Here is a 144179-nt window from a genome sequence, read left to right as displayed (position 1 = left end):
GTTGGATTTTTATGAGATTGATGGAAGGTTAGATTTTTAAGAGAAGACCGAGCAAAGATTGGATTTTTAATTTTCATTTTTCCTTTATCTTAACACACTCACTCTCTCACTCTCTCACTCTCTTTCTCTTACTTCTATTAATTGTCTCCCTCCTCTGTTTTCTTTTCCATTCAAAATTTTCTCTCTCTTTTTTTCCTTTCCTTATTAGTTAAATTTCTTTAACTTTTTACACTTATTTGTCCTTCTAATTTGGATATTCTCCAATTTGTCACCATTATAGCATTCTCCATCGTCATCATCTTCGTCACGATAGTGAATCTTGAGGTAAATTTGAGTGTTTTTTTTTTGGTTAAAAAATATGTGAATGTTATAAAATTGTTGATTATTATGATTCTTAATCTACCATGTTATAGATCGATAATTATTGTCTCTATGATGAATGAAACTTAGATTAAAGGTGGATACTAAAATTTTTAGAGTTAAAAAAATTACAATCGAACTTGGGAATAATTTCCCTAAATAAAAAATAAAAATAAAAATAAAAATCACGCAGTACTTTAAATTTGAATATTTTGTACAAAATGAACCTTTAGTACATTAAGAATGAACATTTAGTACATAAAAAATGAACATATTAAATTTTTTTTTTTACGAGAACAATTTTTTTATCCTTATTTTTCCTTAATAATTATATATAATTTATTTGAACCTATATGAAAATCATGTTCATTTTAAAAATACTACATGTTCATTATTTTTTTGTCGTGTTTATTTTTTTCATGTTTAATTTTTTATACTAAATGTTCATTTATTTAGTGTTCACTTTTATTATTAAATTTTATTACTAAATGTTTTATTTAAAAAAAAACATTTAGTAATAAAATTTAATAATAAAAATAAACACGTCAAAAAAGAACTATGAACATTTAGTATATTAAATATGAACATTCATCATATAATAATTTAATAGTTGGACCATACCTAATAAATGAACATTAAATTATTAAATTTTTTTGACGTGTTAACTTTTTAATAATAAAAGTGAACACTAAATAAATGAACATTTAGTATAAAATAATAAAATTAATTATTATTATTTTGACGTGTTCACTTTTATTATTAAATTTTATTACTAAATGTTTTTTTTTTTACTAAATGTTTTTTTTTAAGGTTGTGGTCCATTGATTTTATGACGATATGATAATCATGTTTATGTTTAGTATAATCATTTTTTTAACATGTTTACTTTTTAGTATTGTAATACCCCTTATTTTATATGTATTTTATTTAAAATAAGTATTTCATGGAGTATTTAAATAATTTGAAATGCTTTATTTATGGCATTTTAATTATTTATTTTAAATAAGTTTGGAAATATTTTATAAAAGGAAAGTTCATTTAATTATTTATTTTATTAAGTTGGGGTTTAATTTAGGAAAGTTTTATTTTAGCAAAGTTTTATTAGGAAGGGATTAGGAAAGATTAAAAAGGGAAGTTTAGGTAAGAAGGGTTTTCTAGATAAAGGGATATAAATATTCAACACTTGGGCAAATTAAACTTTTCCCAGAGTGGAGAAAACCCAAGGTAAACTTTCTCCCCCTTCTCCTTTATTTTTTTCTCCTATTTTCTTTCTTTCTTTTTCCCCTTCCCCTTGTTTTCGACTCACACCGCCGGCCACCGCCACCACCGGTGGGCCGCTGGCCACCAGCAGCACCAGCCGATAGCAGCGGCGACCACCAGCGACTGACAGTAGTCGGCAGTGGTGGCCAGCCCGCTGTTCGACTGCTTTTTCCCATTCGAAAAAAAAAACTTAATCTTTCTTTTTAATTTTTGTTTAAACCTTAGATCTAATTGTTAAATTAGTTTTGTAATTAATATTATGATGTTTGATGATAAGTAGTAAGTAATTTAATTTTCAGATTTTAATTCTAATTAAAAGCCCCAATTTTGAAACCCTAGCTTCAAAAATTATTAATTATTGAAGGATTATGATTTAGGGTGGTTTGAACCTTTGTTTTAAGTGTTTTAAAGCCTAATTACAAGTTTTCATTGATTTATAATTGTAGACACCCATTTGTGTCTCCCCAAAACCAAACCCGGTGATGAGTGTCTTTCACGTCGAATCATAATCGAATGAAACGAAAGTGTGGAAAGGTCTAGTGTTGCGGAAAGTTTTATTTCTTTTTCTCTTCTCTCTGTTTTTGAAAACTTTATTTTAAGAAAATAGCCAATCCAGTTGGTTGGTCCATGATATGGGTCCAATAGTGGTGTAGTTGGATGGGGCTTGCAAAGATCCTTCCAACGATATATTATAAGCCCAATTCCGATGAATATTGAGGAATTTATGGCCAATTTACTAAACTGGGCCCGGTTTGAGTTTTAAGTACGACCTAATGATCTAGGGGAGGGCCTAATATAATTTATCATTCCTAATGCAATTAGGAATGGTTTTTAGTCTTCTAGAACATTCTAGAAGGTCTTATCATTCTTAATTCAATTAGGACTCTTCAGAGTTTTAATTAGATCAAATAGCATTTTCGACTGAAATTATATTATTTTATCTTCCAGTACGGTAAGTTTATCAGATTTTCGAAAACGCGTTGAAAGCCGATTTGGCGTCCAACCCCAGGCCTTGGCGCCTGGAACCAGGATTGGCGGCATACGCCAGCATTGGCGCCTGGCGCTAGCCACTGGTTCTGGCGCCAATTAGCCAGGTCTGGCGCCAAAGTGGTTTTGTGGTCTTCAGACTCTGTTTTGATAAATTATCTTTTTTGGATGATTTTCTCTATAAATATCGTATCAAAAACTCCGTTTTCATGGACGGATTATCAATATTCATTCACCAAGAATCTTCAATTCTCTTCTTAATCAATCATTCTTTCTTTTCTAAAACTTTGTTTTCTCGAATACAAAATTCCGCATTCGCAAGATCTTGATACACCTAGCCATATTCGAAGTTGCCTTCGCCCTAGACGTGAAAGGTTTTAATTTCTGAGGGTTTGGTCCCAAATCTCTATTTCAATTATTTAATTTAATTGTTTTGATTATTATTTTCCTTGAAGTTACTAACGCGTGTATTGTGTTATTAGAAAGAGGTACGAGGCATCCAAGTAAGTACTTTAAGTGCTTTAATTGATTAATTGATATTATGATGTAGATATCATGTTTAGATTGTTATTATGATTCCTAGTATCATGTCTAGGGTAATTTTAATATCAAGTATGATTAAAAGTACGATGCTTCCTATATTCTTCCTAATACTTATGATTGTTAGTATCATGTTAGGGTTAAAGATTTGATTTTTATTGCTTAGTGACATGCTAGGGTTTGTTATTAATATTGTTAGTATCATGCCTAGGATCTTGCTATGCTTTAACATGATTATAATTATGATTGATATTATTATTATTAATGATGTTGATTATTTATTATGTTGCTTGACACATATTATTTTATATTGTTATTGCTTGATCACCTTTATTGCATGTTTAAAGGGAATTGGTATTTGCAACCACGCTTAATAAGATAATTAATTAATAATCTTGTTAGGTTAATTGTGATTATAATTTCAAGTGATCGCCAATAATAGATTTTTTTGTGCATTAATATTCAACCAACATAGATTAAACAGGTTTAGGGTTAACCTATTGATTGTATGTTAATCAGAAAGCGCACATGAATACGAGCAGAATAAAGTAGAGGCCTATTATTAGGGCAGGTTCAATCTCTTTTAGGTTGGATTTGTACCATCATCCCCGAACCCTTATTTGGTTCATGACCTTATGGAGTTGACGATCTCTTGGATCGTTAAGGGGTGTAACCTTCATCTCGTGAACGGTTTACAAGTTCCTTAAAAACTTGTTGGCGACTCTTTTGCTCTATCTTCTTCCCTTTTGGACGCCACCGTACTTTAGTGTATGATCACAGTGGGGTTCAAGCTAGTGGGATTTTAAAGGCTTGAAATTATTCCCTACAATAATGCTGAAATTATTGGTAGTATATTAAAAATCAAGTTTCTTTAAGGAATTTTAATTACCCATTAATTGGGATTAAAGTATGATGTTTTAAATATAATTTCAGCTTATTTTAACTAAATTATGAATGGTTTAATAATAGTATATATTGCTGGAAATTTGTGTAGAGAGGATTTTAATACTCTTTTATTATTTTAAATTGTAGGAGACTTCGAAGTGAGTGATTTATATTAGTCATGGCGATATTAAGATCGTATTCAAGGTACGTTCTCGTACTTAGCTTATTTTTGGTGATGTAGTAGCATGCTAGACGTGATTAATTGATTACAAGTAGTATCATGCTAGATTTGGAATGGAAATTGTGATTTGGTTTATATTGGTGATTGAATTATGAAGCATGATTTATTTGTGATGGATTAATGATGGGAAAATAATAGTTTGGAATGTTAAATATGAACCACACTTTTTATTTATGACATGATAGAAAGCATGTATAATTAAACTAAATGTTTAATTTTGATTGGAATATTAAAAGGGATTTCTATCTTGGTTCATATAATTTTTATTGATGCTATACGCATGAGAAATATGTACACGAGGAATAAATTGTATGTTGGTGCCTCAGTGCACTTAAGGTGTTTTTAACACCGAGGAATAGGATTTTTGGCGCATTAATTAAACGTTTAAGGTGTCTTTGACATCGAGGTAGATTTAAAAAGGGTTCAACATTAAATATTATGTGGTCATTAATTATTCAAGAATTAAATTAAAGTGTTTAATTATTTGAATAATCATGATGTTTGATGTTACTATGAATTGAGAGTCATCACAAAGTTTAATAAATTGTAAAGAACGTAAAGTGAAAGAGATTACGCACCAAAACTCTTGGAACGTATATATACCTTTAGTATGAAAATATGGGGGGAGTTATGCGACTTTATATTTGACCATAACTTCTACTGGGAGTATAGGACGCTGTATTTTCCTTTATTTATTATGCGCAGGAATTCCGCCACTTATGAGTGGTTCTTTTATACTGGCACGATTAGCTCTTGTGTTAGTACCCTTTATTGGGCCAGGTTTAGGGGAAACTCGGACGACGCGTAATCAAAACTAAATAAATTATTTAGTCACTTAGCTGAGAAGTTTTGTTGTATGTTGTGTGCTTGAAAGTAGGTGCAACAAGGTAAGTTGTATGTTGATAGGTAAATGCATGTTAGTGTGTTTAAATACGCATATGTACTCAGCTTTGCTGATTGTGTGTGTTTATGTGTTTGTTGGCCTTGTCTTTACCTTAGCCCTATGATGACCCATTTTTAATGGAGAGTAGTGGAAACAAGTATAGAGAAGCTAAGCATATTCATGAAGGGCATGAGTGAAAAACGAATCATGCTAGTTTCCATAAGATTACGATGTGTTATTGCTTTTAATTATATTATTATATTTCTATTGCGAGACTAACGTAAAGGTTTTAAATTGGATTGGTTTTTGTTAAGGGCCTACGATGGTTCTAAGTTGTAGGTTTGATTTTATTTTACTTTGGTTTTACTTTACTTTCGTGAGTTGACTTTTTAAGTTGAGTCGTTTTAAAATATTTTAAAGGAGAGTCTTCCGCTGTGTGTCTTTGATAGTTGCCATAGTCGTTTTCACGGTGGCGGTAATATCTTGGATTGTCCTAAATAAAGTTTTAAATAGGGCAAAACATGTATTTTAAAATAAAGGAATTTCTAGGGTGTTACAAGTACTAAACGTGCATTTAATTTTGTATGTGTTCCTTTTTTTATTAGTGAATATTAATTTTTTTATTACGTGTTGATATTTTTTTTATTTAGGCCCCATTCGCTTCACCTTATTTTTGCTGAACTGGATTTTTTTTTTTTTTACTAAAACAAAATTATATTTGCTGAATTTAAATTATTTTTACTGAACTTAAAATAATTTTACTGAACTGAAATTATTTTACGTGTTCATATTTATTTATTAAATGTTCATTTTAGTGCTAGTGCAACTATCTTAGCTGCATAAAAGTGCAACTAAGACTTATTGCAAAAGTAAGGTAAAGTGAATGGAGCCTTATGCTTCATAGTACACTATTACATAACTATCGATCCAAAGTTTAGTAACAAACTTTTTGTATTTTTTATTTAACCATCAAAAGTATTCATAATCACAAACTTTCATATGTGGCTAGTCACACGGTGTGGCCAACCACACATTTTTAAAATTTTTATTTTAAATTCAACGTCACATTCTCTCTCTTCTCTCCTATTTCGATTAATTCTCCAGATTTTCCCTTTTTTTTAGTTTTAGGGTTCCATCTTCATCTGTTCTTTAATTAATTTACTAATTTAATTTCTAGCTTATAGATTCTCTCTATCCTCTTTTTTTTCAACAAATTCCCCGGCCAATTTCCAGATTTTGATTTTTACGGTTCGTAGCTTGGAGGTGCTGAACAAGAGGAGGAACAAGATGAAGTGATAATGGCAGGTCTTGTTAACAATGTATATCATTCACCTCCGAATTTGTCGTCTTGCTCGGTTTGTGTAATTATGAAGTGATAATGGTGTCATTTCATTCGTTGTATTTACTAGCATCACTGTAATGTTGAGGATGAGGTAGCTGTTGGTGTTTTGTTTGTGTAATTATACTTATAATTTTGTCGATTATTGCTAGCGGGGTTAATACTTACTAGGGAATTGCTACTTACTAGGGGTTATTAGAGGAGTTACTTAAGTGGTGTTATTAGAGGAGTTACTAGAGTGGGGTTATTAGAGAGGTTACTTGAGTGGGGTGAGTTACTGAGGGGTAACTAGCTAGAGGGGTTATTAGAGGGGTTATTGACGTGGCACCTTGCCGCACCGTGTGGTTGGCCGCATCAGAAACTTGCTGATTAATAATTAGGGTAAGTCTTGTATGTGGCTAGTGACACGGTGTGGCCACATTAATTTATAAGAGTAATCATCATTTATATATATGAGTAACCTCAATTTTTTCATAAGAGTAACCTTATGTTGTCCATAAAATTAACTCAAATTCATTATACAAGTGAATTCAAGTAATTTATAAATAAGTAACTCCATTTGTTCATTCGAGTAAGCTCAATTCTTTTGTTTTAAAAAATAAAAGAATAATATCACTTACTAGAGTAACCACTATTTCTCATTTAAGTAACCTACATACGCGTGTTTTCAAAAAAAAAAAAAATGTAACTTACATACGCGTTAAGATAACCCCATTTACTTATCACCGTAACCTCCTATTACTTAATTAATTGTCTTGTATGTGATGTGAAGTGGCCTCACCATGTGACTTTGTGCATAATTAGATATCTTAACAAAACCTCTTCCTTTTTGATAATATCCCTTTTGATAACCCAATTTAAAAAAATCTGTCAAAAATAATAATACTAAAATTAACAGTAACAAAGTTCCTTGACGGGAAAATTTTTTCTGAGATGATGATATGTGTATTATGGGGATAATGATGTGGATTATTTTAATATTTAGATAATGATTGATAGAACAGTTATCCATAAAGAGCTAAGAATGTTAAAACATATTCTAGCTAGGAGGATTCTGTGCAAAGATATATAGAATGAATAGAATTTTCTCTTACAATGAACTAATTTTAAATTCATGAAGACATGGAGCTAAATACATGCATGAAATCTGTAAGAATAAGTTATGGGGGTGATATTGTGATAATATCAATTAAGTCTAATATATTATTTGGCAATATTTTTAATACGAGAGTCATGATTTACACGCCTATAAGTACCATAGTTTGTTAATCTCTCAATTAAACATATTAACCATAGAATAATAACTAGTTACATTTTCTCTCACAAAATATGGCAATGAAAGAATACCTTCTATCAGTAAGTTTCTTGTTGCTCCTTACTTTGGTTCCATTCACAACCCAGTCGAAACCGAACGCTAACCCTTTCGGCTTCCTAAAGAGCTTAGAAGGTAGCAAGAAGGGCCAAAACGTAGATGGTCTTCACCAGCTTAAAATGTACCTCAGAAAATTTGGGTACCTCAAAAACCATCATGTTTCCCAAAATGAGGTAACTACTAGCTCGACTATTAAAGAAGATAATAAATTATTTGATGAGAGCCTTGAGAAGGCAATCAAATTATACCAAAGGAATTACAGGCTAAATATTACAGGACATTTGGATGGTGCCACAGTAAAACAGATGATGAAACCTCGGTATGTTGTGTTTCAATATTTTTAGAAACTTTAAGGTAACACTAGCTAGCGTTAGCGTCACTTACTTTCATATTAATAGAAATTAAAGATCATATTCAATTGTAACTGCATGTATGTGGTAATATGGGATCTTTTACCAAAACGGCTAGTTTGACAAAAGTATTTACCAAAATGGCTAATTATAAATTTTAATTTCCAAACTAGCTAATTTATTAACTTGGAAAGAATTTTTTTTTGCGGAATTATTCCCAAGCAAGCCATAATTGTAATTTCGCGGAATTATTTCTGTATTTTCCTTGTAACGTTTTAATTTATGCGTTCTCTATACATTTACTTTGATGAATTAACTTGGATGATTCATATATATACCGTAGATGTGGGTGTCCGGACATTGTCAACGGTAGGAATACAATGCAACACAAACACAACAAAACATCCTTGTATGTAATTAAAGGGAGTAAGTGGCCACCCTCAAAGTACGAACTAACGTTCAAAATCCTGTCCAAGACCCTCGTACCCGGAGCCGGGAACATGACAGTCATGGTAACTGCTTCATTGAACACATGGAGACAGTATAGCCCGTTTATGTTTCAGGAAGTGCCCGAGGACAGCAAGTCCGATTTGGTTTTCGGGTTTTTCAATGGCGATCACGGGGATGGACACCCGTTTGACGGTCCAAAAGGAATACTGGCTCATGCATTTTATCCTCAAGATGGGCGGTCACATTATGATGCAACGGAGGATTGGAGCGAAGACCCTGGACCAGATCAATTTGATCTATACTCCGTTCCGCTACATGAAATCGGTCACCTTCTCGGACTTGCCCATAGTGCAGACCCTAGTGCTGTGATGTATCCGACTATTAATCCTGGCGAAAGGAAGAGAGGGCTCCAACCAGACGACATTCAAGGCATTCAAGCCATATATGGCTCAATCTAAAAGGAGTCGGTGCTTATATATTTGCAATATGCATGCCAAAGAACAAATGACGACTAATAAGGTCTAGATAAACATGCATGTGGCATTGTAAATATTTGGAGATGAGTTAGTGTTATCAAAAACGTTGCAATCAACATGTATATATCATGCAATGTCTCTTATAGACACACCCTAAGTGCTTTACCATTGTTTTTCTTATAAAAAAAAAATAGCAAGAGAAAATATAAGTTTATTGACATTGTTTTATATCAATAAAGACAATAATTTAAGAGCAAATAGCTATTGTAGTACTTTGTATATGCCTTCATTTTCTTCACCATTCTTTGTTCATTTTATGTTTGTATACTACAAAAATAATAACCATAATGAGGAAACGATTTTTAAAACTGCTGCTAGAGTACCTAGCTTTCATTCACACATCTAAGTGTACTGAGTACATATTATATTGATCATATCATCCAAAATTAGAGTACTTTAAAGAGTCAAACCCAATTTTTTCAACTTGGTTAGTAATGACAATAACAAAATCAAAACACGAAAATAAGTTTATCCAAATTATACAAAAAAAAACCTAAATTTCACTACCAGATTAAAAATATAGCAAAATCACTAAATTGCTCCTAATTTCTCTTCTTCTTCTTGTTACTCTTAGTAGTTTGGCAATTGCAATCAAACATAGTTTCATAATCACTACTTCCCATACACCCTAACTTTCTCTTCATTCCCTTCCAAAAACCCACCTTCTTTTTACCTTTTTTCACACAACAATTCCTTTGACATCTTTCCTTAATCTCTTGCCTCTCTTCATCATCATCGTTATCATCCCACTCCTCTTCCCCGACTTGCTTAATCTCTTCGCTTATTCGCCTTTGGCTTCCTTCTTCTACATTACTAGTACTATTACTACAACACCCTCCTACAGCTTTACTTATGTTATCCCTTAATTGAAGCTGTGACACAAACAAGACTTGTACCACCACTCTCAATGGTAACCTTCGATTTAAGGCCGCGTGATTACATGCTTGTGATGACATCTTTTGAAAGTCCAAAACCCTACAAACTTCTTCCCTTTCTAACTCAATCAACTCCGTGTGTTTATCCAAGTACGCGTCCACTGCCCTATAAATCCCATCCGAGTACCGGTAAGTCCCTACATTTGATGTCGAACTTGCCATCTCCGCCACCTCAGTGAAACTCTTAGCATCCATATTCCTCTTCTTAGCTACCTCCAACAAGTACTCTTCCATAAGATCCGCCACTGCCACCAAACTCGATGAATCAGGGTCCGTGAAATTCTCATAAAACCCCTTTAGTACCCTTTTTAGGCTCTCTATATCGAGGTCTAAGGCAAGGAGATCCTCTGGTGTAGCGCGATACAACTCCTTACCTATTCGAATTTCCAAGGAAGCCACACAATCTGAGCTCGCCTTGAAGGATGTTGCCAATTCATGCATCTCGAACAAGAGAGTGTAAGGGTAGAGAGGATATTTGTTACTAATTGTACAAGTAGGCAAAAGTCTCTCTATTAATTCAATTGCTTCACTATCATCAGCATGTTTCTTGAGGTAACGAAATAGGGACCCGGCGATGTTCTCTTGTGGAACCTGTCGTTGTACCATCGTCTCGACGATTGGCTTGTACATCTTCACCGGCAATGAGGTTATATCTTCCGTTGAAGTATCAGAATCTGATGAAGCAGTAGAATGATCACCTTCAGAAAAGAGCTTCCTCCTTGTTACATTACTATTACTACTAATGGGCCTGTTGTTATTTATATTGTTGGTGTACTCACTCATAATGGGCTGGGCTAGGATATTTGGGTCAGATAAAACATGGGCTGTGAGGGCCTCTATACAAAAATCCAAAAGCCCAATCTCAACGGCCTGCTGGAATGTGGGCCCCTGTGATGCTCTTAAAGATCTTATAGTTTGGTCCCAACTTGGAAGAATTTTTTGTTTCAAGAATAAAATGGCATTGTTGAGCAAATTGTTAGGGCAGTGAGTTTCGGTCATCTTGAGATGGTTAGAGAGGCAAATGAGGGATATGATGTTGTCACTCGTCATTTCGACGTGGAGTCCATGGCAAAATCTTGCTATGAGCTCTAAGGCCTCGGGTTCTGATGGTATTTCGTTGAAGAAGACAGAGAGGTCTTCAAAGGGGTTGTTGTCGAGTAAGGAAGCTATTGTGGCCGATTTTTTGGCTAGAAGTCCCTGAAAATAGTCAAAGATAATTCACAATAATTTTTCAAATAATGAGTTATTTCATTTAATTTTATATCAAAAAACATGGTGAAGAATGCTTACTTTGTCCAACTTGAAGGGGGTATTACACACTAATAGATGGTTATTTGGTGGCATTGCATGTTTGGAACACCTGAAAATTGATTATGTAAAATTGATTAATTTCATGTTATTGTAGTTTCATTATTCTAGATTTTAGAATATAATGAAAAAAAAAAAATTATAATACCTAGATGATGAATCTTTGGTTCTACCTAGAGTCATCTTGTATACTCTATGTAACTTGTGCTGTTGTGCACCCTTGAAGCTGATTGTGCTGCTGATTCGTTATGATCATCAAATTTTTTGAAACTATCCTTTCTCAAACAAAAAGCAAGCCATTATTGTTATGTTTTTTTTTTTTTTTTTTTTTTCATAAACATGATTAGAACATATAAAAAAATAGTCTATTGAGAATTTGAGATGAATCAGTTACAAAGTAATTTAACTAGTAATGGTAAAGGCGTCATGTCGCCATCAACATATAATCTTATTCACATTTGAGAAAGAGAAACATATATATAATCCTCCCAAATTAAAAACCCTACAATATTGAACAAAATTAATTAGTTAATTGATTAGTACTAAAACCATATCCCTGATTTGTTAACTCAAATAGTTTTTTTTCCCATCAAATGCACCTCCATTAATGTGTAAATCAACTTATAATTTTATATTTCATCCATTCATTTCGACTATCACAATTACTAGTAATCGGAATTGCACATTAATATCTTTGGTTGTATTTTAATAAATTTCTTTTTGAAAGAGAACAATATTAAAATTAAATGCTTTCAAAAAAAATATATTAAAATCAAATCGATCATATTCATAAATGCTCTACATCAATTTATAAATCACAAAACAAAATGATCAAACATATAAGTGAACAGTGTAAAATTTCAAATTATTCCATAAACAAATGACAAATAAAATACAATTTAGATATACGACATTAGAAAATTAAAATGCTAAAAGTATTCATTTTGTTTGGTACAAGTATTCATTAAATTAACACAATTGTAAAATGTTTGGGAAAGTATAAGCAAATTAATTGGGATGGCTATACATACCTTAAAATGGAAACGTAAATTGCTGAATAATAGTAATGAGCAGAGAGAAAGGGCAGTTTTTCTTGCGTAAATGAGTGATTATGGCTGCCTGCTACAGTAATGCTAATAACCTTTGAGTATAGTGGGAGAGAGATACCAGCCGCTGGCACTTTTCTTGTTACATAGAATTAGGAAGTGGTTGTTACCTAGCCAATTTTAACGTTTGAACTTTGAATTTGTTGCTATGAAATTTTCATTTTAATTCTCCTTTTTGTCCCTAAATATATTTCAAATAAACTCCTTTATTTTATTTTATTTTTGGAAAATTTATCAAAAAAAAAAAAAAAAACTTATTAAATGCAGCAATTTGCGAAAAAAATCTTTTAAAAGCTTTATCGTATGAAAAAACCCAAATTTTAAAGTTTATTTTTTTAAAAAAACAAACTGTACCTCTAATTCACTTAATTAACTTCTAATTTCTTCTACTCACCCTCTACTACTCACCTAACCGTTTAATAATTAAATTAATTCATATTTTAAAATAAAAAACAAAAACCACCACCTCCACCACTAGCTAGCCACCCCCTCCATTTCCCCTTCCCTCAGCAGCAGCCCCTCCATAAATTGACAGCCGCCTTGAACCCTTCACCCCGGCAACCCACCTCAACCCTCCTCCCTAGACTCTAACCCTGACAATCCACTTACTCACTACCTCAACCACGAAAACCTCTACTGTAAGGAGAGAGAATTTTTACAGAAAAATGGAAGATAAATTTCTGCCATGAATGAACAATTTCTCAAGCTTCCACACAATCCTATTTTCTACCAGATTCTCACAAAGCTGCCCTCCCACCTCAAAACCCCAAAAATCGACCCAACCACTATTCCAAAAATCCAACCACTCTGAAATCCCCAAAAGTTGACAACCTACACGAGTGATTGAAAATGGTGAGTGCGACGGCAGTTACGGTGGCAATAGGTGTGTTTTGATATCAATTAACAACTAATTAGACATTTTGATGAAAGACAGTGGTGCAAATGGAGTAACAGTTGGGTTTAGGGGGTTTTGTGGTGATCGATTTTTGGAAATTTTGCAGTGGTCGATTTTTGGGGGTTTCATGGTGGCTAGGTGGTCAGCTTTAAGGGCTTAAAGGGGGGTACAGTGTTCAAGTCAGGATTGGTAGCCGTGGTCCGTGGGGTTGTAGATGGGGGGTCCGGTGGTGCTGCTAGGGGAGGGGGAAAGGGAAGAGGTGGCTTGTTGGTGGTGGGGATGGTGGTTTTTGTTTTTTGTTTTAAATTTATAAATTAACTTAATTATTAAATGGTTATGTTATGCCTTATGTTTAGAGGCTAATTAAAGGTTAATTAAGAAAATTGAGTTCCCGTTTTTTCCTTAGGAGGGTTTTTTTTGGTTCCCTCTAGGGTTTTTCCCTTGAGAGGGTTTTCCTAGCCTCCATTGTTAGGTTTTTTCAATTCTTTTGAAGGTTTTCCTTCACTCCTCTCCCTTTTCTCTTCATCGATCTCTACAATCTCTTTTCCTCTTTTTCTCAGTTGTGAACCTTTGTAGGGGCCTCCACTGGTGTTCTTGCCGGTGGTAAGCCCCAAAAACCTTTAAATTGCTTTCAATAAACAGATCTCATCCTTGAGATGATGATTTTTCTCTTGAGTTTATTTTCACTACTAGAAAACTGCTGAATACCGACGGAATCTTTGCGACGGACACGAAATTCCGTTGGAAATTGCGAAATTTTCGAGGGATTTTTTTTTCCGTCGGAAATTTCCGATGGAAAAAAATTCCGTCGTAATATATGTGCTTTCCGACGGATTTTTCCGTTGTAAATTATAATTTCCGACCGAATTTACATCCGTCGGAAATTCCGTCGGAATACTATTTTAAAAATAAAAAAAAAATAAATCTTTTTTACTTAAACCTAAAACGCTTCCCTTGCCCTAAATTCCTAGAAATTTCCGCTTCCCTTTCTCCTTTTCTCCTCCTCCTCTTTCTCTCTCCTCTTCTCCTCTCCTTCGTTCTTAGCTCTCCTTTCTTACTGCTCCTCCTCTTTTCCTCTTCTCCTTCGTTCCTTCCCTTCTCTTTCCTCTTCTCCTTCGGTCCTTCTCCCTCCTGTCTTCTCTTTCCTCGAGGTGAAAAATCGACTATCAACAGCAACAACAACAACCCGCACATGAACATCAACGGCGCAATAACGAAGGTTTATTGGCGAAATTCGACCATGAAAAGTCTAGATCTAGAGTTTTCATGGTCGAATTTTGCCTCATAAACCCAACATCGAGGTTTAGGAGGTGGAATAAGGTATGTATCTCTTTTTAAAAAAAATTATTTGATGTTTTTTTCGATTTTTTAAAAATATTTACGGTGGTTGGGGCTGTTTTGGTGCCGCGGTGGGTGATTTAGGTGGGCGGTGGTGGGTGGTTTAGGTGGACTGTGGTGGGTGGGTCGGGTTTAGGTAGACCATGGTTGGTGGGTTTAGATCTAGGTTTAGGTGGGGCGTAGTTCGAGTTTAGATCTGGGTTTGGTGGGTTGGTGGTGTGTGGTGGGTGGTAGGTTTAGTTCGGGGCGTAGTTCGGGTTTAGTTCGGGTTTAGCCGTTTAGGGTTAGGCCATGTAAGGATAGTTAAGATCTAGGCTTAGATGGGTTTAGGGTTGGATAGGGTGGTGAAAGACGAATGGAGGTGGTGATACGCCGTGCCGGTGGTGGCGCGGCGTATTTTTTTTTAATTTTATAAATGAATTTTCCGACGGAATTTCCCTCGAAAATCTTCAACGGAATTGCATCCGTCGGACTTTTCCGACGGATTTTCCGATGCCGGAATATCCTTTTTTACGAAAGAATTCCGTCGGAAAAGTGTTTCCGACGGAATTTTCGTCGGAAAAGACCCTATTTACTACGAACCCTTTTTCGACGGAATTCCGTCGGAAAGGTGTTTTTCGATGGATTTTGAGGTGTTTCCGACGGAATTTTTCCGTCGGAAATGAGGTGTTTTCTAGTAGTGTTTCTTTTTATGCTTCTATGGTAAGAGTTGAAGATCTAGGGTCTCATATTGTCTCCAAGAATCCGGAGGACCACATGAATATTTTCACTCAAAAGACTACGCATCCGTGGATTTCAAGCCGAATCAGTGCGAATTCACAGATTGTATTGCTTCGGATGAAGTTTTTATAAAGGCGATTATAAATCAATTCTACGATGTATTTAGTTTTAAGGTGTGTACTTGTGCTGGAATTCTTGATTTCTTAAGAATTATATGTAAGTGCCGTTTGGCGATATTTTATTAATGACATTCCTTTTTCTTCTTGTAAAAAAAAAAGGTTAATTAAGAAAATTAGAAGTATTACGTTCTCTTTAATAAAAAAAAAATAAAATTCACAATCAGATTTTCTTTTGCAAAAAAGCTATATATTGGATTTTCTTTTGCGAAAAAGGTTTTAAAAGGTTTTTTTTCACAAAATGGTGTTTTTAAAAGGTTATATTGACAAATTATCCGTTTTTTAACAAATGCAATGATATAATCCAACTAAGGTTGTAACTATGATCTATCTATCTTATCGTACGTACTATGAGTCTATGAGTATGTCACTAGACAATACAACTGTATCACATTCTCTAAAAAAAAAAAGGAGGGGTCAGAAATCTATTAAATGAGTAATTTTATTTTGCGTGTTACTCCCTTCGTACTTTATTACTTGATCAATTTCTTCAAACACAAAGTTTTAGGTTGGATAAAAGAAACTACTACCTTTATTTCATATTATTTGCAATGATTTGATATAAGGTGTGAGTACAAAATGTATAATCGTTGCAATAAATATAAAACGAAAGTAATACTATAATGAAAATTTTTTCAGAAAAATCCTATTAAAAGTACCATTTTGCAACCAAAAAAAAAAAAAAAAAAGAAAAAAAACTGAAAAAAGTTTTTTGTTAAAAAACCACTATGTTCAATTTTTTTACGAGAGGAAACCTACTTTCTTAATAACCCTCTAATTAATTTAATTACATTCTAATTTTTGTTGGTGTTTGATGAGTCCGACTCACCGCGGAAGAAAACCTGAGCCAAGATCTCACTCGTAATAATTAAAACCACATAAGCATAATTAAATTAACGACAAGATTAGGATAGCAATTATACCTTTGACGCGTGCTTCGCCCGACCTCAATGGGCTCTTACTTCGAAAGCAAGTCTCGAAAGTACGAAGGCTTGCAACGGAAGTCCACCCACAACCCGACCACTTACAAGGGTCTAATGCCTTGGAGTTAGCAAGGCCGGACCAAAACCCGAGTAATTTGATTTTCCAATTTTATTTTAAAGCTAAAATAAAATTATTAATCAAACTAGTAATAAATCAACAAGTGTGTCAAGCTCACATGAGGGAGTAGGTGAGAACCATTTGGAGAAGGGGGGACCAAACTTGCTCCCCACTCCCTCTCCCAAAACTGCCCAATACAACACCCAATCCCCAATTAGCACTCGCCACGTGGCATCCTCACTTGGGCACCAAGGCACCCCATGTGGGCTGCCAGCGCTGCTGCTTGTATCTCGGCCCACCACGCCTCGCACCAAATAGTGCGGGATGCTGCTAACTTCCTCGAACAGCATGCCCTTGCACTCGCATGCGGGCTGCTGCTAGTATGCCACGCACCATGTGCGAGCTGCATGCTAGCTACTGCCTGCTAGCATGCCTCGCACATTGGTGCGGGCTGCTAGCTGCGGCATGCTTGCCAAGCCCCGCACTTGGTGTGGGCTGCTAGCAAGGTCGTGCCCCTAGCACTCGGTATTCCGATGCTAGGGTTATTTTGGTCATTGTTGATTTATTAGTATTTTCTCGTCTCGTCTTTTACTATTTTCGACTCAACTTGCGATGCTCGGTTTCGACGCTCCAAGGTCGAATTTTCGACGTCTAAATATCAATTACTCGGTCGACTCATTAATTACTTCCGAATTAATTCGTCGCTTCGGCTCGTTAGTTGCTTGGGTGTGACCCGAAGGGTTCAGTCACGATTAAGTTGTAATATTAATTATACATTAATATTACTAATCGGAAGCGGCCTCTACCCTGGCATTCCGATCACTTGACCTCACTGAATAATTAGCTTTCTAATAATTCCGAACCCCTTATCGGAATAATACACTTGTTCGAAGGACACCATTCCTTTCAATCTCCCACTTGTTCTTCCAGACAAGTGAGCGTTTAGTGTATAGCCCTTTTCCTATGTCACTTAATGTCTCTTCACGAACTATAAGATAAGATTATTCTTCATCCTTATTACGTCTAGAAGTGTTTCTCAAAATTCGAGTTTGACTGTCAATAAACAGATGATTTCTAAAATCCATCCGAGCATGGCCATGCATTTTCTTAGTCTCGCTCTTCGAGAGGTCTTGTAAACAACAAAGATATGTTCCTTATTGTTAGTAGGGGGACATTTCCAGTCTTGTAATGTAAGCTTCTCTTACTAAGAGGACCTAGTTGTTCGTATGTCGTCGTTATAATCTCTATGTACGATAGAAGTTTAACCGACACCAAAACGGACTAGTACTCAGACATAAAAAACTCACAATACTCATGGTCGAGGAAAAAGGTTCCGATAGCAATAATGAGAAGTATACTTATGACAATTTTGAATCTCTTAAAGTATTCTCATAGGTTGATCTAGTAAGGTTCAAAATCAATACCTTTGTGAATGATTTAAGACATTTATGTCATCTTAGCACAAGAAACAGTGTTATAAATCATACTACACACTAATCTCAATTGGTCATTAATCGTCCACCATTTAAATGACCTTGATTAGGGATAATTTTCGATTAAAATATTCAATGTTCACTTAATAGGTGTTTCTTTATCCAAGACATTGTCTTGATACCCTATTTTGAATATTCTCAAAATGGAATGGATTCAATATTTAATTCTAACCACAATTAAATAGCAACGGAGTGATATAAATTACATGAAAATTTTAATTACTCCAAAACTGAATGGTTCATCATAGTGTTTTACATAAAATTGTCCAAAATTAATTAAAACAATAAAATAAGGAAATCAAAGCCAATCTCCGATGTGCCTGATTCCCATTACCTCAACGTGCTTGTTATGCTTCACTTGAGACAAAGGTTTAGTGAGTGGATCGTCTACATTGTCATCCGTTCCAACCTTACAAAATCTGATTTCACCTTCCTATTTCAATACTCTAATCATGTGAAATCGCCTCTGGACATGTTTGACCTTCTGATGTTCTCGTGGCTCTCTGGCCTGAGCAATAGCCCCATTCTTGTTACAATAGAGGTTTATTGGACCCTTGATGGAGGGTACAACATCAAGTTCCCCAATGAACTAGCTGCCTCAGATGCCGCCAAGTATTCGGCTTCAGTTGTAGAATCTGCAGTTGTGCTTTGCTTAGCACTCTTCTAACTAAACGCTCCTCCACTGTGACAGAATATGTACCCAGACTTGACTTGAAGTCGTCTCTGTCTATCTGGAAGCTTGCGTCGGTGTAATCCTCAACAACCAATTCATCTTTGCCACCATAAACCAGGAATTTATCCTTGTTCCTTTTCAGGTACTTTAGGATATTCTTGGCCGCAGTCCAATGAGCCTCTCCTAGGTCTGATTGGTATCATCTCGTCACGCTCAAGGCATACGATACATCTGGCCTAGTACATATCATGGCATACATGATATATCCAATACGCGAAGCATATGGAATCCGATTCATCCTTTCTCGCTCATCAGGTTTCTTTGGACACTGCTTCTTGGTTAGGGTTATGCCATGTGACATGGGTAGGTGTAGACACCCATTTGCGTCTCCCTAAAACCAAACCCAGTGATGAATACCTTTCGCGTCGAATCATAATCGAATGAAGTGAAAGTGTGGAAAGTCTAATGTTGTGGTTAGTTTTATTAAAAATCTTTCTTTCTGTTTTCGAAAATCTACTCTATTTTATGAATATAACCAGTTTAGTTTGGTACATAACAAGGGTCCAATAATGGTGTAGTTGGATTGGGCTCGAAAACAGCTTTTTAATGATATATTATAAGCCCAATTCCGATGAATAATGAGGAAGTTATGGCCAAAATACTAAACTGGGCCCGGTTTGGTTCTTATATGCGGCCCAATGATCTAGAGGAGGGCCTATTATGAATTATCATTCCTAATGCAATTAGGATTGATTATAGTCTTCTAGAATATTCAAGAAATTTCTTTCGAATCCTAATGAGATTAGGATTGATAATTATATTTTATGAGTTTTATTTGGAATAAAAGAAGTGTTTTAATGGAAATTACAATTTTACCCTTCGTACGGACTTTACGACTTGATTTTATCAAAAAGTGAATTCCGCGTTGAAAATGCGTGGAAAACCTTCTGCACCGCCAAACGACAGGTTTATCGCCTGGCGACAACCCCTGTTGCTTGGCGACAAGTCCCGTCGTTGGCGATAGAGGCGTGTTTTATTCCTTTTCGAACTCTGATTTGTTTCAATCAATTCCGGACTATTTTCGTATAAATAGGGTCCCTGGACCTCCGTTTTTCAATAACCAGAATTCTCTTCTCTCTCTAAGCTAAAGCTTATTCTCTCTCAACCTCTTTCTAGCCTAGCCTTTTACAAACAAGATTCGTCATACATTAGCACTAGACACACCTAGCCAAGTTCGAAGTTGCCTTCGCCCTAGACGTGAAAGGTTTGATATTTCTGAGGGTTTGGTCCCAATTCTCTCTTTCAATTATTTAATTTAATTGTTCGATTTATTATTTTTCCTTGAAGTTACTAACGTGTGTATTTTGTTATTAGAAAAAGGTACGAGGCATCCAAGTAAGTACTTTAATTGTTTTATTGATATTTTGATATAGAAATTATGTTTAGGCTGTTATTTTAATTCCTAGTATCATATTAGGATGCTTTTCCTAGTATCATATTAGGATGCTTTTCTTAGTATGATGTTTAGGGTAAAAATAAGTACCTTATATCTATTATGATTTCTATGATGCTTCCTATTTTCTTCCTTAATAGCATGTTAGTATCATGTTAGGGCTAAAACTTTGATTTTTATATGTTTAATGACAAGCTAGGGTTTGTTATTAATGATGTTAGTATCATGCCTAGGATCTTACTATTATTATTAAGCTTTAGTGATGATATTATTATGATGCTGTTTGTTATGATTTATGATTATAATTGTTATAATTATTGTTATTATGGTTATTATGATTATTATTATTATTATTATGATTTGTTATGTTGCTTGATTATATATTATTATTATTGCTTGATCACGCCTTTTATGCATGTTTAAAGAGAATTTGTACTTGTAATCACGCTTAATAAGATAATTAATAATCTTGTTTAGGTTAATTTGATTATAACTCAAGTGATCGCCAATAATAGTTTTATTTTTGCATTAATATTTAACCAACATAGATTAAACAGGTTTAGGGTAAACCTATTGATTGCATGTTAGTCAGAAAGCTCACATGAATACGAGTAGAATAAAGTAGAGGCCTATTATTAGGGCAGGTTCTTTCTCTTTTAGATTGGATTTGTACCTTCATCCCCGAATTTCCAGTCTTGGTTCCAGACCTATAGGAGTTAACGATCTTCTGGATCGTTAAGGGGTGTAACCTTCACTCTGTGAACGGTTTACAAGTTCCTAAAACTTGTTGGCGACTCTTTTGCTCTAGCTTCTTTCCCTTTGGACGCCACCATGCTTAAGTGTATGATCACAGTGGGGTTCAAGTTTGGGGTAATGCATGAAATATTACTTACAGTAGGTGACCTCTCTTGGCCCCTTCCATTTGGAATCGAGCTGGTACCTTATCAATATAAGTAATTTAACTTAATCCTATCATCCTTTTCGATCTATCCGTATAGATCTTGATGCCTAGTATGTACTGAGCCTCTCCCAAGTCTTTCATTGAAAAAAATTTCCGAGCCAAGACTTTACAGACTCTAACAACGGAATGTTGTTTCCAATGAGCAATATGTCATCAACATATAAGACTAGGAAGGCGATGTCACTCCCACTGACCTTCTTGTAAACAGAAGACTCATCTGGATTCTTAATAAAACCAAACTTACTAATGGCTTTCTTTAGTCCATAAATGGACTTCTTAAGATTGCATGCCTTTCCAGCATTGTTTTGGTCAACAAAACCTTCAGGCTATGTCATGTACATAGTTTCTTCCAAAATTCCAGTAAGGAAGGCGGTTTTTAATTCCATCTGCCGTATTTCGTAATTTTAATATGCAGCATTCGCTAGGATAATCCGAACGGACTTAAGCATTGTAACTTGAGAAAAGGTTTCAACATAAACAACTCCATGAATTTGCTTGTAACCTTTTGCTACCAGTCTAGCTTTGTAAATGAATACATTTCCATTTTTGTCGGTTTTCAACTTGAAAATCCATTTACATTCGATAGGTCTGTAATAACCTTCGGGTAAATCAACTAAGTCCCATACTTGATTTTCAAACATGGAGTCCATTTCGGATTTCATAGCCTCTTGCCATTTTGCAGAGTCGGGGCTCGTCATAGCTTTCTTGTAGGTTGTCGGCTCATCTCCATCCACTACTAGGATGTCCTAATCTTCTGTTAATACAACACCGAGATATCTATCAGGTTGAGATCTTAGCCGAGTTGACCTACATAGGGTAATGGACTGAAAGAATTTGAAATGAAAAACCATTCATGATACTTAAATAAGATTGAATTTAATTCATGCATATTTCAAACTTATTTAACGTCTTATCGACACATAAAATTGTCCCTATTTTGTGAAAATAAGGTGATTCCAAGATCCAAGGGATCAACGAGTTATTAGGCATGCTTTGGCTTGTCCTAACACTTGTTACCCCAAGGTAAGCATTGCCTTGCTAATGGCTCCGAGCCATTCTTAGTTAGATAATCGTCGGATTTAATGTGTCTTTGACGATATATCTCTTTTGCCACGATATGTGAGGTCTTCTCACTCCTACCGATGAGTTCAATCAAAACCAACATGCACACCTGGTGTGCCTTACGTTCCTTAGAGTAGTGATGGTGCCTCGCTTTGGCGTAGCCCACCATCACACTCGTTCGGTTGGTAAGTGTTGATTTGGAAAGACATATTTTACTCAATATTATAAGGGACCTAGGATTTCTATGTTGGTTGATTGAAGTGAATTTAATCATCACAACATAATGAAAAACTAAACATGAATCTAACATGTCATTCATATAAAAGCATAAGCATTTGATGCATATTGGCAACTAGCATGACCCCTTGAATTCTTCAAGTCTTCAAAAGGTCTTCCTTTTGCAACTTCATGGCTTCGTCTTCCAAGATCCTCCGTCTTCAAGACTTGACCAAAATTATGCAACTACTAGTATCTAAGATTAGGACTAATCTAAATATTAAGGTACAAAAATACTCAACGGTCCGTAGACCGTATTTAGATTTACAAAAATACATCACGGCACGTAGTCCGTATTTTCTATCCTAATCGGGCCCCACTAGTTGTCATTTCATAAAACCTGTGAGAGAATATACACTCCATTCATCCATTCACTATTTGTGAATGGCTCATGCATTTTACAACTATAAACAAGTAACAATGCATAAAACACGCGAGAACTAGTAACTAATCTAGGTGGTTAATCCAATTAACACGCCTAATTAAAACTAGTCAAAGTTGTTTAACCAATTATGTAAATAAGCGCAATTAATAAATGAAGCTCCCACTAAATTCTGCATCCATCTTAATTAATCCAATTAATTAAGCTGGTAAAACCCAAAGTTTACCATAATTAAATTTTGCCAATGCCGCTCAAAACCGAGGCCTAGCCTCCAAAATTTTAATGAAATAAAACAAAATAATTAAAATAATTAAAACGACATAATCAGCAAAAATAACATTGCCTTTTGTGGGGAATATTTTCAAGCGTTAATCCCCTAGCTTGAATCCCACTGTGATCATACACTAAAGTATGGTGGCGTCCAAAAGGGAAGAAGATAGAGCAAAAGAGTCGCCAACAAGTTTTAGGAACTTGTAAACCGTTCACAGGGTGAAGGTTACACCCCTTAACGATCCAAGAGATCGTCAACTCCATAAGGTCTAGAACCAAATAACGGTTCAGGGATGAAGGTACAAATCCAACCTAAAAGAGATTGAACCTGCCCTAATGATAGGCCTCTACTTTATTCTGATCGTATTCATGTGCGCTTTCTGACTAACATGCAATCAATAGATTTAATCCTAAACCTGTTTATCTATGTTGGTTGAACATTAATGCACAAATAAACTATTATTGTCGATCACTTGAATTATAATCAAATTAACCCTAAACAAGATTATTAATTATCTTATTAAGCGTGATTACAAGTACTAATTCCATTTAAACATGCATAAAAGGCGTGATCAAGCAATAACAATAAATAATCAAGCAACATAATAATAACAAAAACAATAATTAAAATAATCATAATAATAATCAAAACAATAATCATCATAATAATAATTATAATAATCATAATCATAATAATCATGTTAAAGCATAATAATAGCAAGACCCTAGGCATGATACTAACAAGATTAATAACAAGCCCTAGCATGTCACTAAGCAATAAAAATCAAAGCTTTAACCCTAACATGATACTAACAATCATAAATATTAGGAAGAACATAAAAGGCATCATACTTTTAATCATACTCGATATTAAAATTATCCTAGACATGATACTAGGAATCAAAATAATAACCTAAGCATGATTTCTATATCATAACATCAATAAAACCAATAAAGTACTTACTTTGATGCCTCGTACCTCTTTCTAATAACAAAATACAAACGTTAGTAACTTCAAGGAAAATAATAAACAAAAACAATTAAATTAAATAATTGAAAGAGAGATTTGGGACCAAACCCTCAGAAATTAAACCTTTCACGTCTAGGGCGAAGGCAACTTCGAATATGGCTAGGTGTGTCTAAGTCTAATGAATGCGGAATTTTGTATGTAAAAAGCTAGTTTAGAAAAGAGAGAGAGAGTAATCAAGAGAAACTTGATGAGAATTGGTGAATGAAAACAGAGATAATTGGTGATTGTAGGTGAAAACTGGTTGTAGGTGAATGAAAACGGAGTTTTTACGACGTTATTTATAGAGAAAATCAGCCAAAAAGATAAAATTATTAAAACAGAGTATTGGCGCACAAAAAACAGAACCAGCGCCAACGCTGGCTGTTGGCGCCAAGCGTAGCGCCAGGCGCCAAGCGTAGCGCCAGGCGCTACAGCTGGCGTTTGGCGCTGATCTGGAAAAATACGCGTTTTCTTAAAATCAGATAAAAATTGCCGTACAGGAGGATAAAATCGTATTTTGCTCAAAAATGCTCTTTGATTTTAATTAAAACTCTGAAAAGTCAACAAAAGTCAATTTATCAATGCTAATTGAATTAGGAATGAAAAGAACCTTCGAGAAGAATCTAGAAGACTAAAACCATTCCTAATTGCATTAGGAATGATAAATCATATTAGGCCCTCCCCTAGATCATTGGGCCGCACATAAGGCTCAAACCGGGCCCAGTTTAGTAAATTGGCCATAACTTTCTCAATATTCATCGGAATTGGGTTTATAATATATCGTTGGAAAGCTCTTGTCAAGCCCCATCCAACTACACTACTATTGGACGCATATCATGGACCAACCAAACTGGATTGGCTGTTTTCTTAAAATAAGTTTTCAAAAACAGAGAGAAGAGAAAATAAATTAAAACTATCCGCAACGCTAAACTTTCCACACTTTCGCTTCATTCTATTATGATTCGACATGAAAGGTCCTCATCACTAGGTTTGGTTTTGGGGAGACACAAATGGGTGTCTACAGAAGCCCCCACTTTGACTGAGTTTGGAGAAACGCGAGTTTCGAAAACGAAAGTCAAAGTATCGATAGGGACAGAGAATGATTCAGAACGTTCTGCGATCCTAAATCACTCTTGTAGCGCCGATACCTGAAAACTAGCGTTAGTTAAACAGATAAAAGAGTTAAGAAACGCGTATCTTGCACCGTCGAGCACACGTCTCTGAAAGTAACCGATTGTTTTGATGACCTCCTGCATGCTAGAGAATGCCATCCCGCTTGAAAACCGCTACGCCCGTAACTGCTTCCAATATAGAAGATTGCTTCGCGTGAAACTATCCTCCTCCGCTTTGATAATATTCCACGTCCAAGGGAATACTATCGAAGATTGCTTCTCTTGAAACAATCCTCATCCGCATTGATAATATTCCACGTCCAAGGGAATACTATCGAAGATTGCTTCTCTTGAAACAATCCTCATCCGCATTGATAATATTCCACGTCTAAGGGAATACTATCGAAGATTGCTTCTTTTGAAACAATCCTTATCCGCATTGATAATATTCCATTTCCAAGGGAATACTATCGAAGATTGCTTCTCTTGAAACAATCCTCATCTGCATTGATAATATTCCACGTCCAAGGGAATACTATCGAAGATAACTTCGCCTGAAATCACCTTCAGTTGCTTTTTGACAACTTTCCACAATTTACGGAACGTCATCTTGCTGTTTCGATGTTCACTCGTCTCTGAACAAAGAGCTTCTTCTTGATATGTTCACGCGTCTTTGAACAAAGAGCTTCTTTTTTATGATATGCCCACGCGTCTCTGGATCAAAGAGCTTGATAATAGGATGTGTCCTTCTGAATGATGTGTCCACGCGTCTCTGAACGAAGAGCTTGATAATAGGATGCCCATGCGTCTCTGAGCAAAAGAGCTTGTAGGAAATGTCCACGAGTCTCTGAACAAAAGAGCTTGAAAAGGATTGTTCACGCGTCTTTGAACAAAAGAGCTTTGATGGAGATGTTCACGCGTCTCTGAACAAAAGAGCTTGAATAATATGCCCACGCGTCTCTGGAGCAAAGAGCTTTGATGGAGATGTTCACGCGTCTCTGAACAATAGAGCTTCAGCACTTAAACGTTTGTTGCGATAATATTCTGAAGAAAAATTTCCGAAGACCAACGCTTGCCGATCTCTAAAGCTTGCTTGAACTTTGCTTCCGCTAAAACCAGTATGTCGGTGTCTCAGTGATTAGGCGCTTTAAGCTAAGTGAGACGATCTTTCATCAGGTCAATCACTTATTGCAATTGTAATCAAACCGACTACTTAATCATGTCAAATTTCTTATAGGGGCTAACTGGCGTACCAAGGAACCCGAAATTGCTGTATGAGGTCGAAATCACCTTTTTGAGAGGCTTCGAGCTCTGTCGCTGTTGAAATATCTCTGGCGCCAAGAATTGACTCTGTCACTAGACGTTGTGATCTAGCGCCAAGCGCTGAAAGCTATTGCCAGACGCTAAATGTTTTCGTCCGGCACTGGAGTAGGGTCTTCCCTGTTCTGCTGCACCTGTATTTATTTCTGATTATAGAACTTTGCTAATCTCTTTAATTGTCTTAGGGTTGACCTATTGCTTGACTCATTAACTTGACACGACTCAAGGCATAAACTTGACTCGCTATGATTGGCTGACTCGAGGTTGACTCAACTCGAAGTGAAATGACACGTGTGACTCATGACCTGTGTGTGTATAGTGTTGATTTGATGTGACTAAAAAAAATGCAAAAAAAGCAAAATTTTCCGTCATTTTTGTGGAGGGTACCGACTTTCTCCCGAAAAAGAAAGACGCAAAAAAAGAATCGAAGTTTTCGAATGCATGTTGAATGAGCTCAGTCAAATGTCATTTGATACTATCTCTCAAGGTGCAAGGATTAATCCATCCTAGGCTATCTCAATGGTTGACTCCATGATGAAAGCATTTGGGTAACTTAGGCACGGAGACTAAGCACTTCATACTTCGTGATGCAATGACAATTATAAGTAATTTTGACGAAGCATGCTTCCGCGTTAAGATTTCATGACAAAGGGTTCCTAAGGGAAATATATTTGGTCATGTATCTGTGCAGTGTGTGATAGTGATTCTAAAGCTAGGCCATAAGAGCTAGGTAAGCTAATGATGTAGGGATCCAGCCCCCAAGTCTAGCTCCACATGAATAGGGATGAGCATAGGATATCCTTTGATATGATCATGGTGTGTGAATGTGAGTATGAATGCATGTTTATTACGGCCACACCTCGATGTGAGGTTGCCTACGTATCCATTAGGAATCAGGCCGAACGTAGCTCTAGCCGAACCTCGCACAAGTGTGTGTATACCTCAAAAAGGTCTTTTTAAGGGTTGTAACGTGGTTAGGCTAAAGGCTGAAGAAGAAGGGGATAAAGGCTCAAGACCCTAGATAAGCCCCCAAGGTGTGCAACCTTGCTTTTGAATCTTTGTATTTTTATGCTTAAGTTTCTACTCTTTTTTAGCTCTTTTTTTTTGCTTTAGCATTTATTTTATTTTTGCAAGTGTGGGCAATCCCGATCATGCGGTCTATCACTCACTTGGCATTCATGTTTCTCAGGCACGGTACCGAGCACTCGATAAGAGACGCAATCTGAGACGTGTTCTTATTGAAGATATTTTCATATCAAAGACATTTTCATATCAAAGACATTGGAATACTTACCCTTTTGTACACTTTATTTATTTTTTGGCTTTTGCTCATTTTTGCTATTTTAATTTTTTGAAGTCATTCTAGCTTTTTTATGAAATTGAAAATTGCATAAGTTGCACACCATCCCATCCCAAAGTTAGGTAGATGTGGGTTGAAAAATGAAAGGTCTATCGTTAGACGAGGCTCAAAGTGGTTTATGAAGAAAAGATTGTATATTTGAAGGGTGAAAGGTAATATGATGTGGCTACAAGGGGTGCCTCAAATCATTGGTATACGTTGTGCTTAATTCGACAATGATTTTTTTATTTTTTTTTGATGCAATATAATGAAATGATCATATATAAGGAAATAAATGCTCATTTTATTAAAAGAAAATATATAATGATCTTACAAAATAAATCTAAGGAGAATAAAAAGGTGCCTATGCTAGACTTATTGGGAAAAGGGTAAATAAAAAAGAAATAGAAAAAAGAGGTCACGAAATCTTATCGTTGAAGCTCGCCTCTTGTCTTGTGTTGTTTCCTTTATCACCACTCGCTCTTCTTGTTAACTGGAGGCATGGGAAGCTTGTTATTATCAATCAAATGTTGGATAGCCTCCTTTAGCTTCCAACAGCTCTCAGTAGCATGACCCCTACCTTGATGGTACTTGCAGTGTTCGTCTGGATTCCAACTAGGCAATCTCTTCTCAAGTGGGGGATCTTGAATAGGTCCAATGGGAGTAATGAGTCCTTTGGCATGGAGTCGATCGAAAGCATTATCGTAGCTAATTCCAATAGGGGTGAAATCCTTTCTCAGTTGCTTTCGATTACCCATGGCTAGGATCTCACTAAGGTCGAAAGTACCAACACTATTACTAGAGTAGGTGTTTCCGGAAGAAGAAGGATAGTCGTTCTTCATCCCTTTACAACCACTGTTACTATTATTACTAATCCTGGCCTTCTTGTCGCGCGGAGGAACATAAAGGAGATTTGAATCAGTGAAGTCTTGAACACGATCCTTTAGGGCGAGACAATTTTCAGTAGTGTGACCGCGACCTCTATGGTATCGACAATAGGAATTTGGATCCCAATTGGGAAAAGTTTTTCAGGTGCAGGGTCTTGACCTTGATCGTGAAGACAGTCAAAAGCTTCATTGTAAGTCATTCCTATTGGTGTGTATTCTTCAATGGTCCGTTTTGCCTGTGGCTTAGGAGCATTGAGTTCTTCATTAAACCCTTGGCAAGAATTTTGTTCGATGGCCATTACCCGATTTGCTAATCCTTCTACCACATTCAAGAGCATGGCAATGAAATCTTGCAGTTTTCGAACGTCCTCTTTCAGATTTGATGAGTCTTCCTTGGTATTATCTAAGGAAAGACTTTCATCCTCCTCAATCATGGTCACTTCATCGAGAGAGGTCATATAAGTTGTCTCGATCATGGGCTCTCCTACAGGTGTGATAAGAAGTGATGGATCGAAGGATGCTTGGTCATCTTCGATGGCTAGAATCTCGAAAGTTTCATTGTTATCGATCATATCTTGAATTGCTTCTTTGAGCTTCCAACACTCCTCAGTGCTGTGACCCTTTCCTTGGCGATATTTGCAGTGCTTATTAGGGTCCCACTTAGGTGGCCTGGCTTCTGGAACTGGATCTTTGATGGGCCCTATGGGCATGACTAGTCCTTTGTGATGTAACTTCTCAAAAGTTGTTTCATAATTCATACCGAGTGGAGTGAACACCCTTTTTTATCTTTGGATTTGTGGTTTAGAGGCGTTCGTGGCATGTACTTCATTAATGGGAGAGGAAGAAGAATGATGGTCGTTCTTCTTTCCTCTCGCACCATTATCTTTCAGAAGGTCATCTTCAATGTTAATGCCTATATTATACACAGCCTTGAAAGTATTCAAGTTGTGTTGGTATTTTAAGTGCTTTGAATACTTCCCTTGGAGATTCTTGATAAACATCCTCACAGATTCTTTTTCGGTAGGAGCCTTGACCATATTAGCAGAAGTTTCCCTCCATTTGTTGAAGAAAGAAGTGAACCCTTCGTTTTCTTTTTGTTTTAACATCTCAAGTTGTCTGTGGTCTGTTTCGTCTTGAATATTGCACTTGTACCTATCAATGAAAGCGTTTACTATCGATTCCCAGGTTGAGGTTTTCTCTTTGTCAAGGGAGAAGAACCATTGTTGGCAAACGGTTTCGAGAGATAGTGGGAACAGAGAGGGGAAAACCTTCTTATCGATACTCTTAATACTCATTATAGTTTCGAAAGCTCTTAGATGGAATTAAGGGTTATCCGTTGCCTTGAATTTTGGGATGTTAGCGGCGTTGAACTTATGCGGAAGAAGTTCCTTGTCCAGCGAGACCCCTTGTGAACTCATGCCTTGAAATTTATAGTCACTAGATAGCTTCCTCAAACTTTCTTGCATGAGGTTCATCTGTTGTTGCTTCATGGGATCATCAATCTTAAGTGTGAGGAGCTTCAGTGCCTCAGTCACGCTAACCAGTTGGTTCCTAAGCTCATTAACTTCTTCTTGACTTGCCATTATCTTTTTAGCCTTCCTCTTTTGATGAATCGGTTTATCAAAAAGCGAGACCTGAATAAAGAGGTTGTCCTTGATTAATCGCTCTTCTCTCCTCGACCAAGTACTGTGGAAAAGGAATTTGGGGATATACATTGTTAATTATTTGACTCAAACTTTATTCAACATGCAATGGATGGAGGAAGTGAAGAAAGATTGGAAGAGAATGTGAAGAAGAAATGATGTAGATGGAGGGATATGAGGAATTAGGGATAGGAGGTACCCCCAACTTAAATGACGGAAAAGACCGACTCATGCCTGAACCTAAAACACGGTCATGGTGATATGTATTCAAAGTGTGTACTAAGACTAGTGAGTGTAGGTGACATGTTAAGACTCGTGTCATGACCATGTGGCTAGACTATGTGGCTAGACTCAATTAACGACTCGACAAAGTATTATTGACAGCGAAAATTAACCGAATTAATTATCAAACTGGTTAATTAGACACCAGGTGATGACTCGACCAATAATCCAAACTGTCGGCCAAACGACAGGACTGGCGTCGCAATGTGTAGTGTAGCGCCAGGCGCCACACTCCACAGAGTGGCGCTACAGTCCAGACTTTGGCGCCAATACTGGAGCTTCAATCTAGGACTGTTTTCGGTGTTATTAATCAACAAGGGTATGCTTAAAGTCGTACTAGGTCAATTCTGATTAAAATATTAGACTTTATTTACTAAAATGAATTAATTAATTAGGCAAAGTTCTTTAAGTCATTAATTTATTAAATCTCAGCACAAGTCAAACAAATGGTTAAGGAAAACATAGATCATATGCACAATAATTAATGCACAATTAGTCAAGTAGGCACGATATGATGCAATGAGTTTGAAACCTAACCATGGCTCTAGTTCTCTAAAGTTCGGGATATGGTTTAGTCAATAGAGGGTCCATGGTTAATTGTCCGGATGCACCGCGCAGAAGCCTAACCGTGAAGGGTTGGCGCGAGTGGATGGGACACCGCGAGTTTAGAAAAAACTCGCTTCCATGGTTTGGTGAATTCAACATTCTCAGATGTACCCTTTGTTGCACAGAGCGTTCAATTAGGTAGATGGAGCATGAATTCCCAGAGGGTTATGTCCATATGTAGAACACATATGGGTTTCAAAAAGTGAGAAAAACTCAATCAGGAAGTAGGATTGAGCAAAAAATACGAAAAACTGGTCGAAATTAGAACGCATATTTCTGGCTCGATATTGGAGGAATTTGGCGCCAGCAAACAGAGACTGGCGCCAGGTTTTAGCTGTAGCGCTTGGCGCCAATGCTGGTGTCTGGCGCTACAGTTAAAAATATGGCGCCAATTCTCTGGCCCCTGGCGCTAATTCCTACATGCCTCAGCAGCTTTCTGTGCTCGATAAAATTTTCCAGTTTCGCACAGTGTTATTCCGGTCCAAGTTGTGAAAGATATTTCTCAAATTTCCTACGTGTAAAATCCTATGTTTTTAACTCATTATGGATGGTCTTTCCAATGAGATCTTTTTTATGCATATGACAATAATGTTAATCAAAATTACGCACATGAAATAATTAGAACGTTGCGAGTCTCATCCACTCATTATACATCATTGCCGAAACAAATTAAGGAATTAAAATAGAAATCCTCCCCAGTGGAGTCGCCAAAAACTGTGGGGAATATTTTCAAGCGTTAATCCCCTAGCTTGAACCCCACTGTGATCATACACTAAAGTATGGTGGCGTCCAAAAGGGAAGAAGATAGAGCAAAAGAGTCGTCAACAAGTTTTAGGAACTTGTAAACCGTTCACAGGGTGAAGGTTACACCCCTTAACGATCCAAGAGATCGTCAACTCCATAAGGTCTTGAACCAAATAAGGGTTCGGGGATGAAGGTACAAATCCAACCTAAAAGAGATTGAACCTGCCCTAATAATAGGCCTCTACTTTATTCTGATCGTATTCATGTGCGCTTTTTGGCTAACATACAATCAATAGGATTAACCCTAAACCTGTTTATCTATGTTGGTTGAACATTAATGCACAAATAAACTATTATTGGCGATCACTTGAATTATAATCAAATTAACCCTAAACAAGATTATTAATTATTTTATTAAGCGTGACTACAAGTACTAATTCCCTTTAAACATGCATAAAAGGCGTGATCAAGCAATAACAATAAATAATCAAGCAACATAATAATAACAAAAACAATAATTAAAATAATCATAATAATAATCAAAACAATAATCATCATAGTAATAATTATAATAATCATAATCATAATAATCATGTTAAAGCATAATAATAGCAAGACCCTAGGCATGATACTAACAAGATTAATAACAAACCCTAGCATGTCACTAAGCAATAAAAATCAAAGCTTTAACCCTAACATGATACTAACAATCATAAATATTAGAAAGAACATAAAAGACATCATACTTTTAATCATACTCGATATTAAAAGTATCCTAGACATGATACTAGGAATCAAAATAACAACCTAAGCATGATTTCTATATCATAACATCAATAAAACCAATAAAGTACTTACTTTGATGCCTCGTACCTCTTTCTAATAACAAAATACACACGTTAGTAACTTCAAGGAAAATAATAAACAAAAACAATTAAATTAAATAATTGAAAGAGAGATTTGGGACCAAACCCTCAGAAATTAAACTTTTCACGTCTAGGGTGAAGACAACTTCGAATATGGCTAGGTGTGTCTAAGTCTAATGAATGCGGAATTTTGTATGTAAAAAGCTAGTTTAGAAAAGAGAGAGAGAGTAATCAAGAGAAACTTGATGAGAATTGGTGAATGAAAACAGAGAGAATTGGTGATTGTAGGTGAAAACTGGTTGTAGGAGAATGAAAACAGAGTTTTTACAACGTTATTTATAGAGAAAATCAGCCAAAAAGATAAAATTATTAAAACAGAGTATTGGCGCACAAAAAACAGAACCAGCGCCAACGCTGGCTGTTGGCGCCAGGCGCTACAGCTGGCGTTTGGCGTTGATCTAGAAAAATACGCGTTTTCTTAAAATCAGATAAAAATTGCCGTACAGGAGGATAAATTCGTATTTTCCTCAAAAATGCTCTTTGATTTTAATTAAAACTCTGAAAAGTCAACAAAAGTCAATTTATCAATGCTAATTGAATTAGGAATGAAAAGAACCTTCTAGAAGAATCTAGAAGACTAAGACCATTCCTAATTGCATTAGGAATGATAAATCATATTAGGCCCTCCCCTAGATCATTGGGTCGCACATAAGGCTCAAACCGGGCCCAGTTTAGTAAATTGGCCATAACTTCCTCAATATTCATCGGAATTGGGCTTATAATATATCGTTGGAAAGCTCTTGTCAAGCCCCATCCAAATACACTACTATTGGACCCATATCATGGACCAACCAAACTGGATTGGATGTTTTCTTAAAATAAGTTTTCAAAAACAGAGAGAAGAGAAAATAAATTAAAACTATCCGCAACACTTAACTTTCCACACTTTCGCTTCATTCGAATATGATTTGACATGAAAGGTACTCATCACTGTGTTTGGTTTTGGGGAGACACAAATGGGTGTCTACACCCTTAAACCCGGGGTTAAAGTGTCAAGCGTGGGGTTGTGCACATCGTGCCGCAAGCACGTAGCACACCCATGCGCATTCCCCACAACACCAAGCACACACACTGCTCATGCTCACACCAGCCACGACCAGCCTAGCATAGCAGCACGCACAGCGCGCACATCACCATGTTGCTGCTACGCCTTGCTGCTGCTTGTTGCTGGCTGGCGCGCCATACTACTGGCAGCGAGCTGCAGCCACTAACCTCCCTCGCACACACCGCACGCACAAGCTGCCGCACAAGCCTGCTGCCCCATGCGCACACTTCGCACGCACACACCACTCGAGGCGCCCAACAGCCTCATGTGGGCTGCGTAGCCCAGCTGGCCGAGAGCTTGCTAGGGGCTCTTAGGCCTAGATTGGTGTGCTCATGCTTCGGGAAAAAATTTCGATTTTTGTGTGACATATTAACCAATTATAAATTAATTTTAGTATCAATTTATTGAGGAAAAATGAAAAAATAGCAAGTCCAACTAAATAAATTAGTCATCCAAATGCATGAAACCAAAATTATTTCCAAGAACCATTCTTTAATAAAATTGGTTTAACTTGGTGCAACAAAATTAAAAGGGCAATTACTCACTATTAATTTAATTAATTTCAATTAATCTTGAGATTTTGACAAAATACAAGGGAGTTGGAAATATGAACTTCAATGTTCAAATAAAGATTCCAACTTTTACACTTGTGAATCCTTGAAAAATCATCTTCCAACATGAAGATTTAATGAGATTTCTATCACAAGATTGAAACTTTATGATTTCAATCAACTAAAAAATAATTAAATTAACAAAGTTCAACAAAATTCATGGAATTTAGTAACTCAAACACTACTACCAAATTGGCCAAAGAGACCCAATATAAAACACCTGGTATCTAAGAAATGGGTCTCCAGCGTATTTTTAAATTTATTTTCTTTTTAATAAAAATAGTTAGAGACCCGTTATTTAAGAAAACCAGTCTCTCCTTTTTTTCAAAAAAAATAAGATTAAAAAAATTAAGAGAGACCTGTTATTCCCTCTTAACCGGTCTCCCTAATTTACAAAAAACAAAAAAAAAATGAAACCCTAATTGCTTCACACCTCTCCATTTCACGCCTCCTCTGTAACACCCCCAAATCTCCCTCTATGGAAATACCAATATAATACGTATAATTATACCGTAGAGATAGACTTGGGCGTATTACCGCCACGTGATTACGCAAGGCTACTCAAAATACTTAACTCAATAACAAACTTGTAACGGAAACTCAACTTTGTTTTATTAATATTTATAAAAAAAATAGTAACATTGTTATGAGTGCTCAAAAATAAAGACAAGACCAACATTTCTAAACTAGGTGAAGCAAATCCTTGGACTCCCATATGCTCATTCATGACTCCACCTTAAAATAGTCAACACTGCTTACCATTATGGTAAACAGGGCGAACAAAAACAAATAAGAATACGGATTAGCAAAATATGCTAAGTACGATAAGTGCAAGATAGTGTAAACTCAATTTATTTGCAAACATGCTTTTAAAACCAATTCCAATAATTAATCCAATAAATTCAAAACTCATTATTCCAAAACCGATTCCAATGATTCAAGATTCAAAATAATAGTTAACAAAACCAATTCCTTTATTAAGAACCAATTCCTTTTAATCCAATTCCTCACCCAAGTGTGCACACCCCCCAAGCTAGTCTTCTTATATTACAAGGCTATTCTTGAGGAAAGACCCGGTCATACAAAGTCCAACGCCTTATCAATAAACCAAATATGCGTAGTGGGATTACTAACATGCTTATAAAGCATTAATAATAATAATTCAATGGTTCAATAAATCCTTTTAATTTCCAATAGTTCCAATATAATTCAAAATCCTTTTTAATTACTTAAACATACTTTCAAAATAAAACCTTGTAAATAAATACTTGAGAATAAAATCTCACATTAATAACTTTTCAAAATCAGTAACTCTTCCTTGAAAAACCTTTATTTAATTCAACAAACCTTTTAAAATTCATTCCTTTATTTAAACATGATAAGTAATCCAAACCATTCAAAACATGATTTAAAAATCAATCATTTAAAATACTTTTATTAACATCAATACCTTCAAACATAATTTATTTCAAAATCATAATTCAAATCAATTTAATTCAATCACCAATCAAATCATGTAAAACATGTTATTCAAACCAATCACTTTCAAAGGTATCTAGCCACCTAAACGTACCTTGATCCTTGCTAGAAAAACAACACAAAAAGAACCTTAAGATCCTTGATCAAACACACCCTACAAATAAATATAACCTTAATCAATATAAGGTTAACAAATAATTAAAAACCCCCAACTATATGTACATGAACCTTTTAAATTAATTTCTCATAAACATCATTAAAAATCTTATTTCATATTATTAAAATTACTCATAATAATTATTTTTAAATCCCCCATAATAATAATAATAATTGAATAAGACAAGATAATAAGAAAAGATAAGAAACCAAGGAAAATAGAAGAATTGATTTGCGTTGGAAAGAATAGGCAGAACTTGCAGAGGCTATAACTCCTTCGATAAAACTCTGAATTGGGTGATTCTTGAACCTAACGTCAAGGATGTTTCAAGAGGAACAATCATCTGTGAAACGTCAATACCCAAAAAACTGATCAGAAGTGCCCTAAAATTGGCTTCAAAGATAAACGGGATGATTTGTGTAAAATTGAGGAGAAGAAAAGAAGAGAATTGGTGTGAATAATGTGAGAGGTATGAAGGGGTATTTATAGGCTAGCTCATGCAAGAATTATGGAAATAGAATTTGGGAAGAATTATGGCAAGTAGGGTTTATGGGATTACTTGGAGAAGTGAGTAAAAGAATTAAGGAAAGTTTTGATATTAAGGTGATTGTGTATAATTGAATATGGAAAGTATGTATGTCATGAAAAATAATAAGGAAAATAGAATTACTTGGGGAATAATTAAGAATAATGATTGGCAAGAAAATATGATGATTAGATATTAAAAAGATGGAGAATTAGAATTAAGGAAAATAAGAGATTTTGGGAGATAATTAAAAATATAATTTTACCAAATAAATTCCCCCAAAATAATTCATGAGGGCCGAAAATATTGAGCTTACCATAGCTCAAATTTTCGGATTCCTCTAGATATATTTAGAAAGATTTTGCTCGGTTTTTAAGGAATAAAATAATTGTATAAAAATGTAAAATAAAAAATTAAATAATTAATTAATATAATACCATATATTTACCAATAAATAACCAAGAAAAACCAGATTTTCCATTCATGGAACATCCGAAAATCCTAGCTAGTTATTAGGTAATTTCGACCATAATAATTAATTAATTAAAATATTATTTTTGTTTTAATTAAAATATCTAAAATATGTAAATAATCTGGTTTTTAAGATAAGATAAATGGATAATAAATCTTATCCAAAATAATGATTAGTTTTCAAAATGCTTTTGGCGCCAAAGTTCTAATATTATTTTGGCTCCAAATAATAAATTTACTAAAATACCCTTTTTATAAAATACTTCTTAATTAATTAATTAGAAAATACGTATGAATATATGGGGTATTACATTCGTACTCCTTTCTATTCATCCTCTCCTTCATCTCTCTCCTTCCTTCCTCCTCCTTGACGTATTTCATCCCTTCTTTCTTCTCACCCTCTCTCTAACATTTCCAATGTTTGATCTGTTTTCCTCATTCCCCAATTTCACTCTCTCCCTTTTTTCTCTCTCCTAAATTTACACTTGATTCAACAGAACAACAAACAAGCATGAGTAGAGGTAGCGGAGCAGGCTATGATCGACACATTACGATCTTCTCTCCTGAATGTCGTCTCTTCCAAGTTGGTATGCTCAATTTCATCCTCAAGATCTATCATTTTAATGTCATTTTTTCATATTTATTAGATCAATTTTTAGGTTTATCGCTGATTTTAATTTTGTTTTTGGGTCGTATCACAATATGCGTTCAAGGCAGTGAAATCTGGTGGAATTACTTCAATTGCTGTTCGTGGGAAAGATTAAGTTTGTGTCGTTACCCAGAAGAAAGTTCTTGTTAGTAATTTTCCTTTTTATTTAATTTTTTTACATTAATTTTTTATGTTTTGGGGGGTTTTTTTTATTGTTTTTGGTTGATGTTTGGATTACAGGACAAGCTTTTGGATCAAACTAGTGTTTCACACCTTTTCAAAATTACCAATTTTGTGTATGTAATTAGTTGCCGATTGATGATTAATTTTTTATGTTAATTTCTTGATGATTTTGTGTATGATTTTGCGTGTTTGTTTTTTAGTTTGTAGGTAAAGATATACAAGTTTCAAGTGAAGAAATTTGTAATTGAAGATCTTTGAAGATCGAAGTCATCTTTTAGAGAGTTTCTTTATTATTATATTTTGTGTATTGGATTTTCATTGATATTTAATATTAGTAATATGTTTGTAATTTGAGGTATATGAAATTTAAATAATTATTTTTTATGTTATATTTCATAAATGTAAAAATTGAAATTTAAATACAATAAAAGTTATATTGATAAATTGAATAATTTTTTTTTATTATTATTAATGAGGCCAAAGAGACCCGTTAGCTTAATGAGCAGTCTTAGTTTTCTGGAAAATGAGACTACCTATCTCATATAGGCGGTCTCAGTTATCTGGAAAATGAGACTACCTATCTCATATAGGCGGTCTTAGTTTTCTAAAAAATGAGACTGCCTATCTTAGATATGCGGTCTCAGTTTTTTAATCTAGAGACCGCCTCTAATAAAGCAGTCTCTTTGTCAAAGAGACCGCTTAGCTAGAGACCGCCTCTAATGTAGTCTCTTTGATCTATTTGGACGGGTCTCTTTAACCAATTTTGTAGTAGTGAAAGTTTCAATCAATTAACATAATTAAAGATTGAATATTTAGTACTTAGAAGCCTCAAAGTTAAAGATTTCACACTTAGTGCAATCAATTTGCAATTATGTGAAAACTAATCAATCTTTCAAGCACTAATTACTACCAAGTAATTATGCCTTAAAGATTCAAGGTAAGAAAGACTTACAAATTTTCGTTAAATCGAAAAATCCCTCGAAAAAGGCATTTCTGGTTTGATTTTGGCTAAAATCACATCCCCAAAGGACTGAAAACGTTTCAAGAACAACTTTTCCACCCAAAATTCACTATTTTTGGGCGAAAATCTAGGTTCTAGGCCAAAAATCGCATTTAAACGGGATTAAAATAATAAAATCAAGTCACTAATCTAATTATAGCAACTTAAAACCAGAAAAATAAGCCATAAATAACCTTGAAAAAACATGATTTAAGAATAAACGAGCGAGGCTCCGATACCGTTGTTGGGTTTGATGAGTCCAACTCACCGCGGAAGAAAACCCCAAGCCAAGATCTCACTCGTAATAGTTAAAACCACATAAGCATAATTGACTTAACGACAAGATTAGGATAGTAATTATACCTTTGACGCGTGCTTCGCCCGACCTCAAAGGGCTCTTACTTCGAAAGTGAGTCTCGAAAGTACGGCGACCTCCAATGGAATTCCACCCACAACCTGACCACTGACAAGGATCTAATGCCTTGGAGTTAGCAATGCCCGACCAAAGCCCGAGTAATAAATGTGTTCAAAGGTTTTCACAATGGTGATGCCTTTTTCAACACATACTCAAGTGCCTTTCCCAATACCCCAATTTGGGTATTTATAGGGAAAGGCATGAGTATGAAAATCTCTCCCATCAATGTGGGACAATTTGATTTTAAAGCTAAAATAAAATTGTTAATCAAACTAGTAATAAATCAACAAGTGTGAAGCTCACATGAGGGAGTATGTGAGGACCATTTGGAGAAGGGGGGGGGGGACCAAACTTGCTCCCCACTCCCTCTCCCTAAACCTCCCAACACAACACCCAATCCCCATTGAGCACGTGCCACGTGGCAGCCCCACTTGGGCACCAAGGCACCCCATGTGGGCTGCTAGCGTTGCTACTTGTGTCTCAGCCTAGCACGCCTCGTACCAAATAGTGTGGGCTACTGCTAGCTTCCTCGGCCAGCATGCCCTTGCAATTGCATGCGGGCTGCTGCTGCCGAGTACTGCTGCTAGCAAGCCATGCACCATGTGCGGGCTGCTAGCTGCTGCTTGCTAGCATGCCTCACACATTGGTGCAGGCTGCTAGCTGCGGCATGCTAGCCAAGCCCCGCACTTTGTGTGGGCTACTAGCATGGTCGTTCCCCTAGCACTCGGTATTTCGATGCTAGGGGTATTTTGGTCATTGTTGATTTTTTAATATTTTCTCGTCTCGTCTTTTACTATTATTTGCTTGACTTCCGACGCTCCAAGCTTGAATTTCCGACGTCTAAATATCAATTACTCGCTCTACTCATTAATTACTTCCGAATTAATTCGTTGCTTCAACTCGTTAGTTGCTTGGGTCTGACCCGAAGGGTTCAGTCAAGATTAAGTTGTAATATTAATTATACATTAATATTACTGATCAAAAGCGGGCTCCACCCAGGCATTCCAATCACTTGAACTCACAAAATAATTAGCTTTCTAATAATTCCGAACCCCCTATCGGAATAATACACTTGTTCGAAGGACACCATTCCTTTCAATTTTCTCTCATTTATTCTAATTAACCTCTAACCCACTTAATCACTAAATAAATAGCTTTAATTTATACATAAATAAAACCACTATTTCCAACTACCAACCAACCACCCCTTCCCCTTCCTCCACCCTTGGCAACAACCCCCTCCCATACTGGACCTGCCGCCTTGATCTCCCCCACCTTCAAGGACCTACTTAAATCGCTGACTAACCCTCTCTTATCCCCACCGGCGACTACCACCTCCTTGATTTTGAAAAACCCTAAAAAATTGATTTGGGTGTTTTTAAATTAATGCATCTTGCTTGAAATTGATGCTTGTTTTGACTTTGATTGTGTATGTATGTATTGCTGGGGTGATTTACAAGAAAATTGCAATTGATTTTGACTTGCTTTGAACATGTTTAGTAAATAAGAGCCAAAATTTGAAGAGAGGTGGTGGTTTCCGACGATAATAAGGGGAAAGGGAGGGTCAGACAATAGTGGAGCTAGGTTGTCAGAGGTAAAGGATCTAGGAAGCGGGTTCGGTGGGGGAGGAGGTTGCTGCCAAGGGGGGGAGAGGGAGGAGGAAGGGGTGTGGGATGTTGGTTGGTTGGTGGTTGGGGTGTGGTGTTTATCTTTATAAATTATTAAATCTAATTATTTAGTAAATTAGTATGTACCCCGGGCGATGCCCCGGTTCCTTCCGCAAGTTAGCAATACATATCCTTATGTTTTAAAAGTCCTTACTACATTAATTGACTACTTATAAAAAAATAATTATTTTCTAAAATAAATTATCAGTAATGTCTAAATCTGTCCACGTTTAAAACTTTTGTAGCTTTAAATGTTAATATATAATTAAATGAGTAACTTAATTTTACAGTCTCGTTGACATGCATATAACAATTTGAAATCCTAGACTTTATTCAAATCCCTTAGTTTGAAAGTAAGTCTTCAGCTATTAAACGTTTAGGATTTTTTTTTTAAAGACGATTACCTATTTAGCTAGAACTTTAATTCTGACATAGGATACAAACACTGTTTATTGAATTTTAAAATTTTTTTTTATTTATATGCCAAATTTTAAAACATATCATTGATACAAACATTGTTATATAAGAAGTGTATATCTATAGACACCTAAAAATGTCTCCGTAAAACCAAACCCGTTGTTGAACAACCTTTCACCGCCATTATTGGTCGGATCAAGTATTTAATCTCGAAACTGCTTAAAACCCATATTCAGTCAAATATATTATGTCAACAAATCAGTCAAACAATTTATTCAAACTCAATCCAATTCATATCCTATCATAAACCCTTTTTAATCCATTTCGTGTTATTTATTCACTAAGCCCGATTTATAAATAATAAAACCTTAAGCCTGAAATTAATCCGTAATAGCTGAAACGACGCATAAAATATCACGTCCTTAGTCATTAAGCAAAGAATAAAATGAATCTGGACTTTTTTAGGAAAATGTGTGCACCGTGTTGCGGCATTTCATACCATGTCATGGTATCTTGCGCCGTGTCGCGGCACACATGCCGTGATACGGCATTTTTCTAGGGTTTCTCCGTGGCGCCTTTTTACTTATAGGGTTCCGTGCTCCACTCCTCACATTTTCCCTATAAATACGAGGCTGATTTCCTTTGGGGCACCAACAATCATTCTCTTCTCTCTCTTTAGCCTAAATACTAGCCACTCTATTCTCTCCCAATACTTCCCCTAAGAACTCCATAAAGTCCACACTTGACCCGAGGTTCCATCCTTAAACCATGGTGTGAAAGGTAGAATTAACTAAGGGTTTGTCCCAAATTAAATCTAGTTTTTAATTTAATTTCCAATTGTTGTTTATTAATTTTCCTTGAAGTTACTAATTTTTATTTTTTTTTTATTTTTTTATAGTTGCGAGCAAACAAAATCGAAGTAAGGAATCAAGTTCCTTTTGTTCTTATTATATTTCTAACAATTTTTATTATGTTTGTCATGTATTAATTGTTTGATTTATTGTTAAATTGCTTCCAATGTTGATGTTTATTCTATTATATTTATTGATCACTATATTGCATGTTTACAGAAAATATATAACTGAAAATCAAGGCTAATAAAGGTTATTTAGACGACCGGTTTGGTGAGTCCGACTCACCGCGAAAACAAACCCAAAAATAAGACCGCACTCGCAATAAATAAAACTATAAACATAATTATATTAATCACAAGATTAAGATAAAACGATTACCTTTGGAGCGTGCTTCTCCCGACCGCTTGGGCTCTTACTTGAAAGCTTGCTTTGAAATTACGAAGCCTCCGACGATAATCCACCCGCAACAACGATCATCGAGAAGGTCTAATGTCTTGGGGTTAGCAAGACCCGACCGATAAACCCGAGTAATAGAGTTCAAAGGCTTTCACTAAATGTGATACCTTTTCCAACTCTTGAGTTCAAAGGTTTTCACTTACTTGTGATCCCTTTTCCAACTCTTACTCAAGCATCATTTCCAATGCCCTTAATTGGGTATTTATAGGAAATAATGAGAGTATGATTGTCTCTCCCACTAATGTGGGATAGTGAGATTTTCACATTTTATTTTAAAGGTAAAATAAAATTATTTAAGCAAGCTAGTAATAAATCAACAAGCGTCAACTATTCATGAGAGAGAAAGTGAGGACCACTTGGAGAGGGGGGACCAAATTAAACTTGCTCCCCACTCTCTCCCTCTCCTTGCGCCACATGTCCTCTCCCTTTAAGGCTCCCATTTATTCCTCCCTTGGACTCGGCCCAGCTACCCGCACAGTGGAGTTGCGGGTTGCTGCTACTTGCGGCCAGCAAGCCCCGCACTCCAAGTGTAGGGTGCTACTACTTGCGGCCAGCATACCGCGCACTCCAAGTGTGGGCTGCTGCTGCCCCTAGGTGCCGAGGCTTGCCTTGGCTGCTTGCAATGGTGCGCTAGCACGCACCAGCCAGCCTAGGCTCGGCTTGGTGCGCATGCTAGCCACCATGATACGCATTATGCCCCTAGCACTCGGATTGCTCGGGGCACTCCGATGCTAGGGGTAGTTTGGGAAATGTATTGATTTATTACTTTTTGCAAGTCTCGTCTTTTATTATTTTCGAATCGACTTCCGATGCTAGATTTCGACGCTCTAAGCTCAAATTTCCAACGTCTAAATAAATATTACTCGGCCGACTCATTAATTATTCCTTCCAAATTAATTCTTCGCTTTGGCTCGTTGGTTACTTGGGTGTGACTCGAAGGGTTCAGTCAAGATTAAGCCGTAATATTAATTATGCATTAATATTACAGATCGGAAGCGGCCTCCACCCAGGCATTCTGATCACTTAACCTTACTAAATATATTAGCTTTCTAATAATTCTGAACCCACTATTAGAATAATACACTTGTTCGAAGTACACTATTCCTTTCAATAATAAGGTCCAGGTGGTAGTGCGATCAGGTCCGGCGATATCAAGCATTACTTGTGCTTCTTTTAGGGCAAATTCCCGGTGGAATCGGGCTGTTTAAACGGTGTTTTTCAAGGGTTTTTAACGGTTGTTTGCACGCAAATTTTCGGTGGTTTTCAAACGTCGGTTTTTCTCGCAAATTTGCTTCGTTTATGGCTGGGTTTTTAGGGATCCAGACCCAGTTGATATCTGAAATCAACAAACTTTTGTTAATATCACCAATTTTTCTCTCTCTTTCCCTCACATGACCAATTTTTCCTTCTCTCTCCTTCATTCCCATGGCCACTACTTCCTTCTCTCTCCTCCATTCCCATGCCCTAGGTCGACAACATAAGTGGATCAATAGCGGCTGGTCGGCCAAACAAACGACACCCTAGTAGTAATTTATGAAAATTGGGGCCATATAAACCCTTTAGGGAAAGGGATTTTCTCGTACTAGTGGTGTTGTGGTGACCAAATGTTGGTGCAGCGACCTGTGGTGGTTGGATGGGGTCGATTCGTAAAGGCTAGTGAAGCTAAAGGTGGTGCTGTGAGTGGTAGCTAGTGGTGTTGCGGCGGTCGAATGTTGGTGCGGCGACCGAATGTTGGTGCAGTGACCGTGTGGTGGTCAGCTGGGTCGATTGGTGGTCGGCATGGGTCAATTCGTGAAGGTAAAGGTGGTGATGTGGGTTGTAGTAGAGGTTGCACGGTGGTGATAGAAGGGAGAGAAAGGGGGTGTGGTTGCTAAAATTACAATATCACCCTTGGTATGGTAGCTAAATTTACAAAATTAGCCTTGATATTAACAAGTTTTGTTAATATCTGATATCAACTTGTATTTACTCATTTTTTGGTTGTTTTCAGGCATAATCAGGTGGTTTTCTAAGCGTGTTTCTGGTCGTGTTTCAGGCGATATTTTGCTCGCGTTTTTGGCTCGTTTCTAGCCGACTTTCTTGCATTTTTTGGCTCGTGCTTTAGGCTGCCTTCTGGTAGTTTCAGTCGCCTTTTTATAGCAGTGATTTTCTGTTGTCAGGTATCGATTTTCTATTTATCTGGTATTGGTTTTTTGGGAGCAGTTTTGGGTGCGACTTGGGTGCAGTTTTGTGTCCGACTTTGGTGTAGCTTTGGGTGCTTTTTTGGGCCATTTTCTTGGTACGTGTAGGTTTCAGGCGGCCTTTGGTTAGTTTCTAACGTCATTTCTTGCTTGCTGTTTTTGGTATTTGCATGCTTGCGGGTTTTGGTTGTTTTGTTGGTGATTCGTGCTGTAGTTTTTGGTGGCCGATTGAAGCTATGTTGGATGTGGGTGTGTAGTTTCATTGTCCCTTCGTGGGGCTTAGTGGGTGTAAAGAAGGAAGTAGTAATGGGTTTAAAAGAAGCTCTTTAATCAAGCATCTTCATGAGCGTCAGTGCTGTCTTGGTGTGCGGGATGTCACGCGTCATTCTCTTACTTCTAATTTCGCAGTTTATACAGAGGCAGAAGTTACTTTTACACATATGGGGATTTGGTTATGTGGATTTTGTTACAAAACTCATACAATTCGTTCTAAGTGTCGTCATGATAGGGGTGAGGATGTGTCACCCCTTGATGTGGGAGATGGTATTGTTCGTTTTGTGCTTCATAATTTCTCCAAGCCACAAGCTCCATCTTCTCCGGCTCATATTGGGCATGTGGATGGTGTGGCGCGAGCTCTGTACAGTGGTTTTGATGTAGCTCTCCTTGATGATATGTACTTAAAGGGGTTTTGCATTGTGAAATCTATCCCTCTCAAGTGTCGTTTGGGGTTTTCTCGGGTTTTGAAAGGTGCTCTAGATAAGGTGATCTCAAAGCCGGATGACATTTCTAGTTAGGTCTCGCTATTGGTGTTACCTCTTTGCATCCTTAAAACCTTTCGCCCACGGAATAGTCATAAGTCTAGGTCTTTCGTGATTCGTCGACTTCAAGAGGAGAGTATTTCTCGTGTTATTTGTTCTTGGAGTGCATCGGGTTGTAGTTTGCAGCTTGTGAGGGAAACTTTGTGTAGGGAATATTTCAAGCATTACCCCTAGCTTGAACCCCACTGTGATCATACACCAAAGTACGGTGGCGTCCAAAGGGAAAGAAGATAGAGCAAAAGAGTCGCCAACAAGTTTTAGGAACTTGTAAACCGTTCACGAGGTGAAGGTTACACCCCTTAACGATCCAAGAGATCGTCAACTCCAATAGGTCTGGAACCATGACTGGTAGTTCGGGGATGAAGGTACAAATTCAACCTAAAAGAGATTTAACCTGCCCTAATAATAGGCCTCTACTTTATTCTGCTCGTATTCATGTGTGCTTTCTGACTAACATGCAATCAATAGGTTTACACTAAACCTGTTTATCTATGTTGATTGAATATTAATGCACAAACAAAACTACTTTTGGCGATCACTTGAATTATAATCAAATTAACCGTAAACAAGATTATTAATTATCTTATTAAGCATGATTACAAGTACCAATTCCCTTTAAACATGCATAAAAGGCGTGATCAAGCAATAAAAATAAATATCAAGCAACACAATAATAAATAATCAATATCATGAATAATAATTATAATCATAATAACAATATCATCATAAAAAAAAGTCATCATCAAAATAATAAAAATAATAAATTATAACAATTATAATCATAATCATGTTCATGTTAATATTAAAGCATAATAAAAATAGCGAGATCCTAGGCATGATACTAACAAGATTAATAACAAACCTAGCATGCCACTAAGCAATAAAAATCAAATCTTTAACCCTAACATGATACTAACAATCATAAATATTAGGAAGAAAATAGGAAGCATCGCAACAATCATATTTAATATTAAAATTACCCTAGACATGATACTAGGAATATCATAATAACAATTTAAACATGAACTCTACATCATAACATCAATAAAAATCAATTAAAGTACTTACTTTGATGCCTCGTACCTCTTTCTAATAACAAAATACACACGTTAGTAACTTCAAGGAAAATAATAAACAAACAATTAAATTAAATAATTGAAATAGAGATTTGGGACCAAACCCTCAGAAATTAAACCTTTCACGTCTAGGGCGAAGGCAACTTCGAATATGGCTAGGTGTAGACACCCATTTGTGTCTCCCCAAAACCAAACCCAGTGATGAGTGCCTTTCACGTCGAATAATAATCGAATGAAACGAAAGTGTGGAAAGGTCTAGTGTTGCGGAAAGTTTTATTTCTTTTCTCTTCTCTCTGTTTTTGAAAACTTTATTTTAAGAAAACAGCCAATCCAGTTTGGTTGGTCCATGATATGGGTCCAATAGTGGTGTAGTTGGATGGGGCTTGCAAAGACCTTTCCAACGATATATTATAAGCCCAATTCCGATGAATATTGAGGAAGTTATGGCCAATTTACTAAACTGGGCCTGGTTTGAGCTTTATGTACGGCCCAATGATCTAGGGGAGGGCCTAATATGATTTATCATTCCTAATGCAATTAGGAATGGTTTTAGTCTTCTAGAACATTCTAGAAGGTTCTTATCATTCTTAATTCAATTAGGATTCTTCAGAGTTTTAATCAGATCAAATACCATTTTCGACTGAAATTATATTATTTTATCTTCCAGTATGAGAAATTTATCAGATTTTCGAAAACGTGTTAAAAGCCGATTTGGCGTCCAACCCCAGGCCTTGGCGCCTGGAACCAGGATTGGCGCCAGACGCCAGCATTGGCGCCAGACGCCAGCATTGGCGCCTGGCGCTAGCCACTGGTCCTGGCGCCAATGAGCCAGGGCTGGCGCCAATGTGTTTTTGTGGTCTTCAGACTCTGTTTTGATAAATTATCTTTTTTGGATGGTTTTCTCTATAAATATCGTATCAAAAACTCCGTTTTGATGGATCATCTACACCGATTGTTCACCAATTCTTTTCATTCTCAAGCTTTCGTTAATTCTTTAGTATTCTTTTCTAAACTTTGTTTTCAACATACAAAATTCCGCATTCACAAGAGTTAGAAACACTTAGCCATATTCGAAGTTGCCTTCGCCCTAGACGTGAAAGGTTTTAATTTCTGAGGGTTTGGTCCCAAATCTCTCTTTCAATTATTTAATTTAATTGTTTTGATTATTATTTTCCTTGAAGTTACTAACGTGTGTATTTTGTTATTAGAAAGAGGTACGAGGCATCCACGTAAGTACTTTAAAGGTTTAATTGATATTATGATGTAGAAATCATGCTTAGATTGTTATTTTGATTCCTAGTATCATGTCTAGGGTAACTTTAATATCAAGTATGATTAAAAGTACGATGCTTCCTATATTCTTCCTAATATTTATTCATGTTAGTATCATGTTAGGGTCAAAGATTTGATTTTTAATGCTTAGTGACATGCTAGGGTTTGTTATTAATCTTGTTAGTATCATGCCTAGGATCTTGCTATGCTTTAACATGATTATGATTATTATGATTATGATTGATATTATTATTATTATAATTATTATTCATGATATTGATTATTTATTATGTTGCTTGATATGTATCATATTTTATATTGTTATTGCTTGATCACCTTTATTGCATGTTAAAGGGAATTGGTATTTGCAATCACGCTTAATAAGATATTAATAATCTTGTTTAGGGTTAATTGTGATTATAATTCAAGTGATCGCCAATAATAGTTTATTTGTGCATTAAATTCAACCAACATAGATTAAACAGGTTTAGGGTTAATCCTATTGATTGCATGTTAATCAGAAAGCGCACATGAATACGAGCAGAATAAATTAAAGGCCTATTATTAGGGCAGGTTCAATCTCTTTTAGGTTGGATTTGTACCTTCATCCCCGAACCCTATTTTGGTTCATGACCTTATGGAGTTGACGATCTCTTGGATCGTTAAGGGGTGTAACCTTCACCTCGTGAACGGTTTTCAAGTTCCTTAAAAACTTGTTGGCGACTCTTTTGCTCTATCTTCTTCCCTTTTGGACGCCACCGTACTTTAGTGTATGATCACAGTGGGGTTCAAGCTAGTGGGATTTTAAAGGCTTGAAATTATTCCCTACATTTTTTGGCGACTCCACTGGGGAGGATTTCTATTTTAATTCCTGAATTTGTTTCGGCAATGATTTAGAATGAGTGGATGAGACTCGAAAAGTTCTAAGTATTTCATGTGCGTAATTTTGATTAACATTGTGGCATATGCATAAAAAGGTTCTCATTGGAAAGACCATCCGTAATGAGTAAAAAACATAGGATTTTTACACGTAGGAAATTTGAGAAATGTCTTTCACAACTAGGACTGAAATAAGACCGCGCGAAACTGGATGATTTTATTGAGCACAGAAAGCTGCTGAGGCATGTGGGAAGTAGCGTCAGGGGCCAGAGCTTGGCGCCATACTTTTTGTCGTAGCGCCAGACGCCAGTATTGGCGCCAGGCGCTACAGTTAAAAGTTGGCGCCAGTCTCTGTTTGCTGGCGCCAATTTCCCCCAATACCGAGCCAGAAATATGCGTTCTAATTTCGACTGGTTTTTCGTATTGTTTGCTCGATCCTGCTTCCTGATTGAATTTTTTCTCACTTTTCTGAAACCCATATGTGTTCTACATATGGACATAACCCTCTGGGAATTCATGCTCTATCTACCCGATTGAACGCTCCTGGCAACAAAGGGTACATCTGAGAGGTTGAATTCACCAAACCATGGAAGCGAGTTTTTCTAAAAAAAAAAAAAACTCGCGGTGTTCTATCCACGCGCGTTAACCCTTCACGGTTAGGCTTCTACGCGGTGCATCTGGACAATTAACCATGGACCCTATTTGACTAAACCATATCCCGAACTTTAGAGAACTAGAGCCATGGTTAGGTTGCGAACTCATTGCATCATATTGTGCATACTTGACTAATTGTGCATTATTGGTTGTGCATATATATTCTATTTTCCTCTTAACCGTTTGTTGATTTGTGTTGAGATTATAATTAATGACTTAAAGAACTTTGCTTAATTAATTAATTAATTCGAGTCAATAAAGTTTTTTCTTCTTTTAATCGGAATTGACCTAGTACGACTTTAGGCATACCTCAGTTGACTAATAATACCAAAAACAGTCCCAGACCAAGGCTCCAACATTGGTGCCAAAATCTGAGCTGTAGCGCCACTGTATGGTGTGTAGCGCCAGACATTTACTAAAAAGTCTGGCGCCAATCACCATATTGTGACGCCAGTCCTGTCGCTTGGCCGAAAGTTCGGATTATTTGTCGAATCATCACCTAGGGTCTAATTAACCAGTTTACTAATTAATTCGGTTAATTTTCGCTGTCAATAACACCTTGTCAAGTCATTAATCGAGTCTTGGTCACATAGTCTAGCCACATGGTCATGATACGAGTCTTAACGCACCATTTACACTCACTAATCTTAGCACACACTTTGAGTACATGTCACCATGACCATGTCGTAGGTCCATGCATGAGTCGATCTTTCCGTCATTTGAGTTGGGGGGTACATTCTATTCCTAATTCTTCATATCCCTCCATCTAAATCTTCTTTCACATTTTATTCCAATTTTCCTTCATTCCTCCATCCATTGCATGTTGAATAAAGTTTGAGTTAAATAATTAATGATAAGTATCCCCAAATTCCTTTCCCACAGTACTTGGTCGAGGAGAGAAGGGCGATTAATCAAGGACAACCGCTTTATTCAAGTCTCGCTTTTTGATAAACCGATTCGTCAAAAGAGGAAGGCTAAGAAGATAATGGCAACTCAAGAAGAAGTCAATGAGCTTAGGAACCAATTGGTTACCATGACTGAAACACTGAAGCTACTCACCCTCAAGGTTGATGATCCCGTGAAGCAACAACAGATGGATCTCATGCAAGAGAGTCTAAGAAAGCTATCTAGTGACTATAAATTTCAGGGCATGAGTTCGCAAGGGGTCTCGCTGGACAAAGAACTTCTTCCGCATAAGTTCAACGCCACTGACATCCCTAAATTCAAGGCAACAGACAACCCTTACTTCCATCTAAGAGCTTTTGAAACTATAATGAACATTAAGGGTATCGATAAGAAGGTTTTCCCCTCTCTGTTCCCACTATCTCTTGAAACCGTTTGCCAACAATGATTCTTCTCCCTTGACAAGGAGAAAACCTCTACCTGGGAATCGATAGCAAACGCTTTCGTTGATAGGTACAAGTGCAATATTCAAGTTGAAACCGATCATAGACAACTTGAGATGCTAAGACAAAAAGAGAATGAAGGCTTTACTTCTTTCTTTAATAAATGGAGAGACACTTCCGCCAAGATGATTGAGGTCCCCACCGAAAAAGAATCCGTGAGGATGTTTATCAAGAATCTCCAAGAAAAGTATTCAAAGCACTTAAAATATCAACACAACTTGAATACTTTCAAGGCCGTCTATGACATAGGTATCGAGATCGAAGATGACCTCGCAAAGCAAAAAGCTACTAACAATAGCAACCACGGTGGCTGGAAAGGAAAGAAGAGCGACAATCCTTCTTATTCCGAAAGCGCCCACTCTAGTAATAATGTTAGTACCTTTGACCATAATGATTTCTTAGCCGTGGACAATCAAGGATCTAAAAGGAAACCCAGGCGAGAGTTCACACGTCTCTGAAAATAACCGATTTGCTGCTGTATCCTTGTTTTGATGACCTCCTGCAAGCTAGAGAATGCCATCCCGCTTGAAAACCGCTGCGCCCGTAACTGCTTCCAAATTAGAAGATTTCTTCGCCTAAAACAATCCTCCTCGGCTATGATAATATTCCATGTCTAAGGGAATACCATCGAAGATTATTTCTCTCGAAACAATCCTCATCCGCATTGATAATATTCCGCGTCCAAGGGAATACTATCGAAGATTGCTTCTCTTGAAACGATCCTCATCCGCTATGATAATACTCCACGTCCAAGGGAATACTATCGAAGATTGCTTCTCTTGAAACAATCCTCAGTTGTTTGTGACAACCCTCCTCAATCTAGGGAACGCCATCTTGCTATTTGTTTTGACGATCTTCCGCAATCTAGGGAACGCCGTCGATCAATGTTGCTACAACTTGAGCCTTTTCTTGAATCATAGTGACAACCTTTCCAATCATAGCAAAATTCGTCGAAGACCGCCTCATCATGAACCGCTCTTCTCATATCTTGGTGACAACCTCCACAATCTTAGCGAACGCCGTCGAAGACCGCCCATCTCGTGTTATCTTCTCAAATGTTTAGTGACAACTTCCACAATCTTAGCGAACGCTGTCGAAGACTGCCCATCTCGTGCTATCTTCTCAAATTTTAGTGACAACTTCCACAATCTTAGCGAACGCTGTCGAAAATAACTTTACTTGAAGTCATCCTCAGTTGTTGCGATAATATTCCGAAGAAAATTACCAAAGACCAACACTTGTCGATCTTTAAAGCTTGCTCGAACTTTGCTTCCGCTATGCCTGTACGTCGGCGCTTTCGTTGCTTTGAACCTATACGTCGGTGCCTTTTCTGATTTTGAGCCAATGCTTAGGCGCTTTAAGCTAAGTGAGACAATCTTTCATCAGGCCGATCACCTATTTGCGGTTGTAATCAAATCGACTACTCAATCATGTCAAATTGCTTATAGGGGCTAACTGGCGTACCAAGGAACCCGAAATCGCTGTATGAGGTTGAAATAACTACTCTGAGATGCTTCAATCTCTGTCGCTGCTGAGATATCTCTGGCGCCAAGAATTGACTCTGTCGCCGAACGCTGTGATAGGGTCTTCCCTATTCTGCGGCACCTGTATTTATTTTTTACTATAGAACTTTGCCAATCTTTTTAATTATCTTAGGGTTGACCTAAGGTTTAGCATTGCTTGACTCATTGACTTGACACAACTCAAGGCATAAACTTGACTCGATATGATTGACTGACTCGAGGTTGACTCGATTGAAATGACACGTGTGACTCATGACCCGTGTGTGCATTGTAATGTGATCGTGCGACTCGAAAATGCAAAAAAGCAAAAATTTTCCGTCATTTTTGTGGAGGGTACCGACTTTCTCCCGAAAAATAAAGACGTGAAAAAGAATCGAAGATTTGAAGATGCATGTTGAATGAGCTTAGCCAAATGTTGTTTGATACTATCTCTTAAGGTGCAAGGATTAATCCATCCTAGGTTATCTCAACTGTTGACTCAATGATGAAAGCACTTGAGTAACTTAGGCACGGAGGCTAAGCACTTCATACTTCGTGATGCAATGATGATTATGATTGGTGAGTGATGTTGATATGACAAGGCATGCTTCAGCGTTGTGTTAAGATTCCATGACAAAGGGTTCCTAAGAGAAGTATATTTGGTCATGTATCTGTGATGTGTGTGAAAGTGACACTAAAGCTAGGTTGCAAAGGCTAAGTGTGTGGAAAGATGTTATTTGTTAAAAGAGTCAAATGGTGATGACTCTTAGGCTAGTTAAGCTAATGATGTATGGATCATGCCCCCAAGTCTAGCTCTAAGTGGATAGGGATGAGCATAGGAAATCCCTTGACATGATCATGGTGTAAGTGTGTGAATGTGATTATGAATTCATGTTTATTACGGCCGCACCTCGATGTGAGGTTGCCTACGTATCCGTTAGGAATCAGGCCGAACGTAGCTCTAGCCGAACCTCGCACAAGTGTGTATACCTCAAAAAGGTCTTTTTAAGGGTTGTAACGTGGTTAGGCTAAAGGTTTGAAAGAAGAAGGGGATAAAGGCTCAAGACCCTACATAATCCCCCAAGGTGTGCAACCTCGCTTTTGAATCTTTATATTTTTATGCTTGAGGATTTTAACTCTTTTTTAGCTCTCTTTTATCTTTTGCATTTATTTTATTTTAATAAGTGTGGGCAATCCCGATCATGCGGTCTATCACTCACTTGGCATTCATGTTTCTCAGGCACGGTACCGAGCACTCGACAAGAGACGCAATCTGAGACGTGTTCTTATCAAAGATATTTTCATATCAAAGACATTGGAACACTTACCCTTTTGTACACTTTTATTTATTTATTTATTTTATTTTGATCTTTTGAAATCACTCAAGCCCTTTGAGATTGCATAAGTTACACACCATCCCACCCTAAGATTAGGTAGATATGGGTTGAAAAATGAAAGGTCTATCGTTAGACGAGGCTCAAAGTGGTTTATGAAGAAAGGATTGTAAATCGAAGGGTGAAAGGAGATATGATGTGGCTACAAGGGGTGCCTCAAATCATTGGTATACCTTGTGCTTGATTCGACATGGATTTTTTTTTTGTTTTTTTTAATGCAATGCAATGATCATATGCAAGGAAATAAATGCTCATTTTATTAAAAGAAAATATATAATGATCCTACAAAATAAATCTAAGGAGAATAAAAAGGTGCCTATGCTAGACTTATTGGGGAAAGGGTAAATAAAAAAAGAAATAGAAAAAAAAGAGGTCGCGAAATCTTGTCGTTGAAGCTCGCCTCTTGTCTTGTGTTGTTTCCTTTATCATCACTCGCTCTTCTTGTTAACTGGAGGCATGGGAAGCTTGTTATTATCAATCAAATGTTAGATAGCCTCCTTTAGCTTCCAACAGCTCTCAGTAGTATGACCCCTACCTTGATGGTATTTGCACTGTTCGTCTTGATTCCAACTAGGCAATCTCTTTTCAGGTGCGGGATCTTGAATAGGTCCAATGGGAGTAATGAGTCCTTTGGCATGGAGTCGATCGAAGGCGGTATCGTAGTTCATCCCAATGGGGGTGAAGTCTTTCCTTTGTTGCTTCTTATATCCTTGGTTATCTATGGCTAAAACTTCACTGAGATCAAAGGTACTAACATTGTTACTAGAGTGGGCGTTTTCGGAAGAAGAAGGATTGTCGTTCTTCTTTCCTTTCCAGCCACCGTGGTTACTATTGCTAGTAGCTTTTTGCTTTGCGAGGTCATCTTCAATTTCAATTCCGATGTCATAAACGGCCTTGAAAGTATTCAGATTGTGTTGATATTTTAAATGCTTCGAATACTTCTCTTGAAGATTCTTGATAAACATTCTCACAGACTCCTTTTCGGTGGGGACCTCAATCATCTTAGCGGAAGTTTCCCTCCATTTATTAAAGAAAGAAGTAAAGCCTCCATTCTCTTTTTGTCTTAGCATTTCAAGTTGTCTATGGTCGGTTTCAACTTGAATATTGCACTTGTACCTATCTATGAAAGCTTTGTTATCGACTTCCAAGAAGAGGTTTTTTCTTTCTCGAGAGAAAAGAACCATTGTTGACAAACGGTTTCGAGAAATAGTGGAAACAGAGAGGGGAAAACCTTCTTATCGATACCCTTAATGCTCATTATAGTTTCAAAAGCTCTTAGATGGAAGTAAGGGTTATCTGTTGCCTTGAATTTAGGGATGTCAGTGGCGTTGAACTTATGTGGAAGAAGTTCCTTGTCCAGCGAGACCCCTTGTGAACTCATGCCCTGAAATTTATAGTCACTAGATAGCTTGCTCAAGCTTTCTTGCATGAGGTTCATTTGTTGTTGCTTCGCAGGATCATCGATCTTGAGTGTGAGTAGCTTTAGTGTCTCAGTCACGTTAGTCAATTGACTTCTAAGTTCATTAACTTCCTCTTGAGTTTCCATTATCTTCTTAGCCTTCCTCTTTTGACAAATCGGTTTATCAAAAAGTGAGACTTGAACAAAGAGGTTGTCCTTGATTAATCGTCCTTCTCTCCTCAACCAAGTATTGTGGAAAAGGAATTTGGGGATACTTATTGTTAATTATTTGGCTCAAACTTTATTCAACATGCAATGGATGGATGAAGTGAAGAAAGATTGGAATAGAATGTGAAAGAAGATTTAGATGGAGGGATATGAAGAATTAGGAATAGAATGTACCCCCCAACTCAAATGACGGAAAAGACCGACTCATGCATGAACTTAGTTTATGGTCATGGTGACATATAAAAAGTGTTTGCTATGACTAGTGAGTGTATGTGACATGTTAAGACTTGTGTCATGACCATGTGGCTAGACTACGTGACTAGACTCAAGCAAAGACTAAATTAAGACCTCGCGTATATGCATTAAACTGGACAGACTGTGGTATTTTAGTCATAACTTTTGATCTGCGACTCTGATTTGGATGAAACCAACTCCAAATTAAAGATAAAACTCGGGGCTACAGATCCATAGGTTGTACGACTCGTAACTCTTCATAGAACTCCGGCTATGACCAAAACAAGTTGACACTTGTGCAGTACACGGGAATAAAAATCCGGGTTGACTTAAAGGAACTATGACTCGATTTTATATTTATTTATTAGCTCAAATTAATTAATTAATTAATTAATTAAACAAAGTCCTTTAGTCATTAATCAGTTTATTTAGTCTTAACACAAGTCAACCAAACGGTTAGGAAAAATCACATAGAGTATGCACAACAAATAATGCACAATTAGTCAAGTAGGCACAATATGATGCAATGAGTTTGCAACCTAACCATGGCTCTAGTTCTCTAAAGTTCGGGATATGGTTTAGTCAATAGAGGGTCCATGGTTAATTGTCCGGATGAACCACGCGGAAGCCTAACCATGAAGGGTTGGCGCGAGTGGATGGGACACCGCGAGATTTAGAAAAAACTCGCTTCCATGGTTTGGTGAATTCAACATCTCGGATGTGCCCTTTGTTGCACGGAGCGTTCAATCGGGTAGATGGAGCATGAATTCCCATAGGGTTATGTCCATATGTAGAACACATATGGGTTTCAGAAAAGTGAGAAAAAATTCAATCAGGAAGTAGGATCGAGCAAACAATACGAAAAATCGGTCGAAATTATAACGCATATTTCTGGCTCGGTATTGGGGGAAATTGGCGCCAGCAAACAGAGACTGGCGCCAGCTTTTAACTGTAGCGCCTGGCGCCAATACTGGCGTTTGGCGCTACGACTAAAATGATGGCGCCAAGCTCTGGCCCCTGACGCTACTTCCCATATGCCTCAGCAGCTTTCTGTGCTCGATAAAACTTTCCAGTTTCGCGCGGTGTTATTTCGGTTCTAGTTGTGAAAGATATTTCTCAAATTTCCTACGTGCAAAATCCTATGTTTTTAACTCATTACGGATGGTCTTTCCAATGAGATCTTTTTTATGCATATGACAATAATGTTAATCAAAATTACACACATGAAATACTTAGAACGTTTCGAGTCTCATCCACTCATTCTAAATCATTGCCGAAACAAATTCAGGAATTAAAATAGAAATCCTCCCCAGCGGAGTTGCCAAAAACTGTAGGGAATAGATTTCAAGCATTAATCCCACCAGCTTGAACCCCACTGTGATCATACACTAAAGTACGGTGGCGTCCAAAAGGGAAGAAGATAGAGCAAAACAGTCGCCAACAAGTTTTAGGAACTTGTAAACCGTTCACAGGATGAAGGTTACACCCCCTAACGATCCAAGAGATCGTCCACTCCATAAGGTCTAGAACCAAATAAGGGTTCGGGGATGAAGGTACAAATCCAACCTAAAAGAGATTGAACCTGCCCTAATAATAGGCCTCTACTTTATTCAGATCGTATTCATGTGCGCTTTGTAATTAACATGCAATCAATAGGATTAACCCTAAACCTGTTTATCTATGTTGGTTGAATAATAATGCACAAATAAATCTATTATTGGCGATCACTTGAAATTATAATCACAATTAACCCTAAACAAGATTATTAATTATCTTATTAAGCATGATTACAAGTACCAATTCTCTTTAAACATGCATAAAAGGCGTGATCAAGCAATAAAAATAAATATCAAGCAACACAATAATAAATAATCAATATCATGAATAATAATTATAATCATAATAACAATAACAATATCATCATAAATAAAATAATCATCATCAAAATAATAATAATAATAAATTATAACAATTATAATCATAATCATGTTCATGTTAATATTAAAGCATAATAAAAATAGCGAGATCCTAGGCATGATACTAACAAGATTAATAACAAACCCTAGCATGTCACTAAGCAATTAAAATCAAATCTTTAACCCTAACATGATACTAACAATCATAAATATTAGGAAGAAAATAGGTAGCATCGCAACAATCATATATTATATTACCCTAGACATGATACTAGGAATATCATAATAACAATTTAAACATGATCTCTACATCATAACATCAATAAAAATCAATTAAAGTACTTACTTTGATGCCTCGTACCTCTTTCTAATAACAAAATACACACGTTAGTAACTTCAAGGAAAATAATAAACAAACAATTAAATTAAATAATTGAAATAGAGATTTGGGACCAAACCCTCAGAAATTAAACCTTTCACGTCTAGGGCGAAGGCAACTTCGAATATGGATAGGTGTTTCTAAATCTTGTGAATGCGGAATTTTGTATTTTAGAAAAGGCTAGTTTAGAAAAAGAGAGAGAGAGAGAGAGAATAATCAAGAAAATCTTGATGAAAGTTGGTGAATGATTAAGAGAGAATGAGAATTAATGATTGCGAACGAAAACTGATTGTAGGTGAATGTAGATCATTGAAAACGGATTTTTTAATACGTTATTTATAGAGAAAATCAGCCAAAAAGATAAAATAAACAAAACAGAGTCTGACGCACAAAAAACAGAGTTGGCGCAAACCCTGGCTAACTAGCACCAGGCACCAACACTGGCGCCAGGCGCCAAAGCCTGGGGTCAGGCGCCAAGCCTATTTTCAACGCGTTTTCGAAAAACAGATAAGTTTGCCGTATTGGAGGATAAAACCATATAATTTCCTCGAAAATGCTATTTGATTTTGATTAAAACTCTGAAAAGTCAAAAGTCAATTTATCAATGCTAATTGAATTAGGAATGAAAAGAACCTTCTAGAAGATTCTAGAAGACTAAAACCATTCCTAATTGCATTAGGAATGATAAATCATATTAGGCCCTCCCCAAGATCATTGGGCCGCACATAAAGCTTAAACCGGGCCCAGTTTAATAAATTGGCCATAACTTCCTCAATATTTATCGGAATTGAGCTTATAATATATCGTTGGAAAGCTCTTTGCAAGCCCCATCCAACTACACTACTATTGGACCCATATCATGGACCAACCAAACTGTATTTACTGTTTTCTTAAAATAAGTTTTCAAAAACAGAGAGGAGAGAAAAGACATTAAAACTTTCCGCAACACTAGACTTTCCACACTTCCGCTTCATTCGATTATGATTCGACGTGAAAGGTACTCATCACCGGGTTTGGTTTTGGGGAGACACAAATGGGTGTCTACAACTAGGAATCAAAATAATAACCTAAACATGATTTCTATATCAAAATATCAATTAAATAATTAAAGAACTTACTTGGATGCCTCGTACCTCTTTCTAATAACAAAATACACGCGTTAGTAACTTCAAGGAAAATATCATCAAACAATTAAATTAAATAATTGAAATAGATATTTGGGACCAAACCCTCATAAATTAAAACCTTTCACGTCTAAGGGGAAGGCAACTTCGAACTTGGCTAGGTGTGTCTAGTGCTAATGTATGAGGAATTGTGTTTGTAAAAGGCTAGGCTTAGAAAGAGAGAGAGAATCAAGAAATTCTTGATGAGATTTAATGATTGAAAAGAGGGATATATGAACTCTAGTTATAGAGAAAAAAGAGGGTCGAAGAATAAGAAAAGAATCCGAATTCGAATCGAAATAGAACTCGATGGACAACAGTTTTTGCAAATTTTGTTTTTATCATATCTTTTGATTTAGAAGTTCAAATAAGGAATATAATATTTCTTTGGAAATCTCTTGAATTCTACTTTCCAATCCAATTAGAATCAGATTAAAATATTTTGTAGATAAAAATATATGGCCGAAATAGTGCTACGGTGTCAGTTTTGGATAGAGTTTCATATCTCATTCATATCTTTTTGGTTATAGCACGGATTTAATATTATAATATATCATTGGAAAGATAATTTCAAGATTTATCCAACCATATAAAATTTGGATAAATATTATGAGGCACGAAAAAAATATCTGACTGTCTTTGAACATCTTTAAATTTGAATAGAATTAGGATTTAAGAAAAGGAAAGTTTTTATTTAACTCAAATTTTTTAATCTTATCTTTTCAAAAAGGATAATTAAGATATTTTAAAAACTTATAAAAGCTTCTAATTAATCCTAATTATTTTAGGAATAGGATTAAACCTTTGGACCCTCCACATGATCATTCGGTCGTAGGTAAAATCCGGTTTGGACCCAATTTAGTATTTTTGCCATAACTTTCTCATTATTCATCGGAATTGGGCTTATAATATATCGTTGGAAAGATCTTTTCAAACCCCATCCAACTACACTATTATTGGACCCATATAACGGACCAAACTAAACTAGAATACACGTTTTTCAAAAATAGGGTAAGAAAAGAAATATTTTCAAAAACACAAAGAAGAGATATTTTAATAAAAACATCCTCATCACTAGACTTTTCACACTTTTGCTTTGTTCGATAATCAAATGAAATGAAAGGTATTCATCACTGGGTTTGGTTTTGGGGAGACACATTTGGGTATCTACACTTTGGCTGAGGATTCTCCTACTTTGTCAGTGGTTGATGATGAGGACCTTGATTTGGAGGAGCGTAATATCAAGCAGAGTCATACGAAGATCTGTGATGGCCATTACACCGTTGTAGTCCGGGTTCTTTCTTCTTCAGGTGTTGCTCCGTATAATGAGGTCACTCTTACAGATTTACAATCAAAACACCTTTCTTCTCTAGCTCCATCGTTGCCTGATATACCTATTGACTAACTTCATCTTGGTTCTACTTCTGCAGTTTTTTTGGATCGGATTAAGAGTTTTCCATGTGTCAATTTATGTGGTAGGGACGGTTTACGTGCTCAACACCTTATGGATTGCTTGAGTGGTGGTGCCGTGGCTATATCAGATGAGTTAGTTGACTCTATCTTCGGGGTGGTTAATCTCTTTCTAGCTGGAAGATGTCCTATGCAACTAGGAGAGTATATTCCTTGTGCTCCTCTTACACCACTTGTCAAGCCTGGTGGTGGTATTCGTCCTATTGTTGTGGGTACTGTTTGGCAGCGTATGGTTTTGAAGGTGGGTGTTGTTATGGTTGGCCAGTCTTTAGGAAGTTACTTTGATGGTCTTCTATTTGGTTTTGGGGTTTCTTCAGGTGGTGAATAAATTCTTCATGTAGTGAATCAGTTGATTGAGAACCGTGGTGCGGATGTTGGTCTTTCTATGTTGTTGGTGGATTTTCTTAATGCCTTCAATCTTGTTGATCGTTCGGTCATGTTACGTGAAGTTCGCCACCGTTGTCCGGACATTTTGCGATGGGTTGAATTCTGCTATTCTACTCCAGCCACATTATATTATGGGGATCAAATCTTATGGTCGTCTCAGGGGGTGGTGCGCTAGGATGGTCCCCTTGGTCCTCTGCTTTTTGCTTTGGTTTTACAACCCCTGGTGTGTAAAATTAGAGACACTTTTGATGTGTGCCTTCACACTTGGTATTTGGATGACGATACAGTTATTGGTGACACGTTGGTTATGGGGAAGGTCCTGCAAATTATTATGGAGGAAGGGCCCCGTTTTGGGTTACATCTTAACTGGAAACACTACTAGAAAACAGGAAAATAGCGACGGTCTGGTTCTGACAGACCCATTATTCCGTCGGAAAAATCAAATTTTCCGACGGATTTTAATTCCGTCGAATATTTCCGACGAATTATACAAATCCGTCGAAAATCTGTCGGAAATTTCCGACGGAATAATAATCCATCGGAAAAAATGTGCTTTCCGACTGATATTTCCGTCGGAAATTTTTTTTTTTTAAAAGAAAAAAAATAAATCCTCTAGAAACCCTAACAACCATGTTCTATTTCCCCTCTTCTCCATCAGCCGCTCATTGTCTTTCCTCTCCTTCTCCTCTTCTCTTTCCTCTCTTCTCTCTCCTCTCCTCTTTCCTCCTCTTCTCCGTTCTCACTCCTCCTCCTTTTTCTCGCTCGTTCTCCTGCTCCTCCTCTCTCTCGTTCTCTTCTTCTTTCTCTCTCATTAACCTGCTCCTTCTCTCTAACCACTAACCAACGACATCAACAAAACACCGGCAGCACTGTTATCAATAACACCGGCATCAACATCATCAACAACAATTTTCATTTTTTTCGCCTTTCTCTCTCTTCTCATGCTGAAAACAAAGGTTTTCAGGTCAAATTCGACCATGAAAACTCTAGATCTAGAGTTTTTATGGTCAAATTTGGCCTCTTAAACCCAATTTTGAGTATATATGTGGTTGAATTAAGGTATGTATATTTTTTTTTTCAATTTTGATTTTAAATTGTTGTTTTATTGGATTTTTTTTTTTACAATTTATGGTGGTGGAAGGGTGTTGTTGTTGGAGTTAGGGTTTAGTGGGTAACGGTTAAAGTTTTTAATTTTTTTCTTTAATTTTTTTGCTATTTTTTGGTGGTGACGGTGGCTTTCGGTGGCCACAGTGGTTTTTGGTGGTGACGGTGGCTTTCGATGGCCAAATTGGGCTTGGGTTAGGGATGAAGATCTAGGTTTGGTTTGGGTGGGTTTGGCTTTGGTGGTGTAGGGAATAAATTTCAAGTGTTAATCCCCTAGCTTGAACCCCACTGTGATCATACACTAAAGTACGGTGGCGTCCAAAAGGGAAGAAGATAGAGCAAAAGAGTCGCCAACAAGTTTTAGGAACTTGTAAACCGTTCACAGGGTGAAGGTTACACCCCTTAACGATCCAAGAGATCGTCAACTCCATAAGGTCTGGAACCAAATAAGGGTTCGGGGATGAAGGTACAAATCCAACCTAAAAAAGGGTTGAACCTGCCCTAATAATAGGCCTCTACTTTATTCTGATCGTATTCATGTGCGCTTTCTGACTAACATGCAATCAATAGGATTAACCCTAAACCTGTTTATCTATGTTGGTTGAATATTAATGCACAAATAAATCTATTATTGGCGATCACTTGAAATTATAATCACATTAACCCTAAACAAGATTATTAATTATCTTATTAAGCGTGATTACAAGTACAAAATTCCCTTTAAACATGCATAAAAAAGCGTGATCAAACAATAACAATAAAAATATCAAGCAACATAATAATAATAATAACAATCATAATAATAATCATAATCATGACAATCATGATAATTAATAACAATAAAAATATCAAGCAACATAATAATAATAATAACAATCATAATAATAATCATAATCATGACAATCATGATAATTATAATCAATAATCATAATAATTATCATAATCATAACAATAGTAATTATTATAGCAATAATAAAATTATAATCATGATCAAAACAATTATAAAAATAATCATTAATTATGTTAAAACATAATAAAATAGCAATATCCTAGGCATGATACTAACGAGATTAATAACAAATCCTAGCATGTCACTAAGCAATAAAAATCAAATCTTTAACCCTAACCTGATACTAACAATCATAAATATTAGGAAGAATATAAAAGGCATCATACTTTTAATCATACTTGATATTAAAATCACCCTAGACATGATACTATGAATCAATAACAATCTAAGCATGCTTTCTACATCATAACATCAATAAAACCATTAAAGCACTTACTTTGATGCCTCGTACCTCTTTCTAATAACAAAATACACACGTTATTAACTTCAAGGAAAATAATAAACAAACAATTAAATTAAATAATTTAAAAAGAGATTTGGGACCAAACCCTCAGAAATTAAACCTTTCACGTCTAGGGCGAAGGCAACTTCGAATATGGCTAGGTGTATCTAGATCTAATGAATACGGAATTTTGTATGTAAAAAGCGAGTTTAGAGAAAGAGAAAGAGAAAGATAGTGAATGATTAAAGAGAATGAGAGAATTGATGACTGGCTGTAGGTTAATATATGTGAGAATTGGTTATTGATGAATGAAAACGGAGTTTTTAATACGTTATTTATAGAGAAAATCAGCCAAAAAGATAAAATAACAAAACAGAGCATTGGCGCACCTAAAACAGAGCTGGCGCCAACGCCAGCTTATTGGCGCCAGGCGCCAATGCAAGCGCCAGGCGTCAATGCCTGGCGTTAGGCGCTAACCCTGTGACGCGTTTTCTAAAATTAGATAAATTTTACCGTACATGAGGATAAAATCATATCTTTTCCTCAAAAATGTTCTTTGATTTTTATTAAAACTCTGAAAAGTCAACAAAAGTCAATTTGTCAATGCTAATTGAATTAGGAATGAAAAGAACCTTCTAAAGAGTCTAGAAAACTAAAACCATTCCTAATTGCATTAGGAATGATAAATCATATTAGGCCCTCCCCTAGATCATTGGGCCGCATATAAGGCTCAAACCGGGCCCAGTTTAGTAAATTGGCCATAACTTCCTCAATATTCATCGGAATTGGGCTTATAATATATCGTTGGAAAGCTCTTGTCAAGACCCATCCAACTACACTACTGTTGGACCCATATAATGGACCAACCAAACTTGATTGGCTGTTTTCTTAAAATAATTTTTCAAAAATAGAGAGAAGAGAAAAGAAATTAAAACTTTCCGCAACACTAAACTTTCTACACTTTCGCTTCATTCGATTATGATTCGACATGAAAGGTACTCATCACTGGGTTTGGTTTTGGGGAGACACAAATGGGTGTCTACAGAAGCCCCCACTTTGACTGAGTTTGGAGAAACGCGAGTTTCGAAAACGAAAGTCAAAGTATCGATAGGGACGGAGAATGATTCAGAACGTTCTGCGATCCTAAATCACGCTTGCAACGCCGATACCTGCAAAACTAGCATTAGTTAAACAGATAAAAGAGTAAGAAACGCGTATCTTGCACCGTCGAGCACGCGTCTCTGAAAGTAACCGATTTGCTGTTGTATCCCTGTTTTGATGACCTCCTGCAAGCTAAAGAATGCCATCCCGCTTGAAAACCGCTACGCTCGTAACTGCTTCCAATATAGAAGATTGTTTCGCCTGAAACGATCCTCCTCCGCTTTGATATTCCACGTCCAAGGGAATACCATCGAAGATTGCTTCTCTTGAAACAATCCTCAGTTGTTTGTGACAACTCTCCACAATCTAGGGAACGCCACCTTGCTGTTTCGATGTTCACTCGTCTCTGAACAAAGAGCTTCCTTTTTTGGATATGTTCACGCGCCTCTGAACAAAGAGCTTTTTCTTTTTTTTTTTAATATGTCCACACGTCTCTGAACAATAGAGCTTCTTTATTATATTCTTTTTTAATATGAACTTCTAAATGATGTGTCCACACGTCTTTGAACAAAAAGCTTGATAATAGGATGCCCACGCGTCTCTGAGCGAAAGAGCTTGAAAATAGGAGATCTTTGATGATATGTCTACACGTCTCTGAACAAAAGAACTTTTGAATGATATGCCCACGCGTCTCTGGAGAAAAAGAGCTTAATGGAAATGTTCACGCGTCTCAGAACAAAAAAGCTTTGATAATATGCCCACGCGTCTCTGGAGAAATAGAGCTTGAATGATATGCCCATGCGTCTCTGAACAAAAGAGCGTGAATAATATGCCCACGCGTCTCTGGAGCAAAGAGCTTGAATGGAGATGTTCACGCGTCTCTGAACAAAAGAGCTTGAATAATACGCCCACGCGTCTCTGGAGCAAAGAGCTTGAAAGAAATGTCCACGCGTCTCTGAACAAAAGTGCTTTGATGATATGCCTACGCGTCTCTGGACAATAGAGCTTCGGTACTTGAACGTTTGTTGCGATAATATTCTGAAGAAAAATTTCCGAAGACCAACGTTTGTCGATCTCTAAAGCTCGCCTGAACTTTGCTTCCGCTAAAACCAGTATGTCGGTGTTTCCGTGATGAGCCAATTCTTAGGCGCTTTAAGCTAAGTGAGACGATCTTTCATCAAGTCGACCACTTATTGTGATTGTAATCAAACTGACTACTTAATCATGTCAAATTGCTTATAGGGGCTAACTGGCGTACCAAGGAACCCGAAATTGTTGTATGAGGTCGAAATCACCTTTTTGAGAAGCTTCGAGCTCTGTCGCTGCTGAAATATCTCTGGCACCAGGAATTGGAGTAGGGTCTTCCCTATTCTGCTGCACCTGTATTTATTTTGACTATAGAACTTTGCCAATCTCTTTAATTATCTTAGGGTTGACCTAAGGTTTAATGTTGCTTGACTCATTGACTTGACACGACTCAAGGTATAAACTTGACTCGATATGATTGACTCGAGGTTGACTCGACTCGAAGTGAAATGACACGTGTGACTCATGACCCGTGTGTGCATTGTAATGTGATCGTGCGACTCGAAAAATGCAAAAAAGCAAAAATTTTCCGTCATTTTTGTGTGGAGTCATTTTTGTGTGGAGGGTACTAACTTTCTCCCGAAAAAGAAAGACGCAAAAAAGAATAGAAGTGTTTAAAGATGCATGTTGAATGAGCTTAGTCAAATGTCATTTGATACTATCTCTCAAGGTGCAAGGATTAATCCATCCTAGGCTATCTCAACTGTTGACTCAATGAAAGTATTAGGGTAACTTAGGCACGGAGGCTAAGCACTTCATACTTCGTGATGCAATGACAATTATGATTGATGAGTGATTTTGATATGACAAGGCATGCTTCAGCGTTGTGTTAAGATTCCATGACAAAGGGTTCCTAAAGGAAGTATATTTGGTCATGTATCTGTGCAGTGTGTGGAAGTGACACTAAAGATAGGCCGCAAGGGCTAAGTGTGTGGGAAAATATTATTTGAAAAAAGAGTCAAATGGTGGTGACTCTTTAGGCTAGGTAAGCTACTGATGTAAGGATCAAGCCCCCAAGTCTAGCTCTAAGTGAATAGGGATCGGATGAGCATAGGATATCCCTTGATATGATCATGGTGTAGGTGTGTGAGTGTGAATGTATTTTTTATTACGGTCGCACCTCGATGTGAGGTTGCCTACGTATCCGTTAGGAATTAGGTCGAACGTAGCTCTAGCCGAACCTCGCACAAGTGTGTATACCTCAAAAAGGTCTTTTAAGGGTTTTAACGTGGTTAGGCTAAAGGCTGAAGAAGAAGGAGGGGATAAAGGCTCAAGACCCTAGATAAGCCCCCAAGGTGTGCAACCTTGCTTTTGAATCTTTGTATTTTTATGCTTGAGTTTCTACTCTTTTTTAGCTCTTTTTGCTTTAGCATTTATTTTATTTTATTAAGTGTGGGTAATCCCGATCATGCGGTCTATCACTCACTTGGCATTCATGTTTCTCAGGAACGGTACCAAGCACTCGATAAGAAACGCAATCTGAGACATGTTCATATCAAAGATATTTTCATATCAAAGACATTGGAACACTTGCCCTTTTTGTACACTTTTATTTATTTTTTGCTTATTTTATTTATGCTATTTTAGTTTTTTAAATCACTCAAGCTTTTGTTCTTTTTTAGAATTGCACAAGTTACACACCATCCCATCCTAAGGTTAGGTAGATGTAGGTTGAAAAAAGAAAGGTCTATCGTTAGACGAGGCTCAAAGTGGTTTGTGAAGAAAGGATTGTATATTAGAAAGGTGAAAGGTAATATGATGTGGCTAAGCTACAAGGGGTGCCTCAGATCATTGGTATACCTTATGCTTAATTTGACATGGATTTTTATTTTTTTTTAATGCAATGTAATGAAATGATCATGTATAAGGAAATAAATGCTCATTTTATTAAAAGAAAATATATAATGATCCTACAAAATAAATCTAAGGAGAATAAAAATGTTCCTATGCTAGACTTATTGGGGAAAGGGTAAATAAAAAAGAAATAGAAAAAAGAGGTCACGAAATCTTGTCGTTGAAGCTCGCCTCTTGTCTTTTGTTGTTTCCTTTATCATCACTCGCTCTTCTTGTTAACTGGAGGTATGGGAAGCTTGTTATTATCAATCAAATGTTGGATAGCCTCCTTTAGCTTCCAACAGCTCTCAGTAGCATGACCCCTACCTTGATGGTACTTGCAGTGTTCGTCTGGATTCCAACTAGGCGATCTCTTCTCAAGTGGGGGATCTTGAATAGGTCCAATGGGAGTAATGAGTCCTTTGGCATGGAGTCGATCGAAATCATTATCGTGGCTAATTTTAATAGGGGTGAAATCCTTTCTCAGTTGCTTTCGATTACCCATGGCTAGGATCTCACTAAGGTCGAAAGTACCAACACTGTTGCTGGAGTAGGGTTTTCGGAAGAAGAAGGATAGTCGTTCTTTTTCCCTTTACAGCCACTGTTACTATTGTTACTAATCTTGGCCTTCTTGTCGCGCGGAGGAACATGAAGGAGATTTGAATCAATGAAGTCTTGAACACGATCCTTGAGTGCGAGACATACTTCGGTGGTGTGACCAAGACCTATATGGTATCGACAATAGGAATTTGGATCCCAATTGGGAAAAAGTTTTTCAGGTGGATGATCTTGACCTTGATCGTGAAGACAGTCAGAAGCTTCATTGTAAGTCATTCCTACTGGTGTGTATTCTTCAATGGTCTGTTTTGCCTGTGGCTTAGGAGCATTGAGTTCTTCATTAAACCCTTGGCGAGAATTTTGTTCGATGGCCATTACCCGATTTTCTAATCCTTCTACCACATTCAAGAGCATGGCAATGACATCTTGCAGTTTTCGAACGTCCTCTTTTAGACTTGACGAGTCTTCCCTGGTATTATCTAAGAAAAGACTTTCATCCTCCCCAATCATGGCTACTTCATCGATAGAGGTCATATAAGATGTCTCGATCATGGGCTCTCCTACAGGTGTGATAAGAAGTGATGGATCGAAGGATGCTTGGTCATCTTCGATGGCTAGAATCTCGAAAGTTTCATTGTTATCGATCAGATCTTGAATAGCTTCTTTGAGTTTCCAACACTCCTCAGTGTTGTGACCCTTTCCTTGATGATATTTGCAGTTCTTATTAGGGTCCCACTTAGGTGACCTGGCTTCTGGAACTCGATCTTTGATGGGCCCTATAGGCATGACTAGTCCTTTGTGGTGTAATTTCTCAAAAGTTGTTTCATAACTCATACCAAGTAGAGTGAACACTCTTTTTGATCTTTGGATTCGTGGTTTAGAGGCGTTCGTGGCATGTACTTCATTAATGGGAGAGGAAGAAGAAGGATGGTAGTTCTTCTTTCCTCTCGCACTATTATCTTTCAGAAAGTCATCTTCAATGTCAATGCCTATATTATAGACAGCCTTGAAAGTATTTAAATTGTATTGGTACTTTAAGTGCCTTGAATACTTCCCTTGGAGATTCTTGATAAACATCCTCACAGATTCTTTTTCGGTAGGAGCCTTGACCATATTAGCCGAAGTTTCCCTCCATTTATTGAAGAAAGAATAGAACTCTTCGTTTTCTTTTTGTTTTAACATCTCAAGTTGTCTGTGGTCTGTTTCGTCTTGGATGTTGCACTTATATCTATCTATGAAAGCATTCGTTATCGACTCCCAAGAAGAGGTCTTTTCTCTCGAGAGAGAAAAGAACCATTGTTGACAAACGGTTTCGAGAGATAGTGGGAACAGAGAGGGGAAAACCTTCTTATCGATACTCTTAATGTTCATTATAGTTGCAAAAGCTCTTAGATGGAAGTAAGGGTTATCTATTGCCTTGAATTTAGGGATGTCAGTGGCGTTGAACTTATGCGAAAGAAGTTCCTTATCCAGCGAGATCCCTTGTGAATTCATGCCTTGAAATTTATAGTCACTAGATAGCTTGCTTAGACTCTCTTGCATGAGGTTCATTTGTTGTTGCTTCACAGGGTCATCAATCTTGAGTGTGAGTAGCTTCAGTGTCTCAGTCACGGTAACCAATTGGTTCCTAAGCTCATTGACTTCCTCTTGAGTTGCCACTATCCTTTTAGCCTTCCTCTTTTGACGAATCGGTTTATCAAAAAGCGAGACTTCAATAAAGAGGTTGTCCTTGATTAATCGCCCTTCTCTCCTCGACCAAGTACTGTGGAAAAGGAATTTGGGGATATTCATTGTTAATTATTTGACTCAAACTTTATTCAACATGCAATGGATGGAGGAAGTGAAATAATATTGGAAGAGAATGTGAAGGAAAATGATGTAGATGGAGGGATATGAAGAATTAGGAATAGAATGTACCCCCCAACTCAAATGACGTAAAAGAACGACTCATGCATGAACCTAAGACATGGTCATGGTGACATATACTCAAAGTGTGTGCTAAGACTAGTGAGTGTAGGTGGTACGTTAAGACTCATATCATGACCATGTGGCTAGACTATGTGACTAGACTCACTTAATGACTCGACAAGGTGTTATTGACAGCGAAATTTAACCGAATTAATTAGTTAACTGGTTAATTAGACACTAGGTGATGACTCTACTAATAATCCGAATTGTCGGCAAAACGACAGAACTGGCGTCACACTGTGTAGCTTGGCGCTAGACGACAGAGCTGTCGCCAGGCGCCAAACTCCACAGTGTGGCGCTATAGTCCAGATTTTGGCGCCAATACTGGAGCTTCAATCTGGGACTGTTTTCGGTGTTATTAATCAGCTGGGGTATGCCTAAAGTCGTACTTGGTCAATTCTGATTAAAATATAAGACTTTATTGACTCAGATTAATTAATTAATTAATTAATTAATTAGGTAAAGTTCTTCAAGTCATTAATTTATTTAATCTCAACACAAGTCAAACAAACGGTTAAGAGAAACATAGATCATATGCATAACAAATAATGCACAATTAGTCAAGTAGACACAATATGATGCAATGAGTTTGCAACCTAACCATTGCTCTAGTTCTCTAAAGTTCGGGATATGGTTTAGTCAATAGAGGGTCCATGATTAATTGTCCAGATGCACCGCGCGGAAGCCTAACCGTGAAGGGTTGGCGCGAGTGGATGGGACACCGCGAGTTTTAGAAAAAACTCGCTTCCATGGTTTGGTGAATTCAACCATCTCGGATGTACCCTTTGTTGCACAGAGCGTTCAATCAGGTAGATGGAGCATGAATTCCCAGAGGGTTATTTCCATATGTAGAACACATATGGGTTTCAGAAAAGTGAGAAAAAATTCAATCAGGAAGTAGGATCGAGCAAACAATACAAAAAACCGGTCGAAATTAGAACGCATATTTCTGGCTCGGTATTGGGGGAAATTGGCGCCAGCAAACAGAAACTGGCGCCAGTTTTTCGCTGTAGCGCCTGGCGCCAATGCTGGCGTCTGGCGCTACGGCTAAAAGTCTGGCGCCAATGTTCTGGCCCCTGGCGCAACTTCCCACATGCCTTAGCAGCTTTCTGTGCTCGATAAAATTTACCAGTTTCACGCGTTGTTATTTCGGTACTAGTTGTGAAAGATATTTCTCAAATTTCCTACGTGTAAAATCCTATATTTTTAACTCATAACGGATGGTCTTTCCAATGAGATCTTTTTTATGCATATGACAATAATGTTAATAAAAATTACGCACATGAAATATTTATTAGAACGTTTCGAGTCTCATCCACTCATTCTAAATCATTGCCGAAACAAATTCAGGAATTAAGATATAAATCGTCCCCAGTGGAGTCGCCAAAAACTATAGGGAATAAATTTCAAGTGTTAATCCCCTAGCTTGAACCCCACTGTGATCATACACTAAAGTACGGTGGCGTCCAAAAGGGAAGAAGATAGAGCAAAAGAGTCGCCAACAAGTTTTAGGAACTTGTAAACCATTCACAGGGTGAAGGTTACACCCCTTAACGATCCAAGAGATCGTCAACTCCATAAGGTCTGGAACCAAATAAGGGTTCGGGGATGAAGGTACAAATCCAACCTAAAAAAGGGTTGAACCTGCCCTAATAATAGGCCTCTACTTTATTCTGATCATATTCATGTGCGCTTTCTGACTAACATGCAATCAATAGGATTAACCCTAAACCTGTTTATCTATGTTGGTTGAATATTAATGCACAAATAAATCTATTATTGGCGATCACTTGAAATTATAATCACATTAACCCTAAACAAGATTATTAATTATCTTATTAAGCGTGATTACAAGTACAAAATTCCCTTTAAACATGCATGAAAAAGCGTGATCAAGCAATAACAATAAAAATATCAAGCAACATAATAATAATAATAACAATCATAATAATAATCATAATCATGACAATCATGATAATTATAATCAATAATCATAATAATTATCATAATCATAACAATAGTAATTATTATAGCAATAATAAAATTATAATCATGATCAAAACAATTATAAAAATAATCATAAATTATGTTAAAACATAATAAAAATAGCAATATCCTAGGCATGATACTAACGAGATTAATAACAAATCCTAGCATGTCACTAAGCAATAAAAATCAAATCTTTAACCCTAACCTGATACTAACAATCATAAATATTAGGAAGAATATAAAAGGCATCATACTTTTAATCATACTTGATATTAAAATCACCCTAGACATGATACTAGGAATCAATAACAATCTAAGCATGCTTTCTACATCATAACATCAATAAAACCATTAAAGCACTTACTTTGATGCCTCGTACCTCTTTCTAATAACAAAATACACACGTTATTAACTTCAAGGAAAATAATAAACAAACAATTAAATTAAATAATTGAAAAAGAGATTTGGGACCAAACCCTCAGAAATTAAACCTTTCACGTCTAGGGCGAAGGCAACTTCGAATATTTCTAGGTGTATCTAGATCTAATGAATGCGGAATTTTGTATGTAAAAAGCGAGTTTAGAGAAAGAGAAAGATAGTGAATGATTAAAGAGAATGAGAGAATTGATGACTGGCTGTAGGTTAATATATGTGAGAACTGGTTATTGATGAATGAAAACGGAGTTTTTAATACGTTATTTATAGAGAAAATCAGCCAAAAAGATAAAATAACAAAACAGAGCTGGCACCAACGCCATCTTATTGGCGTCAGGCGCCAACATTAGCGCCAGGCGCCAATTCCTGGCGTTAGGCGCTAACCCTGTTTTTGACGCGTTTTCTAAAATTAGATAAATTTTGTCGTACAGGAGGATAAAATCGTATCTTTTCCTCAAAAATGTTTTTTGATTTTAATTAAAACTCTGAAAAGTCAACAAAACGCGTTTTCTAAAATCAGATAAATTTTGCCGTACAGAAGGATAAAATCTTATCTTTTCCTCAAAAACGTTCTTTAAATTTAATTAAATCTCTGAAAAGTCAACAAAAGTCAATTTATCAATGCTAATTGAATTAGGAATGAAAAGAACCTTCTAGAAGAATAGAAGACTAAAACCATTCCTAATTGCATTAGGAATGATAAATCATATTAGGCCCTCCCCTAGATCATTGGGCCGCATATAAGGCTCAAACCGAGCCCAAATTAGTAAATTGGCCATAACTTCCTCAATATTCATCGGAATTAGGCTTATAATATATCGTTGGAAAGCTCTTGTCAAGCCCCATCCAACTACACTACTATTGGACTCATATCATGGACCAACCAAACTGGATTGGCTGTTTTCTTAAAATAAGTTTTCAAAAACAGAGAGAAGAGAAAAGAAATTAAAACTTTCCGCAACACTAAACTTTCTACACTTTTGCTTCATTCGATTATGATTCGACATGAAAGGTACTCATCACTGGGTTTGGTTTTGAGGAGACACAAATGGGTGTCTATAGGTGGGCTGGTGTTGTGCGGTGGTGGTTGGTGGTGGGGGTAGTGGGTGGTGGTACTAGTTAGGTGGGCTGGTGCTATGCGGTGGTGGCTAGTGGTGGGGGTGATGGGTAGTAGTACGTGTTAGGTGGGCTTGTATGGGGTTGGTGTTGTGCGGTGGTGGCTGGTTTGGGGGTAGGCTTTTTTTTTTGTTTTTCTTAAGCATTTTCCGACGGATTTTCCGTCGAAAGTTTCCGGCGGAATATAGTCCATCGTGAATTTCCGACGGACTATTTCAGGCCCGAAAATCTCTTCAGACGGACTGATTTCCACGGACTGATTTCCGTCGGAAAAGTGGTTCCGACGAAATTTCCGTCGGAAAAGTGCGTTTTTCCTACAAAATGTATTGCGGCAACCAGTTCCGACGGAATTTCCGACGAAAAACCGGGTGTTTCTGACGGAAAATTTTTGTCGTAATTTCATTGTTTTCTAGGAGTGAAAAAACTAAAGTTTTTTGGCCTACATAATACCCTCGAAGAAGGCTTATGGGTGTCTTTCTACCTAATATTACTCGACCTTTGCATGGTGTTAAGTTGCTTGGTGGTCCTGGTAATTCCGATTATTCTTGTGTTTAGTGGTGAGCTTGTGATGCAGAGGGTGACCAAGACCATTGCACTTATGGATAAGGTTGCTAAGCTCGATGATCCCCAGTGCGAGTTGTTGTTGCTTATGGCATGTATCGGAGTTTCTAAACTCTACTTTGCTTTGCGTACTTGTCCTCCTAGTAATTTTGAGGTGGCTCAGCGCACTTTCGACGAGGCTCTTCAATCTTCCTTGGAGTGTATCGTTACTGCTTCAGGCCCGAGTTTGGCAATTGGCAGTAGCGGCTTGCCACCTTACCATTTGCGTTTGGAGGACTTGGTGTTTATTCCGCGGGTAATGTTTATCATTATGATATTCTTGCCTCTCGGTTACAGTCTGTTGGGTTGCAGACAAAGCTTCTAGGGAATGCTGGCATTGTTGGCCTTGGTCGAGCCTTTGCAGATGCGTTGAGTCTGTTTCATGTAACGGTTGAGTCTGACATTTTGAGTAATCCTAGTGAGGTTGTTGCGCCTAAACTCATGAAGAAATTGGCAAATATATACTTCACGAAAGTTACTGCTTCTGCAGAATCCACCTTCTCTTTATCTCCTCGACAATCAGCATTGTGGAAATCGCAATAGGGAGATTACACCTCTACTTGGCTCCGGGAGGTTCCTATTTCAGGGTTGGCTCAGACTATGAACGCAAAGACTTACCGATGTGTGTTATGCTACCGATTGGATGTTCCATTGTTCTCTATCTCGACGTCGTGCTCTACTTGTTCGAGGGTTTTTCTAGGGGATATTTTTTGTGATCACGATGTGTCGTGTGCTGGTATCGTGGGTATTAAACATCGACATAATGTTGTTCGAGATACCCTAGGTGATTTTTGTTATCGTTCAGGATTTAGCAAGGAAAGAGGTTGACACTGGGTTGTCTGGAGGAAACGAGGAGGCCCTAAGACATGCAGATGTGTTACTTTATTCTTGGGATCGTGGTCGCGATGTCTGTGTAGATTTGACAGGATCTTCTCCTCATCTGAACGGCTTAAAAATGAAGCTCATTGTCAAGCAATTGGATATGGTTTCTTCCCTTCTCCTTTTCTTCGCTTGGGGAATTAGAGAGGAGGTTGTTCAAGGTTCTCGACGACGCAAGACATTGGACCACGTGCTACGGCTCATATATTTACTAGGGTAGGCTTTGCTATAGCTAAAGGAGTGGGAAAGTGGGGGCCCAGATTGTATCTCGGCTTCCTAATAATAATAATAATAATAATAATAATAATAATAATAATAATAATAATAATAATAATAATAATAATAATAATAATAATAATAATAATAATAATAATAATAATAATAATAATAATAATAATAATAATAATAATAATAATAATAATAATAATAATAATAATAATTATTATTATTATTATTATTATTATTATTATTATTATTATTATTATTATTATTATTATTATTATTATTATTATTAAAGTATGTATACTGAACTGATCTGACTTGAATTAATCTGATCTAGTTTGGATTGTTCTAATGTGATCTGAATAAATCTAATCTGAACAAAAATTTTAAATAAGTATTTAAAATTAGTTGAAGAGAACATGTCCTTACTTACTCCTTCCACTATATCCACCACCACACTAGCACCATCATTTCAAACCAGGCCACCATCAACCTTCAATTAGTGTGATTCCTCCATTGTTTTTTTTAAAGTTAAATTCTAACTATTTAATTACAAACCCTAGCTTTTTAATTAAGTTTTTTAATTTAATTATTTGTAGGTCTTTTAGATTCAATTAGGGTCTATTCTCATTTACTGAACTGAGCTGAACTAAATTGAACTGAACTGAACTGATTAGACCTGAACTAAACTGAACTGATTGGAGCTGAATTGAAATAAACTGAGCTGAAATGAATATATTATGAGAGAAGGAAATTAGGAGCTGAACTGAAGTGAAATAATTGGAGTTGAACTGAACTGAACTGATTAGAGCTGAACTGAAATAATTGGAGTTGAAGTGAATAGGCCCTTGTTTGATAACCAAAAAGAAGTTCAAATTCAAAGGTTATTGGCTATTTGTCTTTTCATTTAGGCATGCATGTTAGTTTACTGTTGGTATTTATGTTACTTTAGATTTATTTATATTAATTTTTTATAATGTATTTTAATTTTTTTTAAATAAGTATGTGTAGGAGTTTATAGGTACTACGCAGCGGAATTAACATGAATCATATTCAATTAAGCACCTAATCCAGAATCGCATGCATAACACACAAGACACATAATCATACCTTTGGTGCGTGAATTCCACGAAGCTATTCGACAGGAAAATCAGGGAGAGAATAGATCCCCAAGCGTTGCTCCTCTACTTAGTCTACAAGATTCGAACGAGTCGTCCACCAATACTAGATTGGTCGAGTGATTGAAGAAAAACCGAGATCACCACCTTTACAAACAACCGACCACCACACAAACCACCACCATGAACCACCACCGGCGTGGGGAGGAGGAGAGAGTCGAGATAGAGGACTTTGAGAGGGGTTGGGTTTCGTGTTTGCTAATTAGGGTTTGATCACACTGATCAATTAATTGCTTGCATGCAAACCTAGGCACCTAGTATATCTATAATCTGATTATAATTAGACTAGGGCACGAAGCCCAAAACTCTCTTATCCACTCCATATGGCCGGCCACCTAGAGTGATGAGGCCCATGATGGGCCTCGTCCTCTAATGCTCGATCTAGCCCCTTTGTGTGACCTTATAGGATTCGTCCAATTGGGCTTTGGGCTATTTTACTTGTCCAAAGATCGTTAGTACCTCTAGCTATGATAAAACGATAACCCAAATGTACGAACTTAATTATCTCCATAATTTGATCCATTTATATATCTAGTAATTGCACACGACGAAGACATAACTCCTTCAATCTCCCACTTGTCTGAGACAAGGGTGCAATATTCAAATTCCTTAAGTCAATATATGTGTCGATTTGATAATATGATTGCATCACATGTCAAGATCATATTAATCTACAAATCGTTTCTTGAAATCTGAGTTAGAATTACAAAACCAAATGATTACTGTGTAATGCATTTGAACGCGGCCACGTATTTTCTGAATTCTCCCTCTTCAAGCGGCCATGACACATTTCCTAATTAAATAGGTAGACTCTATCCAATCTTGTGACAACATGACTCCCACTCAACTTCTGAAATAACAAGGAAACACCCTTTATAATCTCCGATTACGGCTAGACGTTTGAGTGTACCACAGTCACAACATCCATTGAATGAAATCAATGTTCCACTCATGTCAAAGGAATCCACTAATATATACGGAAGCTCTATACTTGAACTTTAAAGTAGATCATTAGTTCGATCATGCATCATTCATGCATATCCAAGTGATTGACTGAGCATCAACATGCCCCTATAGCCCATGAAACTGCGCTATCCAATCAATCTTACATGCTAGTTCATTTATTGAAATCATTTATGTCCACTTTAATGATCTCGAACTAGGAACTTAAATAATATATGAATTTGAAAGGAATGGTGTCCTTCGAACAAGTGTAATATTCTGATAGCGGGTTCAGAATTATTAGAAAGCTAATATATTCAGTAAGGTCAAGTGATCGGAATGCCTGGGTGGAGGCCGCTTCCGATCAGTAATATTAATATAATTAATATTACAGCTTAATCTTGACTGAACCCTTCGGGTCACACCCAAGCAAAATATACGAACCGACTCGACGAATTAATTCGGAAGAAATTAATTCGTCGCCCGAGTGTTAAATATTTAGACGTCGGTAATTCGAGCTTGGAGCGTCGAAACCGATCGTCGGAAGTCGAGTCAAAAATAATAAAAAGACGAGACGCGCAAAATAATAATAAATCGACCATATTCCCAAAATACCCCTAGCATCGGAATGCCCCGAGCATCCGAATGCTAGGGGCAAAAATGTCCAAGCATAGGTGGCTAGCAAGCGCACCAAGCCGAGCCTAGCATGGCTGGCTAGGTGCGTGCTAGCGCACCGTGCTAGCAGCTAGCAGCCGCGTGCACCTGGTGCGTGCAGCAGCTAGCTGCCGCAAGCTAGGCGTGCTAGCAGCGCACGCACTAGCAGCCACGCACAGCAGCAAGCCCGCGCCAAGTGCGTGGCTTGCGCGCACAGCAGCAGCCCGCATCTTGGTGCGGGGCTAGGCTTGGGCTGGGCTCGTGGCTGGGCCATAGGGCCGGTCACTATGGGGAAGCTTAAGGAATATGGGAGCAAGTGGGTAGGACATGTGGCACAAGGAGAGTATTGAGTGGGGAGCAAGTATGGTCCCCTACTCTCCATGTGGTCCTCACCAACCGATTTCACATGGTAATACCACTTGTAGATTTATTATTAGTTTGCAATTTTAATTTAATTTAGCTTTAAATTAATTTGTGGAATTTCATGATCCCACATTGATGGGATAGAAATTCCCACTCATACTTTCCTCTATAAATACCAACCTTGGGATTTGGAGTAAAGTGCTTGAGTAGGAGTTAGAAAGAGCATTCCGTATTTTGGGAAAAACTCTTAAACTCCATTAACACTTGGGTTTTGGTCGGACCTTTCTAACTCCAAGGTAGCGGACCTAAAAAGTCGTGTTCGTCCTTTGTGGGTGGATACTGTTGGAGGCACGACATTTGCGGTGCTCAAGGCTTTCAAGTAAGAGCCCGTTTTGAGAGGGCGAAGCTCGCTTCAAGGGTATGATTCGTTCTTCCTTTTTCTTGTGTTTATTTATTTATGCTTTATGGTTTTATTAATTACGAGTGGTTCCTTGGGTCGGGGTTGTTTCCGCGGTGAGTCGGACTCACCAAACCCCAACAGCGATATCGGAGCCCCACTCGTTTATTTTTATAATCATGTTTTTCAAGGTTTATTTTGGCTTATTTTTCTGGTTTAAGTTGCTAATTAGATTAGTAGCTCGGTTTTATTTATTTTAATCCCGTTTTTAATGTCAATTTGGCCTAGAACCCAGATTTTCGCCCAAAAATAGTGAATTTTGGGTGGAAAAGGTGTTCTGGAAAGGTTTTTGTCCCTTTGGGACTGTGATTTTAGCCAAATTATGACCAGAAATGCCTTTTTCGAGGGATTTTTCGTTTTTGACGAAAAATTTTAAGTCTTTTCTAACCTTGAAATTAATGGCATAACTTGTTGATTATGTGGTTGATTATTTGCATTATTTTCTGCTTTTTTAAGTCCCCTTAAAGCACACTTACTTGGTAGTATGTGATGCTTAAAGGTTGATTTATTTTCACATAATTGCAAACTAATTGCTTTTTAGTGTGAAAATTTTTGTTTTGCGGCTTCCTAAGTGTTAAAGATTCAATCTTTATTTGTGATAAGTGATTGAAACTTGAAAAACCACTAAATTCCATGTTATTTTGTATTAAACTTTGTTGTTTTAATCATTTTGAGTTGATTGGAAACATAAAGTTTCAATTTTTGTGATAGAAATTTGGTTATCCTCATGTTGGAAGATATAATTTTCAAGGATTCACAAAATTTAGATGTTGGAATTTTCATTTGAACATTAAAGTTCATATTTTTCCAACTTTGTTATTGCACCAAGCTAAACCAATTTAATTAAGAATGGTTCTTGGAATTATTTTGGTTATTTGCACTTTGAAATTTTATTAAGTTAGACTTGTTTAAAAATTTTATTTTTTTGCTCATTAAGTTAGTTCTAAAATTAATTTAGAATTAATTAATTATGTCTCGGGAAATGGGATCAAATCCCGAGGCCATGGCACGCAAAACGAGGCAAAGAACCACCCTTGGCTAGCCGGGCTGCATAGCAGCCCGCATGTGGTTGCCAAGGTGGCTGCCCCGCCTTGCGTGGGGCCACACGCGCGGCAGCAGCACACGGCCGCAGCAGCCACGCACCAGCAGCCATGGCTGTGCGTGCGCGTGCGTGCGGCAGTGGCAGCAGCCCATGGCTGCTTGCCGCGGGCCGTGTGTGCGGATTTTTTTGTGTGTTCATATGCTTGGTGCGGTGAGGTGAATAGCCGTAGTATGCTTGGTTTGCATGAGCCGCAATTATTCGAGTTTCCTTGGCAAAACGCTTAAAGCAAAAGCCACTTGAAATGTGGTTGGCTTAATATTGCTTATTTTTCCGTTTTATTTATTTTAATTAATTTTGTTTATTTTAATTAAAATTTTGGGAGGCTAGGCCTCGGTTTTGAGCGGCATTGGCAAAATTTTATTTTGACAAGTTTGGGTGCTACCAACTTAATTAATTGGATTAATTAAGGGAAATGCGGAATTTAGTGGGAGCTTCAATTAATTAATGACGTCAATTACATAATCAGTTAAACAACTTTGACTAGTTTTAATTAGGCATGTTAATCAAATTAACCACCTAGATTAGTTACTAGTGTGTGCGTTGTTTAAATGCATTTTACTTGTTTGATATTGTAAATTGCATGGGCCATTCACAAATAGTGAATGGATGAATGGAATGTATATTCTCTCTCATAGGTTTTATGAAATGGCAACTAGTGGAAACCGATTAGGATAGAAAATACGGACTACGTGCCGTTATGTATTTTTGTAAATCTAAATACGGTCTACGCACCGTTAAGTATTTTTGTACCTTAATATTTAGATTATTCCTAGTCGTAGACACTAGTATTTGCATAGTTTGGTAAAGTCTTAAAGACGGCGTATCTTGGAAGACAAAGCCTTGAATTGCAAATGAAGACCTTTTGAAGATTTGAAGAATTCAAGGGGTCATGCTAGTTGCCAATATGCATCTATAATTTCGCTTTATATTTGATGCTTATATACATGTGAATTATTCGTTAGATGCATGTTTAGGTTTTCATTATGTTGCGATGATTAGTTAAGTTCACTTAAATCAACCAACATAGAAATCCTAGGTCCTTAATAATATTGAGTCAAACTTGCCTTTCCAAAACAACACTTACCAACCGAATGAGGGTGATGGTAGGCTACGCCAAAGCGAGGTGCTATCACTTCTCCAAGGCTCATAAGGCACACCGGGTGTGCACGTTGGTTTTGGTTTAACTCATCGGTATGAGTGAGGAGTCCTCACATACCGTGGCAAAAGAGATACATCGTCAAAGATGCATTAGATATGATGATTGTCTAACCAAGAGTGGCTTAGAGCCATTAGCAAGGCAATGCTTACCCTAGAAGATTGAGTGTTAAGACAAGCCAAAGCATGCTTAACCACTCTTTGTTTCTTCGGATCTTGGAATCGCCTTATTTTCACAAAATAGGGACAATTTTACGTGTAAATAAGACGCTAAATAAGTATTGAAAATTTGCATGAATAAAATTCAATCTTATTTAAGTAATTTTGAATGGTTTTTCATTAAAATTCTTTCAATTGTAGAATCATGTCTTCAACTAATGACAACGACCTTATGTACCCGGAACTTCCGGAAAAGTTACCATTTTTGCTCAATTTGGTGAACTTTAAGGAATGGGAAGATGAACTCCGAAAGACACTTAGAAATTGCTACCTAGAGCATATCTTGGACACTCCGATCCCCAGTTTCTACTCTAAAGGGATCATGAGTGATGAAGCTCATGAAGAATGGAGCATGGATTGCAAGAGAGTTTCGAAACTCATGGCAAACTCCATCCCGGTTCAATGGAAGGAGATTTTCTCCGGCTATTTTCCGAACATGATGCTCAAAGCTCTTGAGGATGTAGCCAATTTGAGGGTCACCAAAAGTGCTAGGGGCAATTATGATGGTCACGTGGAGGATGTGACTAGGTCACTCTCCAAAATAAGGATCAAGCCACCGCAAGATTTTTTTCTCTCGAAAGAAAGACAAGAGGTGTAGGGAAAAGTCTACAATGCGAGACTTAGGCCCGGAATGCCACTTCAAGCTCATGTAATTAACATGACAAGGCTATTCAACCATCTGGAGCTAATTGGCAAACCAGTGGAAGACGAGCAAGCGGCTCACATGCTTCTTAGCTCTCTTCACTCGGGATATGTGGGGCTTAAAATGCGTCTCACCGCCAATAGGGATACACTGTCCTTAAGGGAAGTCATCCAAGAGCTCCAAAAGACCTATTCTTGCAAGAAGGCTAACTTTGCCCTTAGACCAAGGAAGAAGGAGTTCAAAGACAAGAGGAATATGCGCTGCTTCTATTGTGGTAACCTCGGACGCTACAAAAAGAGAATGCAGCAAGTATCTGGATGATGAGGCGAAAGGAAAAGTAACCTCAACCTCAGGTATCATCTTAAACACTTGAATATAAGCAATTTTAAAAGGTATTAGATACCGGAAAATTGACTCACAATACACTCCTTTTTCAGGAACCAAGTGAGCGGTGCTTTTTCATGTGGAAATGAGTACACAAGTAGGATGAAGGTGATCTATCCAAGAAAACTTGTAATCTCATGTTTTGTCTAAAGAAGTAGAACTTATTTAGTTTTATGCACCATACTTTTGATGTATTTCCGACGTTGGACGTCGTTTTCATCAACCAAGACTTTTGTTTTGATGTCTTGAATATATTTATGGAATGACACTTTCACGTGTTTTTAGACAAAATGTTTGATACCAATGCAAAGAAAGCTAAGACTACACCGTCTAGTCAAACTTACTTGTGGCACTGTCGTCTTGGCCACATTAACATCAAACGCATCAAGAAGCTTCTTCAAGAAGGTATTCTTGACTCATTTGATTTAGAATCCTTTGAGAATTGCGAAGGATGTTTATTAGGAAAGATGATAAAGCAACCATTCTCCAAGTTAGGAGAAAGGGTCGGTGACTTGTTGGGGCTAATACACACCGATGTATGTGGGCCAATGAGTACACCCGCAAGGAGTGGTTATCGGTATTTCATAACCTTCACGGACGACTATAGTAGATATGGTTATGTCTATCTAATGTCGCACAAATCTGAATCGTTTGATAAATTCAAGGAATTTCATAACGAAGTTGAAAACCAACTCGGCAAGAAAATCAAAGCGCTTCGATCGGATCGAGGTGGCGAATATTTGAGCCAAGAATTCGATGACCATCTGAAAGAACATGGAATACTTTCGGAGTTGACACCTCCGGGAACTCCTCAATGGAATGGAGTATCTGAAAGGAGGAATCGAACCCTGTTAGACATGGTCCGATTGACTATGGGTCTTAGTGAACTTCCAATCTCTTTCTGGGGACATGCACTTTTAACTGCGGCACTTACACTGAATCGTGCTCCGTCAAAGGCAGTGGAAAAGACTCCATATGAATTATGGACAAATAAACCTCCAAGGTTGTCTTTTCTCAAGATTTGGGGATGCGAAGCATATGTCAAGAAACTCATTTCTGACAAACTTCATCCGAAATCTGACAAGGTTTACTTTGTGGGTTATCCAAAAGAAACCAAAGGGTATTACTTCTACAACAAATCCGAGAACAAAGTGTTTGTTGCTCGTGATGGCGTCTTTTTGGAGAAGGAGCATCTCTCCAAAATGACAAGTGGGAGGAAAATCGAACTCGACAAAGTTCGAGAGGACGAGCAACAAGGACAAGTTGACAATCAAAGTGCTCACGAAGCATCTGTTGACATTGGTCAAAGTCAAAATATGCAAAGTCAAACCGACAATGCAAATGCTCAGTCCATTACCCTACTTAGGTCAACTCGGCCAAGATCTCAACCTGACAGATATCTCGGTGTTGTATTAACCGAAGATCAGGACATCCTAGTAGTGGATGGAGATGAGCCGGCAACCTACAAGCAAGCTATGACGAGCCCGGACTCTGCAAAATGGCAAGAGGCCATGAAATCCGAAATGGACTCCATGTTTGAAAATCAAGTATGGGACTTGGTTGATTTACCCGTAGGTTACACACCTATCGGATGTAAATGGATTTTCAAGATGAAAACCGACAAAGATGGAAATGTATTCATTTACAAAGCTAGGCTGGTAGCAAAAGGTTACAGGCAAATTCACGGCGTTGATTATGATGAAACCTTTTCTCCAGTAGCTATGCTTAAGTCCGTTCGAATTCTTCTAGCGATTGCTGCATATTACAATTATGAAATATGGCAAATGGACGTCAAAACCGCCTTCCTCAATGGAATTTTGGAAGAAACTGTGTACATGACACAGCCTGAAGGTTTTGTCGACCAGAACAATCCTAAGAAGGTATGCAAGCTTAAGAAGTCCATTTATGGATTAAAGCAAGCAAGCAGAAGTTGGAATCTGCGATTTGATGAAGCCATCAGTAAGTTTGGTTTTATCAAGAATCCAGATGAGTCTTGTGTTTACAAGAAGGTCAGTGGGAGTGACATCGCCTTCCTAGTCTTATATGTCGATGACATTTTGCTCATTGGAAATAGTATTCCGTTGTTAGAGTCTGTAAAGGCTTGGCTCGGGAAATGTTTTTCAATGAAAGAATTGGGAGAGGCTCAGTACATACTAGGCATCAAGATCTATAGGGATAGATCAAAGAGGATGATAGGAATGAGTCAAAGTACTTACATCGATAAGGTACTTACTCGATTCCAAATGGAAGGAGCCAAGAGAGGGCACCTACCCATGTCACATGGCATAACCTTAAGCAAGAAGCAGTGTCCAAAGACACCTGATGAGCGAGAAAGGATGAGTCGTATTCCATATGCTTCGCTTATTGGATCGATCATGTATGCCATGATATGTACTAGGCCGGATGTATCGTATGCCTTGAGTGCTACGAGCCGATACCAATCAGACCCAGGAGAGGCGCATTGGACTGCGACCAAGAATATTCTGAAGTACCTGAAAAGGAACAAGGATAAATTCCTGGTCTATGGCGGTAAAGATGAATTGGTTGTTGAGGGATATACCGACGCAAGCTTCCAGACAGACAGAGACGACTCCAAGTCACAATCTGGATACATATTCTGTCTCAATGGAGGAGCGTTTAATTGGAAGAGTGCAAAGCAAAGCACAACCGCTGATTCTACAACTGAAGCCGAGAACTTGGCAGCGTCTGAGGAAGCCAAGGAGGCAGTTTGGATTCGCAAGTTCATTGATGAACTTGGTGTTGTACTCTCCATCAAGGGTCCAATAGACCTCCATTGTGACAACAATGAAGCTATTGCTCAGGCTAGAGAGCCACGAGAACATCAGAAGGTCAAACATGTCAAGAGGCGATTTCACATGATTCGAGAATGGAAGACAGAGGGTGAAATCACAATTTGCAAAGTGGGAACGGATGACAATGTAGCCGATCCACTTACTAAACCCTTGTCTCAAGTGAAGCACAACAAACACATTGAGGCAATGGGAATCAAGCATGTCGCAAACTAGCTTTGATTTCCATATTATAGTGTTTTAATTAAATTTTGGACAATGTTAATGTAAAGCACTATGAAGAACCATTCAGTTTTTGGAGTAATTAAAATTTTTCATGCAATTTAATTCACTCCGTCTCTATTTAATTGTGGTTTAGAATTAAATAATGAGTCCATTCGATTTTAATAAATATTCAAAATAGGGTATCAAGTCAATGGCTTGGATAAAGAAACACCTATTAAGTGAACATTGAATATTTTAATCGAAAATTATCCCTAATCAAGGTCATATTTTTTGTGGACGATTAATGACCATTAGAGATTAGTGTGTAGTATGATTTATAGCACCGTTTCTTGTGCTATGAGGATATAAATCATTTGCACAGGTATTAGTTTAGAACCATACTGGATCGACCTATGAGAATACTTTAAGAGATTTAAAATCGTCATAAGTATTCTCATTATTACTATCGGAACTCTTTTCCTTGACCATGAGTAGTGGGAGGTCTCTTGTTTGAGTACTAGTCCGCTTTGGTATCCGCCAAACGTCTTCCGTAACTGGGGATTATAACGACAGATATCGGGCGGCAAGGTCTTCTTAGTAAGAGAAGCTACATTACAAGACTGGAAATGTCCCCCTACTAACAATAGGGAACATGTCTTGTTGTTAATAAGGCCTCTCGAAGAGCGAGACTGTGAAAATGCATGGTCGTGCTCAGATGGATTTTAGAAATCATCTGCTTATTGACAGTCAAACTCGGATTTCGAAAAACACTTCTGGACGTAACATAGATGACGAGTAATCTTACTCTGTAGTTCATGAAGAGACATAGGAAAGGGGCTATACACTAAATACACACTTGTCCGGAAGGACAAGTGGGAGATTGAAAGGAATGGTGTCCTTCGAACAAGTGTATTATTCTGATAGCGGGTTCAGAATTATTAGAAAGCTAATATATTCAGTAAGGTCAAGTGATCGGAATGCCTGGGTGGAGGCCGCTTCCAATCAGTAATATTAATATAATTAATATTACAGCTTAATCTTGATTGAACCCTTCAGGTCACACCCAAGCAAAATATACGAACCGACTCGACGAATTAATTCGGATGAAATTAATTCGTCGCCCGAGTGTTAAATTTTTAGACGTCGGTAATTCGAGCTTGGAGCGTCGAAACCGATCGTCGGAAGTCGAGTCAAAAATAATAAAAAGACGAGACGCGCAAAATAATAATAAATCGACCATATTCCCAAAATACCCCTAGCATCGGAATGCCCCGAGCATCCGAATGCTAGGGGCAAAAATGTCCAAGCATAGGTGGCTAGCAAGCGCACCAAGCCGAGCCTAGCATGGCTAGGTAGGTGCGTGCTAGCAGCCACGCACAGCAGCAGCTAGCAGCTGCGTGCACGTGGTGCGTGCAGCAGCTAGCTGCTGCAAGCTAGGCGTGCTAGCAGCGCACGCACTAGCAACCATGCACAGCAGCAAGCCCGCGCCAAGTGCTTGGCTTGCGCGCACAGCAGCAGCCCGCATCTTGGTGCGGGGTTGGGCTCAGGCTTGGCTCGTGGCTGGGCCATAGGGCCGGTCACTATGAGGAATCTTGAGGAATATGGGAGCAAGTGGGTAAGGACATGTGGAACAAGGAGAGTATTGAGTGGGGAGCAAGTATGGTCCCCTACTCTCCATGTGGTCCTCACCAACCCATTTCACATGGTAATGCCACTTGTAGATTTATTATTAGTTTGCAATTTTAATTTAATTTAGCTTTAAATTAATTTGTGGAATTTCATGATCCCACATTGATGGGATAGAAATTCCCACTCATACTTTCCTCTATAAATACCAACCTTGGGATTTGGAGTAAAGTGCTTGAGTGGGAGTTAGAAAGAGCATTCCATATTTTGGGAAAAACTCTTAAACTCCATTAACACTTGGGTCTTGGTCGGAACTTGCTAACTCCAAGGTAGCGGACCTAAAAAGTCGTGTTCGTCCTTTGTGGGTGGATACCGTTGGAGGCACGGCATTTGCGGTGCTCAAGGCTTTCAAGTAAGAGCCCGTTTTGAGAGGGCGAAGCTCGCTTCAAGGGTATGATTCGTTCTTCCTTTTTCTTGTGTTTATTTATTTATGCTTTATGGTTTTATTAATTACGAGTGGTTCCTTGGGTCGGGGTTGTTTCCGCGGTGAGTCGGACTCACCAAACCCCAACAGAATTTTGTTCACCTATGGGGTTTCAATTCACCTGGTCATCAACCTGATGAGCCCATCAATTCATAATTATTTTGGATATATTATTTAATTTCCAAAACCATAATTAAATAAGAGAAATAATAATTTCTATTTTAAACATAATTCTGCAAATTGATGCATTTCTCATGTAATATGCTTTCTCAAAACATATACAACTTAAATTACATAATTTGCTTCAATCCTAAGACTTTAATACGATTTTCATACCTTAGTCCATGGAAGGGGTTTAGTGATTTCTCACTCATAATAAAACTTTGCAGAACACGACCTTCCGCTGGTCAATGATCTCATAACGGAGGTGATATCTCATATCTATAAGTTTGGATTTGTGATGTGACCCTGGCTCCTTTGTTCTTGGGCAAAGGTGACCTGTTAGTCACATGACATTTTAATCCGAACTTCCTCTCTAACTATCTTACTATAGTTTAATGCACATATTCTGACATTAAGTATGAAACAGTGCTCTGCTTTGAAATCTTCAAACTCACTGTCCTTCTCCATCCAGACACAAATATGCATTTAGATCACCATCTAGAATCATCTTTCCTGTTTGGAAAATTTGCATTCGTGTAACTTTTTGACAACTTGCTTAAATTACCATTTAACATAATAGCTAGAAGAATTCCTCTTAGTGCTTCTCAAGTACTCAAGGATCTGTTCTTGGTAATTCTCCTTATGCTTATTCTAAATTTTCTTGAAACCTGCTACACATGCACAAGTCATATGCAACATCTTGCTTTGTACATTTCATGGCACACGTAATGGACCCTTTTGCAAAAGCATGAGGTACATTATCCATACAACTCAACTCTATTAGCTTTTGAAGGCACTAAGTTTTACTGAGTGTAATACCATGAGACATGGGAAGACATCCTCTCTTAGAGTCTTGCTTCATGATCTTGTCAAGATCCTTATCAACATAAGTCTCTTGATTCATTCCAATCATTCTTCAAGATTCACTTCATGGATCCTAATTCCCAATGTGTACTCAACATCTCCTAAGTCTCCCATATGGAAACAATCTTTCTAACCACTGCTTGACTTATTCAAGCATTGATATATCATTTCATATGAACTGTATGTCATCTACATACATGACCAAGAAGACCAATTGCTCCCACTAAAATTCTTGTCTCTACAAGATTTTTTTTTTTGTTCTACCAAGGAAATCAAACTGTTTGATTACCTAATCAAAATGAATTTTCCAACTCCTTAATGCTTACTTCAATCCATAAATGAATTTCTGAAGTTTGCAAAACTTTCTAGGATTTCAAAACTCTTAGGTTGTATCATATACACGTTCACCATCAAGAACATTTTATGAAGGTGATTTTGATATCCATAACTAGAATAATCCGAATAGGCTTACCCAACTAATAGGTTTGACCCTATTTGTAAGACTATTATGGACTGACACATCTTTACAAACATGGAATCCATACTAGATTTCATGGCTTTAAGCCATTTCCTGAGTTGGCACTTGTCCAAAGCTTGCTTGTAGGGCATGGATTCTAACCGTTCTAATAAGAAAAATTTTAGAATCCAAAATTTCTCAGAATTTCAACAAACTATTTGTTTTGATCCCAAGTAACCTACGATTGGTATGAGCAACAATAGAATTATTCTCTTCAACTCTTTGAAGCCTTTCATTCAAGTGGGACGATAGAAGCCTTGCTAGTGGAATTAGCTTGCTTCGACACATGATTTATCAAATTAGCTAATTTCATGTGCATTTGTCTCTGATGTAGTGTTATCCACATCCATTTGTTTCTCATCTCGAATCTCATCGAGATCTATCTTTACTCCCACTTGGCTATGTAGGAAGACATTCTTTCTATAAAGACACTATCGCGAGCGACAAACATTTTGTTTCTACGCGATTTTAGGAATAATACCTCTTAGTTTCCATGAGAAGACCCATGAAGAACTATATTTCTGATTTAGGGTGCACTATGTCATCTTTGTAAACATTTTACATTGATTTCATAACCCTTAATCCTATTTAGAAAAGATAACTTTTGGAAAATTTCCAAATAATAACTCTTATGACATCTTTTCTAATGCTTTGGTTAAGTTTCCTGTTTATTATATTTGCAATTGTTGTTGTAATGTATATCCTCAAAACAATATTTGTAAATCACTAAATCTTGGATCGAACAATGGCAAGCAAAGTTTGATTCCTTCTTCATAAACATACACTTTAATTGTAATGTTTCTGGATTGTGAATTAATTCAACAATTCCCTTTAGATGATCATTCCTTTTGAGTTAAATATTTATCACAACAATCATATTGTGGTGTTAAATTGTTTATCTCAAACTGATTTTACATTTCATTTTGGAATTTTGAACATTTCAATGTTTCCAAGATTTACTTCATTAAGTAATTATCGATATATTTACTTAAATCGTCAGTAAAAGTAATGAAGTATTTAAATCTCTTTGCTAATTTTGAACTTATTGGTCCATATACATCATATGTATAAGTTCCATACAGTCATTTTAGCTTAATTAACCTTTCTACTAAAAAGCAACTTGGTCATCCTAACTTATCAAGCAGGACTTCTAATTCTCAAGTGATTCATAATCATATAAGAATAAGAGTCCATCCATAACTTTGGATGTGCAAATGGTTAATGTGACCTAACCTTACTTGTTTTAAGTAAGTGTACTTTGAACCATCTAAATTTTACTTTTCTGATCTACTTATATCAATGTTATAAAACAAAATTAACTCATATCTAGAAAAATGAAAACAATTTATTACCTTGATCATGGATCAACACTTGTCCAAGCCAAGTAAACCAAATTCAGTATTCAAAGCAAGAAAATCGAAATATTGTCTCATCAAAACTGGAAAATTTTCTAAAATCATGATAAACTAATCAAAATTTAAAACTATGAAGCTATATTTGGCCACTCAAACACTTCTAGTGCACCTTCAAGCTCCATTTCTTTGCTAGCTTCACTTGTTTGCAGTTCCTGCGTAACATCACAATGTTAAGCACTGCAACTTGGTATCACATACCTAAGTGAAAGTTAAAATGTTTATAACAAGAGTGTTAGGTAACTCTTACCTGTCACTTCATCCTAGTGAGGACATCCTTGTTCAAGCACTGGCTTATTCTCTTTTCAGGTAATTCTCTGCATGAATCTTGAGTAAATCAATAAGTTTGACTGCAGAATCCTCATCATCTTGACAAAGTTTCTCGAGGTCAAAACCATCATGTAAAGAATGCAGAATTATATCATGAACCTTGATATTCATATGGTCTCCCTAACATACTCATGCGATCAAATAGTTCAACCATCGTATCCACATGAATCCGTGCCATTAATCTTGTAGGTTTCAAACCTAATACTGCCAGTCCAGGAGTAGTCATTCTTGGGAAACATATTAATGATTTCCTTGACGCTTTCATCCATTTCTCCATCAACATGGGAATTTAGAATTCCATAGAAAACATCACGTAAGCACTTGAATAAGAGATAAGGTTCATAGTTCATGAATCTTTTAGCCCAATCCTCTTGAATAGAAGACAACATCATATGCGCAATTCTCTCACAATTTGAAACATTTCTCAAATGCTTCTCAAGAGTCATTCCTGGATTAAATCTGCCCTCAATTGGTAAGTCTAAACGAAATTCAATATTTTCGTTCCTTAGAACACTTCTAAGTTCGCTTTCCCAATCGTTGAAGTTGAGAAAGTTAAGCCTTGTTATCATCGTTGGAGGTAAAGAATTGTCATCATTGTTACGGCTACCCATCTATGTCAAAATAAGGCAAAGTTTAATAATTATGTTTAATTAAAATTAAAGTACCATAAAAGCATTCATTTGGTAACTTTAAAACACTTTATGCAATAATTAAATTATCCCAATTGAATTTTAAGTGATTCCAAGATCCTTTAGTTGTGCAATAATTGACCGGACTTTGGTCCTACCATCAACCATTACATTTTCAAGGTGAGTAAACTCTTTACTGATTACAACTCTTGTAATTCTTGGTTGAATAATTAATCATCACATGTTTAATTATTTCCTTTTGCTTCAAGGTTCTAAACTCTTTAGGTAACCTTGTTTAGCATAACCAATTAAAATTGTAAAATTTGATTTACCCCCACTCCCCTAAGATATAATATGACACCCAGCTTTGGCATGACCCATCATAAATATTAAAGGTTTCATCGGGTTTTTAATTGGAAAAGCAATCTCAATATTACTGGGACCTAGATTTATTATCTTGTGATTATTTAGTGAACTCTAGCGCATCATCAATCAACATAAATAAAATCTAACATGCATAATCTACTAATGCAATAAAATAAAGCATGACATAGTATGACCCCTTAGTCTTAAGAAACACTACTACAAAAATGGTCAAAGAAACCCAAAATAAAAGACCTGTTAACTACATAACTGGTCTCTCATAAAATAGAGACCTGTTATCTTCAATAACAGGTCTCTTGAAATATAACTAAGACCAGTCATTTAAAATAACCGGTGTCAAGGTATAAAGAAAGATCTGTCCTTCTATATAACAGGTCTCTTGATTTTTTTTATTTTTTTAATTCGAAAAATCAAACACACCTGTCACTATGAAGGACACGGGTCTCCTACTAAAAATCCCTAATCCTTGAAATACTTCACTCAGCTCCGCCGCTTTTGCCTCATCACTCTCTCCTCTTTCTACTTCATATTTTACTTTTGGAGTACTCATCTCTTTCTCCCTCCTCCTTTAATCTCTTATACTTCTCACCCCATTTATAATTTTCTTCATGTTTTTCTCAATTTCAAGAAGTGACTCACTCCATCATGTCAAAATTTCAAGATCTACTGTCAAGGCTAGTTTATAAATTTTTGTAAGTGTTGATCTTCATTTTTTTGTTGTCTTTAATGAAAATATGATTTTCTTATCATTGTTTATAAATTCTATTTTTTAAATTATTTTTTCTCAATTCTTCATTAGTTATGATAATATATTTTCATTTAGTTTTCATGTTAATGTTTTTGTTTTTTAAACTTATCTTCGCAAAAAAAAAATATGAGATTTGAACATGATGTGTTTTTCCGGTTCTGTTTTGAGGGTTTTTTCAGTTGATTTTTTGGGTTAATTCCCTTTTTCTTTTACGTTTTTTCTTCATTTTTTCTCTTAGATCTTTTGTAGAGTTGGATCTAATTTAGTTAATTTTTCGTTCACTTTTTTTTATATTATTGGTCGTTTTATTCTTCTTTTATGACAGCCAGATCTGATATTAGTGATATATTGATGTATTTCTTTTATTTTCCTTTTAATATCGGATTTTAGTTCTTCAGATTTTTATTTTTTTTTCGTTTTAAAAATTTATCTATTCAAGTTTTCCTGACAAATCATTATTTAGCTAGTTTTTGAAATTGGTTAACATTATTTTTATAATTTTCGTTTTTTTATTTTTTCTTATTGTGTGTTTAATTGCCATTTAACCGAACTTTTAGTTTTCATCCAGTATTGCATTAGTATTGATTTTTTTTTTCTGTTGAATTGTTAGTTTTTTTTTAATTTTTTTTAATACTTTCTTGGTTAAGTTTCCATATTGTTTTTAGGAATCCCTATGTTTCTTTGTTCTTTTGATTTTTTATTTTTTTTATTATGTTGGTATAGTTTTTCTGATTTACTGGAGACTAATTTTTGTTTGGTTTTAATGTGTGTATATTTGTGGTTAAAAGTAAAGATTTTTGCAAGTTATCATCTACAAGATCTTTGAAGTTGGATGTTATCATTTACAGAGTTTTGTATTTTTATTTTATTTTTGTCTATTGGATTTTCAATTATATTTGTATTATGTTTGTAATTTTTGAGGTATATGACATTCAAGAATTATTTTTGTACTCCGTAAATAATAATGTATAAAATAATTAAATGTGTTATATTTATGATTATAATTACATTTTCGTATCAAATAAGCTATTTTTTTATTTTAAATAATATCCGAGAGACCTGTTAATAACAACTGGTCTCAAATTTCTTAAAAAAGAGACTGCTTTTCTTCCATGAGCGTTCTTAGATTTTCAAAAAAAAGAGACTGCCTATCTTCAATAGGTGGTCTCAGTTTTTTCATTCTAGAGACCGCCTCTAGTCAAGCAGTCTCTTTGCCAAAGAGACCGCTTAGCTAGAGATCGCCTCTAAGGCAGTCTCTTTGGATGATTTGAACGGGTCTCTTTGGCTGATTTTGTAGTAGTGAAAACTAGAAATGAAAATGCTCCCACTTGAATCGTCATGGATCTCCATCCACCTTGCTCCTTTGGGCCTTCACTTCATGGGCTTCTTTGGACTAACACCATTCAAATAACAATTCTATTTACTTTAAATAAAAGTTACAATAATACTTATCGGTATGCATACCGTATTTAGATTACAAAAATACTTCACGAAGCACAGATCGTATTTAAGAATCTATGGGTCATACTAGTCTATATATAGCAACATAATATCATATATTATATAAAAGTGTCATATAATAAATCACTTAACACGCCTGTCTAAACTACAACATCGAATGTTCATAATAAAGTCAACGAATTTCTAAAATATCTCATATTTTAATCATAATTAGATAATATCATATACTCCGTATTATTCATGACCGTTTATAAAATATCATATATTTAATTTAATCATGAGATAGAATCAAATCATATTTTAATCTAGAAAGATAAATCATATTTAATCTTCCATGATTATCCTTACAAATTTAGGAGATTCTATCCTAATTACTAGCCAATGAAATAATTTTAAAATCAATTATATCCTAATCTAATTATGAGATAATCACATTATTTAAATCAATTATTATCCTTTTGGAATATGCTCAGAATATCCTAATCAATCTTATCCAAAATTAACCACTTTAATTAGGATAATTACCAATTTAACAACTTTAAATATGGATAATATCAAATATAACAACTTTTGAGTATTTGATTTTATCCTAAAATAAAAGATTTTATCCAAATAAAACCAATTTTATCTTTTAAAATAAAAGATCATATTTTCAAAATATTATATCTTATCCAAAATAAAACTGATTTTATCCAAAAATAATTCATAATTATCTTGAAATAATTTTTCAAAACAGATTTTTATTTTTTTTTGAAAAACCGCAAGCCACCATCGCCAGCCACCGTGGTTGGCTAGCCGAAGTTAGCCACGGTGGCTGGATGCCTATAGCATCCACTGCCGCAAGGGAAGCAGCGTGGCAACAGTCGTGCAACGCTTGCACGATGCTGCCCACATCCACCCTCTTCCCTCCCTCTTGGACCAGCAACGGCGGCATCCACCGTGGCTGCACCACCCAGCCGTGGCTGCCGCCTCTAAATAATTTTATAATTTTTTTTGTTTTTAGTTTAATTAAAATAACTTTTATCAAAATTAAATTAAATCAATCCAAATATTAAAATTAAATCATCATTCAAACTTAAAATTAGGGTTCTTCATAAAATTAATCCCAATTTAATTCTAACTTTTAAAATTAAATCGATGATCATACATAAAACACTTTTATGCATAAATCAATCCGATTAAAATATGAATTATAAAATAAATCGAATTAAATCAAAATCAAGCACAAAAATCATATTTAGGTCTTGAATTTTCGAAAAATTTGAAATTATTAGGGTTAGGGTTCGAAAATTTCGAACATATTAGGGCTAAAATTCGGTCCTCTTCATGGCTATTTGAGCATAATTAAATTACATTTAATCGATTCCAAAAGTTTAATCACATTAAATAATAATTGAACCATAATTAAATTAATTTCTCCCTCTTAATTGATTATAAAATTAACATGGACATTAAATAATCGTATTATTATGATCTAGCGCGTTCATGCAAAAGGCTAACTGATACCACTGTAGGAGTTTATAGGTACTACGCAACGGAATTAACATGAATCATATTCAATTAAGCACCTAATCCTAAATCGCATGCATAACACACAAGACACATAATCATACCTTTGATGCGTGAATTCCACGAAGCTATTCGATAGGCAAATCAGGGAGAGAATAGATCCCCAAGCGTTGCTCCTCTACTTAGTCCACGAGATTCGAACAAGCCGTCCACCAATGCTAGATTGGTTGACTGATTGAGGAAAAACCGCGATCACCACCTTTACGGACAACCGACCACCGCATGAACCACCACCACAACCATGAACCACCACCGGCGTGAGGAGGAGGAGAGAGCCGTGAGAGAGACCTTTGAGAGGGGGTGGGTTTTGTGTTTGCTAATTAGGGTTTGATCACACTGATTGTAGACACCCATTTGTGTCTCCCCAAAACCAAACCCAGTGATGAGTACCTTTCACGTCGAATCACAATCGAATGTGGTGAAAGTGTAGAAAGTCTAGTGTTGCGGATAGTTTTAATTTCTTTTCTCTTCTCTCTGTTTTTGAAAACTTATTTTAAGAAAACAGTCAATACAGTTTGGTTGGTCCATGATATGGGTCCAATAGTAGTGTATTTGGATGGGGCTTGACAAGAGCTTTCCAACGATATATTATAAGCCCAATTCCGATAAATATTGAGGAAGTTATGGCCAATTTACTAAACTGGATCCGGTTTGAGCTTTATATGCGGCCCAATGATCTTGGGGAGGGCCTAATATGATTTATCATTCCTAATGCAATTAGGAATGGTTTTAGTCTTCTAGATTCTTCTAGAAGGTTCTTTTCATTCTTAATTCAATTACCAATGATAAATTGACTTTTGTTGACTTTTCAAAGTTTTAATTAAAATCAAAAAGCATTTTCGAGGAAAAGATACGATTTTATCCTCCAGTACGGCAAACTTATCTGATTTTCGAAAACGCGTCAAAAACAGGCCTGGCGCCTGACTCCAGGCATTGGCGCCTAGAACCAGGCCTGGCGCCAGCCATTGGCGGTTGGCGCCAATAAGCTGGTGCTGGCGCCAGCTCTGTTTTGCGTGCGCCAATCTCGTTTTGTATGCGCCAAGTGTTCTGTTTTGATATTTTATCTTTTTGGCTGATTTCTCTATAAATAACGTTTTAAAAACTCCGTTTTCATTCACCAATTCTCACAAATTCTGACATACAATCAGTTTTCATTCGCAATCATTAATTCTCTAATTCTCTCTTAATCATTCACTAATTCTCATCAAGTTTTCTTGATTATTTCATCTCTCTCTCTTTTTCTAAACTAGTCTTTTTACATACAAAATTCCGCATTCACAAGATCTAGATACACCTAGCCATATTCAAAGTTGCCTTCGCCCTAGACGTGAAAGGTTTAATTTCTGAGGGTTTGGTCCCAAATCTCCCTTTCAATTATTTAATTTAATTGTTTGTTTATTATTTTCCTTGAAGTTACTAACGTGTGTATTTTGTTATTAGAAAGAGGTACGAGGCATCAAAGTAAGTGCTTTAATGGTTTTAATTGATATTATGATGTAGAAATCATTTTTATATTGTTATTATGATATTCCTAGTATCATGTTTAGGGAAAAAGTTATAATATCAAATATGCTTATTATGATTCCTGCGATGTCTTTTATTTTCTTCCTAATATTTGTGATTGTTAGTATCATGTTAGGGCTAAAGATTTGATTTTTATTGCTTGGTGACATGCTAGGGTTTGTTATTAATCTTGTTAGTATCATGCCTAGGATCTTGCTATTATTATGCTTTAATGTTAACATGAACATGATTATGATTATAATTGTTGTAATTTATGATGATTATGAATGTTATTATTATCATTGTTTTGATGATTATTATTTTAATATGACGATTATTATTGCTATTATTATTTTATTTTTGATGATTATAGTTGCGATGATTATAACTTTATTATCATGATTATTTATTATGTTGCTTGATTTTTATTGTTATTGCTTGATCACACCTTTTATGCATGTTTAAATGGAATTGGTACTTGTAATCACGCTTAATAAGATATTAATAGTCTTGTTTAGGGTTAATATGATTATAATACAAGTGATCGCCAATAATAGATTTATTTGTGCATTATATTCAACCAACATAGATAAACAGGTTTAGGGTTAATCCTATTGATTGCATGTTAATTAAAAAGCGCACATGAATACGATCAGAATAAAGTAGAGGCCTATTATTAGGGCAGGTTCAATCTCTTTTAGGTTGGATTTGTACCTTCATCCCCGAACCCTTATTTGGTTCTAGACCTTATGGAGTTGACGATCTCTTGGATCGTTAAGGGGTGTAACCTTCACCTCGTGAACGGTTTACAAGTTCCTAAAATTTGTTGGCGACTCTTTTGCTCTATCTTCTTCCCTTTTGGACGCCACTGTACTTTAGTGTATGATCACAGTGGGGTTCAAGCTAGGGGTTAACGCTTGAATTTATTCCCTACAGTTTTTGGCGAATCCGCTAGGGAGGATTTCTATTTTAATTCCTGAATTTGTTTCGGCAATGATTTAGAATGAGTGGATGAGACTCGAAACGTTCTAAGTATTTCATGTGCGTAATTTTGATTAACATTATTGTCATATGCATAAAAAAAAATCTTATTAGAAAGACCATCCGTAATGAGTTAAAAACATAGGATTTTACACGTAGGAAATTTGAGAAATATCTTTCAAAACTAGGACTGAAATAACACCGCGCGAAACTGGAAAATTTTATCGAGCATAGAAAGCTGCTGAGGCATGTGGGAAGTAGCGCCAGAGGCCAGAGCTTGGCGCCAGAATTTTAGCCGTAGCGCCAGACGCCAGTATTGGCGTCAGGCGCTACAGTTAAAAGCAGGCGCCAGTCTCTGATTGCTGGCGCCAACCTCCCCCACTACCGAGCCAGAAATATGCGTTCTAATTTCGACCGGTTTTTCGTATTGTTTGCTCGATCCTACTTCCTGATTGAATTTTTTCTCACTTTTCTAAAACCCATATGTGTTCTACATATGGACATAACCCTCTGGGAATTCATGCTCCATCTACCCGATTGAACGCTCCGTGCAACAAAGGGTACATCCGAGATTGTTGAATTCACTAAACCATGGAAGCGAGTTTTTTCTAAAACTCGCGGTGTCCCATCCACTCGCGCCAACCCTTCACGGTTAGGCTTCCGCGCGGTGCATCCGGACAATTAACCATGGACCCTATATTAACTAAACCATATCCCGAACTTTAGAGAACTAGAGCCATGGTTAGGTTGCAAACTCATTGCATCATATTGTGCCTACTTGACTAATTGTGCATTATTTGTTGTGCATGCTCTATGTGATTTTTCCTAACCGTTTGTTTGACTTGTGTTAAGACTAAATAGACTGATTAATGACTAAAGGACTTTGTTTAATTAATTAATTAATTAATTTGAGCTAATAAATAAACATAAAATCGAGTCATAGTTCCTTTAAGTCAACCCGGATTTTTATTCCCGTATACTGCACAAACGTCAACTTGTTTTGGTCATAGCCGGAGTTATAGGAAGAACTACGAGTCGTACAACCTATTGATCTGTAGCCCCGAGTTGTATCTTTAATTTGGAGTTGGTTTCATCCAAATCAGAGTCACAGATAAAAAGTTATGACTAAAATACCACAGTCTGTCCAGTTTAATGCATATACGTGAAGTCTTAACTTAGTCTTTGCTTGAGTCTAGTCACATAGTCTAGCCACATGGTCATGACAAGAGTCTTAACATGTCACCTACACTCACTAGTCTTAGCACACACTTTGAGTACACATCACCATGACCATGTCTTAGGTTCATGCATGAGTCGGTTTTTTTCCGTCATTTGAGTTGGGGGTACATTCTATTCCTAATTCTTCATATCCCTCCACCTCCATCATCTTTTTCTTTTTTCACATTCTATGTCAATCTTTCTTCACTTCCTCCATCCATTGCATGTTGAATGAAGTTTGAGTCAAATAATTAACAATAAATATCCCCAAATTCCTTTTCCACAGTACTTGGTCGAGGAAAGAAGGGCGATTAATCAAGGACAACCTCTTTATTCAAGTCTCACTTTTTGATAAACCAATTCGTCAAAAGAGGAAAGCTAAAAAGATAATGGCAACTCAAGAAGAAGTCAATGAGCTTAGGAACCAATTGGTTACCGTGACTGAGACACTGAAGCTACTCACACTCAAGATTGATGACCCTGTGAAGCAACAACAAATGAACCTCATGCAAGAGAGTCTAAGCAAGCTATCTAGTGACTATAAATTTCAGGGCATGAGTTCGCAAGGGGTCTCGCTGGACAAGGAACTTCTTCCACATAAGTTCAACGCCACTGACATCCCTAAATTCAAGGCAACAGATAACCCTTACTTCCATCTAAGAGCTTTTGAAACCATAATGAACATTAAGGGTATCGATAAGAAGGTTTTCCCTTCTCTGTTCCCACTATCTCTTGAAACCGTTTGTCAACAATGGTTCTTTTCCCTCGAGAAAGAGAAGACCTCTTCTTGGGAGTCGATAACAAACGCTTTCATTGATAGATATAAGTGCAACATTCAAGATGAAACAGACTGTAGACAACTCGGGATGTTAAAACAAAAAGAAAACGAAGGATTCACGTCTTTCTTCAACAAATGGAGGGAAACTTCTGCTAATATGGTCAAGGCTCCTACCGAAAAAGAATCTGTGAGGATGTTTATCAAGAATCTCCAAGGGAAGTATTCAAAGCACTTAAAGTACCAACACAACTTGAATATTTTCAAGGCTGTCTACAATATAGGCATTGACATTGAAGATGATCTTCTGAAAGATAATGGTGCGAGAGGAAAGAAGAACGACCATCCTTCTTCTTCCTCTCCCATTAATGAAGTACATGCCACGAACGCCTCTAAACCACGAATCCAAAGATCAAAAAGGGTGTTCACTCCACTTGGTATGAGTTATGAAATGACTTTCGAGAAGCTACATCACAAAGGACTAGTCATGCCCATAGGGACCATCAAAGATCCAGTTCCAGAAGCCAGGCCACCTAAGTGGGACCCTAATAAGCACTGCAAATATCACCAAGGAAAGGGTCACGACACTGAGGAGTGTTGGAAACTCAAAGAAGCTATTCAAGATCTGATCGATAGCAATGAAACTTCCGAGATTCTAGCCATCGAAGATGACCAAGCATCTTTCGATCCATCACTTCTTATCACACCTGTAGGAGAACCCATGATCGAGATAGCTTATATAACCTCTCTCGATGAAGTGGCCATAATTGAGGAGGATGAAAGTCTTTTCTTAGATAATACCAGGGAAGACTCGTCAAGTCTAAAAGAGGACGTTCGAAAATTGCATGATGTCGTTGCCATGCTCTTGAATGTGGTAGAAGGACTAGCAAATCGGGTAATGGTCATCGAACAAAATTCTCACCAAGGGATTAATGAAGAACTCAATGCTCCTAAGCCACAGGCAAAACGGACCATTAAAGAATACACACCAATAGGAATGACTTACAATGAAGCTTTTCACTGTCTTCACGATCAAGGTCAAGACCCTCCACCTGAAAAACGTTTTCCCAATTGGGATCCGAATTCCTATTGTCGATACCATAAAGGTCGCGGTCACACTACTGAAAAGTGTCTCACCCTCAAGGATCGTGTTCAAGACTCCATTGATTCAAATCTCCTTCATGTTCCTCCGCGCGACAAGAAGGCCAAGATTAGTAACAATAGTAACAGTGGCTGTAAAAAGAAGAAGAACGACTATCCTTCTTCTTCCGAAAACACCTACTCTAGCAACAGTGTTGGTACTTTCGACCTTAGTGAGATCCTAGCCATGGGTAATCAAAAGCAACCGAGAAGGGAATTTACCCCTATTGGAATTAGCTACGATGATGCTTTCGATCGACTCCATGCCAAGGGAATCATTACTCCCATTGGACCTATTCAAGATCCCCCACTTAAGAAGAGATCGCCTAGTTGGAACCCAAACGAAGACTGCAAGTACCATCAAGGTAGGGGTCATGCTACTGAGAGCTGTTGGAAGCTAAAGGAGGCTATCCAACATTTGATTGATAACAACAAGCTTCCCATGCCTCCAGTTAACAAGAAGAGCGAGTGATGATAAAGGAAACAACACAAGACAAGAGGCGAGCTTCAACGACAAGATTTCGTGACCTCTTTTTTCTATTTCTTTCTTATTTACCCTTTCCCCAATAAGTCTAGCATAGGCACCTTTTTATTCTCCTTAGATTCATTTTGTAGGATCATTATTTATTTTCTTTTAATAAAATGAGCATTTATTTCCTTATATATGATCATTTCATTTTATTGCATCAAAAAAAAATAATAATAATAAAAAAATGTTGAACTAAGCACAAGGTATACCAATGATTTAAGGCACCCCTTGTAGCCACATCATATCTCCTTTCACCTTTCAAATTATACATCCTTTCTTCATAAACCACTTTGAGCCTCGTCTAACGATAGACCTTTCTTTCTTCAACCTACATCTACCTAACCTTGGGATGGGATGGTGTGTAACTTATGCAATTCTAAAAAAGAGCTTGAGTAATTCAAAATATTATAATAGCAAAAATAAAAAAAAATAATAAAAGTGTACAAAAGAGCAAGTGTTCCAATGTCTTCGATATGAAAATATCTTCGATAAGAACACGTCTCAGATTGCGTCTCTTATCGAGTGCTCGGTACCGTGCCTGAGAAACATGAATGCCAAGTGAGTGATAGACCGCATGATCGAGATCGCCCACACTTATAAAAATAAAATAAATGCTAAAGCAAAAAGAGCTAAAAAAGAGTAGGAACTCAAGCATAAAAATACAAAGATTCAAAAGCGAGGTTGCACACCTTGGGGGCTTATCTAGGGTCTTGAGCCTTTATCCCCTTCTTCTATAACCTTTAGCCTAACCACGTTACAACCCTTAAAAGACCTTTTTGAGGTATACACACACTTGTGTGAGGTTCGGCTAGAGCTACGTTCGGCCTGATTCCTAACGGATACGTAGGCAACCTCACATCGAGGTGCGGCCGTAATAAACATGCATTCATATTTACATTCACAATTGATCATATCAGGGGATCTCCTATGATCATCCCTATTTACTTAGAGCTAGACTTGGGGGCTTGATCCCTATATCATTAGCTTACCTATCCTAAGAGTCACCACCATTTGACTCTTTTAACAAATAATATTTTCCCACACACTTAGCCCTTGCGGCCTAGCTTTAGTGTCACTTCACACACTACACAGATACATGACCAAATATACTTCCCTTAGGAACCCTTTGTCATGGAATCTTAACACAACGTTGAAGTATGCCTTGTCATATCAACATCACTCATAATTGTCATTGCATCACGAAGTATGAAGGACTTAGCCTCCATGCCCGAGTTACCTAAATGCTTTCATCATTGAGTCAACAGTTGAGATAGCCTAAGATGGATTAACCCTTGCACCTTGAGAGATAGTACCAAACAACATTTGACTAAGCTTATTCAACATGCATCTTCAAACTTCGATTCTTTTTTCGCGTCTTTCTTTTTCGGGAGAAAGTCGGTACCCTCCACAAAAATGACGGAAAATAAATTTTTGCTTTTTTGCATTTTCAAGTCACACAATCAACACTATGCACACACGGGTCATGAGTCACACATGTGTCAAACACTTTGAGTCGAGTCAACCTCGAGTCAGTCAATCATATCGAGTCAAGTTTATACCTTGAGTCGTGTCAAGTCGATGAGTCAAGCAATGCTAAACCTTAGGTTAACCCTAAGATAATTGAAGAAATTGGCAAAGTTCCAAAGTCAAAATAAATACAGGTGCAGCAGAATAGGGAGGACCCTACTCCAATTCCTGGCGCTAGATATATCTCAGCAACGACAGAGCTCGAAGCCTTTCAGAAAGGTGATTTCAACCTCATACAACAATTTCGGGTTCCTTGGTACGCCAGTTAGCCCCTATAAGCAATTTGACATGATTAAGTAGTCAATTTGATTACAATCACAATAAGTGATCGACCTGATGAAAGATCGTCTCACTTAGCTTAAAGCGCCTAATCACGGAGACACCGACATACTGGTTTTAGCGGAAGCAAAGTTCAGGCGAGCTTTAGAGATCGACAAACGTTGGTCTTCGAAAATTTTTCTTCAGAATATTATCGCAACAAACGTTCAAGTCCCGAAGCTCTATTGTCCAAAGACGCGTGGGCATATTATTCAGGCTCTTTTGTTCAGAGACGCATGAACATCTTCATTAAAGCTCTTTGTTCAGAGACGCGTGGACATTTTCATCAAAGCTCTTTGTTCAGAGACGCGTGGACATTTCTTTGAAGCTCTTTGTTCAGAGACGCGTGGACATATCATCAAAGCTCTTTGCTCCAGAGACGCGTGGGAATATTATTCAAGCTCTATTGTTCAGAGACGCGTGAACATTTCATCCATCAAGCTCTTTTGTTCAGAGACGCGTGAACATTTCCATCACAGCTCTTTGCTCCAGAGACGCGTGGGCATATTATTCAAGCTCTTTTGTTCAGAGACGCGTGAACATCTTCATTAAAGCTCTTTGTTCAGAGACGCGTGGGCATATCATTCAAAAGCTCTTTTGTTCAGAGACGCGTGGACATATCATCAAAGATCTCCTATTTTCAAGCTCTTTCGCTCAGAGACGCGTGGGCATCCTATTATCAAGCTTTTTGTTCAGAGTCGCGTGGACACATCATTCAAAAGATCATATCATCAGAAGCTTTTCGTTCAGAGGCGCGTGAACATATCCGAAAAAAGAAGCTCTTTGTTCAGAGGCGCGTGAACATATCCAAAAAAACGAAGCTCTTTGTTCAGAGACGAACGAACATCGAAACAGCAAGGTGGCGTTCCCTAGATTGTGGAGAGTTGTCACAAACAACTGAGGATTGTTTCAAGAGAAATAATCTTCAATAGTATTCCCTTGGATGTGGAATATTATCAAAGCGGAGGAGGATCGTTTCAGGCGAAGCAATCTTCTAATTTGGAAGCAGTTACAGGCGTAGCGGTTTTCAAGCGGGATGGCATTCTCTAGCTTGCAGGAGGTCATCAAAACAATCGATTACTTTCAGAGACGTGTGCTCAACGGTGCAAGATACGCGTTTCTTAACTCTTTTATCTGTTTAACTAATGCTAGTTTTGCAGGTATCGGCGTTACAAGAGTGATTTAGGATCGCAGAACGTTTTGAATCATTCTCCGTCCCTATCGCTACTTTGGCTTTCGTTTTCAAAACTTGCGTTTCTCCAAACTCAGACAAAGTGGGGGCTTCTGTAGACACCCATTTGTGTCTCCCCAAAACCAAACCCAGTGATGAGTACCTTTCACGTCGAATCATAATCGAATGTGGTGAAAGTGTGGAAAGTCTAGTATTGCGGATAGTTTTAATTTCTTTTCTCTTCTCTCTATTTTTGAAAACTTATTTTAAGAAAACAGCCAATCCATTTTGGTTGGTCCATGATATGGTTCCAATAGTAGTGTAGTTGGATGGGGCTTGACAAGAGCTTTCCAACGATATATTATAAGCCCAATTCCAATAAATATTGAGGAAGTTATGGCCAATTTACTAAACTGGGCCCGGTTTGAGCTTTATATGCGGCCCAATGATCTTGGGGAGGGCCAAATATGATTTATCATTCCTAATGCAATTAGGAATGGTTTTAGTCTTCTAGATTCTTCTAGAAGGTTCTTTTCATTCCTAATTAAATTACCATTGATAAATTGACTTTTGTTGACTTTTCAGAGTTTTAATTAAAATCAAAAATCATTTTCGAGGAAAAGATACGATTTTATCTTCATGTACGGCAAACTTATCTGATTTTCGAAAACGCGTCAAAACAGGCCTGGCGCCTGACTCCAGGCATTGGCGCCTGGAACCAGGCCTGGCGCCAGCCATTGGCGGCTGGCGCCAATAAGCTGGTGCTGGCGCCAGCTCTGTTTTGCGTGCGTCAATCTCGTTTTGTATGCGCCAAGTGCTCTGTTTTGATGTTTTATCTTTTTGGCTGATTTCTCTATAAATAACGTATTAAAAACTCCGTTTTCATTCACCAATTCTCACAAATTCTGACATACAATCAGTTTTCATTCGCAATCATTAATTCTCTAATTCTTTCTTAATCATTCACCAATTCTCATCAAGTTTTCTTGATTATTTCATCTCTCTCTCTCTCTCTCTTTTTCTAAACTAGTCTTTTTACATACAAAATTCCGCATTCACAAGATCTAGATACACCTAGCCATATTCAAAGTTGCCTTCGCCCTAGACGTGAAAGGTTTAATTTCTGAGGGTTTGGTCCCAAATCTCCCTTTCAATTATTTAATTTAATTGTTTGTTTATTATTTTCCTTGAAGTTACTAACGTGTGTAGTTTGTTATTAGAAAGAGGTACGAGGCATCAAAGTAAGTGCTTTAATGGTTTTAATTGATATTATGATGTAGAAATCATTTATATTGTTATTGTGATATTCCTAGTATCATGTTTAGGGATAAAGTTATAATATCAAATATGCTTATTATGATTCCTGCGTTGTCTTTTATTTTCTTCCTAATATTTGTGATTGTTAGTATCATGTTAGGGCTAAAGATTTGATTTTTATTGCTTAGTGACATGCTAGGGTTTGTTATTAATCTTGTTAGTATCATGCCTAGGATCTTGCTATTATTATGCTTTAATGTTAACATGAACATGATTATGATTATAATTGTTATAATTTATGATGATTATGAATGTTATTATTATCATTGTTTTGATGATTATTATTTTAATATGACGATTATTATTGCTATTATTATTTTATTTTTGATGATTATAGTTGCGATGATTATAATTTTATTATCATGATTATTTATTATGTTGCTTGATTTTTATTGTTATTGCTTGATCACACCTTTTATGCATGTTTAAAGGGAATTGGTACTTGTAATCACGCTTAATAAGATATTAATAGTCTTGTTTAGGGTTAATATGATTATAATACAAGTGATCGCCAATAATAGATTTATTTGTGCATTATATTCAACCAACATAGATAAATAGGTTTAGGGTTAATCCTATTGATTTCATGTTAATTAAAAAGCGCACATGAATACGATCAGAATAAAGTAGAGGCATATTATTAGGGCAGGTTCAATCTCTTTTAGGTTGGATTTGTACCTTCATCCCCGAACCCTTATTTGGTTCTAGACCTTATGGAGTTGACGATCTCTTGGATCGTTAAGGGGTGTAACTTTCACCTCGTGAACGGTTTACAAGTTCCTAAAACTTGTTGGCGACTCTTTTGCTCTATCTTCTTCCCTTTTGGACGCCAGCGTACTTTAGTGTATGATCACAGTGCGTGGGGTTCAAGCTAGGGGTTAACGCTTGAATTTATTCCCTACACTGATCAGTTGATTGCTTGCATGCAAACCTAGGCACCTAGTCTATTTATAATCGTATTATAATTAGACTAGGGCACGAAGCCCAAAACTCTCTTATCCACTCCATATGGCCGGGCACCTAGAGTGATGAGGCCCATGATGGGCCTCGTCCTCTAATGCTCGATCTAGCCCCTTTGTGTGACCTTATAGGATCCGTCCAATTGGGCTTTGGGCTATTTTACTAGTCCAAAGATCGTTAGTACCTCTAGCTATGATAAAACGACGAGCCAAGTGTACGAACTTAATTATCTCCATAATTTGATCCATTTATATATCTAGTAATTGCACACGACGAAGACATAAATCCTTCAGTATGTATGTTAGTTTGATTACCAACATTAATTTTTTTTTACCAACATTAATTATGTATATTATTATTTTAATTAAGTATGTATGCGATCAATTAGTTTGATTACCATCATCACCAGCACCCTTTAATTTCCCTACATTAAACGCGCACCCGCCGCACCTAATAACCTACCTGCGGCGCACCCCATCCCCTACCCTCAACCTCCGAAACCCACCAACTTCCTTTTTCCTTGGCCCTTATTCGCCCACCACCTCTTTACCCACCAAAAATAATCATCCTTCCTAAAAAATAACCATATAAAAAATAGCCACTAGCGGTCGACATCGGACGATTTTGGGGTTGAGTGGTACATTTTGACCCTAAATAGGCCGATTTCTGCCTGTGTACGATTTTTTGGCTGTTTTGGGTGGGGAATTGACTTAGGGTTGGGGGAAAGTGAGGGGGTGGATTCCGGTGGTCGGGACTAGGGAGGGGGTGCAGCTACTGCGAGTGTATTGTGGGGAAGGGGTGCTAGTGGTGATGGTGGGGTGGCTAAGTTAGTTTTAGGGTTTTTTTTTAAACCAATAATATAATGACACATGGACCTCGCTTTCTTTTTTTAAAACAACACATGGACCCCACTTAACAAATTTTTGGATGGAATCAATAAAGTGATGGTAAAATCCTTTTTTTTTTTTTTGTGGTATTAAAATAAATGTTTTTTTTTTAGTAGTATTAAAAGCATTTTTTGTGTTTGTTGTGCTGTTAAAAATTAATAATTTCCTAAATAAATAAAAAATAATAATAAAAAAAAACACTCATTTTTCTTCCAATGTTGAACAATGAAATGAATGAATAAACACAAAAAAAAAAAAAAATAATAATAATAATAATAATAAATAAACTCCATAGAAGACTAATGTTGCGCCTAGTTGCCTGCTGCATAAATAACCGACCCACAAGCCGCGGCAATATGGCGCCACAAAAAAATAACAACTGCACAAAGATGTCATTCGCAATTACGCATACCCTACTTAATCGCTGTTGAAATTTTTGACATAAATACATATGAGAGAATGGACTTCAATTGAGAGTTGTGGCAAACCTTGGTTCTTTCATTTCATGTATTGTGCTACTAGCATACATTACGTCGTACTCCTACGTTTCTATTTTGAGTTGTGGCAAACTACCGTCCTTTCATTTTGGTTATTCAACTTTATAATTTTCGATTTATGCTTTTATGATTCCATCCTACATTCCACTGCATTTAAGTAGAACAATAATTCTTTTTTAAAAAAAAAGGGTAGAACATTAATTATTTTGTCTTTTAGCTATCAATTACACAATTACTCATATTTGATATTTGTACTCATAGTTTGAATTTTTTTAGAAAAAGTTTTAAAGTAATTCTTCTTTTCAAAATAATTGTACTCTGTATTTTTTTTGTCTAGATATATTTATCAACCCTATACTTTAATGATTAATATCTTTAATTATGATTTTTTAAAAAAATTAATATAGTAATGTTTTGAAAACATTATTGCGATTAACTAACGTGGTTACGGTACATAAGAATAACATATACTCTCTCTATTTCTGAAACTTCGACTCATTTTGCATTTGTACAGTCTCCAACGAGCATCTTTGACCATTAATAATTTCGAGTATGTATAAGTAAAATTTTATCAAAAGGGGAATCTCATAAGATCAAACTTGTTAAATCATTTTTATTGTATAAATCATAAAATGTGGTAAAAATTAAATCAAAATCATAAAATGTGGTCAAAATTATTTTATTTTGACCACATCAATAGTAAGTGAGTCGAACTTTTAGGAGCGGAAGTAGTATAATATATGTATTTCTTAAATAGACTTTATGATAAGAGCTATGTTTATCATTTTTCTATTACTCCCTCCGTCCCTGATTGATAGTCACTTTTGTCATTTTTTGTCACTCAAAATGTTAGTCACATTTGCTTTTTTCAAGTAACATTAATATTATATTTTTACCAAAATTCTCTAACATTTGCAAAAATATTTGTGCAAATTTAACTTTTCTATGTAAATTTTACTTTTCCATGTAATTTAATTACTTTATCTTTCTACTTTTTGCATACCCAATTCAAATTTACTTTTTCAATATACTTTCTTTATACTCCTTAATTCCCGTAATTTTTTGGCAAAAGTGGCTATTAATGGAGGATAGAGGGAGTATTAAAAGTAAAATTGGTGCAATGAGAAATGGAATAGCACGAATTACAAGTTCAACACCTTACTAATTTCGGATATTCTCTCTGTGATCACATTCTCCCTTATTGCCACAGCTAGTTGTGAAACAATTATGTGTACTCAAATGTCTACATGTTTGTCCCAATATGTATACTTCGTACTACGACGTATTTGATTTGAGTGAAAGTATAAATGGATAGCTATGTATGAAAAACATGCTCATTTGACATGCTGAAAAAGTCAAATAATATAAGAAAACATTATTAAATAAAGAGTGATTTTCCCTTTTTTTGCTGGAAATAAAGACTGATTTTTCTGGCTGTAAGTAGTCAAAATATTATCCTATAAATGATGAAAAGTTGTCTCGATATAACTATTTATTCTGCTATATGCAACTCACCACATGACACAATCCGCAGAAAGGTTGAACCGTTAAAAGGATAAATAGACAAACTAATGAAAATAATTTAAATTGTAAAAAAAAAAAAAGTCAAAGATACATGTGGAAATAATACTACCTCCCATTTTTTAGGGCATCCACAATAGAACAAACCTTTAAGAGATTTGTTCACTTGACACATCATCATTACACAAACCTCTTCCCTAACAAACCTTTCATCAACAATAGATAAACCTATTTACAGGTTTATGTAGGGGATCCACTATCAATACAACTCATTAAATTTATCCCTATAACTTTATTTCCTTAAAAAAAAAAAAGGAGAAAAGCTTCACATTTTTGCCAACTAAGCAAAGACAAACCGGTTTGTCTACACAAACCTCTCCACAACAAACCTCAACCCAACAACAAACCTCTAAATTGTTCCCACAAACCTCTTATTGCTATTGCCCTTAAGTTGCAACTTTAGATATTATTTGTGAGATATAATATATTCTAAAGTTGCAATTAAAAAAAAATCGGAAGTACAGTAGTATATAATACTTCGTAGTAAAACTGTGTAAAGTAAAAAAGAAATGGAAGAAATGTACTACGTAGTACAGTACTTGTATAGTTGTATATGCCTTTACCAGGTAAAAAGAAGTGTGAGTAGGACAGGTTTAGGGTGTGTTTGGTAAAAAGCTTTTTAAAAAGCTTTTAGCTTATTTTTTTACAATTAGATGTTTGACCAATTAAAAAAGCTAATTTGGGTGTTTAGTATATAGCTTATTAAAAGAGCTTTTTGGGCTTAAAAAGCTCTTTTAGAAAAAGCTCGTTATAAGAGCTTTTTAAAATTAGCTTATTGTACAATTAGCTTTTTGTTTCTTAAATACACTAAAACAGCTAACAATTAACAGCTATTTACCAAACATGTTTATACAATCAGTTAATCATAACCAGCTAGTCAATCCAGCTACTATAACCAGCTAGTCAAACCAACCACTATAACCAGCTAATACAATCAGTTACCACCTAATTACCAAACAGGGCCTTACTTTTAAAAAAATCTCTTACGGAGTACATATAGGGAAAATGTTTACTTCCTCAATGTTTATATCTCAAAGAAACATGCATGTTGCCATCAAATCTTGCCTTTCGATCATAATAAGAGAGAGGACACTGGACATTGACAAGATTGCTTCGATGTAATCTTTGTGTATTTATTGATTGCAACAAATAACAACTGTACTTTACGATTAGTTCTACGACATAAATGAGAAACAGAGATTTTAGTAAATTTTCATTATAAATGAGTATCAGAAAATTAGATGTATTTATATATGCATTAAATTATCTACAGAGTAGTAGACTAATAGTAGTACGTTTTAATAATTATTACTCCGTATGATAATAATAACACCTTCATTTTCTTTTAGTTTAACAATTAGATTAGTACAGTGGTTGATTAGTAATTTTTTCTATAATTTTTTATCTTTTGTTGTTGATAACTTTCTAATATGATTTGTCTCGTTATTTTATTTAAAAAAAATTGTTATATAAATATATATATAAAAAAAATGTACTTAAAAAAATTAGTATTAAAATGTTGCATCATAATGCAATATTAACTATGTTATTAAAAATATGTAAAAATGATGGTTAGATTAAATATATTAATGTTGTATAAATGTATAATTCATTAAACTTATACGTTTAGAGTGGAAGTTAAATATATGTGTATTTACTATTAAAAAAAATTTAAAAAATGTGTATTAATTTGTTCAAAAAAAATGTTTATTAATTTGTTCAAACAAAATGTGTATAATTAGCTACTAATATTTATGTCTAGTTAATATTGTTGTATTATGAATATCCAAAAGTAGTGTGGAGTATATACAATCATATTGATGTCAAATTCAAATTTCACACCTAATTGGTTCTAGTTTCTAGCTAGAAAAGGCACCAAAAAAAAAAAAATTGATGACATCATAGGTAAAAATTGGATTGGAAAATTTTTTAAAAGAGTTTGACACGTAAGCACTTTAAGAAATTGATGATATTATCAATATTTTATTTTAGTAATAGTTAATAGATTTTTTTTTTAAATACGGAGTATATCTCAAAATTAATATTTCATATTGTTTTGTTGCAATTAAAATAAAACTGAAGCATTAATAATGATAAACCAATCATGACGTGTAACTTATAAAGTAATAAGGCCTAGATTCATAAGTTTAAGCTTTAGGCTAAATTGACACTCTGACCCCATAAAAAAAAATACTCCATTATTCAATATAAATCAATCCTACGCTTAAGATGTTAAAAGTCAGGTGAGTATTATCCTTAAATATTTTTTATTCTATAATACTCTGTACATAATAAACAAAACTGTGTATTTGAAAAATACGTATTAATACGAATATAATTTCATTTCATATGATAATTTTTTTTGTTTAAAAGTTATAAACGAAGTCAAAATTTAGTCGTATATAGAAAGCAAAGGAATCAGGGAAATTAAGAACATATCAAATGAACTGTTCATCTTTATTGAAGAAAGTTATACTCCACTGTGGCACAATTAATTATATGTCTGTTTAATAGATTATATTATTGATGGAAGATCTGTTGGTAATGGTGGACCAATGACACACACATTTGTAGGGATTGTGACAAATTGGCAATGTCGTCGTCCACATTTTGTACAAAATGGCTAGAGAAAATAATTGTAATGGTGTGTATTCAGAGTCGTGGCAAGTTAAAGATCTCTCTTTGCTCTTTGCATTAAATACAAGTTTAGAAGTTTCTTGTACACAAACTTCTTTTCCCGATCTCCGTGCTCGATTGCTTACAATATCACTCTTATGTTCTAGAATAACTAATACAGCGTATAATTAACTTACAATATCACTCCTATGTTCTAAAATAACTAATACAGGATATAATTTGACATTTTGTACTATTTAAATATTGTATGTAGATTATTTTCATTACAAAAAGTGTAGCGTTTGAAAAACATTATTGAAAGTAGAAAATATTTGTAAAGTTTTAGGTAAGGGCTTCAAGCTTGCCCATCAATTAATTCATTGAGCATATATATATCAGCGTACAATCACCAATCTATAGGATATCAAATCTATAGGATATACACCAATATAAGCTAAGTCAAATCATATCCTATAATCAAGGCAACTACCTAAAATATAAGATAAGTATATCAAATAATATCTTAGCTAATCCCAACACCCCCCCTCAAGTTGGAGCGGTTGGATTAAAAATGCCCAACTTGTTAATTAAGTAGTTGAACTGTGACTTTCCAAGGGCCTTGGTGAAAACATCCGCCAACTGTGAGGATGTATGAACGTATGAAGGATCAATTAAACCATCGGTGATCGCATCACGTACAAAGTGACAATCAACTTCGATATGCTTTGTGCGCTCATGGAAAACTGGATTTTTAGCAATGTGAAGAGCCGATTGACTATCACAAAAGAGCTTGATCGCCTTTGGATGGTGTACACCTAAGCTTAATAAAAGGCCCTTTAACCATTTTAGTTCACAAGTAGCAGCAGTCATACAACGATATTCTGCCTCTGAGGAAGATGTGGCAACAGTTTTCTGCTTCTTGGTCTTCTAAGATATCGGAGATTTTCCTAGAAATACCTACCAACCCGTCAATGATCTACGAGTAATAGGACACGCGGCCCAATCAGAGTCGCACCAACCCTGCAATGTCAAATCACTATCAGCACGCAACAAAATGCCTTGTCCGGGTGTGGCTTTTAGATAGCGCACCACCCGCAATGCAGCCTCCCAATGCTCAATTCTCGGCTTCTGCATGAATTGTGATAGAATATGGACCGAATAAGCAAGATCTGGTCGTGTAACAGCTAAATAAATAAGTCTGCCCACTAGTCTCCTATAAGCTTCAGGATCGGAAATAATTTCTCCATTTGCCATGCCAAGTTTATGGTTTTGTTCCATAGGAAACGCTATTGGTTTAGCTCCCAACAATCCTGCTTCTGAAATAATGTCTAGTGTATATTTTCGTTGACATAAAAACAAGCCGGATGAGCTCCGAGCGACTTCAATTCCCAAAAAATATTTTAGGGAACCTAAATCTTTCATATGAAAACAATCACTGAGATAAGCTTTAAAAGCTCTTAATGTAGCGGAATTATTCCCAGAGATAATTAAATCGTCAACATACACAAGGACATTAATTTGAACTTTTCTTCTAGTGTAGGTGAACAAGGAATAATCTGAGTAGGATTGCTTGAAACCATACTTTTTCAAGGCAGACGTAAGTTTAGCAAACCAACACCGTGGTGCTTGTTTCAGACCATAGAGAGACTTGCGGAGGCGACATACCTTGTTTGGAGTGGATGATTCAAAACCCGGAGGGAGTTTCATGTATACTTCTTCATCGAGATCACCGTGTAAGAAAGCATTGTGGACATCCATTTGATGGAGTTCCCAATTTTTAGAAGCCGCAATAGCAAGGAAAGCTCGAACTGTGACCATCTTGGCAACTGGAGCAAAGGTTTCTTTATAGTCAATGCCTTCTTTTTGATGATTTCCAAAGATCACCAATCTGGATTTCAGTCTCTCAATGGTTCCATCTGAATTATATTTGATCTGGTACACCCATTGACTACCAAGAGCACGCTTTCCGGGTGGAAGAGTTTCCATGGTCCAAGTACCATTTTTCTCAAGAGCCTGTATTTCATTTTTCATTGACTCCCTCCAACCTGCATGCTTCATTGCCTCTTTAAAGGACTTTGGTTCCTGTCCGGAAGTTATGGCTGCAAGTAAGTTCCGGTAATTGATAGAAAAATTGTCACAATTTATGTAATGTGCTATAGGATAGGGCGTACTTGAGGGATGCCGTTGAGACGATGTATTAGGGGATGGAGATGGACTATGAGTCAATATTGTGTGAGTAACATAATCTCGCAACTTGACTGAAGGAAATTTTTCTCTCATGCCTCTGCCTAACTCGTCTTGAGTATTTTGCTCATTTATTTGTCGCGAAACAGTGGTCACCGAGCCTTCTGCGCTGCCTGTGGCAGATTCCCCCAAGCTGTCAGCAGAATGCTCATGGTGCTGAGCTGAATCAGCATGCTGCCGCAGCACTTCAGGTGAGTCCGCGGCCATCCTGCGGTCTCCAGCTATCTGTCGCGGGCTGCCTGCGGACTGTTCTGCTTGTTCGTGGCAGCCTGCATCTTGATGTTGCTGCGTGGACTGCTTGGGTGGCTGGGAAGCCTCCGAGCCCCCCTCTGCAGCAGCCTCATTATGTTCCCCAAAATTATTTTCAGCAACACAATCGTCAAAATCAGGATCTATAACATCATGTATAGGAACAAGAACAATGCTAGGAGGATCAATATTGGTAGATTTCGAATCATCAAAAGGGAACACATCTTCAAAGAACTTAACATCACGCGACACAAAGAAATTTTTCATATCGATATCAAATAACCTCCATCATTTCTTTCCAAAAGGATATCCAACAAATATACATTTTCTACTCCTACTAGCAAATTTATCCCCTTTTGTGTTTTGATTATGAGCGAAGCATAAACAACCCAATGTGCGAATGGTATTATAAGTGGGAGGTGTGCCAAACAAAATTTCATAGGGTGTTTTATTTTGCAATAAGGGAGAGGGGGTTCGATTTATTAAATGAGCGGCGGCAAGGACACTTTCCCCCCAAAAATAAATAGGTAAGTTAGCTTGAAATCTCAACGCTCTCCCTACATTCAAAATGTGTTTGTGTTTACGCTCGACCCTCCCATTTTGTTTAGGAGTTCCCACACAAGAAGTTTGAAACAAAATCCCCAATGCATTAAAGAAATCGGTCAAACAATTGAACTCGGTTCCATTATCACTTTGGACTATTTTAATTGTTTGAGAGAATTGTCTATCTACCATTGCAACAAATGACATGAACATACGAAACACCTCTGTTTTATCAATAAGAAAATATATCCAAACGGCACGAGAAAAATCATCCACAATAGTCAAAAAATATCTAGCACCACAAGAAGAGGGATGTTTATATGAACCCCACAAATCACAATGTATTTTTTCAAAAATTTGTGATGCCTTATTCTCACTTAAATTAAATTTGTCTCTAGGGTGTTTATCACGAAAACAAACTTCGCAAGCTTTATTTAAACTACCCTTACAATCATTAACAGGAGAAAGAAGTTTCACTACTTTTTCTGACGGATGACCCATTCTTTTGTGCCACAACTCCAAATTTGAAGAAGATCCATGAGATGTAACATGCTGCACCGAAGCCTCTCTGTCAAGGTAGTATAGTCCATCCCGCCTAACACTCGTTCCAATCAGCACCCTCGATCGGTCCTGTATAACACACATAGATTTATTAAATTGGACAGTGCATTGTAAATCATCAATTAATTGAGTAACCGAAATTAAGCTACAACATAATTCAGGAACCAAAAGAACATTTTTAAGAGTTATGGTTGAGGACAATTGAACTGATCCCTCCTTGGTAGCCATAACCGATCTCCCGTTTGGAAGACCAACGGGACAATGAAGTATATCATGAGTATCAAAAAGCCATGAAGCATGACAAGTAACATGTCTAGAGGCTCCGGTGTCGAGAATCCACAATTTGTGATTAAACTCACCATTCAAGCGATCATCAGGAATTTTGGTGTTACCGATGAATCCCGCAAGAGCTTTCCATTGATCAGCAGAGAATACTGAAGTGTTGGTTGTGTTGTTTGCTTCACGACTTGCTGCCGTCACAGTAGCATTGGCGCGCGCAGATCCTCGTCCACGACCTGCTTGTGTGGACATGCCTGCCCCTCTTGTGTTTGCTTTAGACCTATTTAGCCACCACTCTGGATAACCAATTAACTCAAAGAACCCTTTCTTAAGATGTCCTGTTTTCTTGCAATATGTGCAATGTAAGTGTGATTTGTCCTCCCTTGTTGATTTGTCATCCGAGTCAGTGGCCTTGCCCCTCCCTGGATTAGTTCGAAGTGCAAACCTGACCGCATCAGGTGGCTGCTCTTCCGGAACTGATTTAGCGTGACGAACACGCTCATCTTGCACCACTAATTGAAACGCACGATCAAGAGTAGGCAGAGGATCTTGAGACAATATATTTGTACGAAGAGGAGCATAGTATTCAGAGTATAGACCCATCAAAAATTGATGTAGACGAGAGGCCTCCCTGCGTTTTTCATGTTGTTGACCCGCCGTACAAGCCGAACAATAAGCACATGTAATCAAGGGTTCATGATGATTTAGTTCTTCCCACAATGTGGACAATTTGCCAAAATAAGTTGCTACTGACATGGTTTTTGTTTGTTCACATTTGGAAATTGATGATTTTATTTGTTGAATGCGAGGGCCATTAACCAACGCAAACCGAGTTTTAAGAGTGTCCCAAAGACGCTTCACATCTCTGTATTTGGACAGAGTACACTTGATTTCGGGATCAATTGTGTTCATGATCCACGAGATGAGCATAGCTTGGATTGTATTCCAATCAGATTGAGTACAAGGAGCAACAAGGGCGGTAATGGAGCCATCAAGAAAGCCGAATTTCCGGCGAGCCTCTAATGCTAATTGGATGTCATCTGCCCATTAGTCATAGTTGTCTCCTTTGAGACGGGTTGGAGTAATAAAATCCCCAGGACGATCTTGAGTCCCAAGGTAGAAAGGAGAGGTGGAGTCAATTTTAGTCGGCGGTGGCGGTGGTGGAGTATCGTCACCAGCCATAATTATGGGTATAGAGGTTTACCTAAGCGACTGATACCATGTAAAGTTTTAGGTAAGGGCTTCAAGCTTGCCCATCAATTAATTCATTGAGCATATATATCAGCGTACAATCAGATTTCCTAGGATATCAAATCTATAGGATATACACCAATATAAGCTAAGTCAAATCATATCCTATAATCAAGGCAACTACCTAAAATATAAGATAAGTATATCAAATAATATCTTAGCTAATAATATCTTAGCTAATCCCAACAATATTGCATCAAATAAAAATAGAGGAAAGTACTACTCTGAATTTACTATTTTACTAAGTTTTGGTATCGGAGCCAATGTGACACAAAGATCACGGGTTCAAATCTCATCCACCCCTCTTTCAAAGTGGAATTAATTTGCGCTGGGTATGAGAGGGCCCGTGCTGCATCCACATTTCAAGCCCAAATGACCTTTCATGTGAGGGGGAGTGATAGAGTATAAAACATATTCCTAGGTCTCAACCATTAGTTTAAAATTTTGGTTGAGTTGGTCCTCTAACATGTTATCGGAGCCAGCGTGACACAAAGGTCACGGGTTTGAATCTCATCTGCCCCTCCTTCAAAGTGAAATTAATTTGCACCAGGTATGGGTGGGCCTGTGTTGCATCCACATTTCAAGCCCAAAGGGTCTTTCATGTGAGGGGGAGTGATAGAGTATAAAAAACATATTCCTGGGCCTCAACCAAAAACCATTAGTTTAATCTTTTGGTTGAGTTGGTCCTCTAACATTTTTTTTTAAAAAAAGGAAAAACACATAATAGGGTGTACAATTTGAAATGAATTTATGAAGGTAGTACTTTTTGTTAGATTTTATCAAATTCCTTATATTGGAGTGTATTCCTTTACTTCAGATGTATAGGGTTACAAAGATTAGTCCTAATCACTTTAGGAAATCTCAAAAGATATTTACACAATATTTTCAACATATATCTTTATATAAAAAAATATCTAGAAAATTTACCCTCACCCTCCCAGTCATAGCGGGAGGAGGAGGACAACCGCTAAAGCTAGATCTGAAGTCTAAGAACCGTTGTCAAAGTAGGTCTTTTGTGAAGATGTTTGCAAATTGATATTGAGTAGGAACATGTAGGACCTGTACATGCCCCAACGCCACCTTTGCTCGAAAGAAATGAATATACATCCATTTCGACATGCTTGGTGTGTTTGTGTTGTACGAAATAAATAAATTATACTGACATTATCACAATAAACAATAGTAGTCTGCCGGAGAGGGTAATGCAACTCTAAAAGAAGATTACAAAGTCAACGAGCCTCGACAACAACCTAACAATTGCGACGCCCCTGTATTTTGTCTCTACACTTGATCTAGAAAAAGTAGCCTGATGCTTAGAAGACCACGAAATAATATTGTCCCCTAGAAAATAATAATATCCTGAAGTTAGGACACCCGCCCCAATCTGCATTAGTATAAGTGATCAAGTTTGTAGGTACGAAGGATATGATATAAATGTAACTCTTGATCAATGGAGCCCTGAATGTACCGCATGATGTGTTTTAATGCATCATAATGAGCCTTTATAGGGTCATACATGAATAAACAAATTTTCTAAACTGCATAAGCTACATTAGGGAGAGTAAAAGTGAGGTATTGTAATGCACCTGCAAGTTTGCGATAAAGTTTTGGATCATGAAACCTAGGTGCGGAGTCTGCACTAAGCTTGGATTGAGTATCCACTGGAGTCGTCGTAGGTATACAACTACCCATAATTGCGCGCTCTAAAATCTCCCGTGCATATTTTTGCGGAGATAGAACAAGTATGATGGAGTACAAGTAACAACAATTCCCAGAAAAAAAAAATCAAAGGACCTAAGTCAATCATAGAAAAACCTTTTCCCCAAGTGAGAAATAATACTCTCACGCAGCCGATCTGAAGATGTAACCAACACAATATCGTCAACATACAGTAGCAAATATGCCATATCATTCCCTTAGCTTGCATTGTCGGAAACTCTTAGCAATAATAAACCCCATCTACAAAAGATAGTTAACAAATCGCTAACACCAATCTCGTGGAGCTTGTTTAATTTTAGGCCATTAAGAGCCTTACGAAGTCTGCAAACATAAAACCTAGAAACCTCTTGTCAACAAACCATGGGGGTTGATGCGTGCATATAAACACACTCATTCAATCACCATGCAAAAAACATTGGCAAGTTGATCGATCTTTTAGGTTCTTCTCCTTATAATATAACGAAATATTAGGAAATTTTGGGAGATGTAGCGTATTAAACTGAATTTCAAGATATACTGCCCTACTAATTTTGTTATCTAGAAAAAACGCCTTTAGTTTATCCCATAATTGTGTGTCGTGTCCCCTTTGCATAAAATAGTCTAGAGCAAATCAAAAGAAAAAGTACCATTGATCCAATTCTTGACAGCTGAATCGAGTCTCTTCCACATGTATAGCATCAGAGAGAGATCTGCAAGTTTTTTTTTGTTTTCGGATCTATATGATCAAGAACATTGAAAGCATGACAATGACATTCGAATAGCCCAACTCAATTCGAATACTGAACTTTCTCACGATCAAGAATAAAAGAGATTGCATTTTTTATGTTCTTCACCCCAAGAGCGAGATGAAAATTAGAGAAAGAAGACGAATTTTTGCCGTCCTTGGTCATGATGGGTGGTGTTTAGGGTGGCTACGGGAAGAATTGGAGTGGCAACTAGGGCTTATGATAATAGAATTAATTGCAGAAGCTAGGGTTGGATTAAAACCTAGGCTATGATACCATGTTAGATGATCTTATGAAACTCTTCATATTAGAGTGTATTCGATTGATTCATATCTAAGGCTAGATGAGTCACGTTAGAAGATTCCAAGAGATATTTACACAATATTTCACAACATATATCCTTCTATAACAGAATATCTATAATATTTATCCTATATTCTATCACTTTTATTTGACTCTTAATTCTTGGCTAGGGAATAATTGTATTAAATTGATTAGTTGACTTATTTGAGAGTGTGTGTTACAACTTAATTACAAGAAAAAAAAAATTATTATTACAAAATAAAATTAATAATATATACTACATATTTATTAAAATCTATGGAGTTTTTTTTTTTTTTTTTTTTTTGAACGAATTTTTTTAAATATATAACATCACAAGACTTTTAATTGATGGGTATAATTAATACTATAGGTGTAAGATATAAGATATGTTTAATAAAAATATTTGTTAAAGACTTTTTTTAATTATTATATGTAAGGATATTGAGTGTTAATTCGGATGATATACTACAAGAGGGGGGGTGAATTGTAGTATGTTCCTAGTGCCTACTTTTCGCGGAATATAAAACTGATTGTTGTTAGGAACTTAGACAATGCAAAGCGGATTTTACGAGGAAACCATCCAGGGCCCAACTGGAAGTAAAATCTCGACCCTACCTTAGGGATTTCAAACACACTTCACTATAATAGGGCAAACACCAAGTTACAACCTATTAGACACGGACCTTTATTTCACAAGTTCCTCACTGGACTTGCTACTTGATAGGACCCTAACCTACCCAATCTAAGTACCACACTTAGATTCACTCGTACCACCAAAGTACTACCCACTCGGCCTCACACTAGAAGCTCAATTGGCCTCACCTATAAGCTCACACATTGCACTCTTACAAAATAATTATAACGAGAATCCTCACGAACTCTCACACCCCAATACATAAAACACTCAAAACCCTTTTTCCCAATTACAAGCTCTCAAAGAATAACTCTAAATACTTATCAATGAATAAAGAGATAAAACTAATATGCTGGACACTTCAAGATCTGTCTGGAACTTACTGGACGAACTGTAACTGGAACCTGACTGGAACTTCGACCTGGAGGTTTGACTTAGCTTCGTGGTGAAGGATGAAACCATTAAGCACGACCACTAAGCTTCATCAGCCTCGACTTTGAATGAATACATATGAGCATATTTATAGTACACCCAAATTATTCTTTTCATAAAAGATAAGTTTTATTAAAAGATAGAAATAAAAGATATTTTCCAAAAATAAGTTTTCCAAAAATATATCTTTTGTTAAGAATATATTCTATCAATAATAATGAGATATATTTACCATAAAATCAGATTTTATCTAAATCTTATATTTTTCAAATATACTAATATATCTTTTAACAAAAGATATACTTACCATATCTTTTTAACAAAAGATATACTTGCCATATCTTTTTATAAAAGATATACTTACCATATCTTTTTACAAAAGATATAATTACCATATCTTTTAACAAAAGATATACTTACCATAAAATTAGATTTTATTTAAAACTTATTTTACTGAAAATATTTTCCAAAAATAACTTATCTTTTTCCAAAAGGGAATTATTATAAAATAAATATTTTTATTCTGTAAAACCAAATCCCTAAAAGATATGCACGTATTAGGTAAATATTTATATCATTAAATTTGACATGCGACCTTTAACGACGTGCAGACCTAAGTTCCGATTAGGTTTCGGAACTCTGACAGTCTCTGAGTTCCTGACAAGTCAGTAACTCTAATTTCATTGACTATCATGAGTTCACCTTGGTTCTTTAGACTTGTTCCAGACTGACTTTTATTTCCAACATACTTACATGAATCCTAGAGCGATATGCTTCGATTTCTCCGTCTTCATGTTGTTTCTTTGAAACTCTTGTTCTGGAATCTTGTAGTATTGAGTATTTTAGATCTCGGGGCAAGTTCCTGTTAGGGAACTTAGATAGTTCTTGTAAGAGAACTAAGTTCCTGTTAGGGAACTCTTCATGTACCTGTTAGGGAACATGGAACTCTTCATGTACCTGTTAGGGAACATGCTCCGGCTTTCGTGGGAAAGCCTGCCGAAAGTTCCTTCTGGATCTTGTTAGAGAATACCTTCAGGTTCCTTCGTGGTTTGGTTCTCATGGGAGAACCTGCTTTAGGTTCATTCATTCTCTCTTTTTCCTCTTGAAGTCTTCTATGTTCTAACCCATTAACTTCACCTAAGTCAGTTCCTGTCTTCACATAAACACTTAAGAGAAACATTAGATTGAAGTTTGTTTGTCATAAACAAACTTCAAGTGAGAGAACTAATTAAACTTAAAGCTTATGTAAATACTCCTACACATATACAACTCATGTATGCATAGTGTACTTACCTTATGAAGCTAACATATGCAAACACCTATTTACATAGTTACCTTCATGGTTCTTTAGCCATCATCATGTTTATCAACCATAACACTCATCATTGTTCTTGTTTCTCTATTGCTTATCATATATTGCTCAGGTTCCTTATATCCTGTTCCAAGTATAACTTGTTCTTTCTATGCACAACTTAACAAACACATTAGATAGATAATCATCATTAGTTTACAATCATCAAAACCTAATTACTCAACAATTTCCCCCTTTTTGATGATGACAAACTAATGATGCTTATCACACATTAAAGGATAAATCGTTGTACATTTATTCCCCCTTAGTTCTTCAAGGAAATAACATTTAGAACAAGTTAGGAACATACACAGGAACTTCACATAGTTAGAAACTTAGCAATACACATCCTTATCAATATATATATACTTTCAAAGATCATGTTGTAAGAACTTTAGACTTAACTACTACATACCATAAGCATCATACATATTCTTCCCCCTTTTGTCTTTATCAAAAAGGGTATTGTTCCACAAGTTTGTTTTCCGTAAATTACACACACATAAAGTCATATGTCACACCTACCACCATATAATAAGTAAATATATAATGGTTAAACACTTGTTGTTCCTAAAAGCCTCAAGGTACTCACTTTTCAAACTGTATACTCTTTCCACACTAATTTCCAACTCACAATCCAAAGGCCCAACTTCAAAACCCTTAATTGAACTTGACAAATAAGAAGTTAAAAATCAAGTAAAGATCAAAGCTAAAAAGTTAGAAATGGATTGTATGAATAGGCAAATGAAAGCGCAAGCTCAAAGGATATATAAAGAAGCATATGGAACAAAATAAGTAGAGGGAACATGAAGTGGAATTTGTGCTCTTCGTTTAGACCCTTTGAGATGATAAGGTTCACCACATTTGTTCTTCATTTCATACTCTTGAACCTCCTACTAAACACAACACATATTCATCTTGCTAATTGATAACCAAGTTCCCTTACTTCAACTACCAACTTCTTTGAGGAACATTCTGCTTATTGGAACTTAAACAGATTTCAGCTTCATAGTCAAGTTCCTTCACCGTTTAATGTTGCTCCTTCACTAGCTAGCTTACCAAGTATACGAGTACACGACATCAACATAGTCAATATTCTTCATATTTAGATATCTAGGAAATTAAATATTGGATCACCCTTATTCTTCTTCTTCTTCTTCTTCTTTTTTTTTTTTTTTTTTTTTTAACATAGGGTGTCATTACAAAGATTTTGCATGCTTTCCTATAATAACACATTTTAAATCAATGAAGAAAATACTTACTCATACACTTGATTTCCACAACCAAATATGAACCAATTTGATTTATTGGTTCCTACCTTATTCCCCCTGAGTTCCTTACCATTCTTCTTTCTTTTCAAGTGCTTACTTCTTTTCTTTTTCTTCAACTTCCCCCTCAACATGTAATCACTTTCTTCACGTTTCATTGAACCATAAAAAGATGATGAACAAACTTAGAGCACATGGGAATTAAGAATAAGAAGTATGGCTATATGAAAAGATAAGGAAATAGGGTCAATAGAATTCCGAATATATGAAAATATGAGATAAGTATAGCGCAACACGGACACACAACTAAAATTTGTTGAATAATGTTGCATTCGAAGAAATATAGTGTGGATGCTTGAAAGTTGGCTAATAGATAGGTTAGTTCCCTCTGAAATTTAAACGGGTGAGATACAAACGGTCTGGGAACTTACCTGTCTTGTTCCATCAAAGTTTCTTCCATTGTTCCTTTGGCAACTTAGGAACTTCGTGTTTGACAGCACCCATAGTTCTATTATGAGACCTCTAATACTCTTAGGCAAGTGAGTATGTCTTTTACAACACAAGAACTAAGTGTGACACATAAACAATAAGAGTACATTCTTTAATTCAAGTTTAACATGCATAAGAACCCCAACTTGACATAACTTAAGGGAAAAATACTTTATACTCATGTTATGTTTCATCAAGTCTTGTTCCATTAAGCAATATACAAGAATATGACAATTTAAGACAGAACCATAAGTTAATCAATTCATAAATTCACATATTGCATTCATACCAAAAATATATCAATTCAATTCATCTAATGTCGTCATGTGAACAGGAACTTATATCTTATGTAGTTTTAAACCAGTAAAAATATAACTTTTAAAACTTTTGGTTGATATGATGGCTTACCTTGGAGTTCTTGAAGTGGTTGTTTTGTTCCTTGATGATCTCAAATCTAATATGAACTTCCACTTCTAACTCAAGTTCCATTGTCAATGGTTAATGCTTACAAATATATTTTCTCATCATAGAATCATCAAAAACCAATGCACAATGGCTCGTTAGTTGTACCAAAAATATAATCAATGTAAATAAGTACAACTAATACCTTAGTCCATCTTGAAAACAAAAATTGACAATTTTAAAGCTCAATTTTCAAGAAGGAACTTGGATAACAATCTATCCTAGAGTATGTTCCACATAGACATCTATAACAGAAAGTTATACAAAAGACATCCATGACATCCATGTGGTACAACTCTAATCCCATATAAACAGCAAGATAAAATAATATTCAATTACCTTCAAGTCTAGCTATACGAGCAACAAGTTCCTGAAAAACAATACATACCTTTGTATTGGTTGTTTCCTATAAGAACCAACATGGCCTTGTTCCAATCACGTGCCTTACTCAACAAGCTTTTTCCAGAACACCCTTTTAAATCTCCGACCCTTTTTAGGTGTTCTAGAATAGGTTCAGGATGTAACAAACACCTTCTTCCTTTTAAGCTCATTGAGTTCTTGTTACACATCTAACCTTCAAGCTCCATCCTCAAATGCTTCAATATCTTGAGGCTCGGTCTTAGTTACATATGCATATAAGACACTGTAGCTCCATAGTTTGTTGAGATTTTGCTGGTCGGAACAAATATTATCTCAGTTCTGGAACTTCGTCGGAACTTTCTTTCTTGTATTGAGTTCATTGAACTTTGTTGCATGAGTTGGAACTTAACATCTAAAAGTTCCTCAACATGTGTATCTAGCCCTTGCCGTTATCCTTAGTGACATATTTCTTTATTAGGAACTCAGTTAGTTCTACAAGAATTTGTGAGTTCATCTTTTATAACCTTTTTGTTTTACTGATCTAGGCGTTTATGGGTAATCGCCTTGGCACTTCTATCATCAAACATCCAAAGACCATTAGCATATAACTTTGTTCTCTTCATGTCTTTCATGATTCAAAGTTGGAAACTTGTTGTCAATCTTGTGTTCCTACTACAAACATCAAACATGACTGGAACTAGGTTCCATTGTTAGATCCATAACTTCATAAATAATGAACATTTAGCAACAAACCCTGTGATAGAAAAGACTTTCAACAAACAGTTCGTCATCTCTTCTATTAAGAAAAGTAGCCAAGTGTCCATTTGCGTTCATTACTTATAAACAAGACATATCTTTCAATTAGTCTCTTAATATCACATGATAAACAAATCCATATCACTGAGATCCAACGGATTAGTGTTGCTTACCATCTACCCGAGGTTGAAAGAGAATATAACATGTTTTAATCCTCATGCTTCTCAGTTTTTACTTGTTTGGAACTTACGTATACATATACCTATTATCAAGTTCCTACTAGGCTTATCAAGCATAAAAAGATTAACATGTTTACAGTTTGAAGCATAGAATTATTTCGTAAAACATCTAGAGTTCCAAGCATTTAAAACACCAAAATGTGCATCAAAAACTCGACAAGAAAAATGTTCACAATGGTATAGGAACTTGACTTACTAACCACCTGTAATGCAACAATTTTACCTTATGTGTTAGTCTTATAAGTCAAATCTCTTCCATTGTAGGTTTATAGCAGGAAATATCTTGATTTGACAATCATCATCCCTTTGGAACCTCGCTGTCGAGATACTACGAGTTCCTTCCTACTATGCACCTTCAACTGTTCATGTTCATATTGATATTAGGTTGGAACATGCCCTTCTGGTCCTATTGACCATTGTATCTTGGGTAGAGGAACGTGTTGGTTTAATCTCAAGTTCTTCAACACCTTGTCAAAGTTCCTCAAATATTCATTCTGAAGATATAACCTGAAAAATCAAAACCCAAGAGAATTCTTTTGTGCTTTCAAAAGGTTAGTAGGTTAGTCAAGAGAGATAGATAAAACCTAAAGCATAAAAGTATTAAAACATAAAGTTCCAGTAAAAATACTCCCTTTTGGAAGTCATTCCATAAACGAAATTATGGATCTCCAACAAGTAGACAAAGATAATCATCTTAACTCATCATCCTTCATAAGAGTCTGTTACAGGAATTTATGCTTGGTTCCAAAGAACTTTGAACAATAGGAACTTGACTGGAACTTGCATAAGAAGCTGAACAGGAACTTGTACACTAACTCCTATAGCACCTTGATATAGAAGCTTTGTTATTCCTATATCCTAAATCTATTTTATCAATTCAAGTTCATCAAGTTCCAACTAGTTAAGCACCAAGTTCCTAACGGAACAAACTTTTATGCACCGATTTATCTCAATGGACAAACCTACAAAACAATCATTAACAACCAGCACCAAACTAGAAGAGAAGTTAGTTTGTCATGATATATGTTATAAGCTTCAAAACAACTTCTCTTTTACATCCATTCACTAATAACCTTCATACAAATGGGGAATTGAATTTTAATAGGAATTTGTGAAGGATCAATATATACCAAAAGATCATGACCAATATTTATAGAGAAATGTATAGGTGACTTACACACTTTTCCATATTGTCGCTTCACCTACTACAAACCTCTTTTAAAGGCTCTCTAGTGAGAGGAACTTGCACATAATTCCTTATATACAAACAACCAAAGTATCATCATTATTAATAGGTTGTCTCCACTCACATAGCCTGCAAAATCATTCACCTTTTGGATTTGGTTACCCAATATATATTGGGTACCTTCTTGTTAGTAATAGTCATCAATAATCCATAATTAAAACAACTACGATTAAGCCAACTATCTTTACTAACAATAAACATCATGTGTCTACATAATAAATATTCAGAATAATAAAAACACATGATAAGGTCATTCTTTGACAAATATTCAAAATATTCGTTTATTACCTTGCCTAAAGAATTAAGTTTCCATTCAAGAGTAGTCCAGGTTCCAAAAGACCAAATATGCATAATTCTAAACAATAAGTACCTTAAACTATTTCCAGTAAACAGATTCTTTATTAATAAATCAATTTATAAATCTGAAAAAAAAAATGATTTTTAAATATACTCAAATCAGATTTTAGGTTACACAAAATTGATTTAAAAACATTAATAATAAAATCAACAATTTAACTAAAAATACCGCAAGGAACTCGCACACATAATAACATGCATATAACAAAGAATTCAAAGACGAAACACTTACCTCAAAGATGTTGATCTTTGAATTACTTCTACTTGACAAGAAGATTTTGGTCTTAATGTGGAGTTGGGAACATTCTCGGGCTGAGTTCCAATTGCTGCAATTCTCGTAGATATACATCCTAGCCTGGAACTTGCTCCTTGGGGTTACCCGGTTTTATCTAGAGCATTGGCTCTGATACCAATTGTTAATTCGGATGATATACTACAAGAGGGGGGTGAATTGTAGTATGTTCCTAGTGCCTACTTTTCGCGGAATATAAAACTGATTGTTGTTAGGAACTTAGACAATGCAAAGCGGATTTTACGAGGAAACCATCCAGGGCCCAACTGGAAGTAAAATCTCGACCCTACCTTAGGGATTTCAAACACACTTCACTATAATAGGGCAAACACCAAGTTACAACCTATTAGACACGGACCTTTATTTCACAAGTTTCTCACTGGACTTGCTACTTGATAGGACCCTAACCTACCCAATCTAAGTACCACACTTAGATTCACTCGTACCACCAAAGTACTACCCACTCGGCCTCACACTAGAAGCTCAATTGGCCTCACCTAGAAGCTCACACATTGCACTCTTACAAAATAATTATAACGAGAATCCTCACGAACTCTCACACCCCAATACATAAAACACTCAAAACCCTTTTTCCCAATTACAAGCTCTCAAAGAATAACTCTAAATACCTATCAATGAATAAAGAGATAAAACTAATATGCTGGACACTTCAAGATCTGTCTGGAACTTACTGGACGAACTGTAACTGGAACCTGACTGGAACTTCGACCTGGAGGTTTGACTTAGCTTCGTGGTGAAGGATGAAACCATTAAGCACGACCACTAAGCTTCATCAGCCTCGACTTTGAATGAATACATATGAGCATATTTATAGTACACCCAAATTATTCTTTTCATAAAAGATAAGTTTTATTAAAAGATAGAAATAAAAGATATTTTCCAAAAATAAGTTTTCCAAAAATATATCTTTTGTTAAGAATATATTCTATCAATAATAATGAGATATATTTACCATAAAATCAGATTTTATCTAAATCTTATATTTTTCAAATATACTAATATATCTTTTAACAAAAGATATACTTACCATATCTTTTTAACAAAAGATATACTTGCCATATCTTTTTATAAAAGATATACTTACCATATCTTTTTACAAAAGATATAATTACCATATCTTTTAACAAAAGATATACTTACCATAAAATTAGATTTTATTTAAAACTTATTTTACTGAAAATATTTTCCAAAAATAACATATCTTTTTCCAAAAGGGAATTATTAGAAAATAAATATTTTTATTCTGTAAAACCAAATCCCTAAAAGATATGCACGTATTAGGTAAATATTTATATCATTAAATTCGACATGCGACCTTTAACGACATGCAGACCTAAGTTCCGATTAGGTTTCGGAACTCTGACAGTCTCTGAGTTCCTGACAAGTCAGTAACTCTAATTTCATTGGCTATCATGAGTTCACCTTGGTTCTTTAGACTTGTTCCAGACTGACTTTTATGTCCAACATACTTACATGAATCCTAGAGCGATATGCTTCGATTTCTCCGTCTTCATGTTGTTTCTTTGAAACTCTTGTTCTGGAATCTTGTAGTATTGAGTATTTTAGATCTCGGGGCAAGTTCCTGTTAGGGAACTTAGATAGTTCTTGTTAGAGAACTAAGTTCCTGTTAGGGAACTCTTCATGTACCTGTTAGGGAAAATGGAACTCTTCATGTTCCTGTTAGGCAACATGCTCCGGCTTTCGTGGGAAAGCCTGCTGAAAGTTCCTTCTGGATCTTGTTAGAGAATACCTTCAGGTTCCTTCGTGGTTTGGTTCTCATGGGAGAACATGCTTTAGGTTCATTCATTATCTCTTGTTCCTCTTGAAGTCTTCTATGTTCCAACCCATTAACTTCACCTAAGTTAGTTCCTGTCTTCACATAAACACTTAAGAGAAACATTAGATTGAAGTTTGTTTGTCATAAACAAACTTCAAGTGAGAGAACTAATTAAACTTAAAGCTTATGTAAATACTCCTACACATATACAACTCATGTATGCATAGTGTACTTACCTTATGAAGCTAACATATGCAAACACCTATTTACATAGTTACCTTCATGGTTCTTTAGCCATCATCATGTTTATCAACCATAACACTCATCATTGTTCTTGTTTCTCTATTGCTTATCATATATTGCTCAGGTTCCTTATATCCTGTTCCAAGTATAACTTGTTCTTTCTATGCACAACTTAACAAACACATTAGATAGATAATCATCATTAGTTTACAATCATCAAAACCTAATTACTCAACATTGAGGATATTATATTTTAGGAAAATATATGATAATATTTGGTGGCCATATTTTGTGCCTAGAATATATCTTTTGATATCTTTGTGATATTTCCTAATTTTATCATATTAGGGAAACCTTGTATTATATATTGGCTATGGCCGTATTAATGAAAATCAAGCAATTGAGTTTGTTCAATTTAACATATTCTCTCTACTTTTAGCGTGGTATCAAGAGCAGGTTAAAATCCTTATTTTTTTTTCTTACAATGGTTGGAGACGATGCAATCCCTCCACCACAAACACATCACCATACCATATACATGGTTGCGCACCTTTCAGAACCACGAAATTTGGTTCGTGCTAATGACGTTTCAAGTAGTACAGTTGAGACAATAACGGGATTGTTCGGTAATGTTCATGTACCCGAAAATTGTTTGAAAGGAAAATTTGATCTTACCTCTTGGATCATTGACACAGGGGCAACTCATCATGTCACCGGAGACAAATATTGGTTATTCGATACGCAGGGTTTTGAGTGTCCTGTTGGTCTTCCCAATGGAGACACCGTATTGGCTTCTTTAATTGGTTCTGTTCGTTTGTCGGACAAGCTCACCCTAACCGGGGTTCTTTATGTTCCTAATTTGAGTTGTAATCTGCTTTCTGTGTCCCAAATTACAGATGAGCTTAATTGTATTGTCCAATTCAACTCTTATATGTGTGTTGTACATGATCAAACGAAGGAGTTGATTGGAACGGGAGCTAGGAGAGACGGACTATACTATTTTAGCAATTCAGATTCGGTGAATCATGTTGATGTGGGTGACGCAAGGTTGACCTTGGAGTTGTGGCATCGTCGAATGGGTCATCCCTCTGAAAAAGTGGTTAAGTTACTTCCTCATGTCAGTGGAAACAAACATAATCTTGCTAAAGGGTGTGAGGTATGTATGCGTGCTAAACATCCTAGGGATAAATTTCCTTTGAGTGATGGTAGAGTATCTAGGATTTTTGAGAAAATACATTGTGATTTGTGGGGTCCGTATCGACATGTCTCGTCGTGCGGAGCTCGTTATTTTTTTTACTATCGTTGATGATTATTCCCGAGCTGTTTGAATTTACTTGTTGGTTGATAAAACTGAGGTGTTTCGAATGTTTTTAGCATTTGTTGCAATGGTTGATAGGAAATTTTCTCAAACTATTAAAATTGTGCAAAGTGATAATGGTACGGAGTTTAATTGCTTGCATGATTATTTTAGTGCTACTGGTATAATTTTACAAACCTCTTGTGTGGGGACTCCACACCAAAATGGGAGGGTTGAGAGAAAACACAAACACATTCTTGAAGTTGGGAGAGCTTTGAGGTTTCAAGCCAATTTGCCTATTTATTTTTGGGGGGGAGTGTGTCCTTGCCGCTGCTCATCTAATTAATCGTACACCCACTCCCTTGTTACAAAATAAAACTCCATTTGAAATTTTGTTCAACAAACCACCTTTGTTTGATGCTCTCCGTACTTTTGGATGTCTTTGTTTTGCTCATAATCAGAAAACAAATGGGGACAAGTTTGCAAGTCGGAGTAGGAAATGTATTTTTGTGGGATATCCTTTTGGAAAGAAAGGATGGAAATTGTATGATGTTGAGTCGAAAAAATTCTTTGTCTCTCGTGATGTCAAATTTATTGAAGAAGTGTTTCCGTTTAGATGCCCTGATGATGTGAATATAGTGACCACGAATTTTTCCACTAATGGTGATATCCATGAAGATTTCTTGGAGTATGGCTATTTGGATGTGCCGGAAGCCAATTTAGGTGCCGAAAATGGTGTATATGGGGAGGATAATCAAGCTGCCCCTACCACAAAGCTTGCGACAGACCAGGCAGGGAGCTCCGCAGCCACCTCGCAGCAGACTGCCACATACCACGAGGGGGGCGCGGAGGCAGTAGCAAGCACCACGCAGGGTGGCAGTAGTTCAGAAGGGGCAGAGTTGTACGACAGTAGCACGGCTGCGACAGAGCAGCACATCAGCAATAGCTCAGCGACGACCGATCAGGTTGAGGGTTCTTCCGCGCAAAATCAGGGGGTCGAACTCTTGGGAAAAGGACATCGTGAAAAAATTCCTTCGGTAAAGCTTCGTGATTATGTAACTCATTCCGTTTTTGCTAATAGTCCGTCTTCGTCCTCTCCGTCATCCAATACTCCTTCAGGTACGCCTTATCCTTTGGCACACTATATAAATTGTGACATGTTTTCTGTAAATTATTGAAAATTTCTTGCAGCTGTTGTTTTGGGAAAGGATCCAAAATCTTTTAGAGAAGCCATGAAATCTGAAGGTTGGCAACGTTCTATGAAAGAAGAAATAAGGGCATTGGAAGATAATGGGACTTGGACATTGGAACATCTTCCTCCTGGCAAGAAAGCTCTAGGTTGTCAATGGGTGTATAAGACAAAATTTTTGTCTAATGGTGATATTGAACGTCTCAAGTCTCGTTTGGTTGTGTTTGGTAATCATCAGCGAGAAGGCATTGATTATGGTGTGACCTTTGCTCCGGTTGCAAAGATGACTACTATTCGCGCTTTCCTTGCTATAACAGTTTCAAAAAACTGGGAGATTCAGCAGATGGATGTTCACAATGCTTTCCTACATGGTGATCTTGAAGAGGAAGTGTACATGAAATTACCCCCAGGTTTTTAGAGCTCGGATTCGAGTTTGGTGTGTCGTTTGAGAAAGTCTTTATATGGGTTGAAACAAGCTCCAAGATGTTGGTTTGCAAAACTCACTACTGCTCTAAAAGGGTACGGTTTTATACAGTCTTACTCTGATTATTCTCTTTTCACATACACTAAAGGTAATGTTCAGATTAATGTCTTAGTTTATGTTGATGATCTTATTATTTCTGGGAATGATTCCGCTGCATTAAATGTGTTCAAAGCTTATCTTGGTGATTGTTTCAAGATGAAGGATCTTGGTCCTTTGAAATATTTTTTGGGCATTGAAGTTGCTCGCAGTAAATCAGGTTTGTTTTTGAGTCAACGAAAAATACACCTTGGATATTGTTTCTGAAGCAGGGCTATTAGGTGCGAAACCAAGTGGTTTTCCAATTGAGCAGAACCACAAGCTAAGTCTTGCTAGTGGTGAGTTACTTGAGTATCCTGAGTCTTATCGTAGACTGGTAGGGCGGTTGATTTATCTCTCGGTGACTAGATCGGATTTGGCATATTCGGTTCATATTCTTTCACAGTTTATGCACGAGCCTCGGATTGAACATTGGGATGCAGCTCTCAGGGTGGTTCGATATTTAAAAGGTACCCCAGGACAGGGTATTTTGTTAAGTGCAGATAGTGACCTGACTTTGCAGGGATGGTGTGATTCAGATTGGGCGGCGTGTCCTCTTACTCGTCGTTTGTTGACCGGTTGGCTTGTGTTCCTTGGAAAATCACCTATTTCTTGGAAGACCAAGAAACAGCCCACAGTTGCCACATCCTCTTCTGAGGCTGAGTACCGTTGCATGTCTTCAACCACACATGAGTTGAAATGGTTGAAGGCCTTGCTTTTGAGTTTGGGTGTTGAACACCCTTAGGCGATCAAGTTGTTTTGTGATAATCAATCTGCTTTATATATAGCTCGAAATCCTGTTTTTCATGAACGTATGAAACACATTGAGATTGATTGTCACATTGTTCGTGATGCCATTACAGAGGGCTTAATGGATCCTTCCTATGTTTCCACTAAGGAGCAACTTGCAGATATTTTCACTAAGGCGCTTGGGAAGTCTCAGTTTGATCATCTTCTTTCCAAGTTGGGCATCTACAATCCCCATGCTCCAACTTGAGGGGGGGTATTGAGGATATTATATTTTAGGAAAATATATGATAATATTTGGTGGCCATATTTTGTGCCTAGAATATATCTTTTGATATCTTTGTGATATTTCCTAATTTTATCATATTAGGGAAACCTTGTATTATATATTGGCTATGGACGTATCAATGAAAATCAAGCAATTGAGTTTGTTCAATTTAACATATTCTCTCTACTTTTAGCAAAGGAAATATTCCATTCATCTTATTTTTATAACGTTATTAGTTAAGTTTGGCAAAAAAAAAAAAATAAAAAAAAAATTTGTAGACATTATTTCAAGTATGTTAACGTTCAGTCTAATTAATACTGTATAATGTTTCCTCCCGAATCTTCCATTATGTTTGGGTCTATCCACTGCACACATGATGTGTGTGATGAACAACCCACAACTTTGCAAAAACATTACCATCAAATTATTAAAAAATTTTACCTACACCCTCCTTTAGCTATTGTTGTCTACTCTCCCCATGTAGCTACGTCGTTTTGATCATTCTTGGCTTTTTTTTTTTTTCTTTCTTTTTTTTTCCTGACTTTCCTTCTTTTCTTTTAATTTTCCTTACTTATTGTTCAAGCTACCTATATATTTCAATTTCAACCTAATTTTTGTATTTTTGTCTCTTTTTTGTTCATTTTCTCTCTCTAGATCGTTCCTGTTTTTCTCAATTATGGATGAATTTGTGATTCTAGATGTTGATCGTGATTGTGAACTTCAGCATTCTTCGATTTCCGAGTTTGATCGTGATTGTGAAGTTGTTTTTTCGTCTTCTACTGGATTGCTTAATTCATTTGTTGATCAATGTAAGTTGTTTTGGTCATTTTTTATTTTGATTTCGTTGTTTTATGAATGTAATTAGTTTGATTATGATGAATGTGAGTTGTTTTGATTAATTTTGTTTCTGTTTTAGTTAATTAATGAATTTGATTTGTTTGATTATGATTAATGCTAGTTTTTTGAATTGATTTTGCTTTTGTTTTAGTTGTTTTATGATTTTGATTTGTTTGATTAAATTGTTTTTGTTTTAGATCAATTTAGTCTCTGTTTTAGCTTGATTTTGAGTACTCTGATTTTGATTTCTATTTTATTTTTATTTGTTATATAATTATTTGACTGTTTTTTTATTTAGTTTTATTTGTGATTTTTGATTTTGATTGTTGATTATGGTACTGTGTATTATTATTTTGAATAGTTGAATAATTTTAAATGATCATTATCAATTACATTAATATTCAGTAATTTATTTTATTTAAATATTTTGATCATATTGATTATGCTAAATGATCATTTATATATGTACTGCTTTGTATTTGTACATATCTGTTATTTATTATGTTCATTTTTAAAAACTTATGCAGTGGGTACTAGTGATGAAATTATGTTTGGCAACTAAATCAGAGTTACTTTATAAAGATTTTAATTCTGAAGAAGAAGCTTATGATATTTATAATGAATATGCTTTTAAGCATGGATTTGGGATTAGAATTGATAAAAGTAAAAGTCGAAATGATGGCTCTTTGAAGATGAAAAGATTTGTTTGTTGCAATGAAGGTTGGAAGGATGAGAAGGCAAAGAATAAAAGGACTTATGAGAGACTTAATATAAGAACTGGTTGTTTGGCTTTTATTCAGTTTAAGATTGATCGTTTAGGTTTAGGGACATGTACAAAGCATTACATAAAACATAATCATCATATGATTCCTCTTGAAAAGAGACATTTGTTAAGGTCTCAAAGGAATGTTTCTAAAGAAAATTTGCAATTCATGTCTACATTGAGGTGTAGTGGAGTTAAAATTTCTGCAGCCTTGAGGGCAATGAAGAAGGATGTTGGTAGCTCTCCTAATTTAGGATTTACAGCACCGGATGCCTATAATGCTTTATCTGCTGAAAAACGAGCTTTACTTGATGGTTGTGACAGTCATCAATTGATCAAATACTTTGCTAAAAGACAACTTGATGAAGCTGAATTTTACTATGACTTTGAACAAGATGAGGATGGGTGTTTAGTTAACTTTTTTTGGCGTGATGGTCGGATGAAGAGAGATTATGAGTATTTTGGAGATTTGCTGGTTTTTGATACCACGTATAGGACAAATAAATATGGAATGATTTGTGCTCCATTTGTTGGTATGAATCATCATGCTAATAACCTCATGTTTGGTATGGGTTTTATTTTCAATGAGCGAACCGAGTCTTTTGTGTGGCTTTTTGATACATTCTTGAAATATATGGGAAACAAAAGTCCTATCACAATTATGACAGATCAAGCTCAAGCTATTGCAGCTGGTATTCGGAATGTATTTCCTCCAAGTGTGCATCATCGTCTTTGTGTTTGGCACATTGAGCAAAATTCAAAGAAGCATATTGGGGCTTTGAGAGCTTTGGATGGATTTACAGATTTGTTTGGTTATTTGCTCAAGTATTGTGAAACCCCTGCTGAATTTGAACATTTTTGGAAAAGGTATTGACAATTTTTTTAATTATAATATGTATTTTCAAGTTTGTTTATTTTAGTTATATAATATGATCATTTAGTTTTGTATATATGTACATTTTATGATATAATTTGTTCATTTATACAATATCTAATGATCATATGTTTTATGCAGAATGTTAATGAAATATAAATGTGAAAAAGATGATTGGTTGTGTGATTTGTACAAGATTAAAGAGATGTGGTGTCCAGCCTATTCTAAGAAGCATTGGTCTGGTGGTGTTTTATCATCACAACGAAGTGAAACTACAAATAAAACTGTTTCGGAAAGGCTTAATAAGACCCAAGGTTTGTGTGACTTCTACCATGTTTTTCTTGATGTTATCTCTGAGTGGAGGAGCAAAGAGAATGGAAATGATTTTAATACATTGAGGGGTAATCGTCATCTTGCTTTTGCTCATATTAGCATTTTAGTTCATGCTAAGTCTTTGTACACTATTCAAGCATATATTATTTTTGAAGAGGAGTTCATTAAGGATACTGCTTATGAACATTCTGATGCTGGTCTTCATTTTCCTGAATATTCATACCATTTATGGAGATCTGGTAAAGATAAGATTAGGCATGAAGTTGTTTTCAACAAGGAAACTCATGCTATATGCTGCACATGCATGTACTTTAGTGAAATGGGATTGTTATGTTCTCATTCTCTTCGTGTATATCATTTACATTGTGTACCTAAGATTCCGGATGAGTATATTATGAAGCGTTGGACCAAGGCTGCAATGTGTACTCATACTACTGTTCATAAACCTTCTTCAAGAACTAATTTGGTGTCCTCTATTGTTTGGAGGTCGCAAACATTAAGGAAGTTTGTGAAGTTGGTAACTAGTTGTCAAAATTCTTTACCTGCAAGAGCTGAAGTTGACCTCTATTTTGATATTTTAAAAGACAAAGTTGAGAGTGTTAGGGGCACAATTGATTTCAATGAGGCTGCTGAAGGTGTTGAAATTGTTGATCATGAAGTTAATGATCCTCCCAAAAAACGACCTGTTGGTGAGAGAAATGTTCGGCCTAAAAGTACTGTAGAAAAGGAGTTTAATAAAGCTAAGGGTAATTGGAGGAAGAGAAAGTCTTTATATACACCTTACATGAGGGATAAAGGTCAATCAGGAGTTCATGTACTATTGAACATAAAGGTTTTTATATTTGATCACTTTATTTGATACTAATGTTTATTTTTTTTTGTTTTAGGAATTTGATGATATTGGACTTCCTGTTTCTTATGCTAATTCTATGTGTGATTCTGATTAACTGGTTATATTGAAAAACCCACCTTCTAAGGTAATATTTTTATAACTTTTTTTTTTCCTAAATTTGTTCATTTACGTTTTTATGAATGATCATATTTCATGTTTTTATAATTTAGGTTGCTAGGAAGGCATCTTCTGTAGAAAAAGATCCTTAATGTTCTAATGACTTTGATGAAAGTATTTTTAATGGTTTTAATCAGGTATTTGTTTTTTAATTCTTTTTATTTTAAAAATTATTGGCATTATGTAAATATAATTTTTGTATTCTTGTTTTGTTGGTTAATTGTAATTTTTTTTTTATAAGTTGCTGTTGAAAGTTCTTTTGGATCCAATTTATCTTTTGATGAAGATATTTCTGCTCTTGCTAAGGTTTATTTACTCTTTTTAAATGTCATTTATAATTTTTTTTATGTATATTTATATTTATTATAATGCTTAATATTTTTTTATCCAGGAGAAGGATTTAAATTTTTCAAGTAATGCTCATGCTTCTTCAAGTGTTCCTCCAAGAAATTTTCAAGTTCCTCCAAGAAATGTTCAAGTTCCTCCAAGAAATGTTCAAGTTTCTGCAAGAAATGTTCAAGTTCCTCCAACAAATGTTCAAGGTCCTTCAAAAAATGTTCAAGTACCTCCAAGAAATGTTCAGTTACCTCTAAAACCTGTTCAAGTTTCTGTTCCATCGTCAAGAAGCATTGAAGTTACAGCTTCTTCAAATGATGAACAAGTTCAAGGCACTCAGCGTGGTGGTCAACATGTTTCTTATAAGTATGATAGGTTTTTAGCATTTTTTGATACTAATGTAGCTAAGAGGTTGGCAAAAAATAACAAGTAAAAACTTGTTTTGTTGAACTATTTTGCTCCACTTTAATATTTTGTTGCAAGATATGTAATTGAACATATTTGATTTTTGTAATGATCATATACTTTATTGGTAATGAACATTTTTATTATTTTGTTTTATTAAGTATTTTATATTCAAGAATAAGAGCAAATTTATAAAATTTGCAATTTTCATATAAACTGTATCTTAAAAAGATAAAAATATTGTTTGCATTCGAATAACCATAAGAAATATAACATAGAATACTTTGTGAAAAATAAAAAATCTATATGTCTATATTTAAACATTGATCATATGCATATTCGTAAATGAACATGTGAAATTAATCCTTTGCAAACTTTCTCGCTTTTCTTCTATTTATCATTACTTCAGTGTTTTCTTCAAATAGCATCAGCTCTGCTACGTATTGTATCCTTAGCTTTCTAATTTGGTTCTGTTGAACAAAATAAATTAAAATGATTATTATTTTGTACCTTTTTTATAAATGAACATTCTATATTATATAATTGAACATTTAGTATACTTACATTGTTTGGTTTTAAATCACATATCCAACTTTCATTAGGATCACCAGTGAAGGTTTCCATGTGCTTCATACTGTATACACCACAGTTTGTATGATCCTCGTTGCTACGCCATTTCATCTTCTCCAAAACAATTTTGTACTCTTCAATTCTATCAGCATCTTCATACCCAAGGTGTTTCATGTATCCTGCCAATCCCTTCAGCTAATAAAAGCAATAGTAAAAAAATACTTAGAATTTGGCATTGTGTAGAATACATGAACAAATAGAAACATAAACTGATCATTTAGCCAAACAAAAATGAACATAATTACTCACCATCATTTTTGGTTGCTCTTCATACTTTGATTGGACTGAGATATGTTGAGGTAGTTTCCTATTGTCAATAATATGAATTTTCTCTTCCATATGATTGATGCAAAATAGAAAAAAATGCTCAGAAGTTGAAACTGGGAAGAAAACCTGAACAAATATTATATTGTTATTGATCATTTTACTATTCATAATTGAACATTTTTATTATGAACTTTATGGCAATACCTGTTTGTATCCAACAAGGCTATCAATCTTATTCATTTTCAACTCATTGTCAATTCTTTCTATGAAGGCATGAATTCTTTTTTTCATGGATGAACCTTCTCTACAAACTCTATTTGTACACATAATGTGCTGTTGAAATAGAAACAATGATATAAAAAATTAGTGAAAATTTTGTATAAAATAATCATATAAAACAACACTTGGTATAAAAAAAGAAGTAAAACTAACGTGAAGCATTGTTGAGAAGTAAATTTTGCTTTTTGGCATTTTATGATTAAGAACTCTTACCCAGCCATCTATCACACAATTTGTTACTTGAACATCATCTCCAAGTGTTTTCATTTCTTGTCTATTGATGAGATTCAAGTCATCATAATATAAAAGTGCACTGCAATATGAACATTTCGTAATATATATACGAACATATTGTTAGATAATATATTCCACTTTAATTAAATTAAAGTAAATATTTACCTTTCATCTTCACCACTGAGAGCAAAGTCTACTACAATTTGGTTCATTGTTTTCTCATCTTTGAATAGGTCTTTGTACTTGATCACGTACGAAGATCGGAAAGCATGAGGAATTGTTTGCTTTTCACGTTGAGGTCTTGATGTTCAACAAATGTACTATAGTTATATTAAGAACATTAAATGAACATTTAAATGTATATAAATAAATTTGAAATTATACCTTTCAACTTTTTCCTTTCTAGCCTTTTTACTCTTTTCTGCAATTGGGTTTTTCTTTTCATCATTCCTGAACATATTAAACAACACAATTGAACATTTAGTAATCTATAAATGTTCATTATAATTTAACATTAAAAACAAATGAATATTTACTTATCTGGAAATGTTCATTACTATTTAAAATTGTTTACCTGTCCATGAGTTTCCCTGATGAATCTTTTTCCTTGTTCTCACTGAAATATCAAAGGTAGTTAGTAGGTTATACATGTACAATTATACAACATTAAATGTTCATTCTTAATAACCTCTTGAAAATACCCATCATTTTTAAACATTCATATATTGGAAAAGTTAAAAACTTTAATTACATAATTTAAATATTACAATTATACATAATACTAATTGTTCTTAGCAAAATAAATTACCATAACACAAATTGTTCTTAGCAAAATAAACACTACTTCTTCATCCCCAAAATAAAACAGTAGGCTTACTTATTACATATTTAGATTGTTTTAAATATACATATCCACTTAATACATCTTGAAAGTTTGGTGAGGTTTTTCATATTACCCGTGTCCTCCTTGTTTGTCTTTTTCCAATACATCTTCATTCTTTCCTCCTATGCTCAATTTCAAATCAATAACAGCAGGAGGAACTGTAGAATAACACTTCTTTGGATCACCTAAAAAAAAATAACACTTTTAATTATGTGAAAATAAACAATTTCTTGTATTTGTAAATGATCATTATACTTATTTTATATGACCATCTTATACCTGAGGCTGAACTTCCTTCATTAGCCTTTTCAACTGGTTCTATAGCAGAGGCTACTTTTCTTTGTTCTGTAAAATATGTTTAATTTATTTTACAAATTCAATTATTGAAAATAAACAATTATAATGAAATATACTTGTAAATGATCATTAAATTCATTATATATGAACATCTTTTACCTGAGGCTGAACTTCCTTCATTAGCCTTTTCAACTGGTTCTATAGCAGAGGCTACTTTTCTTTGTTCTGTAAAATATGTTTAATTTATTTTACAAATTCAATTATTGAAAATAAACAATTATAATGAAATATACTTGTAAATGATCATTATATTCATTATATATGAACATCTTTTACCTGAAGCTGAACTTTCTTCAATAGTCTTTTCAGCTGCTGTTGTAGCAGGGGCTACATTTCTTTTATCTATAATATGATCAATTTCTTTTAGACATTCAAATATTGAAAATGAAAACTATGATTATTAAGTATGAACATATTGAACCTATAGAAGATGTTCCTTCATTAGCCTTTCCAGTTGATCCTTAAACTGTTTGCATTGGGGGTTCAAGAATCAAGGCCTGTGTTGAAGAACTAGGACCTGTTCCTGTTTTGAATTAAATTTTGTTAGTTAAACAAAGTTGTTAAATTAAAAGCGATGACATGATGCTTAAAAAAGAATATAATTTGTATTTACCAGTTGCTGGAGACGGTGGAGTTAAATGGAAGGCAAATGCTTTTCGTACATCATAATCCTGCTTTTTCCAGTTTCTAGTTTTGTTCAAATCAGCTGCTTCCATGAGATCTTTTTCTATTTGAGCAATTGCATTCAAGAACTCCTCTGATTCATAGAACTCTTCATCTTGGCTTAGGATTGATTGCTCCCTTGTAGCCATTCTTCCTAAAACTTCATCAACTTTTTTCACCAAATGATTCTCTGGAAATATTTCCTTTGCCTTCATCAATTTTCCTGAAAGTCTTGAAAGGTTTGTACTAGTCTCTTTCACTAGGCTAACAAAATCATTCAAGAAAACCTATATTGCAAATCAAATTATAAGAATTACTAAAATAAATTTATTATAAATAAACTGAACATTTATGTCATTATTATTGATCATTTTCCTAACCTCTGGACTTTCTTCCACTTTTACAGCAATTCTAGGTAAGATTTTACCTCTACCAAATCCCAGTTCATACTCTATTTTCAACCTCTCAAGAACCATGTCTCTTTTCCAAACAGATATAATGGGGAATGTTCTTGGAGGCCGTTTGTCCAACCTTTGAACCTTATCAAAGTAAAACAGCTACAAGACAAAATAGAAAATGTACATCAATGAAAATACAAATGAACATAATCATAAACTGAATGATCATTTTACATATTATAAATGAACATTTTATAAAACCATATATTACCATCAGAAATTGCAGAGGGCCTTTGTAGAACCCCTTTCCATTCTGCTTTCTCCAATCAACATGACTCTTTATTAGTGAATCAAAGACATACTGACACCAATTTAAATTTCTTATTCTTTCTTTGTCCATCATTGAAAAAAGAAACTTGAAATGACATTGATTGTTTGATATGCACTTTATCATGCAGTTCACAGCAACTGCTAAAAAATTGGTTATGAAATGTTCACTTGGTGGTCTGTTGTTCTTGAATTTGTCATGTATGTATCCATTCACAATCTGTAAAGCAAATGAACAAGACAATTACTATTAATGATCATTTAGTGTATTAAAAATGAACATTTAAAGAAAGTAAGTGATTATACCTGACTCACTGATGGAGTCTTTCCTCCCCATGACTTTCTCCATTTCTTCAGAAATTCTGCATATTCTTCACTAGCTTTATCAGACTTTGCCTCAACAATTGGAATTTCTCCCGTAGACAATCCATAAACTACCCTCACATCCTCTACCTCAACTTGAATTTTTTCATTCTTTGGCAATTCAAAATTCTGACTATTCTCTTCAAAACTATCCAATACCCAGTTACAGAACTTTTGATCAAGTTGTGGTAAATTGATTTCAAGAAGTGATCCTAAACCTATATCAACAATTTCTTGCTTTTTGGTTTACGTCATCTTATTTACCCATGCTATGAACTTGACATGTCCCCCCCTTTTTGATGATCTTTCTTCCTCAAACTCCTCTTCCTGAATTTCCTTAATCTCATCAGTTTCACCTGCCAAAACTATTTATGTTTTCATCTTTTTTCTCC

At 36.1% G+C, this 144179-nt stretch overlaps 1 protein-coding gene and 1 pseudogene across 1 annotated transcript; one reads left to right on the top strand and one right to left on the bottom strand.

Moving 5' to 3' along the window:
- Positions 1–7824: 7824 nt before the first annotated feature.
- Positions 7825–9125, top strand: LOC145628208 (metalloendoproteinase 2-MMP pseudogene; annotated as a pseudogene).
- A 558-nt stretch (positions 9126–9683) lies between these two features.
- On the bottom strand, positions 9684–11629 carry LOC145628198 (BTB/POZ domain-containing protein At3g03510-like). Its single transcript, XM_081680510.1, has 3 exons — positions 11595–11629; positions 11429–11498; positions 9684–11335 (listed from the first exon to the last, which is right to left on the bottom strand). Exons 1-3 carry the CDS (start codon positions 11627–11629, stop codon positions 9746–9748), a joined length of 1695 nt encoding a protein of 564 aa, XP_081536636.1. The 3' UTR covers positions 9684–9745.
- Positions 11630–144179: the final 132550 nt, after the last annotated feature.

This window comes from Chenopodium album, chromosome 1, assembly GCF_948465745.1.
Source record: "Chenopodium album chromosome 1, dcCheAlbu1.1, whole genome shotgun sequence".
NCBI lineage: Eukaryota > Viridiplantae > Streptophyta > Magnoliopsida > Caryophyllales > Amaranthaceae > Chenopodium > Chenopodium album.
This window is presented reverse-complemented; position numbering and strand designations above follow the sequence as displayed.

What these genes read in the sequence shown, in the direction of transcription:
- LOC145628198 (XM_081680510.1), bottom strand. Translation starts at nt 11,629, where the DNA reads ATGACTCTAGGTAGAACCAAAGATTCATCATCTAG. An exon ending in ACCAAAGATTCATCATCTAG is followed by an intron (nt 11,499 to 11,594) that starts GTATTATAATTT and finishes ATCAATTTTCAG; the next exon opens with GTGTTCCAAACATGCAATGC. An exon ending in CCCCCTTCAAGTTGGACAAA is followed by an intron (nt 11,336 to 11,428) that starts GTAAGCATTCTT and finishes GACTATTTTCAG; the next exon opens with GGACTTCTAGCCAAAAAATC.